The following is a 144,179-nucleotide window of genomic DNA, read 5'->3' as shown; positions in this document are numbered from 1 at the left end:
TATTGTGATTTTAAGCAACTATATGTCGATTTGCGGAAACTTGAAGGATATTTTCCAATCACGGGGAATCTAAACTGGCTATTGATGGCCTTAGTTTTCAGCGAAATGGAAACAGCAAAACTTTTTGAACGCTCACTTTCGAGCTTCCGGGCCGAAATAGAGCCCAAATTCACTTACAGACTGAAAGAGAAGCCGAGACCGGCTTACGTGCATCGTGATTTTGACCAACTTTGGCTCGATTTCCTGGAACTTGGGGGGTATTTTCCAGTCCCGGGGACTCTAAACTAACTCCTGATGGCCTTGGTTTGCAGTGAAATGGACACAATAAAACTTTTTGAACCCTCACTTTCGAGCTTCTGGGCCGAAATATAGCCCCACTTCACTGACTATCAGGTATCCCTCCTCCTTTTCACCACAATCTGGGAATACATTATTTTACAAGCACTAACTGCCGGCAGAATGTGCCAATTTGTCAGCAGAATTCTGATTCAGGTCCAATCATGTCCCAAAGACAGAAACCCGACAAAGCGATCAAAACCGCTCAACAAAAGCACCACCAGTAAACAATTTCGGAGCCTAACACATAAGAAGCCCTTATCTCGAAGCCCTCGCCGTTGTCCGTCTAAGGTTGGAGACCGTTGGAATATTTCTTCGGAAGACTTTGTCCTTTTATCAAACTTAGACTCAAGTTGCAACATCTTTTCTTCCAGAGTATGTTATAATCTTATACGTTATGGTGTATTGATTTCGAATTCAACTGGAGAATGAGGAAGGCGACGCCCAGGACAGAACCTTGAAAAAAGTGAATTTATATTTTACTTTGGGATCGGCTTGTATTCTTTCTGTTGGTTTAAGAATTATTTCCACTGGAAATGTAAAGGCAGCATTCAGGTCAAAGAATAAATAATCAATATCCGCCCTCGTGGCACGCGTTTGCCGAAATCTGCAGAATTTTCGTAATTTTGCTTCGTATTTCAAATTGAACGGCTAAGAAATACACCAGGATTGATGTTCCTCGTGTAAAACCATTGTACCGTGCTCTTACAATCAAGTGTTTAGGGAATTATCTTGCAGTTGCCCTCAAAGTTGAAGTTTAAACACTGAATTAACTGTTAATAACTAGAAAGTTTCTCCTGAACATTATGGATATTAAAAGTTTTTAGTTAATAGGAAATTTTATCCATTTTAATGTTTCTAGTTTGTATTTTTTCGTCAGGCTAGAGATGAAGTCAGTGGTTGTATTGAAGTTCATCATGACGCTCTTTCTTATTTCGCATCAATCAAAAGGTTTGGAATTTCTCATTGCTCTTTCGAACTTTGTGATAAAATAACATAAAATAACACAACACAACATAACATAACATAGCATAACATAGCATAGCATAGCATAGCATAGCATAGCATAGCATAGCATAGCATAGCATAGCATAGCATAGCATAGCATAGCATAGCATAACATAATATACTTTGTTTCCTCACAATTTACATTTAAAGATAAAATTACAGCTTTTTTATGTTTACAGTATACCTTTCCGGTTGATAAATATTAACATTGGAGTATGGGGGTCGAGTAAACCATTCGGTTTTCTAGTTGGCCACATATTTACAAAATTAGTTACCTTTCGGTACAGGTGGAGAACCAGAAAAGAGCTAAGGAAAAGAGCTAATTGTGAGGGACTAAGTGGCCTACAAATAAAGAAATAACGATTAGCGCTTTGAATTCAGTGATTCTTTTCAAGCTCGTTATGACGTTCTTTCTTATTTTATCTCTACTGATTAAATGGTTGAGAGTTTCTCATTTCACTTTATTGACTTGTGAGATGGGTAGCACATTGAACTCCGTATCGAGCTGTCCGGGCTTAAGCCTGGTCGATGTTGACCGACGTCAAGCTGTGAACATCGCTCGTCTATTATTTTAAGCGTAGCCGGAGAATTCCAGAGGGTCAAGGAGCAAGTTAGCTTTATGTCATGAACAGAGAGACCTCCTTCGTAGGGCCTTTGTGTGTGATTGTCTGGTTTAATTTCGCACTGTACGAGCGTCCGCGGTATTTGTCGGTTTGCACGTTAGTTTACGACATCAAGCCCTTTCCAAAACCGCTTACTTGTTCTTCGCGGTTTTGTACAATGGCAGGTTTCTTGCCTTCTAATTTTTTCCCATGTACGAATTGCGGCCCTACATTATCGGGCGTGCGTCCAGAACCCAGTCTGCGTGCACTAAATACCATTTTGAACTACCTTAAGTACTTCGATTGTTTGTTGTTTCTAATATGTCTATGTGGTTAAATATTTCAGTTGCAAAAGCGTAACAAGGAAAGGCTGTTACACTTTCCATGACGTCGACAGTAGATGGAACGGGGCCCGTGACGCGTGCCGTAGCATGATGGCTCACCTGTTAACCATGGAAATTACCGATGAATGGAACAAAGTGAAGAGCTTCCTCACAGAAAAAGCCAAGGAGACCGGAAGTTACACTCACTATTACATTGGACTACGTAAAGAAAGTGGAAAGTGGAAATGGATCGAGGCTGGAGGGCCTGGTGTGACTGGCCACATCTGACAGCCGCTGGCAGTATGCTGAGCCCTCTAACACCGCTTCTGAAGATTGTGCTGAAATCAATTCTTACTATCTAAGTAGATACGGGCGCTTTAATAATGTCAGATGTGATCGTAAATATAAGGCTCAATTGCTAAAACAACCACGTGGATACATATGTGAAGCTTTGTAAAGAATCAATATCACTGGTATCTTTGAACGTGAAATAAATCGAAGGGAGACCGGTAGTTACACTCACTACTACATTGGACTCCGTAAAGAAAGTGAAGCGTGGAAATGGGCTGAGGCCGGAGCGCCTGGTGCCACTGTGGCCAGACATGACAGCCGCTGGCAGAGCGGTCAGCCTTCCAGCACCGCTACTGAAATTTGCGCTGAAATCAATTCTTCTTATCGAAAACAATACGGCCAGTTAAATAATGTCCAGTGCGATTTAAAATATAAGGCTACGGGTAACACAGAACCACGTGGATACATATGTGAAGATTTGTAAGGAATAGATATCTTTGTCATCTTCGTTGAAGGTAAAATAAATCAACGGATTTACTGTTAAGTTACCATCGGAAATGAATTGTTTTTGCCTTGTTTTGCAGAGAAATGGACGCAGGTAAAACGATCGCACGCTCGGTTTCGAGCTTTTACGTCGAAATATAGCCCCACTTTATTTTAAGATTGATAGAGTAGCCGAGAGCGCCTTACGCGCATCGTGATTTTGACCAACTTTGGCTCGATTTCTCGGAACTTGGGGAATATTTTCTAGTCCCGGGGACTATAAAATAACTCCTGATCGCCTTGGTTTGCAGAGAAATGGACACAGGTAAAACGATCGCGCGCTCGGTTTCGAGCTTTTAGGTCGAAATATAGCCCCACTTCATATTGAGACTGAAAGAGTGGCCGAGACCACCTTATGCGCCTCGTGATTTTGACCAACTTTGGCTCGATTTGCCGGATCTTGGGGGATATTTTCCAGTTCCAGGAACTCTAAACTAACTCCTGATGGCCTTGTTTTGCAGAAAAATGGACACAGGTAAAAAGATCGGACGCTCGGTTTCGAGCTTATTCGTCGAAATATAGCCCCACTTTATTTTAAGACTTTAAGACTAGCCGAGACCGCCTTATGCGCATCGTAATTCTGATCGACTTTGGCTCGATTTTCCGGAACTTGGGGTATATTTTCCAGTCCCAGGAGCTCTAAACTAACTCCTGATGGCCTTGGTTTGCAGAGAAATGGACAGAGGTAAAACGATCGCACGCTCGGTTTTGAGCTTTTAGGCGGAAATATAGCCCCACTCTATTTTAAGACTGAAATAGTAGCCGAGACCGCCTTAAGTGCATCGTGATTTTGACCAACTTTGGCTCGATTTCCTGGAACTTAAGAGATATTTTCCAGTCCCAGGGACTCTACTCTAACTCCTGATGGCCTTGGTTTGCAGAGAAATGGACACAGGTGAAAAGAGCGCACGCTCGGTTTCGAGCTTTTAGGCCGAAATATAGCCCCACTTCATTTTAAGACTGAAAGAGTAGCCGAGACCGCCTTACGCCCATCGTGATTTTGACCAACTTTGGCTCGATCTCCCGGAACTTGGGGTATATTTTCCAGTCCCAGAGACTCTAAATTAACTCCTGATGGCCTTGGTTTGCAGAGAAATGGACACAGGTGAAAAGAATGCACGCTCGGTTTCGAGCTTTTAGGCCGAAATATAGCCCCACTTCATTTTAAGACAGAAGGAGTAGCCGAGACCGCCTTACGCGCATGGTGATTTTGACCAACTTTGGCTCGATTTCCTCTCCATTTGCTATATTTCGGCCTAGAAGCTCGAAACCGAGTGTTTAAATAGTTTTCCTCAGTCCATTTCACTGAAAACCAAGGCCATAACGCGTTAGTTTAGAGTCCCTGGGACTGGAAAATATCCCCCAAGTTCCGGCAAATCGAGCCAAAGTTGGTCAAAATCACGATGCGCGTTAGGCGGTCTCGGCTACTCTATCAGTCTTAAAATGAAGTGGGGCTATATTTCGGCCTAGAAGCTCGAAACCGAGCGTTCAAATATTTTTCCTCTGTCCATTTTACTGAAAACCAAGGCCATCACCAGTTAGTTTAGAGTCCCTGAGACTGGAAAATATCCCCCAAGTTCCGGCAAATCGAGCCAAAGTTGGTCAAAATCACGATGCGCGTGAGGCGGTGTCGGCTACTCTATCAGTCTTAAAATGAAATGGGGCTGTGTTTCGGCCTAGAAGCTCGAAACCGAGCGTTAAAATATTTTTCTTCTGTCCATTTCACTGGAAACGAAGGCCATCACGCGTTAGTTTAGAGTCCCTGGGACTGGAAAATATCCCCCAAGTTCTGGCAAATCGAACCAAAGTTGGTGAAAATCACGATGCGCGTGAGGCGGTCTCGGCTACTCTATTAGTCTTAAAATGAAGTGCACGTAGGGGCCAAACCACCCCCCAAATGTTTCGTCAGTTCTTGCGTATTTCACATTATTTCGCATTACTTAAAATGTATTGACTCTTTCTACACCAAACTTGGCAGATGATCAGGTGACCTATTGCCAATTATATTTACGTAGAAAATGTCAGTAAATGTCAAAGTTGTGACGTCACAGTGATGACGTCATGTTTTTTGCCACTTTTGAAGTTTTTGATATGCATATTTTTTACGTGTTCGAAAGAGCACATCAAGGGGAGTTGAAACCTGAAAAAATTTTGTCCATATCATAAAAACTGAATGAAATATGGCATTTTTAAATATGAAAAATAACTCTGCAAAATATAGGGTCCCCCCTTGAGAAAAAGCCCCAAATTGGAGCCGTAATTTTGTTCCAGCAAATGCAACTATGTTTCACATGTGATGTGCCAGATGACTAAAGCAAAAGTAAAGAAGAAAATCGAGATAAAAAATTATCCCTCTAGTGTTATTGCGTTAAAATTAGTTTTGTTACGTCATAACCTGTGACGTCACCCGTTTTTTAACTTTTAATACCAACCTAACAAAGCCGAAAATCAAATTTCTAAAACCATACGATTTTTGACAACATTAAGCTTTCTATTTTTCTAGATTATTAGCCTTCTTAGAATAAAACTGAAAAAAATAAACCAGAGAGACTGACTTAAGAAGGACAGTATGGTTAAGCAAATTCCGGGGGGGACAACAAAAAATATTTAATTTACCATATCTCAAAAAATAATCATCATAGCAAAAAACGGTTTTCAGCATTTTACTCCTCAAGTCAAGGCCTTTCCAATGACATCATCTTTACATCAGATTTTTCAAAAAATTATAGCACGTTTTGGTGACGTCATCAATTATGACGTCATAATCTGACATTTTCTCACAACTTCCAAATTAAAATAAACTGGAGAACAAAGAAAGCTCATCTGCCATACTTGGTTTAGAAATATATAAACCAAACATATATAGCCTTCATGAAACATTAGGGGCGTGGTTTGGCCCCTACGTGGTGGGGCTATATTTCGGCCTAGAAGCTCGAAACCGAGCGTTCAAATATTTTTCCTCTGTCCATTTTATTGAATTGTTTTTAGTTTAGTGCCTGATTCCAAATAATGGCGTACATTGTAAAAAAAAAGAAGCTTTCAACACCAGTGAACTGTTAAAGCCTACAAGCCCTGAAAATGAGTTTCCATTTTCCATTAAGTGTCCCCTTCAATTTTACGAAGAAAGAATCCCTGAGAATCAGATTTTCACTATTCATTATTTTATATAATCTGAGTTTCGTTGTTAACCGTTTAATCCTTTTTGATGCTACAACGAGGAGGAATATTCAACGCACGAGGCTCACGCCCGAACCGCTAGGCCACGCTGTGGAGGCAGCGTGGCCTAGTGTTTAGCGCGCTGGATTTGTAATCTGGAGGTCCCGGGTTCAAATCCTCCTCCTTGCCACACGATGGATTTGTGTTTGGTGACCCCATATTCAACTCCTCCACGCTTTTTAAATAGCCAACTGGTCAGTCTCCCGCCAGTTGGAATTTTTAAGAAGTTTCTGTGCAATTTACAATATTTGTTTGCTCATTTCAGTGTCCTCAATGAGCACAGTAGTGCTAAAGACTTTGACACTTAAATAAAGTTATTTATTTATCATTTATTTATTATTATTTACACGTGAGGATAAATACATCTACAACGACTCACTTTTAACCGTAAGTTATGCACTCGGGACTAAATATCTCTACATTTCTTTATAATACTCAGTTATAGAACACTCGAGGGTAAATATGTTTTTTGAGAACACGTTAACACTCGCGAGGGTAAATATATTTGCGAGATAGCACGCTTCAAACAGTTCCCAGTCTCCGACGGCCGAGCGACTTTGATCAACTTTCTGGCGTCCCCATTTCGATCGTCATATTTCAAATTTTCAACCATCCACCTAACACGGTGAAAACTGAACGTGTGCTGAATTGGATTACAGAAAGAGAAACTGCAGGCCTTACATTCTAAGTTCAGCCATTGTTGTTGTGAGTAAATGCTATTTGTGTGAAATTTGAGTCGTTTCCCAAGAGTGTTTTGTCGTCAAACTGACTGGCCAAAGTTTCCTACCATGTTTCTTATCTTATCAACACCGTAGGATAAATCATCAAAATTCGTTCAAATCTCTTTTAAACACACCACCTATATTTCGGCCGTACAAACTCTTTTAAGAGTTAAAACATTTATTACACTTGGGTGACTCTGGTAACGGTTTACCACAGGGCCGGGCAAGCTCTTCGCGTGGCAAGGAAGGAGAGAAGAGGGGTAGAAGACCCTGCCCGCATCGTAGTGAATTCTGAATCAGTCCGTCCAAATTTTGGACACAAAATACTGATTGGCTGAGATTTATACGTTGACATGGCGACACTTTCCACCTTTCCACGTCCACCCATTGGGGAACGCGGGCGCACCGAAACACCCACGGCTGCAGATTGCGCCCATGTTCAGAGCCGCTTGTGCCAAAATTTCAGAATATTTCATTTTGAACGTAAAATGTTTGGCTCAGATTGATACGTTGGCATGGTGACGTCATCAACTTTACAGGACCTTATGCTGAGTGGCTGAGCGACCCACCGCGCAAAATATTTTGCCCTCCCTCGCCCCAACTTTCGCGCGGTCAAACTAAGCGCACGTTTGCCTTCCTTCGCTTGATAGTTTTGTGAACACTTTCGAATGCTGGTATGACTATTGCAGCTTATGATCGAAGGTAAGCATGACGAGTTTGATTTCAACGAAGGCGGTATAAACTCGTAAAGTGATCGTAAGTTGTAGTTATTATTTTTCACCACGGTTTTTGCTAGTGTAAAGTATTTTCTATTGTAATGCTCGCCTTCTGATCGATTTCGGCTTGTCGTATGATTTCAATGGCTCAGGCATAATTTTGATTATTTCTTTCACGGTTCGCACCATTCCACTCCTGGAGAAAATAAATACCGGGTCGGATTAAAGTTATCCAGCCGAGGGGGGCGGGGGGTCTGCCATATGAAAAGGTCGTGCCCGTCGTTTCGCGGCAGGGGTATAAATCCGGGCGGGGGGGGGGGGGGGTGTTCCCCAAAGGGTATCGTTTTTCAGACGTATTGATCATAAACAGGGTATAGATTTTGGCCATTTGTCGTCATAAATAGGGTATGGTTTTTGCACGCTAGTCTTGAATTAAGTATGTCTTTTTAGAAGAAGCTACCTTTTCATCATTATTGATAAGACCATCCACAAAAGCCTTCAAAAATTATGTTTGAGGCAACTATGTCAGCCACAAGAGTCATAACTACGGTATCAAATTTTGGTCAGGCCCATAAATAGGGTAGGTAAAATCACAGATTTTGGTCATAAATAGGGTAAGGGTTTCAGGAAGTGGGTCATACAGACTATTGGACAGGCAGCAGTTAGTGTTAGTTAGCTCCCTACAGGTGATATGGACAAAATGGAGCTGTCTTTCCCCCTTGAAAAACCTTTGAGCAGAACTAAAGCAACAGTTACATGTATTGCCATATGATTATTATTTTTATTATTAATAATTTAAAGGTAATAAATTCATTCTTGTTGATTTTAAAAAAAGTAGTACCTGAGGATGACTACCGTTTTGTTAACATATTCTTGTGAGGCAAATTGAAAATTATGGAATATTTATTGGATTATACAGCAATACTATAGTGGTGAAATGCTGGATGTAACAAACCAGAAAAAACTCCTGAACTAGAGAAAACTGGAAACATATTCTCCCAACCACTGCATTTCACCTAAACTTCTGGAGTGTATGGGTCAAAAAAAGCTCCAAGTGTACCTTAGTCAAACAGTGTAATTTATTATAAGTTTTATACATATACACAAATATATATTAAGTGATGAGATTCCACATGCACAAACCAGCAAAAACTCAATCAGAGAAAAACTGGAAGTATATTCTCCAAACCACTGCACCTCATCTAAACCTCTGGGTTGAGGCTATAAAAAATTCTTGCATGTAGATGATTAATCATAGATGAATAAAACTAAACCTAAGTAATAACAAAACAATCCCAAGTACTGTACAGAACAGGTCAGCATCAAGTGAAAAATAATAATCTCTTGAGGATACATGTTACAAATAACAATGTAAAAGGAAATTAATATCATGACTAGCACATCAAAGATTCATGTAAGTTAACTGGCTGCAAACAATTGAGTGAGATTGTGAGAACTCAAGAACCCAGTTACCCTAACCCTTACCCAAATCCTTGGTTCTTTTCCCTGACCCAAACCCTACTCCCTCATCCATACCCTAGTCCAGACCCAAATCCCTAACTCTAACCCATTACACCCAATCCCCAACTCCAACCCTTTCTCTTAACCAAGTCCCAAGCCCAAATTCCTGACCCAAACCTTAACCCTAATCCCAATAACCAAAACTCCTTGCCCTTGGAACCCTAAACCCCCAATAGTCCCAATCCATCCCAGGTCCCTAAATTTTGAGTTCTCACATACTAACTTTCATGTTTGTCCAGCAGGCTAGTCACAAAAATTCATGGCCAATTTAATTTCTTTACCATAAATAATTGACTTCTCATGAATGACGAAAGTAACTTGAATCAATATCGCAAAAAGCCTAGGGCCTAACAGCTGACCAGAACTTGAACTTTACTTTGGATAGTTAAACAGAAATTTTCTCTTCAGCAAAACAATGTTTAATTGTATTCTTACTAGCAATTCAAAACTCATGACAACTGCCAAGTATCAGCTAGACTTGAATTTTAAAGCAGATTTAAATCATGCAAAAGGGTTTTTGATTCCTTTTTTTTTCAATGCATACTGGAACATGTAGAACTCTCCATGAGTTACTAAGAGCATTAGTTGTTGTTCAGGGTTATATGTTATGATCAGCTTAGCTTTTAAAGTTAATCAAGAAGAGTTCATAATGTCCAGATGTTTCCTTTTGAATTTCTAATGATAATAATTAATATTAATTAGTTAACCTTGTGATTTAAAATTCAAGTCTACCTTCAATTTAATGATCTTGATATTCACTACACAGACTCCGACAGAAATCAACTTATTGATGTAATCAGTTCACCTTGTCTAGTTTTGCCAACAAGCTTTTAAAATTGTCTTGTCCACATCAGTTTCTTTTCAGAAGACAAATCTAATCACATACAGAAGTGGGTCTTTAACATCAAATGAAATTTCTAATTTATAAGAACTCTCCTGAGCTATCCTTTATATATCAAAAAGAATAACTTTCAAGAGTCTATTCAAAAATTATAGCTTGCAGCCATGAAGCTATAATGTTTGAATAGAAAACATTCATCAAGCTATTATTCTGAAATAATTGCATTCAAACCTATCATTTCTTTAATGATAGCATCAGGCTATTATTTCTTAATTAAGCTTGACTGTTATAACTTTTAAATAATAGCATTTTAAGCTATTTATTTGTCTTTAAATAAATAGCTTTGTTGCTATTATTTGTAGAAAACAAGAATATTGATTTTTTAGAATTTTCATTTGATGCACGACATAAATCTTTATGTGACTGATTGTTGTGTACTGAAAAGAAATAGCATGACAAACATAATTAATACTGAAAATAAATTAAATATAAGTCCTCCAGAACGTTTTGCATTGTCTTCATTGTCTGCTGACATCTTCTGTGCTTCATCATCAAGTTGCTTGTCCTTTGTTTGATCCAGTGATTGCCTTTCTCCTGTCCAGCATCAATCATCCGTGATCTTGGCTGAGAATAACAAACCTAAAATCACCATACTTGCATGCCTAACTTTTGTTAGTGAATAAATTGTTCTCAGACTCATTGCTTGCAAATAGGCATAAAATCATGTAACTAGGACTGCCTGTAAAACATACGATGTTTCTGCACAGAAATAAATTTCTTCCCTTGCTTGAGAAATGTTAGGAACTGTTGATTATGGAGATTTTAGCATTCAATTATGTGTACATGTACATAAAATTTAGAAGGCCTAAGTAAACTACGAGTCAAAGAGTAAATAATTGTTAGTAACATAAGGGAAAGTATAAAAACAACAAAGAAGCACTTACTCTTCATGTCGTCCTGCACTGTGTCATCAACACCATGATTTGCATAATAGGTTCAGCTCCGGCAAATTTTGTTGTTTGACCATGGCCTAATTATAAGAAGAAAGAGAGTGTCATTACACTTGGATATCCTTGCTGTCCTCTCTAGTTTATTGTGGCATCTGTGGTTGAGTGTTGATCGATACCCTCAATCGATACTCGATTGACACCTCAGTTGACACTCAATCGACATCTTGATTGACTGCCGGTTGAGAGTGGACTAATTTTCAATCAATGCAGATATGTTGGTCAACACTCAGCCGACTATCGTCTGGCTGTTGATTCAGTGTCGATCCAGTGTCAATCAAGTATTGATCGAGATGTAAATCAAGGGTATTGATCCAGAGTATCGTTCGACACTCAACCACGGGTTCCTTTGGTGCACATGATCCATTCATGCTTGTGCTTGTGTTTCAATTAATGATTGCTGAAAATTAGTTTTGAAGGGATCCTGCATGTATAATAATCATAAGGACCTATTTTTGTGAAGAAAAATATTTTAACTAAAGGGCTTCAACTACATGTAAAAGAAAACAACCTTTAGAAATGGAAAGAACATTCAATGCAATTAGCAACATCGTTGACATTCATGTAGCTTGACTGACCAGTGACATTTAAGGAAAACTATAGTGGTTTGAATGTCTAACAAAATTTTGAGGATTTTATATAAAAGTTGATAGTACATGTAACTGGAGATCAAAGTCTTGCTCTCCAACAATTTTCTTTTAATAATAAATAATAGCCTGTCTTATCAACATTTCTTGTCTCTTTGTGAGCTCTGACATTGTTTTGTCATAGTGTAGGCCAGGAAAGGTTGGGTAATTAGTGATTAATGATAACCATTATTAATATACAGTATTTTTTTACCTTTCAAGACCAGGGTAGCTTGCTCGTGTTAATTTTTCTTCAATTCCTTTCAGGTTGATCCGACTAGGCTGCTGTTCTATTGCCTCTTGTGACTATGGCATCATGATGAGCTGTATAACAGGTACACATCTGGAAATTCTTGTATAAGCAGTCATCTCAGACAAATTTTCACATGGAGCTAAAATGTGCAAGAAAACGAATGTTACTAACAAGGTATCAGAAATGTAATTTTCATTAGGTCTGAATACCTCGTGTCTGATTATCAATAAAGACTGGTATTCATTTGTTAAATCTGAAAAATATAAAATGCTAGTTCTACAGATGACATTGTACAGTCTCTTCTTGACTTTTAGACTAAATCAAAATATTTCAATAAAAGCTTTCAAAGCAGTTGGAGCAGAGTGGTTTTTGGCACTAACTTTTATGATTACTTAACACTCCTCCTATTTTATGTTGAGGCCAACATTTTTATTAATTTGGCCCAGTAGTAGGTGAATAATAGGTCAGGAACATAATTTACTTCTAAGAGCAGTGATATCACACATGCATTAGAATGGGTTTAATATGCCTTGTGGTTAGTGGTACTGTCTTAAACTTGTGTAATATTAGGTGATTACTAGCTAGCTGTTATGACTGGGATGTAGAATTCTTGTATATACACTGTACCTGGCTTGGCTGGCTTTCAAACTTGACTGCACGGTAATGCAGCTAGGTCCACTGTCCCAGCTGGCCTGTTAGCGGATGGTCCAACTTGACTGCAGTGTATAGGCTAACATTGAGGTCCATGGTCCAAGTTGGTCCTGACTGCTTTGTTTAGTCAGATCCATTGTCCTAGCTGGCCTGTTACATGGTCCTAGTTGGTCCTGACTACTCTATGAAGACAGATGCACTGTCCTGGTTGGTCCTGATGGTCTGACAGATCCACTGTCCTGGTTGGTCCTGATGGTCTGACTTGACTGCTCTCTTTGGGCTGACAGATTCACTGTCCTGGTTGGTCCTGATGGTCTGGCTTGAACGCTCTGTATGGGCTGACTGATCCACTCTCCTGGTTGGTCCTGATGGTCCGACTTGACTGCTCTCTTTGGGCTGACAGATCCACTGTCCAATCCACTGTCCTGGCTGGTTGGTCCTGATGATGGTCTGACTTGACTGCTCTGCATGGGCCAACAGATCCACTGTCCTGGTTGGTCCTGATGGTCTGACTTGACTGCTCTGCATGAACTGACAGATCCACTGTCCTGGCTGGTCCTGATGGTCTGACTTGACTGCTCTCCATGGGCTGACAGATCCACTGTCCTGGTTGGTCCTGATGGTCTGACCTGACTCTGGAAGGACTGACAAATCCTGCTTGTGGTTGACAGTTGCTGAGGACTGGAACTCTATAGCACACAAATTACTTTTCATGATAGTACAGTTATATGAAATAAATCATACATGTGTACAGTAACTGAAATTCAAAGCAATGAATTTCACCCTCAGTTTACATGATTTATTTCATACTGATTTATCATGTAGTCTTCTTTTCATAGGCTAAGATATTTGTATCTTACATGCTTCCAGTAGCTTTGAAGCTCTGATTGAGCAGTTGAACTGCAGTCCCTTTTCATGGGTTTGAATCCATTGAACCCTTAACATTTTTCCTTTTTAACTACTTACCTTCTTTTGTTAACGGAATTTGCTTGAAATTTCCTTTCACATGATTCTTTTGCTGTCAGAAGTAAACAGGCATCACATTTTGATGAAAATAAGTTTAAAAATATTATTTGAACAACTCTGTTCCTTTTTTGTGATTTTAAAAATCAAGTTTATCCAATAGTTGACTTGATCCTGAAGTGACTAACACATTGTAATTTGCACAGTGAGGTGTACAAGACTGCAGTCTTTTATCGTGGGTTTGAATCCCATTCAAGCCTAAATTTTCACTTTTGTTAAACACTTTGCTGGCTGACCTGTCACTACATAATAACGTAATTCAGTTCAAACTCTGGAGAAAATTCTGAACAGCAAACAATTTTCACAGTATCCATATATAGGTAAGACAATTTTTTAAACACTGTAAGTGGCCTCAAACACTTCCAGTGGATTTGACAGCTCAGCACTTGAAACCAATAACCTATGGAAAGGTTATGGGTTTGAATCCCTTTGTTAGCTTGAATAGTCATTTTGTTACTTGCTTTCTCAAAAAAATATGACAGTTTGTTTTGAAGTTAAATGTTCCAAAACGGGAGAAGAATGATTATTTATGAGATGCAGAAAACTGTTGAGAATAAATAAAAATAGATCAGTGTGGCAGGTGGGGTTTGACTGATAAGAGGCAGAAAATCCTACCAAAAAAGAGTTGTGTAGAGTATAGACAAGCAACAACAGCCTAAATCACTTAGAATAGAGAAAGGACAAAGATGATGATGTGAGACAACAAACCACAACCTTACCCTCAGGTCAAGAAAACCATCGTGTCCCAGTTTGCTGGGTCTGCAATTTGAAAACTAATGAAACTTGAGGACAAATGTGCACTTCGAAAAGCATCAATTTGGAGGAAGATGTTTGAGTATCCAGAAAGGGAACAAAACTGTAGACCAATTCTATGTGAGGTTGAGAAGAGTGAATTCTCAAAAATAACAGAAAATTTATAATCATCAATTCTTGATATGTCAGGGGCATGTGAGTGTTCTGTCTAGCAAGAAATTGAATAGTGTTAAACCTGAGATACTGCTGAGAAGAGAATAGCTCAGTATTTTTAGCAAACATTGTTTAAACCAGTATTTGAAAAAGCCTCAAAAGGGGTGATCCAAGTTTTGATCAGTCCACAGGAGCCAAGGGGTTGAAATTCTCTTGCATGCAGATCAGTCATGACAGGTATTTACAGCATACAGTAAATAAGGGCAGAATCACACAATGCAATCTAGTTTGGGGCAGATTATCTTCCATATTTTTTTTCCCGTTGATTTTCCAATAGGGGGATGTGTCATCAAGTAGAGAAAGGTTTCACAAGATGATTGCACTGAAGATTACTTGATGTGTCATGTAAAGGTGAAGTCCAAATTGTATCCAGCTGTAGATTGTATGTGATTACACTCCAAATATATTGTTTGATTTACTTTAAATGGCAAACCAGGAATTGTTGTAAGTTATGATGAATACATCCTTCTAATGACTGCAAGCAAAGTCAGCTTGCAGGGGGTAACCAATAAAGAGAGAAAAGGCTTCCCAGGCAAAATACATCATTGTTGCTCGTTAAAATTTCATTGAGAGATGATTAAGATATGGAACTGAAAGCCAAATCCTGTATGTGGCTGCAGTACAACATTGTAATTGGTGGAGTCTTCATCGCAAGAAGAGATGATCAAGTAGTATTTAAATGCTGTAATCAGTGATGACAAGGATAATGCATGAGTGAACTAGGAGGAACCATGTCAACTTCCAGGTGCTCTAATTCTTTAGCCACTTGAAGAAATGCAGGTCAATAGAGCTGCTGTTGGAGGTTCTGGAGGCAACAAAAGGTCCCACCCCTCGACTCATCTTTAATTTGATGAATCACCAGGAAGAAAACTAGAAGATTTTGCAGGCCTGGGGTATATTTAGGCAAGGATCCCAGTGACCACAGGTTCAAGCTGTGGCATATGAGCACTTTGCTATGACAGCAGGGGGTAGTGCCCTTAAAGGACAGGTCTTTTGTGTCTCTGACACAAATAGCTTCTGGCTTAGCCATGAAGCTAGACAGCATTGAGAAACAAGCAGCCATGCAGACATTAAGTGACTGAAACCAGTTTATGATGGTGATGTTTCAGTGGTGGACAGTCTTCTCCCATTGAATTAAGCAGGTCCAATGTCTATCTTGCCTTTAATTTTCTTCCAAAGTTCCTTTCTCGGTGATCTTTCCTCCCAGGAAATGTGTAGGATGTTGTGAGTAAGCTGTAAGTTTTGCTATTTATTGGATGTGAGACACAAAATAAACATCTTCCAGGTCCCTCAGACACTCAAGCACCATTATTAATTTGCAGGTTTCCTTTTAAGATGTGCAGCTTGCTCTTTAATAACTAATGTAATGAAATTAGATTAGGTCTCCACAGTAGTCTAAAATAATCTTCCTGTCCACCATGAGGTCCATATTTACAGTAAGTTCCACCATCTTTCTGTAATTTTGCTGATGCACACTTGATTAATCTCTATCCAATGTCTGATATCTCTAGCAAGCTCTTTACCATCTTGAATGAGATTACTGTTGCCCTCCAGTGGCCCCACTTTTGTAGAAACATACCAGAGCTGTTTAAAGTGTAGTGTACATTCTAGTCAAGGGTGATGTGATGTGATGGTCAGGGCCAGAGCCAGTCAGAGCAATGTAATCTGGAAAATCATGGTCCAAGTTGGCTTTAAAGGACTGAACTGAATTATTGCAAGTAGGGAAAGTAACAAATAAGCCATACCTATGCACACTGTAGTTGAGTGAAATCTCTGTGGTTCAGTGGGGGCAGCTGCATTGTGATTGTTGTTGGTAGTCTTTGGGCAAAGGCATTTAATCAAAATTAGAGTGGAGCTCATGTGGACATGGAGAAATATTTGCACTTCAATTCACAGAACACAAGTTACTTGGTTGCAGTATTAAAGCCTGGTATCCACTAAATTTTTTGTAGATTTGATGATGAAGCACTCGTTGAAAGCATCAGCAAAGCAAATAGAAATTTACAAGTGAATGAAAACACAGTCAATAACATCAAGTTCTACAATCTGTCAGAAAGATCAAATAACCACTTAAGTTTCAGCATTAAATTCACAGTTGTTTTGTGATGATTAGAGCTAGCCGAAATGAACTTTCTCAGTCTGTTGTAGAAATGAGAATACCTGCAGAGTTTTTCCAGGCAGTTTTTATTCAAGCACAGATCTTTGCTCAGCTTATAACAACTCCTTTAATGTGGAAGAGTACAGAGCTAAATGCAGTGTTGACACAAAGGTTTGAGGCAAGCAGATTTAATGTTAGATTGAGTCTTAGTCTCAATTGTGTTTGCCCCTTTGTTAGGCACAGGTCTTGTACCATAGCTCTTCACTGTACTCTGTTGTTTGCAATCAGTTCAGTCTCACCCTTTTTCGTCCTGGTGCACTCCAGCTCTTTTGTCACTGTGTGTCTCCATGATTGTTTTGATCTTGCTGGCTGATTTTGCCATCTCTTTTGACAAGATCATAAAGTAATTTTGATTTTGCTGCCAGTGTGCCACATCACATCCTCAGGGTGCAGAATTCTGGCCTCATGTAACCATACAACATGCAGAAATAGTTACTGGTAATGATACCTGAGGACAACCAAGCTCTACATTGTCAAAGAGAAATACTTAGAGCTCAACAGCTGCTTACTGGACTCCCTTGTGTGTTGGTTGCATTCAGATACAAGCTGATAAAAAAAAAAAAGGCTGTAAAAGGACAGTGATAGATACACATGCAATAACTTGTTGCATTCTGTTGCTCAAAGGTGCACCTTTACATTGTTCCATATAGTCTTACTGGTAATATTCGCAAGCAGATCATCAGATACTGAGTATATTTACTACCTTGTTATTTGCATTTGCACAAGCATAATTAGCTTCTGCACTACAGTATTCTGGCCTGGTATATCAGATGTTACCACAATTTACTACATCATCAAAAGCATCGACAGAGCACAGACTGATAGCACAGGAAGTCACAGAAAGACTTTTGGCTCCAATTAATGCTGCACTGGAGGTCTCATTTGTCCAGAGCTGAACATTTTTCCATGTCAACTTGATCACTAAATTAGCAGTGTAGTCCATCCAACGATAAGTGAGGAGTCTGGTTAACTGTTGTGGTATATGTATTCCAGAAAGAAGAAAAATTGTAAGTTGTAAAGAATCACACTCCTCTAGGTGGTGTCTGGGTATGAGAGTCCTGAAAAGGACTGCTTTACTGAGCCTGTTAAAAGACTTAAGTTTAAAGTCTTTGTCAGAAGATTGGAAATTGCATTAAAAGTCTTTGGGTTTAAGGGCACAGTTTAAATAGGACCCTACAGTATGCAGTGGTCGTCAAAGAACACAATGCTTCCCTTACTGGAATATTATTTCCTCTGGATGTTGACAAACACGTCAAGATAACAGACAAACTCTGCCAACTGAAGAGGCAGTATATCATCATTCACAAATAAAGCGGCTGGACAATGAAGAGTCATTTGATAGGGGTTATGAATTTACTACAGGAGAGTAAATTCTATAGCTGTATGCAAATCACCTTGAGAGACTTCCCTATTCCAGCAGAGTAAAAGAGTGACTGCATAGCATTAAAAAAAAGCCCGTCATCATCAAACATGATAAGCAGTTCCATTTAGTTCATCTTTCATTTCACTATCAGTCCTCACTTATTGTTTTTGAGACGTGACCTGTTACTTCCTGTTGGGTTCCTTTGAAATGCACATAACTGTTTAGTGTCGGTGTGTCATTCTTCTTTGCTGCCAGGTTATTTCCAAGTTTGCAGCAGAACCAGTTAAGCATGGATAAGTTTCTCCACCGAGACCATTAGTACTATGACATCTGGAGGTCATCTGTGTTGTCAGCTGCTCAACCTCAAGGTAGTGTTGTTCCTCAGATTATCCTGCTCCTAGCAAAAGTTAAAACTACACACTGTTGAAGCCTAATGTGGAATAAAGTTTTTTAACACAATTTTGAAGTGACAGACAATTATCCTGGTGCAATGTCTTTTGCACACTGCAGAAAAATGTTGCCCGTTATTTTTTTAAAACAATTTTGAAGTGACAGACAATTATCCTGGTGATATGTTTTTTGCACACTGCTGAAAAATGTTGCCTATTATTTTTCCCATCAACAGACAATTGGGCATGTAGCATCCTTCCGAAAGGAATAATCAGTGTAATTAATCCATTATTTTTTTCAGTCATACTGCAAAAAATTCTCTATAATTTGAGCTCCTTAACAGACAATTGGCTTAAAAGCATCCAAAGGTATTATAATTGGCCTTTTGTATTTTCTTTATGACACTGGAAAAGACATACAGAGACGTATTATTCACATCACTTGGCATCATACAGGGTAGCCTCTACACATCACTGTCATCAATGAGGGCCCTGTTGTCTTAAAATAAGGATAAATGCACTGTTGTTTTACGCTGATAAGCGACATATGATCAATTTGAGCTCCTCAACAGACAATTGTCTTGTCAATAGCTAGTGGTGACATCAGTTGTACCTGATAAAAATAACAGTCAATAATATAGTAGTGATAACTGATAAATGAATAAACTAAAATTTTGACCTCCTCTGCCCACAGTCGATGGTGAAAGATGGTGTAAAATTTGATCTCATTTCAGACAATTTACCTTGAATATATCGTGTCAAAAATATTTTGTAAATGCCATAAATAAGGGTATAGAATTTGGTTCCTTCACAGACAATTGATCTTGAGTGTTTTGCATCATCTGTTGTGCTGTTGAAAAAAAAATGGCACCTTCAGGTAATTTTTTTTTCCAATAATTCATCCACAGACAATTCATAAAGCCTTATTTCCCAGATGGGAAAAGGATGTGATGATGATGAAGATGATGAAAGAACTTAATTGCTTAAAAATGATCCATGTAAAAAAAAAAGTCAGCAGCTAAATGGCAGAATTTATTTGTGTCCTTACCTGTTTTTTTAGGTTGCATTGGAAGAGGCTCTTTCCTTGTGACTGGTGTCACTGGCTGTGTGGAGGCTTCCTGGAAACTTAAATGAGAGCAAAAATGTTATCATGTTCATGTTCCTATTTACATGTATGCATGTATGACTTACCACCCAAACACACATGATCCAAAATCCTCCTGGAAACTCAGACAGATGTTAATTTCATGTAGACAACTGTTCTCTCAAACTTCCTCAAGTTCCTTCCTCATGGCTCCTGTGATGGTGTTGCCCTCAGGACCACGTTGCACAGCTACACCCATATACTAGACTGGAGATATTGCTCCCGAAAATGAGCCAGCCCTTAAAAGTGGGCCAGAAATGCCTTGACTACTCACCTTATTTTTAAATTTGTTTAACTGTGCGTTGGCTGCAAGTGCGCCCCCGAAAATGGGCAAACCCCCGAAAATGGGTTCAAGTAACTTACCATTTGCAAATGGTTAGTACTAAATTTATCTTGTTTTGCATCATTCAACAATGCTTCACACTATGCATTATTGCTGTAAATTAATGTTAGTCATTAGGCTAAAAAAAGACACAGAGACACAGTTTTGTTGGATTTATTGTTTGAAATGTATTACATGTCTGCTACAATATGCTACACTAACATGGGCGTGCCCCCGAAAATGGGCTCAGTACGGATAAAATACTTACCATAGTCGAAGGTCCTGAAATTGAAAATAGTCAGTACTTAATTTATCTTGTTTTGCACTGTTCAACAATGCTTCACAGTATCCATAACTGCCTTGAATTAATCTTAGCTAATAGGTTTAAAAGAATGACACAGACACACAGTTTTGTTGGATTTATTATTTAAAGTATGTTACATGTTTCCTACATTATCCAGAGGACCTAATTAAGGGGAAGCGCATTCCTATGTGAAAAATTTGACATCCTAAGAAACCTCAAGTGTTCTGTGTCAGTAAATGTCGACACCCCGAAATGAACACTTAGGGTGCCCCGGATGGTACATGGGGGTTATTAGCGGCTTGCTAACGAGTTATAGTCGATACCAAGCCTTTGTTTGTAAATTAGCGCCAATTGGTGTTCCGAGTTGAAAGCCAAACCGAAAACCGAATCCGAAAGCGAAATTTGTCATCCTTAAATTACACCACGTACCTGATGCCAGGGTGTAGAACTTGCCCTACCTTACATGGATTGCTGTTAAACACCAGTGCTCCTCCTCCTCTCCATGCTCATCACAAGATTGGCGATAATTTAAGTTATGAAAATTTGGCGGGCAGCTGAAACTGCTATGTCAAGACAATTGGCCTAAAGTGTGAAGTGAAAACAACTGTATGGGCCATTGTGGAAACTTGAAAACTGACAACCTTTTTATTTGTGCGATGTTGATGTAATAATTTAGCAGACAGTTGACAAACTGCCACAACAAGACAATTGGCTTAAACCCTAAAATGTACACAATAGCCCAAAATTTTGACTGACAGTTGTGAAGCTGTCAAAATATGACATCAGACAATTGGCCTAAATGTATGTAAGCGAACTAAACTGAGGTGTGTGTTTTGTCCCCTATATTCCCTCCTAAACTGCTTTGTATTCCTGGCCCTAACTATTAGCTACAACCAGAGTCAAGCCACTAAACTGCATAGGAGGAGGAAAACAGCCTTCCTCCTTTCAGCTGAATGACCTGAAATCTCCAGTTATCTACTTTTAAGTCATGTCTGGTTGAACCTTTAGGCCGAAATGGTTTTACTGATGAAAAGTTTTTTGAAAAATTTTGGTCGAAATAGTTTCACTTGATCACAGTCCCTGTCATCAAGTAAAGCATGGAAAGAAAGTTTTTATTGCGCAGCTAAGCGGGAGACGCAGTCATGAAAATGTCAAGCCGAAGTGGATGCCGAAAATATCCACATTGTAGAGCCAGTGTCCAGTTGAACAAAGTCGAATCTTGTCCGAATAAATCCTCGAAGCAGACCCAGCATCGAGTTGAAGAAAAGTCGAATCTTGACCGAAATAACCTGAAAAGGAATCCAATGGACAAACCTTAAGGGAGGAACCACCCAAAACCTTGGGACCCAACTAACTAATCTAACTACATTAAGTTAAGCCGAATCAGAGGTTTGTTGACCTCTGGCCGAAATTTAGTGTTAAGGTTCATCCAGAGCTTTACAGTATTTTAAAACCTCCCCTACCAACCCGCAATCAATGTTACCAACCAACTGCATATGTTTAGATATGCAAAAAAGTCTTCCTTCAGAATCTTCGAACTGACTCGTTCCCACTCTCCTCGTCTGAGTAAATCGTAAGTAGCAGTAGACAATGGGAAGGAGGAAAGAGAAGAGGTTACTTCATCTTCCCCACCCTTCCATTATCCTTGCATCTTATAATGTCCCCATCAGAGTCAATCGGGTCAGAGTCAGGCCTTGTCTTGCACAGGTGGACTGTATGGTGCTGAAGTGATGGACCAAGCCTGTTCCTCCTCCAGGGTCAAGAAACACTAAAACAAGGAAAGATAACAAGAACTAATTACACAAGGTATGCTAGTAACAAGTTTGCTCCAGAAATTGCAACACATCATACATACAATTAAAAACAGCTGACTGGATAAATCCTTTAAGTTCCAAGTGGAACAAAGTGTGTGACTCCTGGCAAAGTTTATAAGTGTGCATTTTTTTTTTGTTCTATGTGGGAAAGGATATCACCAAGACTAATGTCACAATTTTTATAAATTTCGCTCTTTGGAATATTACAGTCTATTGTTTGTTTTTTATTATGATTATTATTATTATTATTATTATTATTATTATTATTATTATTGTCATAGTCATTGTTATTGTTATTGTTATTATTATTATTACAGTAAAGTGATTTTGGGATCAGATTTGGTTACTGTGGATTAAAAAGACCAGTCAAACCCGTAAATTGAATTACTCGCAAATGTTTCAGCGGACTTTCAATGGGTTTACTATTCTAGTCACGAAATGTTAGGAAAACGTAGGTCTCGAATATAATGTAAGCTTCTTTACATCTATAATTAAAAACACATTTCTCGATACAAAAACTATTAAGTCAGTTTATTTTTCATTGAACGATGATCCAGTTATTTCCTTTAAGATTATTTACCAAATCATGTTTGTCTCATGCAGTTCGCAACAAAATATTCAGAACGCGAGTGTGCGGAGTTACATGAACTGTAAAGCGGGCGAAGTAATTAAAAGTAATTAACTCTACGTACAGAAATTAAAATTTTTGAAAGAAGCACTTTGCTTAACTCAAGTTTAAGGATTTTAAAGGAAATGGTAATTATCTGTACAGCAAACTGTTGTTGGAGTCGGTGTTAGAAACTCGAGTGTCACACAACTGATTTAAACATTTTCAGGCCGTCATTTACAACTTAAATTCCAGATCCCATAAAACCTAGGCAATATTCTAGAAAAACGGAACACTCATTTGCATCTCACTTAATTTGAATGATTCTTTTTGATATGTTAACAAGTTGTCCGGTATTGTAAAATCGCTCCAAAACCAAATACGCTCATAGTCCAAAACAGAATATTGTTTACGTAGGTGCTAACAAGAAATTTGACTATAAATCGTAAGTCGCATCTTCGGATAATTATGGCGACTTTCTAAGGAATTTCACTTTCCCCTAACTTTTAATTGCGGAATTTAGAAGCAGCAACAATAATTTAAAGAGAAGAAAAGTAATTTACCTTTATAGAGCGACTTGGAAAATAAAATTTCATTCCGCGAAAAACGCATAACCACTTGAGAAACATTTTGGTTCAGTTTGGCGGCAAAAGTCGCGCTTCGCGCGGGAACTCTCTAGCGTTCCTCATTTCTAGAATTATAAGGGAACTTGAAAGAAAATTTTGCGTATAAAAATAATTCCAGCTACTTTTTTAAATTTAGCTCAAGTGTAACAAGTGAATTTCGCCTACCTGTCGATTTGTGAACTGTCAACATGGTTTTTAATCCGGCATGGCGAGGGTGAGTGTACAGCAAATTTGTGTACGGAGGTGTACGACCAATGTTCTCATTTTCTCTGGCAAACTCTGCGTACAAATACAAAATTACAATTAATTACTAAAGAGGAACTAGTTCGTACGTATAATTTTTTGAGGAAAACGAGCTTTTCTTCGCCGCGAATGAAGCAACATTAACTCGCAAACATGTGTTGATTTTTTGAAACATTTTGTGGCCTGAAACAATAATAGACTCACATGTTTGTCGCAGTTAGCTTCTCGTAACTGGGAGAATGTTGCTGAAGCCGGTTACACCGTCAATTAAGTCGGCAAAGAATAGAAATTCCGAGCTTCTTCAGTGAAAAAAAATCACGTCCTTCGAGGTGCATGTTTGGCGGGGAATGAAATTTTGAAAGCAGCGCTTTTTTTGGCCGCACATCACGTGATAAACTACTCTACGCTGATTGGCTTGTTTCGTTGCACGGGCTTTCGTCGACTACGTCATTGACTGTCAGTGACTTTCAATTTGATGAAAAGAGCCATTACGCAGTTTGAAAACTGTAAGTTTAAGATGTTTTAGAAGATATAACTGCGAATTCTGTGAATATTTCCCGTTTCTTCTCGCCATTCAAGGTTTTAAAGTAGACTTTCGAGGACGAAGAGGACCCGCGAAATTGACTAATCCTGAACACCTAGGTTAAACCTTATTTCTTATTGGCTTCCTGGCCCACGTGGATTAGGTCTGGTTTCTGATTGGCTTCAATTGCACTGGCCTTTAAATGGTTTTGCTATGGGTTTCTTGGGGTTTCTTATGGGAAAACACTCGAAAATACCGCACAGATAAAGGTTAAATGAACCAGCAAGTCAGTGATAAACCTTGGCGCATTTACATACATACATACATACATACATACATGATTTATTTGATAAAGCAGGTTACAGATCAATTGGCAAGACGTTAAGTCCTGATGTGGACCTGCACTATCTAAGATAATAAATTACAGTAAGATCCTACATAATACATGATCCAAAATTTATTTACAATAGCTGAATAAATAATGATAGGTAAAATAGATGAATTAATAACAATGTACAGTAAAAATAAATAAATTAATTAATCAAAAATATTTGAAGTCCAATGATTTGTTAGTAACGCAGCAGGACGCTTTAGTGAAACTGATAGAATTTAAGAGACTCTTATTTCTATACAGTTTAGCAATTTGTCCTCTGCAAAAGCCACAACGTGAAATGTTCAAAATTCTGCATTTATGTGAGCTATATCGCTAGATTTTCTGTCATGTCTCGCAGGGGAAAAGTACCTGATAGGTGAAAAAAAAAAAAAAAGAAACTCTTCCTCCCACACCTCCCAAACACGCAGAAATAACGTCCCCTTATTTACGGGCTTATTTTATATGTCGTTAGAACATGCTTTAGAGACTTCTGTAGAACTTCCTTCTGTTTAATCACAGTATAATGTAACGTGTTTACGGAGTTAGATAAATCTTCCGTTTAGCGTACGCTTTTAGGACTTGAAAAAGATCCACCTGGCAGAGGGTTCGGCTCATGGGAAATAAAACCTGAGGTGTTTCTGGACAAGGTGTCCGCTCACGGGGGGTGTACGTAAGGGGTGGCCTGCGTGTAACCTTAACCACGCTACTCGTAGACTGCGTAAAGGGATACCAAAAATTTTTGAACGCAAAATTCCTTACGATCATAAGCCCCCCTCTTCACTCTGTAACACAATAAACCTCCATCGAGTCCACGGTGCATTTTTTTCAGAGAATTTTTTTTTCTCTCGATTTTGTAGTCGTTATCTCATCGCCTAGGCTCGATTACCAGTCGGCGTTGTTCGGGAAATGGAACTCGCGCTAACTTAGAAAGAAAAGAAGAAATGGCTGTGGACAAACAAGTCTTGCTGCTCTCATAAGGTTCTCCTGCCTGCTCCAGGTGGTTTAGCGGGGCAGAGCTCCGATACTCAAAGCACGATACACGAACACGGAGCGCGCGCTAGTGCTTTGCCCCTGAAACCATCTGCTGTATGATGCGGCCGGCTAAACGTCCGTCACATTATGCGGGCGCGTCTCGGCCGCTCGTGTTCTCGCGCACGCCTTATGTCATCACATGCGTTTCATTTCTGTCCCTTCTCGCTTGACGACCTAATAAAAAGGCAGAACGGGTTGTAAGGTCCACAATGTCCAATTCGCTGGCATACACTATTAAAGTACTTGGACGGAAAAGTCATACTCTTCCCAAGTGTTTTGTTTATATTCCACGCGAGACTAAAAAGGACCGGGGATTTAAGGGGGTGGAGCCCTGGGGACCAGGGTAAGAGCAAATATTTATTTTTGTGGTAATATTACCTTAACGGCGCGGTGGCTTTGTGACCCCTCAGTCTCTATATTTAACAGGACTGAGGGTTTTCTAAGCTTACAAACTCCATTTGAGCGGTAGATTACACAATCTTGAAGTGGTCCGAGACTGAATACTATGTTAAAAGCCATGTTCTAATTTAATACTCCAAGTTTCCCAGCGCTTTTTCTCCAACCTCTCGGCAATTTCTAACCAATTCTTGTCTTAAAACTATGTCCACTTTTTCGAGTCTAATAACGTTTTGTGTTGTACCTTGGTCCTTTTTGCGGACTGAATATCAAGATGGACTACTGTTGGCAAGGTCCTACAGTAAAAGATATTAGATCCCAAAGGTTGAATTTAGTTTCAAGATGGTGGAATATAAGTAATACCTATCCAAAGTTTGACATCATACGCCTTTTGACCCGTCAAAGAGACGTCATTCTATTAGCTAGAGATGAAGTTTTTTGGCGACTGTGGTCTCCTTTGATATCAGCCAAAAACTACCAAGGCACTGCATAGCAAGTTATTCGACCCAAAAATTAGACGTCGTGGTAAGTTGGCAGTACGTTTACGAGCCATGATTCACATGTTAGGGATTATATTTCCATCAAATGTTTAAGAGACGGGGTTCTAATACCTAGAGATGAAATATGCGTTCGAAAAGCATTTAAGGTTACATTGTTTGGAAAATAGCGAAAGCATTCCTAAAAAGTTATTGGCGTGTGAAAATCCATAGTTATGCGTGCTTCTAAGTAAGTCTTGATACGTAAACCATATCACATTTGTGTTGTTTAGTTCTGCATGTGCGCAAATGATATTTTCCGGTTGCGTGCGGGGTTAGAAAGCTAGTGATTGCAGCAGTCGTATAAAATCAAAAAGGGAAACAAATTGGCAGTGTACTTCTAGCGAGGGAATTGGCAGCAGGAGATTCTGTAGTGAATTGGAAGACAGCTTCAGCCCGCCGGGAAATACGCAGTCGTTTCGGTGGGAAACTGGGAAATGGAAACAGTCCTTTCCACCATTCCCGCCCCAGACCTTCGTTTTCTGAACTAGGTAAGACACGAAGCCATCAGGCATGCGCAAAAAAGAGTAGCTCTGGGGGACGCTCTGCGGTCGAGAATGTCCTTTCCAATGGAAGATTTTCAAATGCTGTCAAATGGTGCACACCCATCCCTTCTCATTTTGTTTGCTGGTTTTCTACACAAATGGTAAGCGCTCAAGATATCTAAAGTCGCTTCTTATAGTTTCAAACTCACTGAGCAAGTTTCAAACTCGCTGAGAAATAACGATTTCTCTGTAACCGTCTAGGCGTCCGAGAAACTTAAAACCTGGACTTGAATAAGTCGAAAAAGAAACTTCAATCATAAATCTTTTATTTTTTTCACTCATTTCCTTTTATTGCATATTACGCGCATGCTTTTTGTGCTCCTTTCCCATTCCGCTGACGGTTAAGACCCAGACGGCGGGCTGGACGCCTGTGGTCTAGCTGCAAAACAAAATGCAAAATCATTTTATGTAACTGATAATCAATAACTTTATTATATCTCAGCTGGTATGCACACTGTGATTGATCAGTTTAGCGGGCCGTATTCTACTGTACGGCCCGCTATATTTTAAAGCTGTTTTTGTTGCCAAAACGTTTCGTTATTTATCGCCAAGTCTTCTTAAATTTTATAGCAAGTAAAAGTTTAAAGCTTTCCTTTACTTTAAATTGTGTACTAGAACGTGCTTACGACTTAACAACGATTTCATATTGACTCGTTTTGCTTCCGACGTGCGTCAGAAATTTGAAGCCGTTGCGCGTGAAAATAATTTGTTCCCGAAACCATCAGACACACAGTAGAGATATAATAGCTATGTTACTAACCTCGTCTTCTCGGTCCGTACTATAAGTTACTGATCCTCGTTTTTTCCCCTTCGATTTATGGCCCAAGCGCGAAGCGCTTGGGCCATAACTAACAATACGGTCGGTAACTTACAGTACGGCCCTCGAACTCGGTAAGTAAGAGGTATGTTTGTCTTGAGTCGAAATTTAATCAGCTTAAAGCATTATACAGCTACCTTTCCTTGAAACTATTATTAGTCCGCGACTGCTTTATTTACTCAGTTTATGTTATACAATTTATCTTTAGCCGCCAAATTTCCTCTAGGTAGATGAAAAACGCGAGACCAATACACAGTGGAAATGAAAAGAAAAAAAATAGGACTTGAATTAAGTAGGAATATCAATTCTGTCTTCGAAGTACTGTCATAATTTTTTTATCAATATTTTCATGGTAATTTATACCGCTAGCTAGGAAAATTAAAACCCAAACTGGCTGTATTCGAGAAGTGAAGCGTGTTCCCATAACAACTTGAGTCTCGCAAGGTCTCATACCAATGGCTTGATACCCTTTGAGAGGACAATAGAAAACACAACAGAAACAATGCCCCTACCCCCAAAACAATAACAGCTGCTAGCAAGGTAAAAATTTTACAAGCTTACGAGAGCTACTACACTTCTGACAACAAGAACAAAAAGTAAATACTATTTTGAATAGTTTCAAGTCAGCTGATCTTAACCTACCTCGATAATTATTTAGAGTCCATGCACTAATCTTTTCATCGAACACTGCAGTTGCCGTTTCCTCTCCCTTTGTAATCTTTACCTGATACACAAGCAAAATAAATATTACTCGACGACGCTTGGAATTTATAAAACGGGGTAACGGCAATAATGCAGTGTTAGTCTAGTGCTAGTAGATCATAGAGCAGATCACTTACTTTGGTTTTAAATTACCACGCTAAATAATTAGCTTAAAATAGCGAAGCGACAATTTCTGGTCCGGAGGATCATTTGCGGTACAATTTGGGGATGATTTGCAGTTCCGGGATCATTTGCGGGCCTGCACAACTCGTTCGCACAGATTTTCCCGCGCTTCGGGCCGGTTACACGCGTCTGCTTCGAGTATTGATTGGTTAATTGGACTGTCTACCTCCTTCATGATTGGTCAGAGGGATGTCATCGGTTTTGGTTTTACAACACGCAATTGAAAACCGCTCTAAGTTGTAACCTTTGTAGGGAAACATTACTTCAAGTGCCAGTGACTGAACTCTTTACACTACGTCACTAAAAATACTTTTACCGGAAATATCACTGTACCTCTTTAAGAGTCCAATCAACTGTTGTCGATGGTTTTACCAGAATCCACTTCATGGTACCCACGTTAATATCCCTGAAACTGGCGCTGATGACGAGTTGGTTGCTAAAGAGAGTAAACAAGTGAAAACAAGCGATAGGAACCGGTTTTTACAGATTTTCCCTCCGTGTAATAAGTAAGTAAGTAGGTAAGTAAGACTTTATTTTACGAGGGTAACATTTGACAGTAATAAAACTGATAACCTAATGGCCCTCAAAAATAAAATTTGAAAAAGAAAGAAATAGTAACAATCGTAACAATGTTAAAAATAATTAAAATAAAATAATTAAGCCTATATACATCGTAAAATATTTATAAAATGTGATTATTTACTTTTACGTGAGTAAAAGTATTTTGTAATCGTGAGAGAGATAAATTGACGAGAGTAATCGTTGGGAATTTTGGAAAGGAAGCCCAGTTCTCGACCCCGGTACTACTCGTTTTAAAATCGCCGACCATGTGACCAAAAGAAACGGAGGCTCTGGAGATGAGAATGACGAAGCCCTAAGAGGAACCGGAATCGCGCTTTGTGGGCGCGGATGCAATTTTTTTACATAGATAAATAAATAAATATCTTAATTGATCACTCTCCCAATGGGGCTTTTCAGGGCCATAGAAACCAAATGATGAAATAAATAATGCATATAAACATAGCATGGTTAAAAATCCCAACTGAAAAAAAGGCAGCCACTTGAAGTTTTCAAAGCGTGGCCCAAGAGTTGAACAAGGGTCTACCGAGAAACAACTCTAGCTTAGTGGTGAGAGCGGAACTTGAACCTGCGACCTCCGATTTCGATTCTTTTTTCAACTCCGGCGCCATAACCAATCGGCCACGCTGCCTCCCCCCTTCTTCACCTATAAAAGGTATCAGTTCTCTCTGAGATATCATTCCAGACGTATTGTGTTTCCAGCTGCCAGGATAAACATTGGTCATTTTATGAAACATGTTAAGCTATACCAAACCACGAGTTTTATCCACAAACGTGTGCGATGATAACCCCCTAGGTCTCCCCCCCCCCCGACCGGGGCCCCGCCAGCTCGGCTGAAGACATGATGAACATTTCATACCCTTCTGTTGCTTTGTTGGTCAAGTGTTTAAATTTAGTTTCTTTGCCATCTTCTCCTTCAATGCTAACAACCATTGAGAGAATATTTTTAGCCTCTGTGTCCGATCCGTAAACTTTGGCCGAGTAGGAAACTGTTGAAATAAACAGCATTAGGGTTAGGGTTAGCCCTAACAGGCTTCACATTTATCTCTTCTAGAATAATACGTATATGCATGGACGCGTGTAGATATGGAACTTCGAGCTGCGCTCACTCGTGGGATATATAGAGGATATTACACGGTGGCGAGAAGATATGAATTTTATATTATACACTAACGAATTTAAAACAATTTTTAAAAGAGAAACTTGATATCTTTGAAATCATCGATATCTTCACTAGTGAGGATATGGAAAATACGCCACTCGAGTCCCGGATGTGGTTTCGTACGAATTTTACGAGTGGTGTATTTTCCAGTTAAACACTCGTGTCGATATAATAAAAAGTTAAATACGAGAATACAAATTCCATATCCATAATTCCAAATTCCATAAAAATAACGACGTTTTTGACGATTTTTGGAAGATTTCCGACCAGTTTCCGAAATTTTACAAGTATTCTCCAAATGATTCCTAAGCCGCACGCACGTTTCGGAAGACATTTTCCGAAAATTTCCGAAGATTACCGAAGTTCCAGAAGACTTTCGAGGAAGATCTAAAGATGTTTCGATCAATACCAACAAATTTCAGTACAGTGAAAGGGTCAAGCATGCCTTGATATCAAACATTACGTCATTGATATCTTTACAGTTAAATTATCGTAAGTTACCACGTGTTCAATTGCGGCTTTTCTAAGGGCTGGAAATCCTTGTAAATCACCGCAGTTTATATAATAAATAAATTTTCAAGCCGTTGACGATTGAAAGCTTTCCAGCGGCTTCTAAGTAGCTCTAAATACCCTCATTAGAACGGTTTCTTAACTTTATCTCACTAACTTCTTTCATCATAATACAAATTAATTTATTTATATTTTTTGCATTTATTTATATTTTATATTTTTTTCCGTCATTCCCATTCTACTTACCGTATGGATTAAGCCAGGCTCTAGCTGCAAAGTAAAATACGTGATAAGTTTATTAAATTGACTTCATAAAGCTGTTTGTGTTACACTTTAACATCATAATGCCCAGCTGCCGCTATTATTACTCAGTGCGGTCAAGAGAGCATGAATAGGAGAATTATTCTCCCACACTCACGTGAGCCTTCTCTGATGAAGGCTCGATTTTCGCCGCTCTCTCGAGTCTGGTCTACGTTGCTCCGCGAGAAGAGACGGCTGGACGCGTGAGCGGCAACTTTCGGGGGCGGACCGTATAATGAACAAGCAATAAATTAGCAAGCGTACAATTTTGAGAGAATTTTTTATTCCTTAATTGCACTCGCTTTCATATGATTACCGTATACTAATAACAGATTTCAGAAAATTATCGTAGGGCATTGGGAATCGTAAGGCATATATCAAAGATGTGCAAAAAGTATTATTGCAAAATTAAAAGCGTACTGTCAGAAAAGTTCAAATATGACGTGAAGAACGGTCTCTTCTATTTTGAGGTAGTATCTTAATATTACATTTGGGCAAGGACAGAAAAGAGTCTTTCTAAAGAGGAAAAAAAATACGGCAGCTTAGTCTTTTTCGTTCTTATTTTTTTTTTTTTCACGGTGTTCTTTCATTTTTTTCTTTAGTTATTTTTTTTTTCTGGTTTTGTTGGCCGTTTACTGGTCTATGGGTGCGTTGGAAAGTTTTAGCTTGAATAAGGTCCAGTTCTAAGAGTGCGCATGGGCATTAGATTTCTAAATTAAATATTATTTCCCAGTTGTTGTAAAGTTTTGCCATTAGGACTTACTGGAATACCAGCGGATGCTTGACGGCCATGCTGGAATGGTTTCCTTGAACACTGCAGTTCGCGTTTCGTCTCCCTTTGTAATCTTCACCTGATACAAAAGGAAACCAAATATTCTATAAGTGACACGTTCTTGGCATTTGAGTAGGGTAAAGGTTAAGTCTGCATACGAGCCAGATGGCCCAGATGGGCAGAGCTTATCCCGGTTTCTGTAGCATGAAGCGACTAGGAATATTTCTACTTCCCTCCGGATGGGATGCTAGTCCATCGCAGGGTTACCCCCAGCATTAAACTCGCCAGTACACATTTGTACACCTGGGTGGAGAGAGGCACCTTGAGAGTAAAGTGTCTTACCGAAGAACACAACACAATGTCCCCGAACTAAGTCTCGAAGCCGATCCGGAGTCGAGCGCATTACTCATAAGACCACCGCGCCTCCACAAGTAGCACAACATTAATGGCTAGTTTAGAGCTAGATGTTTGTATTACTTTTACTGCAGATACCAGGCCTAAAAATGCGCATATTTTCCGTTTGTTTGTCGATACAAACCAGTCTTTCACCCACGGTGGCAAACTTAAGTAAGCAAACGAGTAATTAAGTAACTAGGCAGGTAGATAGATAGAGGTAGATAGCTAAGTGAGGAAGTATTGTATTGTAGGTAATTTATGTTTTGTTTGTTCAAACCTGAATTTTTTTCAGGCTTTAATTCACAATTAGCTTAAGTTGTGTGCATAACTGCGATGATCAGCCATGTCTTCATAATTTTCTCCGCAGTTCAAATATACTGATGATATTTCATATATTCACTTGTATTCTTCATCATCTAAGGGTATATTACGAACTCACAATAATTATGATCAGCTCCCAGTTGGCTTGATAGCTCAGTTGCTAGAGCACTGCACCGGTGTCGCAGAGATCATGGGTTCAAATCCCGTTCAAGCCTGAATTTTTTTTAGGCTTTAAATAATTTCACAGTTGCTTAAGTTTTGTATATAACTGCGATGATCAATCATGTCTTCATATATATTTCTTCGCAGTTCTAATATATGATCCTTCATGTATTCACTTGTAAATTACATCGCTGTACCTCGTTAAGGGTCCAGGTACCACTTCCGAAAAAGGTGTCTTGGACTCTTCTTGGTTTTATCTCAATCCTCTTCACAGTGCCCACATCAAGATCATAGAACTCTGATACAATCACGTTTAGGCTACTAAAATAATAAAACGATTGACGAAGTCATCGATATTCTAAAATTTTTTCTGTCTGCTGGAAGTTCAGAGAACTTCCATATCTAAGCAGTCTCCATTGAAGGCATTCCGGGTTGAACGGGTCCAATATAGAGTAGGGTATTCATTTTAAGGTCAGGTCTGAAATTCATGTTTTGGTCTGAATTAGGGTAAACGTTTCAACAAACGCACCGCACATCCCCGCCTGAGGCTCTCGGAATGCCCTCACGGTTTTGCCTTCTACTGCTTGGAACCATTAGTTCTCTCCTGAGAGGGAAGTTGTTGCCAGAAACCCACCCTACCAAAACGGCTGCATCAGATATCAGTCACCAGTATCTCAACGGAACCTGACATTCGAGGAGAACAGATCTAGACGCACTTATAAAAAATCTTAGAAACGATGTAAAAACTGTTCAATCGCTGTACTTTGACATAAAAACTGTTATACCGAACTACTGGGATTTAACAATTTTGACATCGTTTCTAAGACTTCTTTTTGACTGGGTCTTAGAAGGAAACGGAATCGCGTTTTGTGGACACGGGTCGATTTCATTTTCGTCCTTACTACGATTATCAGTTGAGAAACACGCGACGAAAGTTTGGTGACCAGGTTTTAACGTTCAACTTGCGTTAGTGTCCTGGGCAACTGGTTCTGTTTCCATTGGCAACTTGTCGACCTTTGACGTCACTGGCAGCAAAGCACATTGTCAACATTGAAAACGTGGAAAATTGTCAATGGCAACACCGTAATTCTAAGTCCAAAACTTCGTCACCAAAGCTCCATCGCGCCTTACTCAACTGATAATCGTAGTAAGAAATACCAATTCTTACTGCGAAGTCGTTGCAAACACATTTTGTTCCAAACATTACACCCTAAAAGGTGCTAGAATAACTATATCTCTAATCTCTATCGATAAAAGGGTAAACGACACAAAGCTACCAAAGATGACTACGAAAAGGTGTGCAAAGCACTCCCGTCACTGGTACATGTCCCCCCCGGACCCTGAAAACAGAGCAACACAAAGGATAATATATTATACTTTTCCCTGACTAGTGTTGTCTCGTGCAAGACATGATCCGCTGTTTTTTGTTTCCCTTGTCCTTTAATCCTTACAGTCAGTTCGTAGTCACTCCTTGCATTGGAGTCCGCAGTGTAAACCTTCACTGTGTACTTAACTATTGAAAAAAAAAGCAAAGCTGTTATGAAATTTTTTAGTTGGCGTATTGAAACTAGCTTAAGTCCACATACATCTCTTTTATGTTGGCATTATTAAACTGGAAGCTACTCGCCAGGCCCTGTTTTTAATTATGCTGAATTTTTGTATTAAATATTTATCAATTATTCACGAGTACGCATTGCATTGGATAGCCAACGAGGAACTTCAAATCATCTCATATCCAAAAAGCGCGAGTGAAATAGTTTGTTTTACTAAAAACGCCTCCAAAATATAAAAACCTAAGATACTATATAAAAAAAGAACGCTGTTAAATGTAGAGCATGGTATAATGGCTCACATACCATGATGGCTAAGCCATTGAAAACTTTAAATTGCATTATCCAATGATCATTTTCTAATTTGTTTATTAAAAACTAGATCATTGGATAATGCATTTCAAGAGTTTTCAATGGCTCAGCCATCATGGTATAGATACCTCTTACTAAGCGAGTTCGAGGTCCATACTGTAAGTTACGGACCGAATTTTTTCCCCATTGATATATGGCCCAAGCGCGAAGCGCGCGGGCCACAAATGGAAGGGGAAAAAACGAGGATCCGTTACTTACAGTACGGACCAACAAGACGAAATTAGTAAGATATTTATTATATCTCTGTGTGTCTGACGTGTTCGGGAAAGGGATCTATTCACGCAGAACGGCTTCAAATTTCTGACGCACCTCGAAAGCAAAGCAAGCCAATTTGAAATCGTTGTTAAGTGACTCTTAAGTCGTCAGCAGGTTTTAATACCAAATTTCAGAAGTTAAAGAACGTTTTAAACTATTACTTGCTATAAACTGCAACTTTAAATTTTAGCGAGCCGTACAGTAGAATACGGCCCGCTAAATTGACCAATCACAGCGCTTACTTACTGAAAGATATAATAAGAGCCATTATACCATGCTTTACAAATATGGTAAGCGTACGCACAACTTTTAGAGGCGTTCCTATTTTTATAGGTTTCTATATTTTGGTGGCGTTTTTAGTAAAACAAATTTTTTCACTCACACTTTTGGGATATACAACAACAACAACAACAATTTATATCTACTACTGTAAACAACTAAAAGAATTTACAAGATTATATAAATAAATAAATAAATAAATAAATAAATAAACAGTACAGTACATACAGTAGTGGGACACCCAAAATATGAGATGATTATGTATGCACTGTAGGCATAAAGGTGTGTTTATTGCATGGCTTAATTTTTTTCCAAATTGGGTATAGTTTTATTGCGAACGAAAACGGTAGGTGACCTGCTAAGGTAAAGAGGAAGACCACAAGGGTGTATTTACCTTAACATGTGTTAACTCATTTCGGGTTTCAAGAAAATGAATGAAGCTGCAACGTCTTAAGTGACGCGAATTACCTTTTAAGACACTGTCAGGGACTGAATAACATTTTGTCCTGAATTTTGGTCAAGATTTGGAAAACTGGGCGGCACATCCCCATCTACCAATAATTCCAAGGAGTATTCCTATTTTGCCACCACAGACTCCCCCCAACCCTCCCGACCCACCAAGAAGAGAGATAACTCATGAAGGCCATTGCAGTGTACTTGCCAATAAGGATGCATTCCTTTGGGATAATTCTGGTCAGGATCAATGATCCAAGATCACTTGTATCAGGATGCATTTAAAGACTATAAATCCTTTATCAGAGTGGAATCATCGGGTCCTTTGATCCACCAAGATCGGAGTGATCTTGGACAATTGTTCCCTGATGGAGAAGATCCCAAAAGAACGCACCCTTGTATAAATGGTATAGAGAGATAAAGTTCTTATTCTCTTTTTTCCAACTGCTCATAATTCACTCTGTTTGCTCCCTAATTTTCCATAAATTATTATTTTTAAATACTCTTGGGAGGTCTGCGTATTCTCAGGAACATTTTGCAACAGTAGTTGATCCAAAATTTGGGGGGCAAACAGGGCAAACAGAGTGAATTACGGGGGATTGTAAAAATAGAGAATGAATTAAATAACATTCTTACCAAGGCAGCCAACCAATCGTTTCACGCGAAATGCCAGGAGATCCGCGATGTTGTTGTAACTGGTGACCCTCGCCGCATTTGTATCTATGACGTTATCTGGCTCAGAGACGATGCCTTTCAGCTGTTGTATTCGTGATGCTTTCTCAGCGTTGTGAATAAGGACACCAATCATATTGATGCTGTTGTCTTCTTTCAACGACCTTGCTGTTTGCTCGAGTGTGGAGGTGTCCATAATGTCACCATTCTCATTCTGTGCGTTCCCGTCTGAGAATATGACTAGAATCTTGAACATTGCGGACGATTTATTAACACTGACATTTTGAACAAAAGTCTTTGGAATTTAAGACCTGCTGTCTTGCAGTGAGTTTCTGGTTTTGTATTTATATAACTGAGGCCAGGGACCCGTTTCTCCAAAGGCCCGGAAACTTTTCGGGTCCGCAAAGCCATTTTTAGTTTATCGGTATTTAAAGACAGAGAGTTGTATACGCCTGAAACTTCTTGTGTGACGAGAACCTCTGTTCATAGTAAGAATTTGTGCATAAAACAGCTCTGTAGTCATAAGGTTCGAGATTTTACTACGGCTTTTCGGGTGGAAAAACTTTTTGGGACCTTCGAGAAACGGGCCCTTGGTTTTTATTTTCCCCAAATTTTCTATCTTCTTGATATCAATTCTGATAAAAGTCAGAGATAACGCAGATAACCTGAATTTGTTGATCACACAGTCAGACCAAAACAGAAAATAGCCAAAAGTAAAAACTCACCTTTGCCGTATCGTCTTTTCTGTCGTCAGGACGCTTTTCAAACTGTTTCAAAACCATTTTACTCAAGGCAAGGTTTAACAGGTTAAGGCCGCTTCCTCCGTGTTGGTATTCGTTGTCCATGTAATTTACTGTTGCATCTGCGTTTCCAAAACAACTCATTCGCCGCGACGTAGCGTACTTTGCCACAGCAAACTTGAAGTCAGATGACACACTGCGTAGTTTAGGCATTATTTTTTTCAATACGGTTTTAATGTTTCCAACCGTCTTTGAGGAAGTACCTTGACTGTCTTGAATCAGAAAAATCACATCCGTCTTGTCCATGCAAAAGTAAACTCCTGTAATTAGACAACGTTGTTTTATTTTTCGCTACAGATCTTGTGGACAATCACAAGGTATTCTTTAATCTACTGTTGATCAACTATGTGTAATTAGTATAAATCTACCAGCATTCTATCACGAATGCCGTTCTCTGATTGGCTACGCTACCCACTATCAATTCTGTGATCGATAGCCAGTAGCGTAGCAGTGTGCCCTTGTTAAAAAAGTCACGACCGCTTCTTGGCGTTTTCGATTGAAGTGTCTGTGAAGAGGATTTAGATAAAGTTTTGAACGACTAGTAGACTTATATTAAAACAATTAGATTATTCGCTCTCGATTTCTATGCGTGATAGAAATCTCGAGCTCACAATCTAATTGCTTAATAAATTGAGGCCTGTCACTTAGGTTTAGGGTTTTATTTCAATGGAAACTGGATACGATATGACGCATAGCCATCTTATCGCAAGGCGCCTCTTTCAGCTATAAGAATTTAAGCCTTGTATTTGTTCTTGTTCTTGTTCTTGTTTTGTTTATGCCATTTATAAATATATTTACAACATATCGCTACAAAATATCGGTAGGCTTCAGTGTATATGGAAACTAACCGATGAGTGGGCTAACTTTTTGTTAGCCTACGAAACAGACCTGTATTAAACTCCATATGCACTCAAGATCTGAGTAGTCTCTCAACATAATTTGTTATTTACAACATATCAATGTACAAAGCAAGGAAGCCCAGAGAAGCGAATAAGGGTTATGTAAAGGACTACCTTAAGGTTACTTCAAACCGCGGGGCTATTTTAGTCGATTTTTTTTTTGGTCAAGAAAATTAATGTCCGCGAAGCACAAGTTTGCATACTGTGAACGCTAGGGGTTCTGTTTTTTCATTGGCTCGCGGCTTTCAAGTTGACATATTCCTCTGTGAAGGCGTGATATGTTTATAAGTCTTTAGAAGGCGAAAACTCGCACTCGTTTTTTGAGAGAATCCCTTCTCTTTAAATGAATTAATAGGGTATGCAGATTTGACGGTTTTCCATGAAATTTGGTCAGAACATTCACTGATAGATATGGAACAAAAGCGTGTCGGCAAATTCCTTTATTTTAAATACTTTCCCCGTAGCGGCCTTTAACGTAACAGGTTACGCGAATTTTTCGATCGCCGAATTTGACAGATCTATAAAAAGATAACCAATAGAAATAAAAGAAAATGCTGACGCGTTTTTGGAGATTGAAGCTTTGTGATTAACACTGCACAGTTATTTTGCATGAACGATCGCATTTGATACCCGATTAATTCGCCGGAACGTCAGTCGGTCATTTTGGAGTTGACGGCCTCTGCCGCCTTTGGAAAGCAAAATCCAAAACAAACCATAATTTTATCGAATTTTACATTTTATAACCCTTCTGTTGATATATAGTTTGTGGGGGTTTCCTTGAAAACAGCGCGCGTACAAATTTTTTTCTGGAGGACTCCCGCGAAGGTTTGAAGTAACCTTAAAAATACCTAAGACTAAAAAAAAAAGAATAAGCACACTAAGAGAAGTAAAATATACTTATACCAAGCAAGATAACTTAAGTTTATAGTCGAACACAGCAACACTAGAGGCATTTTTAATTTCAGTGTTGAGAGAAGTAGCTAATTTAGGGCCTTGAAGAGTCTGAAGACGGAGTGAGAATTTCTTTTCATTTGCTCCACGGTAGGGCAAACGGAAAATTCTTACTTATCATATTATATTTATGTACGTTTATTGAAACTTTCAGGAAGGCGATTTTTGCGAAGGTACATAACTTTACCCATTTAAAATTTGATGATGTTTTCAAATTATAGGATTGGTGTGTGCATTAAAAGTATAAGGGTGTATTCTACCCGTTTCATTGCTTTTTCAGAAAAAAGCTACAACTGCAAAGTATTATTTGCCGCGACTTTTTTTAACAATGGAAACTGCAAGGATCTGAATAACGACAAATTTCGCCCTCAAATCGAAAATCCCTTTGTAAAATTCCGAGGAGTGTTCCTGAATTGCTACTTCTCTCTCCCCCCCCCCCCCAACCCCCCTGTACTGGGAGAAACGTACCCAAGAAGGCCATTTTAATTTATTTGCCAGTCCTATACAAAGAGATAAAAAGAGAAAGTTCCAACTGAAAAGAGTAGCTTCTTACCATAAGAACAAGCGAATTCCTTTATTTGGGTTGCTAGGAGATCTGCGACCTTGTCAAGGTAAGCAGAAAAATCGGCTTCTATAGCGTCATCTGGTTCAGTGACGATGCCTTTTAACTCTTGTATTCGTGGTGTTTTCTCAGTGTTGGGAATAAGGACACCAGCTATTTTGATGCTGTTATCGACTCTCAAAACTTTGGCTGTTTTGTCAAGCATGAAGGTGTCCATGATGTCTCCATTCTCATCCACCGTGTTCCCGTCTGAGAATATGACTAGAATCTTCAAAATTAAAAAACAAGTTTGTAAATAAGAAGAATGAAAAACAGGATTGACAATTTGAATAATAGACTTTGGAATTTGTTGCTTGCTATCTTGCAGTATGTTTCCTTCTCTCATCCTTTGTCTTCCCTATACCAATTTTGATGAAAGTGAGAGATAATGCAGATAACTTGAATTTGTTGGTCACACAGTTTAGACCAAGTGGGAAAAATGCCAAAAAGAAATCTCACCTTTGCCGTGTCCGTTTTTCTGTCGCCACGACGCTTGTCAAACTGTTTCAATACCATTTTGCTTAGCGCAAGTTTTAACCGGTTACGACCGCTTCCTCCATGCTGGTATTCGTTGTTCATGTAACTGATTGTTTCCTCTGCGCTTCCGAAACAACTCATTCGCCGTGAAGTAGCGTACTTTGCCAGAGCAAATTTGAAGTCAGTTGACTCACTGCTGAGTTGATTCAGCATTCTTTTCACCACGGTTTTGATGTGTTTAACTGTCGCCGAGGAAATACCTTGACTGTCTTGGATCAGAATAATCACGTCCGCCTTGGTGTTGCAAACAGGACTCTCTGTAATTAGACATTATTAGCAGATCAAGTGAACAGGTTTAAACATGGCATAAATGTTGACTGAACTTTCCCGCACTCATTCGGTCTCTATAGCATACCAAAAGTCTACTAAGAAACAGAGAAAAAATATATTCATAATTTCGAATGAATTACGATGCAAATCACTTAGTCCTGGAACTAAAATGTTACCTGTGATATTGCATTGCTGATGTGAGATGTTGTCAGTATCAATCTCACTTTTATAGTGTCCCATACATCGAACCATCTCCATGTCGCAAAGACATACAGCATGCCTGCACTTCTTCTCTTTCATAAGTCTTGCAGAATATTCACTCACTGGAGCTGTGTTGACAATTGCAAGGTACATCTCACTAAACAGGTAAACCAGTTAAGCAGGGTTGTTCCAGATTAAGCTAACCCGGGTTTAGCGAGAATTTTGATTTAAGTTTTCTAACTTTTCGATAAGGTATTCTGTTTATGTTGTTTGTCTGGCAGTTTTAAGCTTGGGTAATCTCAAAATACACAAACCATGAAAAGTGAAAAACAATTTTATTTCAGAAAAGTTACTACTTCGGTTAAATTTTAATCCTAGGTTAGCGTAAACCGGCTTTCGAACAACCCTCCCTGTCGAGTTTAGTTATTACTGATGGATCATGCATTGTTTCACAAAACTCGCTTGACTATTATCTATTAACGGGCAAATGGTTAAAGAAGGGATAAGGGGCCCCTTTCTCTAAAGTCCCGATAGTCACCGGTCCCGAAAAGCTGTTTTTTGTTTCCCGTGTTTTCATTGGAGATCTAGATATTAATAGAATTAAAATTCAAACAATAGAAAAATCACTGAAAAAACGAAATGAAAATAAAATAAAATAGACTGGTTTTTTAGCTAAAACTTGCCCTACAATTCCGGAACTAAAAACAATATGAAGCATAGACCACTCCTCTTTAGGGTACTTCTGGAATATTGCTTTGAAAAATTTATTTTATTCGCCCTCGTTTATAAGCCATATATACACACGATAGCTCCGAGATAAATTTCTCTCAACTCAAGCGGTGAAGTGCGAGCCGTACGTAATCATGCCCCGTTTAACAACAACTTCATTTAGGTGTTCTTCTTTATTACTTTTAACGAATACTTTTTCTCAGAATGAAAAAACCATTTTACCCTGAACAAACCTTTCGAACACAGCAATAATTCATCAAGTTTAGAGACAGGAAATCATGGTCGGGACGGTTGGTTTGGATGTCTGATCTTAATTAGCATAGATTTTACGATTTTATTTCTCCGTTTTCTCCTTAGTTCTAGTTTCCATTAAGAAGGTATATCAAACACTCAAGACAGTGTTTGACAACATTTCCAAACACCTCGAAGCTCTAAAAAAGTACTCCGCTACGCGTCGTATTTTCAACTAACTTCTCGGTGTTTGGAAATGTGGTCAAACACTGTCTTTCGCGTTTGATATGTTACTCACAACACTTGTTGGTATCTTTGTTGTAGAGGAATTGTTTCACCTTAAACCTAAGTCCTCCGACAACATTACACTTGTCCGGATCTTTATCAAGGTCTTTCTCACAAAAATCATGAACTTTGCAGCAGCTGATGACAATAACCAAAGAAATTATGAGCGAGAAAAAGGAACAAGAGGGGAACAGAAGCTATGGGGGAGGCAAGATAAAATGAAGGGAATGGAACAGAAGAAAAAAGCATCTTAATCATAAATGGATATATATGATACAGAAATGATTAATTTAAAAACAAACAGTGAAGTTACACAGACGCCGGTAAGTATTTTGCGCGCGCTTAAAGAAAAACGTCAGGGTTTTCATATAGTTTGTAACATGCTTGCATATGCTTTTAGTAGTCAGCACCATTAAAAGCAAAAAAAGCAGGGAATCTTATTGCACTTCCTTCTGCGAAAATGCCTTAAATCTGGCAGAGTAGTTCTAATAATCTAGTTTCCTTGACGCAAGTTTTTAAAGAAAGACACAATTTGCCAATTTGCAAAAAACAAAGAAATTAATTGTACAACCCCTACTTTATTTCGTGTTTCAAATTTTAATCAAACCAGATTGTTATGTTCATGTATATTTTAAAAATTTTTGGAAGATCTGATCGAAAGAGTTTCAGACCGATCTAACCTGCTATACCCTACAAAATATCAAGCTCTGAAGGAGATACAACTTACTCCCAAAGCGTCGTTGCTTTTTGAGTCTCATTTGTTCTCTAAGGCCTTTTGTTAAGACTTCATTATAAGTCCAATTTTCGAATATATTATAGGATTTTAGCACTTTTAAAAATTTTAAGATGCTTTGGTAGTTTTAATTCTCAATTTAAGTTGTAAGAATTGATCTAATTGTAATACGCTTTTGACTATTTTTATAGAAAAAGCTCAATTTAAGTCATAAATGTCATTGTTATTGTTATTGTTATTGTTATTGTTATGGTTTGGAGGAAGTCCATACTTACTAATCAAAGTTGTCCACGTATTTTCCGTGTCCACGTCGACCACACCAACAACCGTATGTGAATAGATTGCAAACGTCAGTTCTCCCTGTCGCTCTTTTTACCAATTTTTCCACTAAAAGATACCTTGGTTTTTCGGGTAAACCAGGACATGCTCTTCTCTCTCCTCTCCCTTCTGAAAAATAAAATTTAATAAATCTGTTCCAATATTTTGGGAATACCATCACAAAGTCGATTACTTTGTTTTTTGAAGAAAGCTGATTTAAGAGTTTTCGCCAAAAGATTTCGGATTTGAAATCTGAAATGTATGAATTTCATGAGAATCGGATAGTAAGTGAGTAACTTTATTTGCCTGTCAAATGCATCAAGCGCGATAGGCGTTACTTGGGGACAAGCTGTAGAAATAATTAAAAGTTACTAAAAACTTACACTGGCTACTAGATAGTTAACAAAAATGCTAATAGAATACTTCAACATTCTAAAAATTACTAAAAATTGCTAAAAACTTACACCAGCTAAGATATGGTTACTAAAAATACTAATAAAATACTTCAATATACACTAATGTAAAGATTTTTAAAAATACTAAACAAATGAATGCTAACAATATTATAAAATTGGTGATAATATAAAACTGTGTATATAAAAGTGTGTGTAACTAACTGTTACATACAACACATGTTTGACAGCCGTTGGACTCTAATAATGTTAGGTCGTTTCTTGTTTCTCTAAACAGAAAAGGTCTAAAAGTTCTTCTGTCAGACACTAACTAAATCACGTTTCTCTTTCATCTAACATAGCATTTTATGAAAGAAAAGTGATCAGAAAAACATAGTTTTCGGTTTCTGAAATGAAAAGAAATCAAGATTTTACTCTGTTTTTCCTGACATTAGCTGATATGTTTCAAACGGAAAAGACACCATAAATGAAAATCTCTTACACATAATGGTAAATTACTACCTAAAAGAAGAACGTATCTTGAGTGAGAATATCAGTCTACAAAACATTTCAGTTCAGTCACAGTGGAAAACTAAAATCCGAGTCGTACTCCAAGCACAAAAATGGCACATTAAAACAAAATATCAGCTGGCCAGCCTGGCGTGCAGAAACCATGAAAACTTACCCTCTGTCAGACTTGTTTCTTTTAGTCGATTATGTTTGATAGATGATGCTCGACCTTGAAAAAGAAACCTTTTCGTATTAAAAATTTTGTAACGTATTTATCCCTAAATGCGAGGTGAAACAGGAATATTCAATATTTTTAAAAGCGTTAAAGGACTAAAAAATAAATAAAAAGATCGTAAAAACAGCACTGTAACAGCAATCTTTAAGAAGGAAACCAACTTTTTTCATTTTACAAAACATGTTTCGACATTCCTATGTCATCTTCAGTTGTGAATGTTCGACGGTTGTACATTTGAATTTTCATCTTTTGTAAAATGAAAAACGTTGTTTACTTTTTAAATTAGTTGATCTAGTAACAAAAGCAATCGACTAAGTACTACCCATGTGGAGGAATGTCACGAGTAATAGTTTGAAGGAGCAAATGGCAGCACAAAGGTGGCTCAGCGGTAATGCATTCTTAACAATTTCCCACACCATTTTAGGCTCTGTACCGCTTATTACAAGCGCACAAAGCTCTTATAAGTCACATTTTTTACCATCTGAAACATATTACTCCAGAAAAAAAATTTTAATTGGAAGATGTCTCAATGGAAAACACAAATTCCAAATTAATTAAATAAAAAATAGTTTGGATTTTGTGTGGTAATCTTAGTTTTTCTCCTTTCATAGAACTTGAGATTTTACGAACATATTTCGCAAGTTAGATCGGCCCGAATTTCTTCCAATCAAATCTTCGAAATATTTTTTAATATACATGTGCATCAAATTAAAAAAAAAAGAAGTAAGATCCTTTATTTTAAGACGATGAGATTAAAGCATTGCATGCTTTAGGGGTCATGTGTAACTAACTAATACTAAATTAACCTGCAAGTTAAAGTGGATAAAATATGCTTAATCAGACTTGAAAGTAAAACCAATAAAATGATTTTATAAGTTAAAATAATTCAAAATAATTTAAAATAATTTACCATACCATAACGTAAACTCATTAGAAGGATCGCCCATCCCACCAAAAGTGCGGAGACAATCTTCATCTCTGTGCTGTGTAAAGAAACATGATCCATGCCTAGTGACCTCACGGTACAGTGTCAAATGATATATTCTCTGTTTGATACAAATTTCTGTAAGTAATACAGCTTATGCTGTAGTGTAATATCGCTTTACTGACGCGAGTTCTAACATAACAATGCTAAGATATGTTTTTCACAGCGTAATGATATCTCGATAACAAAGAGTTAAACGTTAAACTGATGATTTAGGAAGATGGCTGGCAACAGTTTTTATCACTTTTCCAACAACGTTTTTGAGTCCGTGCACAAAGTTTTTCACTATACGATACGGACCGGCCTCAAGCCGGTAAATAACTTATTTATTTCCCCCTCCCTCTTATCGCTCCATCACAAAATTATGGGACCTTCGAAGCAATCGCCACAGGGTATTTTTTTATAACTTCATGACTGAGGCGCAGTTAGAGCCCATTGGTGAAATGATATCTAAGTGTGCTACTCACACTAAATTCATGTACTTTAGATTAGCGGTGACTTGTTAGCTTCTAGAAAAACTTATACGAAGTTTCGTGGCCGCGCTGTGATTTTAAGCTTCCGATGTTGAAGCTGATGTACTCTGTTCTGTCCACCACAGGACATCGCGTGTCTGTCTTGACCTTTAAGGTACTTTTCATAAATTGCCACCGCAACACAAAGAAATAATCTGCAAGTGTTTCTTATATAACTAGAGCGAGTTAAGCTGTCAAACTGGGAAGCCTTTTATTCTTACAACTTCTAAACTGTTATAGTCAGAAATTGAATCATCTACTCGAGTTTGTGGGTCAGTGGATGAGATATTGATATTTCTAAAGGATAATTATCACTTTGATTTGATTTGAAGAAAGGTGTAAAAATATACTGAAAAAGAAATATAACTTTATGAAAGAATCCAAATTGGGACATACCTTTGGGTAAAAACAGGAAATATCAATTTGTATCGTAAGGTCTTCCGATGGCGATGTGTTCCTGCGAATCTTCTAAGCTCGTAAAAAATAAAGCCAGTTCACAGAAAATAACCATATTATCAGGTCATTGACAAAAAACACCTCACACCCTTAATTTTTAATGATGTGAAATGTAAATAAACAGTAAGCGTCAAACTTGAACCTGCAAAACGAAGCAGGAAAAATATTTTGAAGGATCCGAATTCTTGTTTTTTGTTGAATGTTTTTTTTGATGAAATAAGCTCTGAACGACGAGAATTTCAGCTCGTTTTATTTCCCGAAAGCTCTTTTAGACAAAATTACTTTCTAAATGTCAATTTCTCTGAAATGTGTAGATCGACGATTGTGAATATAATCACCTTTCCGAAATACTATTGAACTTCCCGTAACCAACTACCCAATATGTCAAGCCTAGGTAGTCGCTCAAGGGAGGTGGTTGCTTACGAGAGATTAGACAATATTGGGTCACAACTTTGCCTCCTGAGCATACGGTAACTGATGTTTTAAATGTTTTATTCGTGTGAAAAGTCAATTTCGAGAAAAACCCGGTACTTGCTATTGAGAATTTCCGTCTCTTGTACAACCCGGGATGCAATAATGTCCCAACACCTTATTATTCAATTTCTGCTCTATTATCTGTCAAGTGGTCGCTTCCGGGAGGTTGAAAACTAAAGAAAATTTCAAACTTTTAGCTCTGAAAGTGGTCGCGGTCGCTTACGAGAGGTGGTCGGTTACAAGAGGTTCCAAATATAATGATTTGACGAAGAAACTCTTAGTATTTTGGAATTCTGGTTGCTGAGGAGAGGTGGTTGCTTACGAGAGGTGGTTGTAACCGGAGGTTCGACCGTAGTCAAATTAGTACGAAAAACAATGTTTCATGACATTCCTAAACTTAGACAGTTGAAAGTCAAATGCGCAGCGGAGTATTTTTAACGAAATAGAAGTAAAAAGAAAGTGAACGGAGAAAAAAAAATCATAGAAAATAAATGCTAATGAAGGCAAGATATCTAAAAAACCGTAACAATTAGTAATTCTTTTGTTTAATTTGAGAAAATGTTACGATTGATACACAGTACCGCTCGATCAAACATTTTGTATATAAGGACTTATGGAATTCAGTTTAGTTCAAAAGAAACAGCTAATTCATGATTTGTTGAGTCTGGCGTCCATGCTTTTATTGACCAAAAACGAAATATATTGACCTGTTAAGAGTACAAGAACCTGCTTAATTCACGCCTACCTAGTACATATGAGCCACGAAACGCTCAATCGAATACTAATTATATATTTTTAAAATAAATAAACCTTTTAACTGAACAGACTGCGACAAGAAGGAAATAAACTTCTAGTGTAATTACGTTATTATTTAAGGGAGAAGAATTTAAATTAAAGGGTCTCAACTCGTTTAAAAAATTAACGACTTTTCCATGAACAGACTACTCTCTTTACTGAGTAGTTTGTCCTACTGCACGCAGCGTGAAAAGACGCGAACCTAGCCAAGCATATTGTGTCAAACGTGTAAACAATTATGTCACCTGTAAACAATTTCTTGTGGGGCCAGAAAGAGTCCTGTATTCTTCTGCACCTTTGTGTAAGTCTAGAATATAAATTTGTTTAGTACACCGTAGTGATTTTCAGTCTTGAAGTCGAGAAACCTACGGTAGATTCTCCAACGTAAGTTGCAGGTCTAGCGAATCCCTCAGCATTTGCGTTTTTGATGATCAACTATTATCTACTTTTAATTTGTTAACTTTGTTTTATTTAACTTGGATTGATCTATCGGTGTCTAGTAGAATACCGTGATACTTTTAACTAGCATAACTTGAAAATTAGGAAAGAAAGATGTAGACATGTTTTTCGTCTAATTTTAACTTGTTCTTTTTCAGATTGAAGATGAAGTCAGTGGTGCCATTCAAGTTCATTTTGATGTTCTTTCTTATTTCACATTTACCAAGAGGTTGGTTTTCTCGAATTGTTCTTTATTGATTTAAATGTTACTGACAATTTCGAATGATGCGTATGAAACTCAGTTATTCACATAAATCCAACTGTTACAGTCAATGTAACTGGGGCGTGAACAAAGCGATTGCCGTCCATTACATGAATTCCAGTTCAAGTAAAGAATTTGAGTTAAAATATCGAATTACTAGATCTGACTTACTAGTTTTAGACTGACCGCCATTAGAAAGATTTGCCGATATTTTCTGGTTGCCAATAAAAATTCTTTTACTCATCCTTGTTGGTTATCAGATGACTGTAACCATCTCAAGTGTTACCTTTATTGTCTCGAATCCGAAGCACGCTCGACAAATAATTGATAATTATAAGTCGGTTTCCTTTTGAGACTTTCCAAAACTTGTGTTACATCGTGAATGTAATCTGCAACCTGAAACAGAGCAAATAATGTTAAGTATTTTACCTGTTCGAAAACGAGAAAAGGATCTAAACGAATGCTTCTATCCATACATTATGTTAGGAGGATATTCCAAAATTTATATTCCAAACTATACCAATGTACCAACTGCACCAGTTACGGGAGGGTGAAGAAGTCAGTCGGATGACCGACAAAATTGACCGAAGTTCCTGTCTTATTGGTTTTCCACATATTTTCATTCTATCTGGCACACAAAATGTTACTGACTTCAATTCTTCTTGTGGATTTCCAAAAAAATTTGTACGTGATTTGTATGTGTGTACATGTTTAATTTTAGATTTTGATATTTGAAGGCGACTCTAAATTTCTTTTCCTTTTAAGTCTGTTCTTGATTGTTGGAAGAAATGCATGGACGAGTTGATTATAAAACAAGTTAAATTAAGAAAACTATCATATAGAATGAATAAAATAATGTGTTTATTCGTTAATTACCTTTCTGTAATTTTTTTTGCTCGGAGCACAATGTCGCCTCGCTCCGTATGAAAAACTTTCGTTCTTGAGGTCAAATTCAACCAAGCTAACCAGTAAGCTCTCAACTAAAGATTCAAAGATGCAACCAACCACCCTCCAAAGTGAGTGTTAAATGTAGAAATCACATCGACTCGGAAAAAATTCCGAGTTAATTTTTGCGAGCCGATGTGATTTCTACATTTAATACTCACTTTGGAGGGTGATTGGTTGCATCTTTGATATGCTTTAAATGTGACTGCGTGATATACTTAGCGAGTTCATATGCGCCAATTCAACATTTGGCTGTGTGACCGCGCGATGCGGTTTCAGACAGAGGCCCACATTTCACCCTTGCTCAACATAGAGTCTCCAGTAGCTCAGTGGTAAGAGCGTCCGGTCTAGATCACGGAGGGTCGTGGGTTCAAATCCCATCTGGAACTCGGAATTTTTTCCGAATCGATGTGATTACTACGATTAAAGATTCGTCCGATAAAATAGTAATCTGTGAAGTACTATTTCTTGTTAGATAAAGATATTTTAATTTCATGGCAAGTAAAGACAGCAAAGAAGTTTAATTCAATTACAGCTTACCTTTCGTGTATTCAAATCGCGCGCCATTTTGAACTTGACCCGCGCACGTCAACGGTGACTAACAAATGAGCCTTGGGAAGACTTCCTTATATAGCGCGCCTTCGTGTTTAAGGTTACACCAGGCGATAAATGTAGCTTAATTTTGTTCCTTAAGTTTGTTTTGTTAAGATAATCTCTCTCAACTTATTTTGAGGTCACTTCCAGCTTCAGAAATCCCAGGAGGATCTAGAAATAGCGAATCACACGACGCGAATATTACCCACGTGCTCAACCCAGAAGGCTTTGCACGTATTTTTATCCTCCACGAAAACATCTACGCAAGCGCGTGGACGGCGTGGTATCATACGCGGAGGAACTGGGTACAAATATCTAAAATTAACTTGAATGAGACTATCCAGGGGAGATGACTCCTTATCCTCTCTCGTGGGAGGTCATTTATAATGACCGTCTCCATTCCCCGGGTTTCGATTCTAATGATAGGTGTGCGTAGTAAAAAATTGAGAAACCTTTTCACGGCTTTTGATGCCATCATGTTTGGGGGGGGGGGGTGGGGACAAATAAGGAAAAAAAATATGTTAAATGTGTGGGAAAAATAGAGAATCTAATCTCTAACAGGTAACGAAAAATTTGAGTTTTGAAATATTTATGAATTAAAAACAAGAGATATTAGATGAACGAACTTACTTCTCAAATTTGAGGGAAATTTGTCTGTAACGCCGAATCAGGATTCCTTGGAAAATTTACATAAACTTGCATGAAAACTTTGAAAAAAGAAACCCGTCGCCCTATGTTCTTCAAATTTGATCAAAAGGACCTTCCGCTGGGTATCTTTTCTTTGTAACTCATAAAATCTTCAGAACGTCAATCACGCTCAAATTATTGGGCATCGAGCTTTTTCCCATACATTTAATTTAATTTTTGCTGTGTTTTTACAGTTAATTCTTGTTTCTAATTAAAGTTCTAATGACCATGTGGTGAAATTTTCCAGCTGTGGACTGTAGTGCCAGCAATGTAAACAACTGCTACACTTTCCATGACGTTGACAGTACCTGGAACGAAGCCCGTGACGCGTGCCGTGACATGGGAGCTCACCTAGTTACCATGGAAACGACAGACGAGTGGAACAAAGTTAAGGGCTTCCTCGCAGATAAAGTGACGGAAACTGGTAGTTACACTCACTATTACATTGGACTCCGTAAAGAAAGCGGAACGTGGAAATGGACTGAGGCAGGATCGCCTGGTGTCACTGTGGCCACAGATGACAGCCGCTGGCAGAGCGGTCAGCCTAGTGATGATTCAAGGGAAGTTTGTGGCGAAATCTGGTATCCCAGTTCAGGGACCCAAGGGCATTTTAATAATGTCATGTGCAATAGAAAAGATGCGGGTCAAGGAATAACGGCAACACGTGGATACATCTGTGAAAACTATTAAATCAAACCGAGATTAACTGAGTTAACCTGATCAGTTAAATGTTGAAATCAGTATAAAAGGGAGTAAATTTTAAGCTTAATAAAGCAAGCTGAATAACAATAAACAAAAGAGTTTTGATTTCTGTGTTTATTTTTTTTTCCCTTGGCCAAAGAGAAAGCGGTGTATGTGTCAAATTTTTGCCATGGAAGGAAAGATCAAGCATTCTATCGCCATGGTCCTGTTTTTCCTTGCAAATTTCCATCTATATGTTGAATGAAAAGATACTCGCTTTATTGATATCTCAGACGGAGAACGACTGAGGGAGTTGTTTATTTTGTTCTCGCTAGTGTTCAGAGTTCTCCAGTTCTCGCATAGCTCTGCCGCATCGGGAATCATGCGCTTATCAGTACAATAGAACATGGCTTTGGCAACTCTATTGACCAATCAGGGCGTGCTTAGTATCTTAGTTATTTTATAAAGGTAAATTACTATAAACAACTTTTACTATTATGTCTTAAAAGGCAAAAATTTAATAGTCGAACAATCCATTCTTTCAAGTACTACCATTTATCCTTTATTTTTGATTCTTTACTCTCATGACAATTTATGTGCATCTTTTTTTTTATGCTATTCTGTTCTGCTGTTCCTATTCCGCTTCCCTGTTTTTCACGCTTTGGATTTGGTGCCCTGCTTTTTGCAGATCTCCTGCAAAATGAAATGCGAAATCATTTTATCTAACTGAAAATTAAGAGCTGTTTATCTTATTGCGAAATTTAATCAATTTAAGCATTACATAGCCATCGTTCTCGATACTATTACTAGCCCGAAACCGATTAATTTATTGATTGATGTTACATTATCGTTAACATTATCTTATAAGGTAGTTGGGATTTTTAACAAGTTTCTTTCTAATTTAAAATATTTGTTTGCTTATTTCAGTGTCCTCAATTAGTCGGCATGCGCAGTACCAAACTCTTACACTCGTAATAAAGCAAGGCACTTAGATCTGAATAATTTAGCTTTAATTGTGATTTTAGGTTTTTATATGAGTATCTGAAGTATTAGCCTGCGTCGCAGACAGTCTAAAACTCCGGTATAAATATAAGGCTACAGGTAACACAGAACCGCGTGGATACATATGTGAAGATTTGTAAAGAATCAATATCTTTGTCATCTTTGTTGAATGTGAAATAAATCAAGGGATTTACTGTTGAGTCACTATCGGTAATGAATTGTTCTTGTAAATTAAGATTCCAAATGATGGCGTACATTGTAAAAAAAAAAGCCCTCAACACCAACCGTTAAAACCTACAAGCCCTGAAAATGAGTTTCCATTTGCCATTAAGTGTCCCCTTCAATTTTACGAAAAAAGAAGTATTCACCCCAATTATTCACCTCAAAAAACTGGAGAATAATCTGACTTTCGTTGTAAACCGTTTAATCATATTTGATGCTACAACGAGGAGGAATATTGAACGCACGAGGCTCACGTCCTAACCACTAGGCCACGCTGCCTCCACAGCGTGGCCTAGTGGTTAGGGCGCTGGATTTGTAATCTGGAGGTCCCGGGTTCAAATCCTTCTCCTTATCACTGGATGGATTTGTGTTTGGTGGTCCCAGATTCAACTCCTCCACGCTTTTTAAAAAGTCAGCTGGTCAGCCTCCCGCCAGCTGGGATTTTTAAGAAGTTTCTGTGCAATTCACAATATTTGTTTGCTCATTTCAGTGTCCTCAATTAGCAAAGTAGTGCTAAAGACTTTGACACGTTATATTTATTATTTATTTATATTTATTTATACGAGAGGATAAATACATCTACAACGACTGACTTTTAACTCTAAGTTATGCACTCGGGACTAAATATCTCTACATTTCTTTATAATACTCAGTTATAGAACACTCGAGGGTAAATATGTTGGCGAGATAGCACGCGTGAAACAGCGCCCTGGCGTCCTCATTTCGATCGTCATATTTCAAATTTTCAACCATCCAACTAACACGGTGAAAACTGAACGTGTGCTTAAGGTGGCCGAACACAGTTTTCAAGAGCCTATGCCTAATGCACCATTACTTTTAAGCTATTTATGCTTTGGCGCTCGTTTTTTGCAAGAGTCAAGGTTAACCACAGAAAAGTTTATTCTCGCATTGTGGCTAAGTTCAGCCATTAATGTTGTGAGTAAATACTATTTTTGTGTGAAATTTGAGTCGTTTCCGAAAAGTGTTTTGTCGTCAAACTGACTGGCCAAAGTTTCCTACCATGTCTCTTATCATAACACCGTATAATAACTCATCAAAATTCGCTCAAATCTCGTTTAAACACACCAGGATGAGAAGAAATGGTACCATTAGATGTTCAAGAGTCTTTATTCGGTGAATTACACATACATCGGACCGATTTCAATGTCATCTCCTAATCTTCATACTTAACTCTTATATTTTGGTTATACAAACTCTTTTAAGAGTTAAAACATTTATTACACGTAAGTGACTCTGGTAACGGTTTACCACAGGGCCGGGCAAGCTCTTGGCATGGCAAGGAAGGAGAGAAGAGGGGAAGAAGACCCTGCCCGCATCGTAGTGAATTCTGAATCAGTCCGTCCAAATTTTGGACGCAAAATACTGATTGGCTGAGATTTATACGTTGACATGGCGACACTTTACCCCTTTCCACTTGTGATCGGCCTCACCAGTGGGGGAACGCGGGCGCACCGAAACACCCACGGCTGCAGATCAGGATTGAGCCTATGTTCAGAGCCGCTTGTGCCAAAATTTCAGAATATATTATTTTGGACGTTAATTAATGTATCGCTGAGATTGATGCGTTGGCATGGTGACGTTATCCAACTTACAGGACATTATGCTGTGTGGCTGAGCAACCCTCCGCGCAAAATATTTTGTCCTCCCTCGCCCCAACTCTCGCGCGGTCAAACTAAGCGCACTTTTGCCTACCTTTGCTTGATAGTTTTGTCAACACTTTCGAACACTGGTGTGACTATTGCAGCTTATGATCGGAGGTAAGCATAACGAGTTTGATTTCAACGAAGGCGGTATGAACTCGTAAAGCGATCGTAAGTTGTAGTTATTATTTTTCACCATGGTTTTTGCTAGTGTAAAGTATTTTCTGCGATTGTAATGCTCGCCTTCTGATCGATTTCGGCTCGTCTCGTGTGATTTCAATGGCTCAGGTATAATTTTGATTATTTCTTTCACGGTCCGCACCATTCCACTCCTGGAGAAAATAAATACCGAGTCGGATTAAAGTCATCCAGCCGAGGGGGCGGGGGGACTGCCACATGAAAAGGTCGTGCCCTTCCTTTAGTGGAAGGGGTATAAACCCGGGGTGGGGGGGGGGGGGGTGTGGGCCGTATTGATCATAAACAGGGTATCGATTTTGGCCATTTGTCGTCATAAATAGGGTATGGTTTTTGCACTCTAGTCTTGAATTAAGTATGTTCTTTTAGAAGAAGTTACCTTTTCATCATTATCGATAAGACCATCCACAAAAGCCTTCATAAATTATGTTTGAGGCAACTGTGTCAGCCACAACAGTCATAACTATGGTATCAAATTTTGGTCAGGCCCATAAATAAGAGAGGTAAAATCGCAGATTTTGGTCATAGATAGGGTAAGGGTTTTGGGAAGCAGGCTGCACACCCCCACCCAATTCTTCCAGAAGTACTCCCCCCCCCCCAGAAGGCTCCTTTTCTGAGCAGGGGTAGGAAATAAAGCTTATTCCATTTAAAGTGGTACTACGGTTATCAGTCGAGTAAGGCACATCAAAAGTTTGGCGACCAGGTTTCAACGTTCAACTTGTGTTGTTGTTACGGGCAACTGGCTTCATTTCTAATAGCAACCTGTCAACCCTTGACATCATTGCCAGAAAAGCACACGAAATTGCAAGCGACAATATTTTTACCATTGGAAATGAGGAAAGTTGTCTGTGGCAACACTGTAATTTCAAGTCTAAAACTTCATCACCAAAGCTCCGTCGTGCCTTACTTAACTGATAAGCGTACCACCTTTTAGGGGTCAAAATAATACTCAAGCCATTCCCAGGTTGGTCTCCTTTAAGGGTTCAGTCCAAATTTTCTGACGAGCATCCTTGACCTGTCCCCTCTGGGTCATACAGATCATTGGACAGGCGGCAGTTAGTGTTAGCTAGCTCCCTACGGGTGATATGGGCAAAGTGGAGCTGTCTTTCCCCCTTGAAAAAATTTTGAGCAGAACTAAAACAACAGTTACATGTATTGCCATAAAATAATTATTTTTATTATTAATAATTTAAAGGTAATAAATTCATTCTTGTTGATTTTAAAAAAGTAGTAACTGAGGATGATTTGTTAAACATATTCTTGTGAGGCAAATTGAAAATTATGGAATAATTTATTGGAATACACAGCAACACTATAGTGGTGAAATGTTGGATGCAAAAAAACAGAAAAAACTCCTGAACTGGAGAAAACTGGAAACATATTCTCCCAACCACTGCATTTTACCTAAACTTCTGGAGTTTACAGGTCAAAATAGCTCTAAGTGTACCTTAGTCAAACACGGTCCAATTTATCATAAATTTTATACATATACACAAATACATATTAATAGTGGTGAAATTCCGGATGCACAAACCAGTAAAAACTCAATCAGAGAAAAACTGGAACCATATTCTCCAAACCACTGCACCTCACCTAAACCTCTGGTTTGAGGCTATGAAAACTCTTGCATGTATACGATTAATCGTTGATGAATAAAACTAAACCTAAGCAATAACAAAACAATCCCAAGTACTGTGCAGAACGGGTCAGCATCAAGTAAAGAATAATTATCTTTCGAAGATACATGTTATAAATAACAATGTAAAAGGACATTAATATCATGACTAGCACATCAAAGGTTCATGTAACTTAGCTGGCTGCAAACACTTGAGTGAGATTGTGAAAACTCAGAAACCCAGTTACCCTAACCTTTTAACTCAAATCCCTGGTTCTTTTCCCTGACCCAAACCCTACTCCCTCATCCATACCCTAGTCCAGACCCAAATCCCTAACTCTAGCCTGTTAGACCCAATCCCCAACTCCAACCCTTTCCCTTAACCAAGACCCAAGCCCAAATTCCTGGCCCAAACCTTAACCCTAATCCCAATAACCAAAACTCCTTGCCCTTGGAACCCTAAACCCCCAACACTCCCAATCCATCCCAGGTCCCCAAATTTTGAGTTCTCACAGACTAACTTTCATGTTTGTACAGCAGGCTAGTCATAAAAATTCATGGCCAATTTAATTTCTTTACTGCAAATATTTGACTTCTCATAAATGATAAAAGTAACTTGAATCAATACTGCAAAAAGCCTAGGGCCTAACAGCTGACCAGAACTTGTGCTTTATTTTGGATAGTTAAAAAGAAATTTTCTCTTCAGCAAAACAATGTTTAATTTTATTCTTCCTAGCATTTTAAAACTCATGAAAACTGCCATGTATCAGGTAGACTTGAATTTTAAAGCAGATTTAAATCGTGCAAAAAGGTTTTTGATTCTTTTTTTTTTTTTTTGCAATGCATACTGGAACATGTAGAACTCTCCATGAGTTACTATGAGCATTAGTTGTTGTTCAGCATTATATGTTATTATCAGCTTAGCTTTTAAAGTTAATCAAGAAGAGTTCATAATGTCCAGATGTTTCCTTTCGAACTTCTAAAGATAATTAATATCAATTGATTAATCTTGTGATTTAAAATTCAAGTCTACCTTCAGTTTAATGATCTTGATATTCACTACGCAGACTCTGACAGAAATCAAGTTATTGACGTAATGAGTTCATCTTGTCCAGTTTTGCCAACAAGCTTAATTGTCATGCCTGTATCAGTTTCTTTTCAGAAGACAAATCTAATCACATACAGAAGTGGGTCTTTGACATCAAATGAAATTTCTAATTTATAAGAATTCTCCTGAGCTATTCTTTATATATCAAAAAGAATAACTTTCAAGAGTCTATTCAAAAACTATAGCTTGCAGCCACAAAGCTATAATGTTTGAATAGAAAACATTCATCAAGCTATTATTTTGAAATAATTGCATTCAAAGCTATCATTTCTTTAATGATAGCATCAGGCTATTATTTCTTAATAATTAAGCTTGATTGTTATAACTTTTAAATAATAGCATTTCAAGCTATTTATTTGTCTTTAAATAAATAGCTTTATTGCTATTATTTGTAGAAAACAAGAGTATTGATTTTTTTATAATTTTCATTTGATGCACGACATAAATCTTTATGTGACTAATTGTTGTGTACTGAAAAGAAATAGCATGACAAACGTAATTAATACTGAAAATAAATTAACTATAAGTCCTCCAGAATGTTTTGCATTGTCTTCATCATCTGCTGACATCTTCTGTGCTTCATCATCAAGTTGCTTGTCCTTAGTGTGATCCAGTGATTGCCTTTCTCCTGTCCAGCATCAATCATCTGTGATCTTGGCTGAAAATAACAAACCTAAAATCACCATACTTGCACGCCTAACTTTTGTTAGTGAATAAATTGTTCTCAGACTCATTACTTGCAAACAGGCACAAAGTCATGTAACTAGGACTGCCTGTAAAACATACGATGTTTCTGCACAGAAATTTCTTCCCTTGCTTGAGAAATGTTAGAAACTGTTGATTATGGAGATTTTAGCATTCAATTATGTGTACATGTACATGTACATAAAATTTAGAAGGTCTAAGTAAACTACGAGTCAAAGAGTAAATAATTGTTAGCAATGTAAGGGAAAGTATAAAAACAACAAAGAAGCACTTACTCTTCATGTTGTCCTGCACTGTGTCATCAACACCATGATTTGCATAATAGGTTCAGCTCCTGCAAATTTTGTTGTTTGACCATGGCCTAAGAAGAGAGAGAATGTCGTTACATTTGGACGCCCTTGCTGTCCTCTCTAGTATATTGTGGCGTCTGTGATTGAGTGTCGATTGATACCCTCAATTGATACTCTCGATGGACACTCAATTGACACCTTGGTTGACTCTCGATTGACATCTTGGTTGACAGTCGGTCGGGAATAGACTAATTTTCAATTGATGCATATATGTTGGTCAACACTCGGCCGACTATCATCTGGCTCTCGATTCAGTGTTGATTCAGTGTCAATTAAGTATTGATCGAGATGTAAATCAAGGGTATATATCCAGAGTTTCGTTCGACACTTAACCATTGGTTCCTTTGGTGCACATGATCCGCTCATGCTTGTGCTTGTGTTTCAATTAATGATTGCTGAAAATTACTTTTGAAGGGATCCTGCATGTATAATAATCATTAAAGGACCTATTTTTGTGAAGAAAAAATATTTTAACTAAAGGGTTTCAACTACATGTAAAAGAATACAACCTTTAGAAATGGAAAGAGCATTCAATGCAATTAGCAACATCGTTGACACTCATGTAGCTTGACTGACAAGTGACATTTAAGGAAAACTGTAGTGGTTTGAATGTTTAACAAAATTTTGAGGATTTTATATAAAAGTTGACAGTACATGTAACTGAAGATCAAAGTCTTGCTCTCCAACAATTTTCTTTTAATAATAAATAATAGCCTGTCTTATAGACATTTCTTTCTCTTTATGAACTCTGACATTGTCATAGTGTAGGCCAGGAAAGGTTGGATAATTAGTGATTAATGATAACCATTATTAATATACTGTATTTTTTTACCTTTCAAGACCAAGGTAGCTTGCTCATGTTAATTTTTCTTCAATTCCTTTCAGGTTGATCTGACTGGGCTGCTGTTCTATTGCCTCTTGTGACTATGGCATCATGATGAGCTGCATAACAGGTACACATCTGGAAATTCTTGTATAAGCAGTCATCTCAGACAAATTTTTACATGGAGCTAAAATGTGCAAGAAAATGAATGTTACTGACAAGGTATCAGAAATGTAATTTTCATTATCTCTGAATACCTCATGTCTGATTATCAATAAAGACTGCTATTCATTTGTTAAGTCTGAAAAATATAAAATGCTAGTTCTACAGATGACATTGTACACTCTCTTCTTGACTTTTAGACTAAATCAAAATATTTCAATAAAAGCTTTCAAAGCAGTTGGAGCAGAGTGGTTTTTGGCACTAACTTTTATGATTACTTAACGCTCCTCCTATTTTATGTTGAGGCCAACATTTTTATTAATTTAGCCCAGTAGTAGGTGAATAATTGGTCAGGAACATAATTTACTTCTAAGAGCAGTGATATCACACATGCATTAGAATGGCTTTAATATGCCTTGTGGTTAGTGGTACTGTCTTAAACTGGTGTAATATTAGGTGATTACTAGCTAGCTGTTATGACTGGGATGTAGAATTCTTGTATATACACTGTACCTGGCTTGGCTGGCTTTCAAACTTGACTGTACGGTAATATGCAGCTAGATCCACTGTCCTGGCTGGCCTGTTAGCAGATGGTCCAACTTGACTGCAGTGTATAGGCTAACATTGAGGTCCATGGTCCTAGTTGGTCTTGACTGCTTTGTTTAGTCAGATGCATTGTCCTGGCTGGCCTGTAACATGGTCCTAGTTGGTCCTGACTACTCTACATGTATGAAGACAGATACACTGTCCTGGTTGGTCCTGATGGTCTGACTTGACTGCTCTTTATGGGCTGACAGATCTACTGTCCTGGTTGGTCCTGATGGTCCGACTTGACTGCTCTGCATGGGCTGACAGATTCACTGTCCTGGTTGGTCCTGATGGTCTGGCTTGAACGCTCTGTATGGGCTCACAGATCCATTGTCCTGGTTAGTCCTGATGGTCCGACTTGAACGCTCTGTATGGGCTGACAGATCCACTGTCCTGGATGGTCCTGATGGTCTGACTTGACTGCTCTGTATGGGCTGACAGATCAACTGTCCAATCCACTGTCCTGGTTGGTCCTGATGATGGTCTAACTTGACTGCTCTGCATGGGCTGGCAGATCCACTGTCCTGGATGGTCCTGATGATCTGACTTGACTGCTCTGCATGGACTGACAGATCCACTGTCCTGGTTGGTCCTGATGGTCTGGCTTGAACGCTCTGTATGGGCTGACAGATCCACTGTCCTGGTTGGTCCTGGTTGGTCCTGATGGTCCGACTTGACTGCTCTCTTTGGGCTGACAGATCCACTGTCCAATCCACTGTCCTGGCTGGTTGGTCCTGATGATGGTCTGACTTAAATGCTCTGCATGGGCCAACAGATCCACTGTCCTGGTTGGTCCTGATGGTCTGACTTGACTGCTCTGCATGGACTGACAGATCCACTGTCCTGGCTTGTTCTGATGGTCTGACTTGACTGCTCTCCATGGACTGACAGATCCACTGTCCTGGTTGGTCCTGATGGTCTGACCTGACTCTGTAAGGACTGACAAATCCTGCTTGTGGTTGACAGTTGCTGAGGACTGGAACTCTATAGCACACAAATTACTTTTCATGATAGTACAGTTATATGAAATAAATTATACGTGTGAACAGTGACTGAAATTCAAAGCAATAAATTTCACCCTCAGTTCACATGATTTATTTCATAGTGATTTATAATGTAGTCATCTTTTCATAGGCTAAGATATTTGTATCTTACAGTGTACATGCTCCCAGTAGCTTTGAAGCTCTGATTGAGCAGTTGAACTGCAGTCCCTTTTCATGGGTTTGAATCCCATTGAATCCTTAACATTTTTCCTTTTTAACTACTTACCTTCTTTTGTTAACGGAATTTGCTTGACATTTCCTTTCACATGATTCTTTTGGTGTCAGAAGTAAACAGGCAGCACATTTTGACGAAAATAAGTTTAAAAAGATTATTTGAACAACTGAGTCTGTTCCTTTTTTGTGATTTTAAAAATCAAGTTTATCCAATAATTGACTTGATCCTGAAGTGACTCACACATTGTAATTTGCATGGTGAGGTGTACAAGACTGCAGTCTTTTATCATGGGTTTGAATCCCATTCAAGCCTAAATTTTCACTTTTGTTAAACACTTTGCTGGCTGACCTGTCACCACATAATAACGTAATTCAGTTCAAACTCTGGAGAAAATTCTAAACAGCAAACAATTTTCACAGTATCCATATATAAGTAAGACAATTTTTTAAACGCATAACTGGCCTCGAACACTCCCAGTGGATTTGTCAGCTCAGCACTTGAAACCAATAACCTATGGAAAGGTTATGGGTTTGAATCCCTTTGTTAGCTTAAATACATTTTAATGTTACTTGCTTTCTCAAAAAATATGACAATTTGTTTTGAACTTAAAATGTTCCAAAACGAGAGAAGAATGATTATTTATGAGATGCAGAAAACTGTTGAGAATAAATAAAAGTAGATCAGTGTGGCAGATGGGGTTTGATTGATAGGAGGCAGAAAATCCTACCAAAAAAAGAGTTGTGTAGAGTATAGACAAGAAACAACAGTCTAAATCACTGAGAATAGAGAAAGGACAAAGATGATGATGTGAGACAACAAACCACAACCTGACCTCGGGTCAAGAAAACCATTGTGTCCCAGTTTGCTGGCTAAAGTATGCCATGTTTATTGAAGTTTTCAGCAGCATGATTAGCTCAAGGAGGCAAGGAAATAAAGCTGGTCAGAGAAAATTGGTCTGCAATTTGAACACTAATGAAACTTGAGGATAAATGTGCACCTCGAAAAGCATCAATTTGGAGGAAGATGTTTAAGTATCCAGAAAGGGAACAAAACTGTAGACCAATTCTTTGTGAGGTTGAGAAGAGTGAAATCTCAAAAATAACAGAAAATTTATAATCATCAATTCTTGATATGTCAGGGGTATGTGGGTGTTCTGTCTAGCAAGAAACTGAATAGTGTTAAACCTGAGATACTGCTGAGACGAGAATAGCTCAGTATTTTTAGCAAACATTGTTTAAGCCTGTATTCAAATATTGTAAGAGCAGGTAAGGCCTCAAAAGGGGAGATCGAAGTTTTGATCAGTCCACAGGAGCCAAGGGGTTGAAATTCTCTTGCATGCAGATTAGTCATGACAGGTATTTACAGCAGATGGTAAATAAGGGCAGAATCACATGATGCAATATAGTTTGGGGGCAGAGTATCTTCCATATTTTTTTTCCGTTGATTTTCCAATAGGGGAATGTGTCATCAAGTAGAGAAAGGTTTCACAAGGTGATTTCACTGAAGATAACTTGATGTGTCATTCAAAGGTGAAGTCCAAATTGTATCCAAATGTAGATTGTATGTGATTACACTCCAAATATATTGTTTGATTTACTTGAAATGGCAAACCAAGAATTGTTGGAAGTTATGATGAATATCTCCTTCACATGGCTGCAAGTAAAGTCAGCTTGGAGGGGGTAACCAATGAAGAGAGAAAAGGCTTCCCAGGCAAAATACATCATCGATGCTCCTTAAAATTTCATTGAGAGATGATTTAGATATGGAACTGAAAGCTAAATCCTGTATGTGGTTGTAGTGCTACATTGTAATTGGAGGAGTCTTCATCGCAAGAAGAGATGATCAAGTAGTATTAATGCTGCAATCAATGATGACAAGGATAATGCAGGAGTGAACTAGGAGGAACAATGTTAACTTCCAGGTGCTCTAATTCTTTAGCCACTTGAAGAAATGCAGGTCAATAGAACTGCTGTTGGAGGTTCTGGAGGCAACAAAAGGTCCCACCCTTCGACTCATCTTAATTTGATGAATCACCAGGAAGAAAACTACAAGATTTCACAGGCCTGGGGTATATTTAGGTAACAATCCCAGTGACCACAGGTTCAAGCTGTGGCATATGAGCACTTTCCTATGACAGCAGGGGGTATTGTCCTTAACTTAAAGGACAGGTCTTTTGTGTCTCTGACACAAATAGCTTCTGGCTTAGCCATGAAGCTAAGCTAGACAGCACTGAGAAACAAGCAAGCATGCAGACATTATGTGATTGAAACCAGTTTATGATGGTGATGTTTTAGTGGTGGAAAGTCTTCTCCCATTTAATTATAAGCAGGTCTTATGTCTATCTTGCTTTATCTTCCAAAGTTCCTTTCTCGGTGATCTTTCCACCCAAGAAATGTGCAGGTTGTTGTGAGTTTGCTATTTATTCGATGTGAGACAAAATAAAGGTCTTCCAGGTCACTCAAGACACTCAAGCACCATTATTAATTTGCAGGTTTCTTTTTAAGATGTGCAGCTTGCTCTTTAATAACTAATGTAGTTAAATTAGATTAGGTCTCCACAGCAGTCTAAAATAATCTTCGAGTGCAACATGAGGTCCATAGTTACAGTAGTTCCACCATCTTTCTGTAATTTTGCTGATGCACACTTGATTAATCTCTACCCAATGTCTGACATCTCCAGCAAGCTCCTTGCCGTCTTGAACGAGATTACTGTTGTTGTCCAGTGGCCCCACTTTTGTAGAAACATATCATGGCTGTTTACATTGTAGTGAACATTGCAGTCAAGGGTGATGTGATGTGATGTGATATGTGATGGTCAGGGCCAGAGCCAGTCAGAGCAGTGTGGTCTGGAAAATCATGGTCCAAGCTGGCTTTAAAGGACTGAACTGAATTATTGCAAGTAGTGAAAGTAACAAACAAGCCATACCTATGCACCCTGTTAGTTGAGTGTAAGCACAGAAGTCTCTGTGGTTCAGTGGAGGCAGCTGCATTGTGATTGTTGTTGGTAGTCTTTGAGCAAAGACTTTTTAATCAAAATTAGAGTGGAGCTCATGTGGGCATGGAGAACACAAGCTACTTGGTTGCAGTATTAAAGCCTGGTATCCACCAAATTTTTTGTAGATTTGATGATGAAGCACTCATTTGAAAGCATCAGCAAAGCAAATAGAAATTTACAAGGGAATGAAAACAGTCAAGAAAACCACACAGATCTTTGCTCAGCTTGTAACAACTCCTTTAATGTGAAAGAGTACAGAGCTAAATGCAGTGTTCACACAAAGGTTTGAGGCAAGCAGATTTAATGTTAGATTGAGTCTAGTCTCAATTGTGTTTGCCCCTTGTTAGGCACAGGTCTTGTACCATAGCTCTTCACTGTACTCTGTTGTTTGCAATCAGTTCAGTCTCACCCTTTTTCATCCTGGCGCACTCCAGCTCTTTTCTCACTGTGTGTCTCCAATTGACTGTTTTGGTCTTGCTGGCTGATTTTGCCATCTCTTTTGACAAGATCATAAAGTAATTTTGATTTTGCTGCCAATGTGCCACAAATGCTGCCAAATCCTCAGGGTGCAGAATTCTGGCCTCAGATAGCTATACAACATGCAGAAATAGTTAATGGTAATGATACCTGAGGACAACCAAGCTCTACATTGTCAAAGAGAAAGACTTAGAGCTCAGCAGCTGCTTATTGGACTCCCTTGTGTGTTGGTTGCATTCAGATGCAAGCTGATCAAAAAAAAAAAAGGCTGTAAAAGGACAGAGATAGATACACATGCTATAAGTTGTTGCATTCTGTTGCTCAAAGGTGCACCTTTACATTGTTCCATATAGTCTTACTGGTAATATTTGCAAGCAGATCATCAGATACTGAGTACATTTATTACCTTATTATTTGCATTTGCACAAGCATAATTAGCTACTGCAGTACAGTATTCTGGCCTGGTATCCATATATCAGATGTTACCACAATTTACTACATCATCAAAAGTATTGACAGAGCACAGACTGATATCACAGGAAGTCGCAGAAAGACTTTTGGCTCCAATTAATGTTGCAGTGGAGGTGTTATTTGTCCAGAGCTGAACATTTTTCTGTGTCAACTTGATCACTAAATTAGCAATGTAGTCCATCCAATGATAAGTGAGGAGTCTGGTTAATTGTTGTGGTATATGTATTCCAGAAAGAAGAAAAATTGTAGGTTGTATTAAAGAATCACACTCCTCTAGTGTGACTGTCTGGGTGGAAGAGTCCTGAAAAGGACTGCTTTACTGAGCCTGTTAAAAGACTTAAGTTTAAAGTTTTTGTCAGAGGATTGGACATTGATGTCAGTTCATTTGAATGTACAACCAATTCAAATCATGGCTAGAGGCCATCACTATCTGTAGTCTAATGGACTGTGAACAGGGACATACAGGCAGAAAAATCAAACCTTGAAAGAAAGTGTGATTCCTGAGAAATAAAAGGCATGATTACATATTGGACTAATGTAGCAGTCCCTGCTCAGTGACTGATGATCCCTTGCACAGCTTCCAAAACATAAACTAATTGTTCATCAGCAAGTAGAACTGTGCCAACATCGATCACCCCATGACTCAACATGACAGAACATTGCATCAAGAGCAATGTCATCTCTGCATTAAAATTCTTTGGGTTTAAGGGCACAGTTTAAATAGGACCCTGCAGTATGCAGTGGTTGTCAAAGAACACAATGCTTCCCTCACTAGAATATTATTTCCTCTGCATGTTGACAAACACATCAAGATGACAGACAAACTCTGTCAACTGAAGAGGCAGTGTATCATTATTGACAAATAAAGCAGCTGGACAATGAAGAATCATTTGATAGGGGTTATGAATTTACTATAGGAGAGTAAATTCTATAACTGCATCCAAATCACCTTGAGAGACTTCTCTATTCCAGCAGTGTAAAAGAGTGACTGCATAGCATTCAAAAAAGCCCCTCATCATCAAACATGATAAGCAGTTCTGTTTAGTCCATCTTTCATTTCACTATCAGTCCTCACTTGTTGCTTTTGAGATGTGACCTGTTGCTTCCTGTCGGGTTCCTTTGAAATTCACATAACTGTTTAGTGTTGGTGTGTCATCCTTCTTTGCTACCAGGTTCTTTCCAAGTTTGCGGCAGAACCAGTTAAGCATGGATAAGTTTCTCCACCGAGACCATTAGTACTATTGCATCTGGAGGTCATCTGTGTTGTTGGCTGGTCAACCTCAAGGTGTTTGTTCCTCAGATTATCCTGCTCCTAGCAAAAGTTAAAACTACACACTGTTGAGGCATAATGTGGAATAAAGTTTTTTAAAACAATTTTGAAGTGACAGACAATTATCCTGGTACAATGTCTTTTGCACACTGCAGAAAAATGTTGCCCGTTATTTTTTTTAAAACAATTTTGAAGTGACAGACAATTACCCCGGTGCAATGTTTTTAGCACACTGCTGAAAAATGTTGCCCATTATTTTTCACATCAACAGACAATTGGGCATATAGCATCCTTCTGAAAGGAATGATCAGTGTAATCCATTATTTTTTTCAGTCATACTGCAAAAAATTGTCTATAATTTGAGCTCCTTAACAGACAATTGGCTTAAAAGCATCCAAACGTATTATAATTGGCCTTTTGTATTTTCTTTATGACACTGGAAAAGACATACAGAGACGTATTATTCACATCACTCTGCATCATACAGGGTAGCCTCTACACATCACTGTCATCAATGAGGGCCCTGTTGTTTTAAAATAAGGATAAATGCACAGTTTGTTTTACACTGATAAGCGACATATGATCAATTTGAGCTCCTCAACAGATAACTGTCTTGTCAATAGCTAGTGGTGACATCAGTTGTACCTGATAAAAATAACAGTCAATAATTTAGTAGTGATAACTGATTAATGAATAAACCAAAATTTTGACCTCCTCTGCCCACAGTCGATGGTGAAAGATGGTGTAAAATTTGATCTCATTTCAGACAATTTACCTTGAATATATCACGTCAAAAATATTTTGTAAATGCCATAAATAAGGGTATATAATTTGGATCCTTCACAGACAATTGATCTTGAGTGTTTTGCATCATCTTATGTGCTGTTGAAAAAAATGGCACCTTCAGGTAATTTTTTTTTCCAATAATTCATCCACAAGCAATTCATAAAGCCTTATTTCCCAGATGGGAAAAGGATGTGATGATGATGAAGATGATGAAAGAACTTAATTGCTTAAAAATGATCCATGTAAAAAAAAAAGTCAGCAGCTAAATGGCAGAATTTATTTGTGTCATTACCTGTTTTTTTTTTAGGTTGCATTGGAAGAGGCTCTATTCTTGTGACTGGTGTCACTGGCTGTGTGGAGGCTTCCTGGAAACTTAAATGAGAGCAAAAATGTTATCATGTTCATGTTCCTATTTACAAGTACACATGTATGACTTACCACCCAAACACACGATCCAAAATTCTCCTGGACACTGACAGATGTTAGCGTCATGTAGACAACTGTTCTCTCAAACTTCCACAAGTTTCTTCCTCATGGTTCCTGTGATGACATTGCCCTCAGGACCATGTTGCACAGCTACACCCGTATACTAAACTGGAGATAATGCTCCCGAAAATGAGCCAGCCCTCCAAAGTGGGCCAGAAACACCTTGATTACTCACCTTATTTTTAAATTTATTTAACTGTGCGTTGGCTGCAAGTGCGCCCCCGAAAATGGGTGAACCCCCGAAAATGGGCTCAGTAAACTTTCCAAGTAACTTACCATTTGCCAAGGAGCTGAAATTGCAAATGGTTAGTACTTAATTTATCTTCTTTTGCATTGTTCAACAATGCTTCACACCATGCATTATTGCTGTAAATTAATGTTAGCTATTAGGCTAAAAAAAGACACAGAGACACAGTTTTGTTGGATTTATTGTTTGAAATATGTTACATGTTTGCTACATTATCCCACATTAAAATGGCCGTGCCCCCGAAAATGGGCTCAGTGCGGAGAAAATACTTACCATAGTCGAAGGTCCTGAAATTGAAAATGGTTAGTACTTAATTTATCTTGTTTTGCACTGTTCAACAACAATGCTTCACACTATCCATAATTGCCTTGAATTAATCTTAGCTAATAGGTTTAAAACAATGACACAGACACACAGTTTTGTTGGATTTATTATTTAAAGTATGTTACATGTTTCCCACATTATCCACAGGACCTAATTAAGGGGATGCGCATTCCTATGTGAAAAATTTGACATCCTAAGAAACCTCAAGTGTTCCGTGTCAGTAAATGTCGACACCCCGAAATGAACACTTAGGGTGCCCCGGATGGTACATGGGGGTTATTAGCGGCTTGCTAACGAGTTATAGTCGATACCAAGCCTTTGTTTGTAAATTAGCACCAATTGGTGTTCTGAGTCGAAAGCCGAACCGAAAACCGAATCCGAAAGCGAAATTTGTCGTCCTTAAATTACACCACGTACCTGATGCCAGGGTGTAGAACTTGCCCTACCTTACATGGATTGCTGTTAAACACCAGTGCTCCTGCTCCTCTCCATGCTCATCACACCATTGGCGATTAAATTTAAGTTATGAAAATTTGGCGGGCAGCGGAAACTGCCATGTCAAGACAATTGGCCTAAAGTGTGAAGTGAAAACAACTGTATGGGCCATTGTGGAAACTTGAAAACTGACCTTTTTATTTGTGTGATGTTGATGTAATAATTTAGCAGACAGTTGACAAACTGCCACAACAAGACAATTGGCTTAAACCCTAAAATGTACACAATGGCCCAAAATTTTGACTGACAGTTGTGAAGCTGTCAAAATATGACATCAGACAATTGGCCTAAATGTATGCAAACGAACTAAACTGAAGTGTGTGTTTTGTCCCCTATATTCCCTCCTAAACTGCTTTGTATTCCTGGCCTTAACTATTAGCTACAACCAGAGTCAAGCCACTAAACTGCATAGGAGTAGGAAAACAGCCTTCCTCCTTTCAGCTGAATGACCTGAAATCTCCAGTTATCTATTTTTGAGTCATGTCTGGTTGAACCTTTAGGCCGAAATGGTTTTACTGATGAAAAGTTTTTTGAAAAATTTTGGTCGAAATAGTTTCACTTGATCACAGTCCCTGTCATCAAGTAAAGCATGGAAAGAAAGTTTTTATTGCGCAGCTAAGCGGGAGACGCAGTCATGAAAATGTCGAGCCAAAGTGGATGCCGAAAATATCCACATTGTAGAGCCAGTGTCCAGTTGAACAAAGTCGAATCTTGTCTGAATAAATCCTCGAAGCAGACCCAGCATCGAGTTGAAGAAAAGGCGAATCTTGACCGAAATAACCTGAAAAGGAACCCAATGGACAAACCTTAAGGAAGGAACCACCCAAAACCTTGGGACCCAACTAACTAATCTAACTACATTAAGTTAAGCCGAATCAGAGGTTTGTTGACCTCTGGCCGAAATTTAGTGTTAAGGTTCATCCAGAGCTTTACAGTATTTTAAAACCTCCCCTACCAACCCACAATCAATGTTACCAGCCAACTGCATATGTTTAGATATGCAAAAAAGTCTTCCTTCAGAATCTTCGAACTGACTCGTTCCCACTCTCCTCGTCTGAGTAAATCGGAAGTAGCAGTAGACAATGGGAAGGAGGAAAGAGAAGAGGTTACTTCATCTTCCCCACCCTTCCATTATCCTTGCATCTTATAATCTCCCCATCAGAGTCGATCGGGTCAGAGTCAGGCCTTGTCTTGCACAGGTGGACTGTATGGTGCTGAAGTGATGGACCAAGCCTGTTCCTCCTCCAAGGTCAAGAAACACTAAAACAAGGAAAGATAACAAGAACTAATTACACAAGGTATGCTGGTAACAAGTTTGCTCCAGAAATTGCAACACATCATACATACAATTAAAAACAGCTGACTGGATAAATCCTTTAAGTTCCAAGTGGAACAAAGGATGTGACTCCTGGCAAAGTTTATAAGTGTGCATTTTTTTTTTTTGTTCTATGTGGGAAAGGATATCACCAAGACTAATGTCACAATTTTTATAAATTTCGCTCTTTGGAATATTACAGTCTATTGTTTGTTTTTTATTATTATGATTATTGTTATTATTATTATTATTATTATTATTATTATTATTATTATTATTGTCATAGTCATTGTTGTTATTGTTATTATTATTATTACAGTAAAGTGATTTTGGGATCAGATTTGGTTACTGTGGATTAAAAAGACCAGTCAAACCCGTAAATTGAATTACTCGCAAATGTTTCAGCGGACTTTGAATGGGTTTACTATTCTAGTCACGAAATGTTAGGAAAACGTAGGTCTCGAATATAATGTAAGCTTCTTTGCATCTATAATTAAAAACACATTTCTCGATACAAAAACTATTAAGTCAGTTTATTTTTCATTGAACGATGATCCAGTTATTTCCTTTAAGATTATTTACCAAATCATGTTTGTGTCATGCAGTTCGCAACAAAATATTCAGAACGCGAGTGTGCGGAGTTACATGAACTGTAAAGCGGGCGAAGTAATTAAAAGTAATTAACTCTACGTACAGAAATTAAAATTTTTGAAAGAAGCACTTTGCGTAACTCAAGTTTAAGGATTTTAAAGGAAATGGTAATTATCTGTACAGCAAACTGTTGTTGGAGTCGGTGTTAGAAACTCGAGTGTCACACAACTGATTTAAACATTTTCAGGCCGTCATTTACAACTTAAATTCCAGATCCCATAAAACCTAGGCAATATTCTAGAAAAACGGAACACTCATTTGCATCTCACTTAATTTGAATGATTCTTTTTGATATGTTAACAAGGTGTCCGGTATTGTAAAATCGCTCCAAAACCAAATACGCTCATAGTCCAAAACAGAATATTGTTTACGTAGGTGCTAACAAGAAATTTGACTATAAATCGTAAGTCGCATCTTCGGATAATTATGGCGACTTTCTAAGGAATTTCACTTTCCCCTAACTTTTAATTGCGGAATTTAGAAGCAGCAACAATAATTTAAAGAGAAGAAAAGTAATTTACCTTTATAGAGCGACTTGGAAAATAAAATTTCATTCCGCGAAAAACGCATAACCACTTGAGAAACATTTTGGTTCAGTTTGGCGGCAAAAGTCGCGCTTCGCGCGGGAACTCTCTAGCGTTCCTCATTTCTAGAATTATAAGGGAACTTGAAAGAAAATTTTGCGTATAAAAATAATTCCAGCTACTTTTTTAAATTTAGCTCAAGTGTAACAAGTGAATTTCGCCTACCTGTCGATTTGTGAACTGTCAACATGGTTTTTAATCCGGCATGGCGAGGGTGAGTGTACAGCAAATTTGTGTACGGAGGTGTACGACCAATGTTCTCATTTTCTCTGGCAAACTCTGCGTACAAATACAAAATTACAATTAATTACTAAAGAGGAACTAGTTCGTACGTATAATTTTTTGAGGAAAACGTGCGTGAACGGAAAACGAGCTTTTCTTCGCCGCGAATGAAGCAACATTAACTCGCAAACATGTGTTAATTTTTTGAAACATTTTGTGGCCTGAAACAATAATACACTCACATGTTTGTCGCAGTTAGCTTCTCGTAACTGCAAGAATGTTGCTGAAGCCGGTTACACCGTCAATTAAGTCGGCAAAGAATAGAAATTCCGAGCTTCTTCAGTGAAAAAAATTCACGTCCTTCGAGGTGCATGTTTGGCGGGGAATGAAATTTTGAAAGCAGCGCTTTTTTCGGCCGCACATCACGTGATAAACTACTCTACGCTGATTGGCTTGTTTCGTTGCACGGGCTTTCGTCGACGACGTCATTGACTGTCAGTGACTTTCAATTTGATGAAAAAAGCCATTACGCAGTTTGAAAACTGTAAGTTTAAGATGTTTTAGAAGATATAACTGCGAATTCTGTGAATATTTCCCGTTTCTTCTCGCCATTCAAGGTTTTAAAGTAGACTTTCGAGGACGAAGAGGACCCGCGAAATTGACTAATCCTGAACACCTAGGTTAAATCTTATTTCTTATTGGCTTCCTGGCCCACGTGGATTAGGTCTGGTTTCTGATTGGCTTCAATTGCACTGGCCTTTAAATGGTTTTGCTATGGGTTTCTTGGGGTTTTTTATGGGAAAACACTCGAAAATACCGCACAGATAAAGGTTAAATGAACCAGCAAGTCAGTGATAAACCTTGGCGCATTTACATACATACATACATACATACATACATACATACATACATACATACATACATACATACATACATGATTTATTTGATAAAGCAGGTTACAGATCAATTGGCAAGACGTTAAGTCCTGATGTGGACCTGCACTATCTAAGATAATAAATTACAATAAGATCCTACATAATACATGATCCAAAATTTATTTACAATAGCTGAATAAATAATGATAGGTAAAATAGATGAATTAATAACAATGTACAGTAAAAATAAATAAATAAATTAATCAAAAATATTTGAAGTCCAATGATTTGTTAGTAACGCAGCAGGACGCTTTAGTGAAACTGATAGAATTTAAGAGACTCTTATTTCTATACAGTTTAGCAATTTGTCCTCTGCAAAAGCCACAACGTGAAATGTTCAAAATTCTGCATTTATGTGAGCTATATCGCTAGATTTTCTGTCATGTCTCGCAGGGGAAAAGTACCTGATAGGTGAAAAAAAAAGAAAAAGAAACTCTTCCTCCCACACCTCCCAAACACGCAGAAATAACGTCCCCTTATTTACGGGCTTATTTTATATGTCGTTAGAACATGCTTTAGAGACTTCTGTAGAACTTCCTTCTGTTTAATCACAGTATAACGTAACGTGTTTACGGAGTTAGATAAATCTTCCGTTTAGCGTACGCTTTTAGGACTTGAAAAAGATCCACCTGGCAGAGGGTTCGGCTCATGGGAAATAAAACCTGAGGTGTTTCTGGACAAGGTGTCCGCTCACGGGGGGTGTACGTAAGGGGTGGCCTGCGTGTAACCTTAACCACGCTACTCGTAGACTGCGTAAAGGGATACCAAAAATTTTTGAACGCAAAATTCCTTACGATCATAAGCCCCCCTCTTCACTCTGTAACACAATAAACCTCCATCGAGTCCACGGTGCATTTTTTTCAGACAATTTTTTTTTCTCTCGATTTTGTAGTCGTTATCTCATCGCCTAGGCTCGATTACCAGTCGGCGTTGTTCGGGAAATGGAACTCGCGCTAACTTAGAAAGAAAAGAAGAAATGGCTGTGGACAAACAAGTCTTGCTGCTCTCATAAGGTTCTCCTGCCTGCTCCAGGTGGTTTAGCGGGGCAGAGCTCCGATACTCAAAGCACGATACACGAACACGGAGCGCGCGCTAGTGCTTTGTCCCTGAAACCATCTGCTGTATGATGCGGCCGGCTAAACGTCCGTCACATTATGCGGGCGCGTCTCGGCCGCTCGTGTTCTCGCGCACGCCTTATGTCATCACATGCGTTTCATTTCTGTCCCTTCTCGCTTGACGACCTAATAAAAAGGCAGAACGGGTTGTAAGGTCCACAATGTCCAATTCGCTGGCATACACTATTAAAGTACTTGGACGGAAAAGTCATACTCTTCCCAAGTGTTTTGTTTATATTCCACGCGAGACTAAAAAGGACCGGGGATTTAAGGGGGTGGAGCCCTGGGGACCAGGGTAAGAGCAAATATTTATTTTTGTGGTAATATTACCTTAACGGCGCGGTGGCTTTGTGACCCCTCAGTCTCTATATTTAACAGGACTGAGGGTTTTCTAAGCTTACAAACACCATTTGAGCGGTAGATTACACAATCTTGAAGTGGTCCGAGACTGAATACTATGTTAAAAGCCATGTTCTAATTTAATACTCCAAGTTTCCCAGCGCTTTTTCTCCAACCTCTCGGCAATTTCTAACCAATTCTTGTCTTAAAACTATGTCCACTTTTTCGAGTCTAATAACGTTTTGTGTTGTACCTTGGTCCTTTTTGCGGACTGAATATCAAGATGGACTACTGTTGGCAAGGTCCTACAGTAAAAGATATTAGATCCCAAAGGTTGAATTTAGTTTCAAGATGGTGGAATATAAGTAATACCTATCCAAAGTTTGACATCATACGCCTTTTGACCCGTCAAAGAGACGTCATTCTATTAGCTAGAGATGAAGTTTTTTGGCGACTGTGGTCTCCTTTGATATCAGCCAAAAACTACCAAGGCACTACATAGCAAGTTATTCGACCCAAAAATTAGACGTCGTGGTAAGTTGGCAGTACGTTTACGAGCCATGACTCACATGTTAGGGATTATATTTCCATCAAATGTTTAAGAGACGGGGTTCTAATACCTAGAGATGAAATATGCGTTCGAAAAGCATTTAAGGTTACATTGTTTGGAAAATAGCGAAAGCATTCCTAAAAAGTTATTGGCGTGTGGAAATCCATAGTTATGCGTGCTTCTAAGTAAGTCTTGATTCGTAAACCATATTACATTTGTGTTGTTTAGTTCTGCATGTGCGCAAATGATATTTTCCGGTTGCGTGCGGGGTTAGAAAGCTAGTGATTGCAGCAGTTGTATAAAATCAAAAAGGGAAACAAATTGGCAGTGTACTTCTAGCGAGGGAATTGGCAGCAGGAGATTCTGTAGTGAATTGGAAGACAGCTTCAGCCCGCCGGGAAATACGCAGTCGTTTCGGTGGGAAACTGGGAAATGGAAACAGTCCTTTCCACCATTCCCGCCCCAGACCTTCGTTTTCTGAACTAGGTAACACACGAAGCCATCAGGCATGCGCAAAAAAGAGTAGCTCTGGGGGACGCTCTGGGGTCGAGAATGTCCTTTCCAATGGAAGGTTTTCAAATGCTGTCAAATGGTGCACACCCATCCCTTCTCATTTTGTTTGCTGGTTTTCTACACAAATGGTAAGCGCTCAAGATATCTAAAGTCGCTTCTTATAGTTTCAAACTCACTGAGCAAGTTTCAAACTCGCTGAGAAATAACGATTTCTCTGTAACCGTCTAGGCGTCCGAGAAACTTAAAACCTGGACTTGAATAAGTCGAAAAAGAAACTTCAATCATAAATCTTTTATTTTTTTCACTCATTTCCTTTCATTGCATATTACGCGCATGCTTTTTGTGCTCCTTTCCCATTCCGCTGACAGTTAAGACCCAGACGGCGGGCTGGACGCCTGTGGTCTAGCTGCAAAACAAAATGCAAAATCATTTTATTTAACTGATAATCAATAACTTTATTATATCTCAGCTGGTCTGCACACTGTGATTGATCAGTTTAGCGGGCCGTATTCTACTGTACGGCCCGCTATATTTTAAAGCTGTTTTTGTTGCCAAAACGTTTCGTTATTTATCGCCAAGTCTTCTTAAATTTTATAGCAAGTAGAAGTTTAAAGCTTTCCTTTACTTTAAATTGTGTACTAAAACGTGCTTACGACTTAACAACGATTTCATATTGACTCGTTTTGCTTCCGACGTGCGTCAGAAATTTGAAGCCGTTGCGCGTGAAAATAATTTGTTCCCGAAACCATCAGACACACAGTAGAGATATAATAGCTATGTTACTAACCTCGTCTTCTCGGTCCGTACTATAAGTTACTGATCCTCGTTTTTTCCCCTTCGATTTATGGCCCAAGCGCTTCGCGCTTGGGCCATAACTAACAGTACGGTCCGTAACTTACAGTACGGCCCTCGAACTCGGTAAGTAAGAGGTATGTTTGTCTTGAGTCGAAATTTAATCAGCTTAAAGCATTATACAGCTACCTTTCCTTGAAACTATTATTAGTCCGAGACTGCTTTATTTACTCAGTTTATGTTATACAATTTATCTTTAGCCGCCAAATTTCCTCTAGGTAGATGAAAAACGCGAGACCAATACACAGTGGAAATGAAAAGAAAAAAAATAGGACTTGAATTAAGTAGTAATATCAATTCTGTCTTCGAAGTACTGTCATAATTTTTTTATCAATATTTTCATGGTAATTTATACCGCTAGCTAGGAAAATTAAAACCCAAACTGGCTGTATTCGAGAAGTGAAGCGTGTTCCCATAACAACTTGAGTCTCGCAAGGTCTCATACCAATGGCTTGATACCCTTTGAGAGGACAATAGAAAACACAACAGAAACAATGCCCCTACCCCCAAAACAATAACAGCTGCTAGCAAGGAAAAAATATTACAAGCTTACGAGAGCTACCACACTTCTGACAACAAGAACAAAAAGTAAATACTATTTTGAATAGTTTCAAGTCAGCTGATCTTAACCTACCTCGATAATTATTTAGAGTCCATGCACTAATCTTTTCATTGAACACTGCAGTTGCCGTTTCCTCTCCCTTTGTAATCTTTACCTGATACACAAGCAAAATAAATATTACTCGACGACGCTTGGAATTTATAAAACGGGGTAACGGCAATAATGCAGTGTTAGTTTAGTGCTAGTAGATCATAGAGCAGATCACTTACTTTGGTTTTAAATTACCACGATAAATAAGTAGCTTAAAATAGCGAAGCGACAATTTCTGGTCCGGAGGATCATTTGCGGTACAATTTGGGGATGATTTGCAGTTCCGGGATCATTTGCGGGCCTGCACAACTCGTTCGCACAGATTTTCCCGCGCTTCGGGCCGGTTACACGCGTCTGCTTCGAGTATTGATTGGTTAATTGGACTGTCTACCTCCTTCATGATTGGTCAGAGGGATGTCATCGGTTTTGGTTTTACAACACGCAATTGAAAACCGCTCTAAGTGTTAACCTTTGTAGGGAAACATTACTTCAAGTGCCAGTGACTGAACTCTTTACACTACGTCACTAAAAATACTTTTACCGGAAATATCACTGTACCTCTTTAAGAGTCCAATCAACTGTTGTCGATGGTTTTACCAGAATCCACTCCATGGTACCCACGTTAATATCCCTGAAACTGGCGCTGATGACGAGTTGGTTGCTAAAGAGAGTAAACAAGTGAAAACAAGCGATAGGAACCGGTTTTTACAGATTTTCCCTCCGTGTAATAAGTAAGTAAGTAGGTAAGTAAGACTTTATTTTACGAGGGTAACATTTGACAGTAATAAAACTGATAACCTAATGGCCCTCAAAAATAAAATTTGAAAAAGAAAGAAATAGTAACAATCGTAACAATGTTAAAAATAATTAAAATAAAATAATTAAGCCTATATACATCGTAAAATATTTATAAAATGTGATTATTTACTTTTACGTGAGTAAAAGTATTTTGTAATCGTGAGAGAGATAAATTGACGAGAGTAATCGTTGGGAATTTTGGAAAGGAAGCCCAGTTCTCGACCCCGGTACTACTCGTTTTAAAATCGCCGACCATGTGACCAAAAGAAACGGAGGCTCTGGAGATGAGAATGACGAAGCCCTAAGAGGAACCGGAATCGCGCTTTGTGGGCGCGGATGCAATTTTTTTACATAGATAAATAAATAAATATCTTAATTGATCACTCTCCCAATGGGGCTTTTCAGGGCCATAGAAACCAAATGATGAAATAAATAATGCATATAAACATAGCATGGTTAAAAATCCCAACTGAAAAAAAGGCAGCCACTTGAAGTTTTCAAAGCGTGGCCCAAGAGTTGAACAAGGGCATACCGAGAAACAACTCTAGCTTAGTGGTCAGAGCGGAACTTGAACCTGCGACCTCCGATTTCGATTCTTTTTTCAACTCCGGCGCCATAACCAATCGGCCACGCTGCCTCCCCCCTTCTTCACCTATAAAAGGTATCAGTTCTCTCTGAGATATCATTCCAGACGTATTGTGTTTCCAGCTGCCAGGATAAACATTGGTCATTTTATGAAACATGTTAAGCTATACCAAACCACGAGTTTTATCCACAAACGGGTGCGATGATAACCCCCTAGGTCTCCCCCCCCCCCGACCGGGGCCCCGCCAGCTCGGCTGAAGACATGATGAACATTTCATACCCTTCTGTTGCTTTGTTGGTCAAGTGTTTAAATTTAGTTTCTTTGCCATCTTCTCCTTCAATGCTAACAACCATTGAGAGAATATTTTTAGCCTCTGTGTCCGATCCATAAACTTTGACCGAGTAGGAAACTGTTGAAATAAACAGCATTAGGGTTAGGGTTAGCCCTAACAGGCTTCACATTTATCTCTTCTAGAATAATACGTATATGCATGGACGCGTGTAGATATGGAACTTCGAGCTGCGCTCACTCGTGAGATATATAGAGGATATTACACGGTGGCGAGAAGATATGAATTTTATATTATACACTAACGAATTTAAAACAATTTCTAAAAGAGAAACTTGATATCTTTGAAATCATCGATATCTTCACTAGTGAGGATATGGAAAATACGCCACTCGAGTCCCGGATGTGGTTTCGTACGAATTTTACGAGTGGTGTATTTTCCAGTTAAACACTCGTGTCGATATAATAAAAAGTTAAATACGAGAATACAAATTCCATATCCATAATTCCAAATTCCATAAAAATAACGACGTTTTTGACGATTTTTGGAAGATTTCCGACCAGTTTCCGAAATTTTACAAGTATTCTCCAAATGATTTATATTTTTCGCATTTATTTATATTTTATATTTTTTTGCGTCATTCCCATTCTACTTACCGTATGGATTAAGCCAGGCTCTAGCTGCAAAGTAAAATACGTGATAAGTTTATTAAATTGACTTCATAAAGCTGTTTGTGTTACACTTTAATATCATAATGCCCAACTGCCGCTATTATTACTCAGTGCGGTCAAGAGAGCATGAATAGGAGAATTATTCTCCCACACTCACGTGAGCCTTCTCTGATGAAGGCTCGATTTTCGCCGCTCTCTCGAGTCTGGTCTACGTTGCTCCGCGAGAAGAGACGGCTGGACGCGTGAGCGGCAACTTTCGGGGGCGGACCGTATAATGAACAAGCAATAAATTAGCAAGCGTACAATTTTGAGAGAATTTTTTATTCCTTAATTGCACTCGCTTTCATATGATTACCGTATGCTAATAACAGATTTCGGAAAATTATCGTAGGGCATTGGGAATCGTAAGGCATATATCAAAGATGTGCAAAAAGTATTATTGCGAAATTAAAAGCGTACTGTCAGAAAAGTTCAAATATGACGTGAAGAACGGTCTCTTCTATTTTGAGGTAGTATCTTAGTATTACATTTGGGCAAGGACAGAAAAGAGACTTTCTAAAGGGGAAAAAAAATACGGCAGCTTAGTCTTTTTCGTTCTTATTTTTTTTTTTTTCACGGTGTTCTTTCATTTTTTTCTTTAGTTATTTTTTTTTTCTGGTTTTGTAGGCCGTTTACTGGTCTATGGGTGCGTTGGAAAGTTTTAGCTTGAATAAGGTCCAGTTCTAAGAGTACGCATGGGCATTAGATTTCTAAATTAAATATTATATGATTTCCCAGTTGTTGTAAAATTTTGCCATTAGGACTTACTGGAATACCAGCGGATGCTTGACGGCCATGCTGGAATGGTTTCCTTGAACACTGCAGTTCGCGTTTCGTCTCCCTTTGTAACCTTCACCTGATACAAAAGGAAACCAAATATTCTATAAGTGACACGTTCTTGGCATTTGAGTAGGGTAAAGGTTAAGTCTGCATACGAGCCAGATGGCCCAGATGGCCAGAGCTTATCCCGGTTTCTGTAGCATGAAGCGACTAGGAATATTTCTACTTCCCTCCGGATGGGATGCTAGTCCATCGCAGGGTTACCCCCAGCATTAAACTCGCCAGTACACATTTGTACACCTAGGTGGAGAGAGGCACCTTGAGAGTAAAGTGTCTTACCGAAGAACACAACACAATGTCTCCGAACTAAGTCTCGAAGCCGATCCGGAGTCGAGCGCATTACTCATAAGACCACCGCGCCTCCACAAGTAGCACAACATTAATGGCTAGTTTAGAGCTAGATGTTTGTATTACTTTTACTGCAGATACCAGGCCTAAAAATGCGCATATTTTCCGTTTGTTTGTCGATACAAACCAGTCTTTCACCCACGGTGGCAAACTTAAGTAAGCAAACGAGTAATTAAGTAACTAGGCAGGTAGATAGATAGAGGTAGATAGCTAAGTGAGGAAGTATTGTATTGTAGGTAATTTATGTTTTGTTTGTTCAAACCTGAATTTTTTTCAGGCTTTAATTCACAATTAGCTTAAGTTGTGTGCATAACTGCGATGATCAGCCATGTCTTCATAATTTTCTCCGCAGTTCAAATATACTGATGATATTTCATATATTCACTTGTATTCTTCATCATCTAAGGGTATATTACGAACTCACAATAATTATGATCAGCTCCCAGTTGGCTTGATAGCGCAGTTGCTAGAGCACTGCACCGGTGTCGCAGAGATCATGGGTTCAAATCCCGTTCAAGCCTGACTTTTTTTTAGGCTTTAAATAATTTCACAGTTGCTTAAGTTTTGTATATAACTGCGATGATCAATCATGTCTTCATATATATTTCTTCGCAGTTCTAATATATGATCCTTCATGTATTCACTTGTAAATTACATCGCTGTACCTCGTTAAGGGTCCAGGTACCACTTCCGAAAAAGGTGTCTTGGACTCTTCTTGGTTTTATCTCAATCCTCTTCACAGTGCCCACATCAAGATCATAGAACTCTGATACAATCACGTTTAGGCTACTAAAATAATAAAACGATTGACGAAGTCATCGATATTCTAAAATTTTTTCTGTCTGCTGGAAGTTCAGAGAACTTCCATATCTAAGCAGTCTCCATTGAAGGCATTCCGGGTTGAACGGGTCCAATATAGAGTAGGGTATTCATTTTAAGGTCAGGTCTGAAATTCATGTTTTGGTCTGAATTAGGGTAAACGTTTCAACAAACGCACCGCACATCCCCGCCTGAGGCTCTCGGAATGCCCTCACGGTTTTGCCTTCTACTGCTTGGAACCATTAGTTCTCTCCTGAGAGGGAAGTTGTTGCCAGAAACCCACCCTACCAAAACGGCTGCATCAGATATCAGAGTCACCAGTATCTCAACGGAACCTGACATTCGAGGAGAACAGATCTAGACGCACTTATAAAAAATCTTAGAAACGATGTAAAAACTGTTCAATCGCTGTACTTTGACATAAAAACTGTTATACCGAACTACTGGGATTTAACAATTTTGACATCGTTTCTAAGACTTCTTTTTGACTGGGTCTTAGAAGGAAACGGAATCGCGTTTTGTGGACACGGGTCGATTTCATTTTCGTCCTTACGACGATTATCAGTTGAGAAACACGCGACGAAAGTTTGGTGACCAGGTTTTAACGTTCAACTTGCGTTAGTGTCCTGGGCAACTGGTTCCGTTTCCATTGGCAACTTGTCGACCTTTGACGTCACTGGCAGCAAAGCACATTGTCAACATTGAAAACGTGGAAAATTGTCAATGGCAACACCGTAATTCTAAGTCCAAAACTTCGTCACCAAAGCTCCATCGCGCCTTACTCAACTGATAATCGTAGTAAGAAATACCAATTCTTTCTGCGAAGTCGTTGCAAACACATTTTGTTCGAAACATTACACCCTAAAAGGTGCTAGAATAACTATATCTCTAATCTCTATCGATAAAAGGGTAAACGACACAAAGCTACCAAAGATGACTACGAAAAGGTGTGCAAAGCACTCTCGTCACTGGTACATGTCCCCCCGGACCCTGAAAACAGAGCAACACAAAGGATAATATATCATACTTTTCCCTGACTAGTGTTGTCTCGTGCAAGACATGATCCGCTGTTTTTTGTTTCCCTTGTCCTTTAATCCTTACAGTCAGTTCGTAGTCACTCCTTGCATTGGAGTCCGGAGTGTAAACCTTCACTGTGTACTTAACTATCGAAAAAAAAGGCAAAGCTGTTATGAAATTTTTTAGTTGGCGTATTGAAACTAGCTTAAGTCCACATACATCTCTTTTATGTTGGCATTATTAAACTGGAAGCTACTCGCCAGGCCCTGTTTTTAATTATGCTGAATTTTTGTATTAAATATTTATCAATTATTCACGAGTACGCATTGCATTGGATAGCCAACGAGGAACTTCAAATCATCTCATATCCAAAAAGCGCGCGTGAAATAGTTTGTTTTACTAAAAACGCCTCCAAAATATAAAAACCTAAGATACTATATAAAAAAAGAATGCTGTTAAATGTAGAGCATGGTATAATGGCTCACATACCATGATGGCTAAGCCATTGAAAACTTTAAATTGCATTATCCAATGATCATTTTCTAATTTGTTTATTAAAAACTGGATCATTGGATAATGCATTTCAAGAGTTTTCAATGGCTCAGCCATCATGGTATAGATACCTCTTACTAAGCGAGTTCGAGGTCCATACTGTAAGTTACGGACCGAATTTTTTCCCCATTGATATATGGCCCAAGCGCGAAGCGCGCGGGCCACAAATGGAAGGGGAAAAAACGAGGATCCGTTACTTACAATACGGACCAACAAGACGAAGTTAGTAAGATATTTATTATATCTCTGTGTGTCTGACGTGTTCGGGAAAGGTATCTATTCACGCAGAACGGCTTCAAATTTCTGACGCACCTCGAAAGCAAAGCAAGCCAATTTGAAATCGTTGTTAAGTGACTCTTAAGTCGTCAGCAGGTTTTAATACCAAATTTCAGAAGTTAAAGAACGTTTTAAACTATTACTTGCTATAAACTGCAACTTTAAATTTTAGCGAGCCGTACAGTAGAATACGGCCCGCTAAATTGACCAATCACAGCGCTTACTTACTGAAAGATATAATAAGAGCCATTATACCATGCTTTACAAATATGGTAAGCGTACGCACAACTTTTAGAGGCGTTCCTATTTTTATAGGTTTCTATATTTTGGTGGCGTTTTTAGTAAAACAAATTTTTTCACTCACACTTTTGGGATATACAACAACAACAACAACAATTTATATCTACTACTGTAAACAACTAAAAGAATTTACAAGATTATATAAATAAATAAATAAATAAATAAATAAATAAATAAACAGTACAGTACATACAGTAGTGGGACACCCAAAATATGAGATGATTATGTATGCACTGTAGGCATAAAGGTGTGTTTATTACATGGCTTAATTTTTTCCAAATTGGGTATAGTTTTATTGCGAACGAAAACGGTAGGTGACCTGCTAAGGTAAAGAGGAAGACCACAAGGGTGTATTTACCTTAACATCTGTTAACTCATTTCGGGTTTCAAGAAAATGAATGAAGCTGCAACGTCTTAAGTGACGCGAATTACCTTTTAAGGCACTGTCAGGGACTGAATAACATTTTGCCCTGAATTTTGGTCAAGATTTGGAAAACTGGGCGGCACATCCCCATCTACCAATAATTCCAAGGAGTATTCCTATTTTGCCACCACAGACTCCCCCCAACCCTCCCGACCCACCAAGAAGAGAGATAACTCATGAAGGCCATTGCAGTGTACTTGCCAATAAGGATGCATTCCTTTGGGATAATTCTGGTCAGGATCAATGATCCAAGATCACTTGTATCAGGATGCATTTAAAGACTATAAATCCTTTATCAGAGTGGAATCATCGGGTCCTTTGATCCACCAAGATCCGAGTGATCTTGGACAATTGTTCCGTGATCGAGAAGATCCCAAAAGAACGCACCCTTGTATAAATGGTATAGAGAGATAAAGTTCTTATTCTCTTTTTTCCAACTGCTCATAATTCACTCTGTTTGCTCCCTAATTTTCCATAAATTATTATTTTAAAATACTCTTGGGAGGTCTGCGTATTCTCAGGAACATTTTGCAACAGTAGTTGATCCAAAATTTTGGGGGCAAACAGGGCAAACAGAGTGAATTACGGGGGATTGTAAAAATAGAGAATGAATTAAATAACATTCTTACCAAGGCAGCCAACCAATCGTTTCACGCGAAATGCCAGGAGATCCGCGATGTTGTTGTAACTGGTGACCCTCGCCGCATTTGTATCTATGACGTTATCTGGCTCAGAGACGATGCCTTTCAGCTGTTGTATTCGTGATGCTTTCTCAGCGTTGTGAATAAGGACACCAATCATATTGATGCTGTTGTCTTCTTTCAACGACCTTGCTGTTTGCTCGAGTGTGGAGGTGTCCATAATGTCACCATTCTCATTCTGTGCGTTCCCGTCTGAGAATATGACTAGAATCTTGAACATTGCGGACGATTTATTAACACTGACATTTTGAACAAAAGTCTTTGGAATTTAAGACCTGCTGTCTTGCAGTGAGTTTCTGGTTTTGTATTTATATAACTGAGGCCAGGGACCCGTTTCTCCAAAGGCCCGGAAACTTTTCGGGCCCGCAAAGCCATTTTTAGTTTATCGGTATTTAAAGACAGAGAGTTGTATACGCCTGAAACTTCTTGTGTGACGAGAACCTCTGTTCATAGTAAGAATTTGTGCATAAAACAACTCTGTAGTCATAAGGTTCGAGATTTTGCTACGGCTTTTCGCGTGGAAAAACTTTTTGGGACCTTCGAGAAACGGGCCCTTGGTTTTTATTTTCCCCAAATTTTCTATCTTCTTGATATCAATTCTGATAAAAGTCAGAGATAACGCAGATAACCTGAATTTGTTGATCACACAGTCAGACCAAAACAGAAAATAGCCAAAAGTAAAAACTCACCTTTGCCGTATCGTCTTTTCTGTCGTCAGGACGCTTTTCAAACTGTTTCAAAACCATTTTACTCAAGGCAAGGTTTAACAGGTTAAGGCCGCTTCCTCCGTGTTGGTATTCGTTGTCCATGTAATTTACTGTTGCATCTGCGTTTCCAAAACAACTCATTCGCCGCGACGTAGCGTACTTTGCCACAGCAAACTTGAAGTCAGATGACACACTGCGTAGTTTAGGCATTATTTTTTTCAATACGGTTTTAATGTTTCCAACTGTCTTTGAGGAAGTACCTTGACTGTCTTGAATCAGAAAAATCACATCCGTCTTGTCCATGCAAAAGTAAACTCCTGTAATTAGACAACGTTGTTTTATTTTTATTTTTTCGCGGCTTTCAAGTTGACATATTCCTCTGTGAAGGCGTGATATGTTTATAAATCTTTAGTAGGCGAAAACTCGCACTCGTTTTTTGCGAGAATCCCTTCTCTTTAAATGAATTAATAGGGTATGCAGATTTGACGGTTTTCCATGAAATTTGGTCAGAACATTCACTGATAGATATGGAACAAAAGCGTGTCGGCAAATTCCTTTATTTTAAATACTTTCCCCGTAGCGGCCTTTAACGTAACAGGTTACGCGAATTTTTCGATCGCCGAATTTGACAGATCTATAAAAAGATAACCAATAGAAATAAAAGAAAATGCTGACGCGTTTTTGGAGATTGAAGCTTTGTGATTAACACTGCACAGTTATTTTGCATGAACGATCGCATTTGATACCCGATTAATTCGCCGGAACGTCAGTCGGTCATTTTGGAGTTGACGGCCTCTGCCGTCTTTGGAAAGCAAAATCCAAAACAAACCATAATTTTATCGAATTTTACATTTTATAACCCTTCTGTTGATATATAGTTTGTGGGGGTTTCCTTGAAAACAGCGCGCGTACAAATTTTTTTCTGGAGGACTCCCGCGAAGGTTTGAAGTAACCTTAAAAATACCTAAGACTAAAAAAAAAAGAATAAGCACACTATGAGAAGTAAAATATACTTATACCAAGCAAGATAACTTAAGTTTATAGTCGAACACAGCAACACTAGAGGCATTTTTAATTTCAGTGTTGAGAGAAGTAGCTAATTTAGGGCCTTGAAGAGTCTGAAGACGGAGTGAGAATTTCTTTTCATTTGCTCCACGGTAAGGCAAACGGAAAATTCTTACTTATCATATTATATTTATGTACGTTTATTGAAACTTTCAGGAAGGCGATTTTTGCGAAGGTACATAACTTTACCCATTTAAAATTTGATGATGTTTTCAAATTATAGGATTGGTGTGTGCATTAAAAGTATAAGGGTGTATTCTACCCGTTTCATTGCTTTTTCAGACAAAAGCTACAACTGCAAAGTATTATTTGCCGCGACTTTTTTTAACAATGGAAACTGCAAGGATCTGAATAACGACAAATTTCGCCCTCAAATCGAAAATCCCTTTGTAAAATTCCGAGGAGTGTTCCTGAATTGCTACTTCTCTCCCCCCCCCCCCCCCTCCCCAACCCCCCTGTACTGGGAGAAACGTACCCAAGAAGGCCATTTTAATTTATTTGCCAGTCCTATACAAAGAGATAAAAAGAGAAAGTTCCAACTGAAAAGAGTAGCTTCTTACCATAAGAACAAGCGAATTCCTTTATTTGGGTTGCTAGGAGATCTGCGACCTTGTCAAGGTAAGCAGAAAAATCGGCTTCTATAGCGTCATCTGGTTCAGTGACGATGCCTTTTAACTCTTGTATTCGTGGTGTTTTCTCAGTGTTGGGAATAAGGACACCAGCTATTTTGATGTTGTTATCGACTCTCAAAACTTTGGCTGTTTTGTCAAGCATGAAGGTGTCCATGATGTCTCCATTCTCATCCACCGTGTTCCCGTCTGAGAATATGACTAGAATCTTCAAAATTAAAAAACAAGTTTGTAAATAAGAAGAACGAAAAACAGGATTGACAATTTGAATAATAGACTTTGGAATTTGTTGCTTGCTATCTTGCAGTATGTTTCCTTCTCTCATCCTTTGTCGTCCCTATACCAATTTTGATGAAAGTGAGAGATAATGCAGATAACTTGAATTTGTTGGTCACACAGTTTAGACCAAGTGGGAAAAATGCCAAAAAGAAATCTCACCTTTGCCGTGTCCGTTTTTCTGTCGCCACGACGCTTGTCAAACTGTTTCAATACCATTTTGCTTAGCGCAAGTTTTAAACGGTTACGACCGCTTCCTCCATGCTGGTATTCGTTGTTCATGTAACTGATTGTTTCCTCTGCGCTTCCGAAACAACTCATTCGCCGTGAAGTAGCGTACTTTGCCAGAGCAAATTTGAAGTCAGTTGACTCACTGCTGAGTTGATTCAGCATTCTTTTCACCACGGTTTTGATGTGTTTAACTGTCGCCGAGGAAATACCTTGACTGTCTTGGATCAGAATAATCACGTCCGCCTTGGTGTTGCAAACAGGACTCTCTGTAATTAGACATTATTAGCAGATCAAGTGAACAGGTTTAAACATGGCATAAATGTTGACTGAACTTTCCCGCACTCATTCGGTCTCTATAGCATACCAAAAGTCTACTAAGAAACAGAGAAAAAATATATTCATAATTTCGAATGAATTACGATGCAAATCACTTAGTCCTGGAACTAAAATGTTACCTGTGATATTGCATTGCTGATGTGAGATGTTGGCAGTATCAATCTCACTTTTATAGTGTCCCATACATCGAACCATCTCCATGTCGCAAAGACATACAGCATGCCTGCACTTCTTCTCTTTCATAAGTCTTGCAGAATATTCACTCACTGGAGCTGTGTTGACAATTGCAAGGTACATCTCACTAAACAGGTAAACCAGTTAAGCAGGGTTGTTCCAGATTAAGCTAAACCGGGTTTAGCGAGAATTTTGATTTAAGTTTTCTAACTTTTCGATAAGGTATTCTGTTTATGTTGTTTGTCATGCAGTTTTAAGCTTGGGTAATCTCAAAATACACAAACCATGAAAAGTGAAAAACAATTTTATTTCAGAAAAGTTACTACTTCGGTTAAATTTTAATCCTAGGTTAGCGTAAACCGGCTTTCGAACAACCCTCCCTGTCGAGTTTAGTTATTACTGATGGATCATGCATTGTTTCACAAAACTCGCTTGACTATTTAACAATTATTCCATGAAACCGCGTTGGATATGAAGTGATAAATAACCAACGAGCGCGTAGCGCGAGTTGGTTATGATCACTTCATATCCAACAAGGTCGAATGGAATAATTGTTTTAGTATATTCTTAATCGGGTTTTTGCCGCCGATTTTTATTTCAACAATTTTACAGAGCGGAAAATTTTTAAACTTGGCGCACTGTTTTCCATATAAGGTAAAACTCCGACTAATGGCTCATAGTCGGAGTTTTTGAGCCAATCAGAGAGCTAGAAATGCAATAGTCGGAGCTGAGAATATACTAATATCTATTAACGGGCAAATGGTTAAAGAAGGGATAAGGGGCCCCTTTCTCTAAAGTCCCGATAGTCACCGGTCCCGAAAAGCTGTTTTTTGTTTCCCGTGTTTTCATTGGAGATCTAGATATTAATAGAATTAAAATTCAAACAATAGAAAAATCACTGAAAAAACGAAATAAAAATAAAATGAAATAGACTGGTTTTTGAGCTAAAACTTGCCCTACAATTCCGGAACTAAAAACAATATGAAGCATAGACCACTCCTCTTTAGGGTACTTCTGGAATATTGTTTTGAAAAGTTTATTTCATTCGCCCTCGTTTATAAGCCATATATACACACGATAGCTCCGAGATAAATTTCTCTCAACTCAAGCAGTGAAGTGCGAGCCGTACGTAATCATACCCCGTTTAACAACAATTTCATTTAGGTGTTCTTCTTTATTACTTTTAACGAATACTTTTTCTCAGAATGAAAAATCCATTTTATCCTGAACAAACCTTTCGAACACAACAATAATTCATCAAGTTTAGAGACAGAAAATCATGGTCGGGACGGTTGGTTTGAATGTCTGATCTTAATTAGCATAGATTTTACGATTTTATTTCTCCGTTTTCTCCTTAGTTCTAGTTTCCATTAAGAAGGTATATCAAACACTCAAGACAGTGTTTGACAACATTTTCAAACACCTCGAAGCTCTAAAAACGTACTCCGCTACGCGTCGTATTTTCAACTAACTTCTCGGTGTTTGGAAATGTGGTCAAACAATGTCTTGAGTGTTTGATATGTTACTCACAACACTTGTTGGTATCTTTGTCGTAGAGGAATTTTTTCGCCTTATACCTAAGTCCTCCGACAACATCACACTTGTCCGGATCTTTATCAAGGTCTTTCTCACAAAAATCGTGAACTTTGCAGCAGCTGATGAAAATAACCAACTAAATTATGAGCGAGAAAAAGGAACAAGAGGGTAACAGAAACTATGGGGGAAGCAAGCTAAAAGGAAGGGAAGGAAACAGAAGAAAAAAAGCATATTAATCATAAATGGAAATATATGATACAGAAATGATTAATTTACAAACCGTGAAGTTAGACAGACGCCGGTAAATATTTTTCGGCGCTTAAAGGAAAACGTCAGGGTTTTCATATAATTTGTAACATGCTTGCATATGCTTTTAGTAGTCAGCACCAGTAAAAGCAAAAAAAGCAGGGAATTTTATTGCAATTCCTTCTGCGAAAATGCCTTAGATCTGGCAGAGTAGTTCTAATAATTTAGTTTCCTTCGCGCAAGTTTTTAAATTAAGACAAAATATACCAATTTGCAAAAAACAAAGAAATTAATTGTACAACCCCTACTTTATTTCGTGTTTCAAATTTTAATCAGACCAGATCTTTATGTTCATGTATATTTAGAAACTTTTTGGAAGATCTGATCGAAAGAGTTTCAGACTAATCTAACCTGCTACACCCTGCAAAATATCAAGCTCTATGAAGGAGATATAATTTACTCTAAAAGCGTCGTTGCTTTTTGAGTCTCGTTTGTTCTCTAAGGTCTTTTGTTAAGACTTCATTGTAAGTCCAATTCTCGAATACATTATAGGATTTTAGGACTTAAATTTCAAGATGCGTTGGTAGTTTTAATTCTCAATTTTAAGTTGTAAGAATTGATCTAATTGTAATACGCTTTTGACTATTTTTATAGAAAAAGCTCGATATAAGTAATAAATGTTATTGTTATTGTTATTGTTATTGTTATGGTGTGGAGGAAGTCCATACTTACTAATCAAAGTTGTCCACGTATTTTCCATGTCCACGTGGACCACACCAACAACCGTAAGTGAACAGATTGCAAACATTAGTTCTCCCTGTCGCTCTTTTTACCAATTTTTCCACTAGAAGATACCTTGGTTTCTCGGGTAAACCAGGACATGCTCTTCTCTCTCCTCTCCCTTCTGAAAAATATTATTTAACAATTCTGTTCCAGAGTCGATTCCTTTGTTTTTTTGAAGAAAGCTGATTTAAGAGTTTTCGCCAGAAGATTTTTGATTTGAAATCTGAAATATATGAATTTCAAGAGAATCGGATAGTAAGTGAGTAACTTTATTTGCTTGTCAAATGCATCAAGCGCGATAGGCGTTACTTAGGGACAAGCTGTAGAAATAACGAAAAAGTACTAAAAACGTACACTGGCTACTAGACAGTTAATAAACATGCTAATAGGATACTTCAACATACTAAAAATTACTAAAAATTGCTAAAAACTTACACCAGCTACGATATAGTTACTAAAAATACCAATAAAATACTTCAATATACACTAATGTGAAGATTTTTAAAAATACTAACAAATGAATGCTAACAATATTATAAAATTGGTGATAATATAAAAATGCGTATATAAAAGTGTATGTAACTAACTGTTACATACAACACATGTTTGACAGCCGCTGGACTCTAATAATGTTAGGTCGTTTCTTGTTTCTCTAAACAGAAAAGGTCTAAAAGTTCTTCTTTCGGACACTAACTAAATCACATTTCTCTTTCATCTAATATAGCATTTTATGAAAGAAAAGTGATCAGAAAAAGATAGTTTTCGGTTTTTGAAATGAAAAGAAATCAAGATTTTACTCTGTTTTTCCTGACATTAGCTGATATGTTTCAAACGGAAAAGACATCATAGATGAAAATCACTTACACATAATGGTAAATTACTACGTAAAAGAAGAACGTATCTTTAGTGAGAATATCTGCAAAACATTTCGGTTCAGTCACAGTGGAAAATTAAAATCTGAGTCGTACTCCAAGCACAAAAATGGCACATTAAAACAAAATATCAGCTGGCCAGCCTGGCTTGCAGAAACCATGAAGACTTACCCTCTGTCAGACTTGTTTCTTTTAGTCGATTATGTTTGATAGACGATGCTCGACCTTGAAAAAGAAACCTTTTCGTATTAAAAATTTTGTAACGTATTTATCCCTAAATGCGAGGTGAAGCAGGAATGTTCAATATTTGTAAAACCGTTAAAGGACTAAAAAATAAATAAAAAGATTGTAAAAACAGCAGAGTAACAGCAATCTTTAAGAAGGAAACCAATTTTTTTCATTTTACAAAACATGTTTCGACATTCCTATGTCATCTTCAGTTGTAAATGTTCGACGGTTGTACATTTGAATTTTCATCTTTTGTAAAATGAAAAACGTTGTTCTCTTCTTAAAAATAAAAAGATAAATTTGTTGATCTACTAACTAAAGCAACCGACTAAGTGCTACCCATGTGGAGGAAAGTCACGATAAATAGTTTGAAGGGGCAAATGGCAGCACAAAGGTGGCTCAGTGGTAATGCATTATTAACAATTTCCTACACCATTTTAGGCTCTGTACCGCTTATTACAAGCGCACAAAACTCTTATAAGTCATGTTTTTTACCATCTGAAACATATTACTCCAGAAAAAATTTTAATTGAAAGATATCTTAATGGAAAACACAAATTCCAAATTAATTAAATAAAAAATAGTTGGGATTTTGTGTGGTAATCTTAGTTTTTCTCCTTTCATAGAACTTGAGATTTTACGAACATAATTCGCAAGTTAGATCGGCCCGAATTTCTTCAATAAAATCTTCGAAATATTTTTTAATAGACATATGCATCAAATTATAAAAAAAGGAAGTAAGATCTTTTATTTTAAGACGATGAGATTAAAAACATCGCATGCTTTAGGGGTCATGTGTAACTAACTAATACTTAATTAACCTACAAGTTAAAGCGGATGAAATATGCTTAATCAGACTTAAAAACCAATAAAATAATTTTATAATTTAAAATAATTTAAAATAGTTTACCATACCATAACGTAAACTCATTAGAAGGATTGCCCATCCCACCAAAACGGCGGAGACAATCTTCATCTCTGTGCTGTGTAAAGAAACATGATACACGCCTTGTGACCTCCCGGTACAGTGTCAAATAGATATATTTATGTTTGATACAAATTTCTGCGGCGGTAAGTTACACAGCTTATGCTGTAGTATAATATCGCTATACTGACGCGAGTTCTAACATAACAATGCTAAGATATATGTTTTTCACAGCGTAATGATATCTCGATAACAAAGAGTTAAACGTTAAACTGATGATTTAGGAAGATGGCTGGCAAGAGTTTTTAGCACTTTTCAAACAGCGTTTTCGAGTCCGTGCACAAAGTTTTTCACTATACGATACGGACCGGCCCTGAGCCGGTAAATAACTTATTTATTCCCCCCTCTCTCTTATCGCTTTATCACAAAATTATGGGACCTTCGAAGCAATCGCCACAAGGTATTTTTTCATAACTACATGACTGAGGCGCAGTTAGAGCCCATTGGTGAAATGATATCTAAGTGTGCTACTCGCACTAAATTCATTTACTTTAGATTAGCGGTGACTTGTTAGCTTCAAGAAAAACTTATACGAAGTTTCGTGGCCGCACTGTGATTTGAAGCTTCCGATGTTGATGCTGATGTACTCTGTTCTGACCACAGGACATCGCGTGTCTGTCTTGACCTTTAAGGTACTTTTCATAAATTGCCACCGTAACACAAAGAAATAATCTGCAAGTGTTTCTTCCATATCTAGAGCGAGTTAAGCTGAAGTCTTTTATGTCAAACTGGGAAACCTTTTATTCTTACTATTTCTAAACTGTTATAGTCAGAAAGTGAATCATCTACTCGAGTTAGTGCGTCAGTGGATGAGATATTGATATTTCTAAAGGATAATTATCACTTTGATTTGATTTGTAGAAAGGTGTAAAACTATACTGAAAAAGAAATATAACTTTATGAAAGAATCCAAATTGGGACATACCTTTGGCTAAAAACGGAAAATATCAATTTGTATCATAAGGTCCTCCGTTGGCGATGTGTTCCTGCGAGTCTTCTAAGCTCGTAAAATATAAAGCCAGTTCACAGAAAATAACCATATTATCAGGTGACTGCCAAAAAACACCCCACACCCTTAATTTTTAATGATGTGAAATGTAAATAAACAGTAAGCATCAAACTTGAACCTGCAAAACGAAGCAGGAAAAATATTTTGAAGGATCCGAATTCCTGCTTTTTGTTGAATGTTTTTTTGATGAAATAAGCTCTAAACGACGAGAATTTCAGCACGTTTTATTTCTCGAACGCTCTTCTAGACAAAAATTACTTTCTAAATGTCAATTTCTCTGAAATGTGGGGATCGACAATTATGAATATAATCACCTTTCCGAAATACTATTGAACTTTCCGTAACCAACTACTCAAAATGTCAAGCCTAGGTAGTCGCTCAAGGGAGGTGGTCGCTTACGAGAGATTAGACAATATTGGGTCACAACTTTGCCTCCTTAGCATATGGTAACTGAAGAGACTTACCCGAAGCTTTAAATGTTTTATTCGTGTGAAAAGTCAATTTCGAGAAAAATCCGGTACTTGCCATTGAGAATTTCCGTCTCTTGTACAACCCGGAATGCGATAATGTCCCAACACCTTATTATCCATTTTCGGCTCTATTATCTGTCAAGTGGTCGCTTCCGGGAGGTTGAAAACTAAAGAAAATTTCAAACTTTTAGCTCTGAAAGTGGTCGCGGTCGCTTACGAGAGGTGTTCGGTTACAAGAGGTTCCAAATATAATGATTTGACGAAGAAACTCTTAGTATTTTGGAATTCTGGTCGCTGAGGAGAGGTGGTTGCTTACGAGAGGTGGCTGTAACCGGAGGTTCGACCGTAGTCAAATTAGTACGAAAAACAATGTTTCATGACATTCCTAAACTTAGACAGTTGAAAGTCAAATGCGCAGCGGAGTATTTTTTAACGAAATAGAAGTAAAAAGAAAGTAAACGGAGAAAAAAAAATCATAAAAAATAAATGCTAATGAAGGCAAGATATCTAAAAAACCGTAACAATTAGTAATTCTTTTGTTTAATTTGAGAAAATGTTACGATTGATACACAGTACCGCTCGATCAAACATTTTGTATATAAGAACTTATGGAATTCAGTTTAGTTCAAAAGAAACAGCTAATTCATGATTTGTTGAGTCTGGCGTCCATGCTTTTATTGACCAAAAACGAAATATATTGACCTGTTAAGAGTACAAGAACCTGCTTAATTCACGCCTACCTAGTACATATGAGCCACGAAACGCTCAATCGAATACTAATCATATATTTTTAAAATAAATAAACCTTTTAACTGAACAGACTGCGACAAGAAGGGAATAAACGTCTAGTGTAATTACGTTATTATTTAAGGGAGAAGAATTTAAATTAAAGGGTCTCAACTCGTTTAAAAAATTAACGACTTTTCCCTGAACAGACTACTCTCTTTACTGAGTAGTTGGTCCTACTGCACGCAGCGTGAAAAGACGCGAACCTAGCCAAGCATATTGTGTCAAACGTGTAAACAATTATGTCACCTGTAAACAATTTCTTGTGGGGCCAGAAAGAGTCCTGTATTCTTCTGCACCTTTGTGTAAGTCTAGAATATAAATTTGTTTAGTACACCGTAGTAATTTTCAGTCTTGAAGTCGAGAAACCTACGGTAGATTTTCCAAGGTAAGTTGCAGGTCTAACGAATCCCTCAGCATTTGCGTTTTTGATGTTCAACTATTATCTACTTTTAATTTGTTAACTTTGTTTTATTTAACTTGGATTGATCTATCGGTGTCTAGTGGAATACCGTGATACTTTTAACTAGCATAACTTGAAAATTAGGAAAGAAAGATGTAGACATGTTTTTCGTCTAATTTTAACTTGTTCTTTTTCAGGTTGAAGATGAAGTCAGTGGTGCCATTCAAGTTCATTTTGATGTTCTTTCTTATTTCACATGTACCAAGAGGTTGGTTTTCTCGAATTGTTCTTTATTGATTTAAATGTTACTGAGAATTTCGAATGATGCATATGAAACTCAGTTATTCACATAAATCCAACTGTTACAGTCAATGTAACTGGGGCGTGAACAAAGCGATTGCCGTCCATTACATGAATTCCAGTTCAAGTAAAGAATTTGAGTTAAAATATCGAATTACTAGATCTGACTTACTAGTTTAAGACTGACCGCCATTAGAAAGATTTACCGATATTTTCTGGTTGCCAATAAAAATTCTTTTACTCATCCTTGTTGGTTATCAGATGACTGTAACCATCTCAAGTGTTACCTTTATTGTCTCGAATCCGAAGCACGCTCGACAAATAATTGATAATTATAAGTCGGTTTCCTTTTGAGACTTTCCAAAACTTGTGTTACATCGTGAATGTAATCTCCAACCTGAAACAGAGCAAATAATGTTAAGTATTTTACCTGTTCGAAAACGAGAAAAGGATCTAAACGAATGCTTCTATCCATACATTATGTTAGGAGGATATTCCAAAATTTATATTCCAAACTATACCAATGTACCAACTGCACCAGTTACGGGAGGGTGAAGAAGTCAGTCGGATGACCGACAAAATTGACCGAAGTTCCTGCCTTATTGGTTTTCCACATATTTTCATTCTATCTGGCACACAAAATGTTACTGACTTCAATTCTTCTTGTGGATTTCCAAAAACATTTGTACGTGATTTGTATGTGTGTACATGTTTAATTTTAGATTTTGATATTTGAAGGCGACTCTAAATTTCTTTTCCTTTTAAGTCTGTTCTTGATTGTTGGAAGAAATGCATGGACGAGTTGATTATAAAACAAGTTAAATTAAGAAAACTATCATATAGAATGAATAAAATAATGTGTTTATTCGTTAATTACCTTTCTGTAATTTTTTTTGCTCGGAGCACAATGTCGCCTCGCTCCGTATGAAAAACTTTCGTTCTTGAGGTCAAATTCAACCAAGCTAACCAGTAAGCTCTCGACTAAAGATTCAAAGATGCAACCAACCACCCTCCAAAGTGAGTGTTAAATGTAGAAATCACATCGACTGGGAAAAAATTCCGAGTTAATTTTTGCGAGCCGATGTGATTTCTACATTTAATACTCACTTTGGAGGGTGGTTGGTTGCATCTTTGATATGCTTTAAATGTGACTGCGTGATATACTTAGAGAGTTCATATGCGCCAATTCAACATTTGGCTGTGTGACCGCGCGATGCGGTTTCAGACAGAGGCCCTCATTTCACCCTTGCTCAACATAGAGTCTCCAGTAGCTCAGTGGTAAGAGCGTCCGGTCTAGATCACGGAGGGTCGTGGGTTCAAATCCCATCTGGAACTCGGAATTTTTTTCCGAATCGATGTGATTACTACGATTAAAGATTCGTCCGATAAAATAGTAATCTGTGAAGTACTATTTCTTGTTAGATAAAGATATTTGAATTTCATGGCAAGTAAAGACAGCAAAGAAGTTTAATTCAATTACAGCTTACCTTTCGTGTATTCAAATCGCGCGCCATTTTGAACTTGACCCGCGCACGTCAACGGTGACTAACAAATGAGCCTTGGGAAGACTTCCTTATATAGCGCGCCTTCGTGTTTAAGGTTACACCAGGCGATAAATGTAGCTTAATTTTGTTCCTTAAGTTTGTTTTGTTAAGATAATCTCTCTCAACTTATTTTGAGGTCACTTCCAGCTTCAGAAATCCCAGGAGGATCTAGAAATAGCGAATCACACGACGCGAATATTACCCACGTGCTCAACCCAGAAGGCTTTGCACGTATTTTTATCCTCCACGAAAACATCTACGCAAGCGCGTGGACGGCGTGGTATCATACGCGGAGGAACTGGGTACAAATATCTAAAATTAACTTGAATGAGACTATCCAGGGGAGATGACTCCTTATCCTCTCTCGTGGGAGGTCATTTATAATGACCGTCTCCATTGCCCGGGTTTCGATTCTAATGATAGGTGTGCGTAGTAAAAAATTGAGAAACCTTTTCACGGGTTTTGATGCCATCATGTTTGGGGGGGGGGGGTGGGGACAAATAAGGAAAAAAAATATCGTAAATGTGTGGGAAAAATAGAGAATCTAATCTCTAACAGGTAACGAAAAATTTGAGTTTTGAAATATTTATGAATTAAAAACAAGAGATATTAGGTAAACGAACTTACTTCTCAAATTTGAGGGAAATTTGTCTGTAACGCCGAATCAGGATTCCTTGGAAAATTTACATAAACTTGCATGAAAACTTTGAAAAAAGAAACCCGTCGCCCTATGTTCTTCAAATTTGATCAAAAGGACCTTCCGCTGGGTATCTTTTCTTTGTAACTCATAAAATCTTCAGAACGTCAATCACGCTCAAATTATTGGGCATCGAGCTTTTTCCCATACATTTAATTTAATTTTTGCTGTGTTTTTACAGTTAATTCTTGTTTCTAATTAAAGTTCTAATGACCATGTGGTGAAATTTTCCAGCTGTGGACTGTAGTGCCAGCAATGTAAACAACTGCTACACTTTTCATGACGTTGACAGTACCTGGAACGAAGCCCGTGACGCGTGCCGTGACATGGGAGCTCACCTAGTTACCATGGAAACGACAGACGAGTGGAACAAAGTTAAGGGCTTCCTCGCAGATAAAGTGACGGAAACTGGTAGTTACACTCACTATTACATTGGACTCCGTAAAGAAAGTGGAACGTGGAAATGGACTGAGGCAGGATCGCCTGGTGTCACTGTGGCCACAGATGACAGCCGCTGGCAGAGCGGTCAGCCTAATGATGATTCAAGGGAAGTTTGTGGCGAAATCTGGTATCCCAGTTCAGGGACCCAAGGGCATTTTAATAATGTCATGTGCAATAGAAAAGATGCGGGTCAAGGAATAACGGCAACACGTGGATACATCTGTGAAAACTATTAAATCAAACCGAGATTAACTGAGTTAACCTGATCAGTTAAATGTTGAAATCAGTATAAAAGGGAGTAAATTTTAAGCTTAATAAAGCAAGCTGAATAACAATAAACAAAAGAGTTTTGATTTCTGTGTTTATTTTTTTTTCCCTTGGCCAAAGAGAAAGCGGTGTATGTGTCAAATTTTTGCCATGGAAGGAAAGATCAAGCATTCTATCGCCATGGTCCTGTTTTTCCTTGCAAATTTCCATGTATATGTTGAATGAAAAGATACTCGCTTTATTGATATCTCAGACGGAGAACGACTGAGGGAGTTGTTTATTTTGTTCTCGCTAGTGTTCAGAGTTCTCCAGTTCTCGCATAGCTCTGCCGCATCGGGAATCATGCGCTTATCAGTACAATAGAACATGGCTTTGGCAACTCTATCGACCAATCAGGGCGTGCTTAGTATCTTAGTTATTTTATAAAGGTAAATTACTATAAACAACTTTTACTATTATGTCTTAAAAGGCAAAAATTTAATAGTCAAACAATCCATTCTTTCAAGTACTACCATTTATCCTTTATTTTTGATTCTTTACTCTCATGACAATTTATGTGCATCTTTTTTTTTATGCTATTCTGTTCTGCTGTTCCTATTCCGCTTCCCTGTTTTTCACGCTTTGGATTTGGTGCCCTGCTTTTTGCAGATCTCCTGCAAAACGAAATGCGAAACCATTTTATCTAACTGAAAATTAAGAGCTGTTTATCTTATTGCGAAATTTAATCAATTTAAGCATTACATAGCCATCGTTCTCGATACTATTACTAGCCCGAAACCGATTAATTTATTGATTGATGTTACATTATCGTTAACATTATCTTATAAGGTAGTTGGGATTTTTAACAAGTTTCTTTCTAATTTAAAATATTTGTTTGCTTATTTCAGTGTACTCAATTAGTCGGCATGCGCAGTACCAAACTCTTACACTCGTAATAAAGCAAGGCACTTAGATCTGAATAATTTAGCTTTAATTGTGATTTTAGGTTTTTATATGAGTATCTGAAGTATTAGCCTGCGTCGCAGACAGTCTAAAACTCCGGTATAAATATAAGGCTACAGGTAACACAGAACCGCGTGGATACATATGTGAAGATTTGTAAAGAATCAATATCTTTGTCATCTTTGTTGAATGTGAAATAAATCAAGGAATTTACTGTTGAGTTACTATCGCTAATGAATTGTTCTTGTAAATTAAGATTCCAAATGATGGCGTACATTGTAAAAAAAAAAGCCCTCAACACCAACCGTTAAAACCTACAAGCCCTGAAAATGAGTTTCCATTTGCCATTAAGTGTCCCCTTCAATTTTACGAAAAAAGAAGTATTCACCCCAATTATTCACCTCAAAAAACTGGAGAATAATCTGACTTTCGTTGTAAACCGTTTAATCATATTTGATGCTACAACGAGGAGGAATATTGAACGCACGAGGCTCACGTCCTAACCACTAGGCCACGCTGCCTCCACAGCGTGGCCTAGTGGTTAGGGAGCTGGATTTGTAATCTGGAGGTCCCGGGTTCAAATCCTTCTCCTTATCACTGGATGGATTTGTGTTTGGTGGTCCCAGATTCAACTCCTCCACGCTTTTTAAAAAGCCAGCTGGTCAGCCTCCCGCCAGCTGGGATTTTTAAGAAGTTTCTGTGCAATTCACAATATTTGTTTGCTCATTTCAGTGTCCTCAATTAGCAAAGTAGTACTAAAGACTTTGACACGTTATATTTATTATTTATTTATATTTATTTACACGAGAGGATAAATAAATCTACAACGACTGACTTTTAACTGTAAGTTATGCACTCGGGACTAAATATCTCTACATTTCTTTATAATACTCAGTTATAGAACACGCGAGGGTAAATACGTTGGCGAGATAGCACGCGTGAAACAGCGCCCTGGCGTCCTCATTTCGATCGTCATATTTCAAATTTTCAACCATCCAACTAACACGGTGAAAACTGAACGTGTGCTTAAGGTGGTCGAACACAGTTTTCAAGAGCCTATGCCTAATGCACCATTACTTTTAAGCTATTTATGCTTTGGCGCTCGTTTTTTGCAAGAGTCAAGGTTAACCACAGAAAAGTTTATTCTCGCATTGTGGCTAAGTTCAGCCATTAATGTTGTGAGTAAATACTATTTTTGTGTGAAATTTGAGTCGTTTCCGAAAAGTGTTTTGTCGTCAAACTGACTGGCCAAAGTTTCCTACCATGTCTCTTATCATAACACCGTATAATAAATCATCAAAATTCGCTCAAATCTCGTTTAAACACACCAGGATGAGAAGAAATGGTACCATTAGATGTTCAAGAGTCTTTATTCGGTGAATTACACATACATCGGACCGATTTCAATGTCATCTCCTAATCTTCATACTTAACTCTTATATTTTGGTTATACAAACTCTTTTAAGAGTTAAAACATTTATTACACGTAAGTGACTCTGGTAACGGTTTACCACAGGGCCGGGCAAGCTCTCGGCATGGCAAGGAAGGAGAGAAGAGGGGAAGAAGACCCTGCCCGCATCGTAGTGAATTCTGAATCAGTCCGTCCAAATTTTGGACGCAAAATACTGATTGGCTGAGATTTATACGTTGACATGGCGACACTTTCCCCCTTTCCACTTGTGATCGGCCTCACCAGTGGGGGAACGCGGGCGCACCGAAACACCCACGGCTGCAGATCAGGATTGAGCCTATGTTCAGAGCCGCTTGTGCCAAAATTTCAGAATATATTATTTTGGACGTTAATTAATGTATCGCTGAGATTGATGCGTTGGCATGGTGACGTTATCCAACTTACAGGACATTATGCTGTGTGGCTGAGCAACCCTCCGCGCAAAATATTTTGTCCTCCCTCGCCCCAACTCTCGCGCGGTCAAACTAAGCGCACTTTTGCCTACCTTTGCTTGATAGTTTTGTCAACACTTTCGAACACTGGTGTGACTATTGCAGCTTATGATCGGAGGTAAGCATAACGAGTTTGATTTCAACGAAGGCGGTATGAACTCGTAAAGCGATCGTAAGTTGTAGTTATTATTTTTCACCATGGTTTTTGCTAGTGTAAAGTATTTTCTGCGATTGTAATTCTCGCCTTCTGATCGATTTCGGCTCGTCTCGTGTGATTTCAATGGCTCAGGTATAATTTTGATTATTTCTTTCACGGTCCGCACCATTCCACTCCTGGAGAAAATAAATACCGAGTCGGATTAAAGTCATCCAGCCGAGGGGGGCGGGGGGACTGCCATATGAAAAGGTCGTGCCCTTCCTTTAGTGGAAGGGGTATAAACCCGGGGTGGGGGGGGGGGGGGGTGTGCCCCAAAAGGTATCGTTTTTCAGCCGTATTGATCATAAACAGGGTATCGATTTTGGCCATTTGTCGTCATAAATAGGGTATGGTTTTTGCACTCTAGTCTTGAATTAAGTATGTTCTTTTAGAAGAAGTTACCTTTTCATCATTATCGATAAGACCATCCACAAAAGCCTTCATAAATTATGTTTGAGGCAACTGTGTCAGCCACAACAGTGATAACTATGGTATCAAATTTTGGTCAGGCCCATAAATAGGAGAGGTAAAATCGCAGATTTTGGTCATAGATAGGGTAAGGGTTTTGGGAAGCAGGCTGCACACCCCCACCCAATTCTTCCAGAAGTACTCCCCCTCCCCCGGAAGGCTCCTTTCCTGAGCAGGGGTAGGAAATAAAGCTTATTCCATTTAAAGTGGTACTACAGTTATCAGTTGAGTAAGGTACAACAAAAGTTTGACGACCAGGTTTCAACGTTCAACTTGTGTTGTTGTCACGGGCAACTGGCTCCATTTCTAATAGCAGCCTGTCAACCTTTGACATCATTGGCAGCAAAGCGCATGAAATTTGAAGCGACAATATTATTTTACCATTGGAAACGAGGAAAGTTGCCTGTGGCAAAACTGTAATATTAAGTCTAAAACTTCATCACCAAAGCTCCGTCGTGCCTTACTTAACTGATAAGCGTACTATCTTTTAGGGGTCAAAATAAAACTCAAGCCAATCCCAGGTTGGTCTCCTTTAAGGGTTCAGTCCAAATTTTCTTACGAGCATCCTCAACCTGTCCCCTCCGGGTCATACAGATCATTGGACAGGCAGCAGTTAGTGTTAGCTAGCTCCCTACAGGTGATATGGGCAAAGTGGAGCTGTCTTTCCCCCTTGAAAAAATTTTGAGCAGAAGTAAAACAACAGTTACATGTATTGCCATAAAATAATTATTATTTTTATTATTAATAATTTAAAGGTAATAAATTCATTCTTGTTGATTTTAAAAAAGTAGTAACTGAGGATGATTTGTTAAACATATTCTTGTGAGGCAAATTGAAAATTATGGAATAATTTATTGGAATACACAGCAACACTATAGTGGTGAAATGTTAGATGCAAAAAAACAGAAAAAACTCCTGAACTGGAGAAAACTGGAAACATATTCTCCCAACCACTGCATTTTACCTAAACTTCTGGAGTTTACAGCTCAAAATAGCTCTAAGTGTACCTTAGTCAAACACGGTCCAATTTATTATAAATTTTATACATATACACAAATACATATTAATAGTGGTGAAATTCCGGATGCACAAACCAGTAAAAACTCAATCAGAGAAAAACTGGAAGCATATTCTCCAAACCACTGCACCTCACCTAAACCTCTGGGTTGAGGCTATGAAAACTCTTGCATGTATACAATTAATCGTTGATGAATAAAACTAAACCTAAGCAATCACAAAACAATCCCAAGTACTGTACAGAATGGGTCAGCATCAAGGGAAGAACAATTATCTTTCAAGGATACATGTTATAAATAACAATGTAAAACGACATTAATATCATGACTAGCACATCAAAGGTTCATGTAACTTAGCTGGCTGCCAACACCTGAGTGAGATTGTGAAAACTCAAAAACCCAGTTACCCTAACCTTTACCCAAATCCCTCCTTCTTTTCCCTGACCCAAACCCTACTCCCTCATCCAGACCCAAATCCCTAACTCCAGCCCGTTACACCCAAACCCCAACCCTTTCCCTTCACCAAGTCCCAAGCCCAAATTCCTGGCCCAAACCTTAACCCTAATCCCAATAACCAAAACTCCTTGCCCTTGGAACCCTAAACCCCCAACACTCCCAATCCATCCCAGGTCCCCAAATTTTGAGTTCTCACAGACTAACTTTCATATTTGTCCAGCAGGCTAGTCATAAAAATTCATGGCCAATTTAATTTCTTTACTGTAAATATTTGACGTCTTATAGATGACAAAAGTAACTTGAATCAATACTGCAAAAAGCCTAGGGCCTAACAGCTGACCAGAACTTGTACTTTACTTTGGATAGTTAAAAAGAAATTTTCTCTTCAGCAAAACAAAGTTTAATTTTATTCTTACTAGCATTTTAAAACTCATGAAAACTGCCAAGTATCAGGTAGACTTGAATTTTAAAGCAGATTTAAATCATGCAAAAAGGTTTTTGATTGATTTTTTTTTTCAATGCATACTGGAACATGTAGAACTCTCCATGCATGAGTTACTAAGAGCATTAGTTGTTGTTCAGGGTTATGTTATTATCAGCTTAGCTTATGTTAATCAAGAAGAGTTCATACTGTGCAGATGTTTCCTTTCGAACTTCTAATGATAATAATTAATATCAATTGATTAATCTTGTGGTTTAAAATTCAAGTCTACCTTCGATTTAATGATCTTGATATTCACTTCGCAGACTCCGACAGAAATCAAGTTATTGACATAATGAGTTCATCTTGTCCAGTTTTGCCAACAAGCTTAATTGTCATGTCTGTATCAGTTTCTTTTCAGAAGACAAATCTAATCACATACAGAAGTGGGTCTTTAACATCAAATGAAATTTCTAATTTATAAGAACTCTCCTGAGCTATCCTTATATATCAAAAAGAATAACTTTCAAGAGTCTATTCAAAAATTATAGCTTGCAGGAAGCTAAAATTTTTGAATAGAAAAAATTCATCAAGCTATTATTTTGAAATAATTGCATTCAAGCTATCATTTCGTTAATGATAGCATTAGGCTATTATTTCTTAATAATGCTTGACTGTTACTGTTAAATATTAGCATTTTAAGCTATCTATTTGACTTTAAATAAATAGCTTTGTTGCTATTATTTGTAGAAAACAAGAATATTAATTTTTTAGAATTTTCATTTGATGCACAACATAAATCTTTATGTGACTAATTGCTGTCTACTGAAAAGAAATAGCATGACAAACATAATTAATAATGAAAATAAATTAAAAATTATAAGTCCTCCAGAACGCTTTGCATTGTCTTGATCGTCTGCCGCCATCTTCAGTGAGTCATCATCAAGTTGCTTGTCCTTTGTGTGATCCAGTGATTTGCCTTTCTCCTGTCCAGCAATCATCTGTGATCGTTGACTGAAAATAACAAAACGAAAATCACCATATTTGCACACGTGACTTTTGTTAGTGAGTAAATTGTTCTCAGACTCATTTCTTGCAAATGGGCATAAAATCATGTAACTAGGACTGCCTGTAAAACATACAATGTTTCTGCACAGGAATAAATTTCTTCCCTTGCTTGAGAAATGTTAGAAACTGTTGATTATGGAGATTTTAGCATTCAATTATGTGTACATATGCATCTACATGTACATAAAATTTAGAAGGTCTAAGTAAACAATGTTTACGAGTCAAAAAGTATATAACTGTTAGCAACATAAGGGAAAGTATCAAAACAACAAACAGGTACTTACTCTTCATATGTCATCCTGCACTGTGTCACCAACACCATGATTTGCATAATAGATTCAGCTCCTGCAAATTTTGTTGTTTGACCATGGCCTAAGAAGAGAGAGAATGTCGTTACATTTGGACGCCCTTGCTGTCCTCTCTAGTTTATTGTGGCATCTGTGATTGAGTGTCGATCAATACCCTCAATTGATACTCTCGATGGACACTCAATCGACACCTCGGTTGACACTCAATTGACATCTTGGTTGACAGTTGGTCGGGAGTAGACTAATTTCAATTGATGCATATATGTTGGTCAACACTCAGCCGACTATCATCTGGCTGTTGATTCAGTGTCGAGTAAGTATCGATCGAGATGTAAATCAAGGGTATATATATATCCAGAGTTTCGTTCGACACTTAACCACAGGTTCCTTTGGTGCACATGATCCATTCATGCTTGTGCTTGTGTTTCAATTAATGATAGCTGAAAATTAGTTTTGAAGGGATCCTGCATGTATAATAATCATAAGGACCTATTTTTGTGAAGAAAAAATATTTTAACTAAAGGGCTTCAACTACATGTAAAAGAATACAACCTTTAGAAATGGAAAGAGCATTCAATGCAATTAGCAACATCGTTGACATTCATGTAGCTTGACTGACCAGGGACATTTAAGGAAAACTATAGTGGTTTGAATGTTTAACAAAATTTTGAGGATTTTATATAAAAGTTGACAGTACATGTAACTGGAGATCAAAGTCTTGCTCTCCAACAATTTTCTTTTAATAATAAATAATAGCCTGTCTTATAAACATTTCTTGTCTCTTTGTGAGCTCTGACATTGTCATAGTGTAGGCCAGGAAAGGTTGGGTAATTAGTGATTAATGATAACCATTTTTAATATACTGTATTTTTTACCTTTCAAGATAGCTTGCTCATGTTAATCTTTCTTCAATTCCTTTCAGGTTGATCCGACTGGGCTGCTGTTCTATTGCCTCTTGTGACTATGGCATCATGATGAGCTGCATAACAGGTACACATCTGGAAATGCTTGTATAAGCAGTCATCTCAGACAAATTTTTACATGGAGCTAAAATGTGCAAGAAAACAAATGTTACTGACAAGGTATCAGAAATGTAATTTTCATTAGGTCTGAATACCTCATGTCTGATTATCAATAAAGACTGCTATTTGTTTGTTAAATCTGAAATATATAAAATGCTAGTTCTACAGATGACATTGTACAGTCTCTTCTTGACTTTTAGACTAAATCAAAATATTTCAATGAAAGCTTTCAAAGCAGTTGGAGCAGAGTGGTTTTTGGCACTAACTTTTATAATTACTTAATGCTCCTCCTATTTTATGTTGAGGCCAACATTTTTATTAATTTGGCCCAGTAGTAGGTGAATAATTGGTCAGGAACATAATTTACTTCTATATAGCTAAGAGCAGTGATATATATCACACATGCATTAGAATGGGTTTAGTATGCCTTGTGGTTAGTGGTACTGTCTTAAACTTGTGTAATATTAGGTGATTACTAGCTAGCTGTTATGACTGGGATGTAGAATTCTTGTATACACACTGTACCTGGCTAATGGCTGGCTTTCAAACTTGACTGCACGGTATAGGCTTGCATCTAGATCCACTGTTCTGGCTGGCCTGTTAGTGGATGGTCCAACTTGACTGCAGTGTATAGGTTAACATTCAGGTCCGTGGTCCTAGTTGGTCCTGACTGCTTTGTTTAGTCAGATCCATTGTCCTGGCTGGCCTGTTACACGGTCCTAGTTGGTCCTGACTACTCTATGAAGACAAATCCACTGTCCTGGTTGGTCCTGATGGTCTGACTTGACTGCTCTTTATGGGCTGACAGATCCACTGTCCTGGTTGGTCCTGATGGTCTGACTTGACTGCTCTTTATGGGCTGACAGATCCACTGTCCTGGTTGGTCCTGATGGTCCGACTTGACTGCTCTCTTTGGGCTGACAGATTCACTGTCCTGGTTGGTCCTGATGGTCTGGCTTGAATGCTCTGTATGGGCTGACAGTTCCACTGTCCTGGTTAGTCCTGATGGTCCGACTTGAACGCTCTGTATGGGCTGACAGATCCACTGTCCTGGTTGGTCCTGATGGTCTGACTTGACTGCTCTGCATGGGCTGACAGATCCCCTGTCCTGGTTGGTCCTGTTGGTCTGAGTTGGCTGCTCTCCATGGGCTGACAGATCCACTGTCCTGGTTGGTCCTGATGGTCTGACCTGACTGCTCTGGAAGGACGGACAAATCCTGCTTGTGGTTGACAGTTGCTGAGGACTGGAACTCTATAGCAGACAAATTACTTTTCATGATAGTACAGTTATATGAAGTAAATCATACATGTGAACAGTGACTGAAATTCAAAGCAATGAATTTCACCCTCAGTTCACATGATTTATTTCATAGTGATTTATCATGTAGTCATCTTTTCATAGGCTAAGATGTTTGTATCTTACATGCTCCCAGTAGCTTTGAAGCTCTGATTGAGCAGTTCAACTGCAGTCCCTTTTCATGGGTTTGAATCCCATTGAACCTTTAACATTTTTCCTTTTTAACTACTTACCTTCTTTTGTTAACGGAATTTGCTTGACATTTCCTTTCACATGATTCTTTTGGTGTCAGAAGTAAACAGACATCACATTTTGATGAAAATAAGTTTAAAAAGATTATTTGAACAACTCTGTTCCTTTTTTGTGATTTTAAAAATCAAGTTTTTCCAATAATTGACTTGATCCTGAAGTGACTAACACATTGTAATTTGCATGGTGAGGTGTATAAGACTGCAGTCTTTCATCATGGGTTTGAATCCCATTCAAGCCTAAATTTTCACTTTTGTTAAACACTTTGCTGGCTGACCTGTCACTACATAATAACGTAATTCAGTTCAAACTCTGGAGAAAATTCTAAACAGCAAACAATTTTCACAGTATCCATATATAAGTAAGACAATTTTTTAAATACATAACTGGCCTCAAACACTCCCAGTGGATTTGTCAACTCAGCACTTGAAACCAACAACCTCTGAAAAGGTTATGGGTTTGAATCCCTTTGTTAGCTTGAATACATTTTAATGTTACTTGCTTTCTCAAAAAATATGACAATTTGTTTTGAACTTAAAATGTTCCAAAACGAGAGAAGAATGATTATTTATGAGATGCAGAGAACTGTTGAGAATAAATAAAAGTAGATCAGTGTGGCAGATGGGGTTTGACTGATAGGAGGCAGAAAAATCCTACCAGAAAAAGAATTGTGTAGCGTATAGACAAGCAACAACAGCCCAAATCACTGAGAATAGAGAAAGGACAAAGATGACGATCGATATGAGACAACAAACCACAACCTGACCTCAGGTCAAGAAAACCATCGTGTCCCAGTTTGCTGGCTAAAGTATGCCATGTTTATTGAAGTTTTCAGCAGCATGATTAGCTCAAGGAGGCAAGGAAATAAAGTTGGTCAGAGAAAATTGGTCTGCAATTTGAAAACTAATGAAACTTGAGGATAAATGTGCACCTCGAAAGGAACGATTTGGAGGAAGATGTTTGAGTATCCAGAAAGGGAACAAAACTGTAGACCAATTCTTTGTGAGGTTGAGAAGAGTGAAATCTCAAAAATAACAGAAAATTTATAATCATCAATTCTTGATATGTCAGGGGCATGTGGGTGTTCTGTCTAGCAAGAAACTGAATAGTGTTAAACCTGAGATACTTCTGAGAAGAGAATAGCTCAGTATTTTCAGCAAACATTGTTTAAACCTGTATTCAAATATTGTAAGAGCAGGTAAGGCCTCAAAAGGGGAGATCCAAGTTTTGATCAGTCCACACTGGAGCCAAGGGGTTGAAATTCTCTTGCATGCAGATCTGTCATGACAGGTATTTACAGCAGATGGTAAATAAGAGCAGAATCACACAATGCAATCTAGTTTGGGGGTAGAGTATCTTCCATATTTTTTTCCCGTTGATTTTCCAATAGGGGAATGTGTCATCAAGTAGAAAAAGGTTTCACAAGATGATTTCACTGAAGATTACTTGATGTGTCATTCAAAGGTGACGTCCAAATTGTATCCAAATGTAGATTGTATGTGATTACACTCCAAATATATTGTTTGATTTACTTGAAATGGCAAACCAAGAATTGTCGTAAGTTATGATGAATATCTCCTTCACATGGATGCAAGCAAAGTCAGCTTGGAGGGGGTAACCAATGAAGAGAGAAAAGGCTTCCCAGGCAAAATACATCATCGATGCTTCTTAAAATTTCATTGAGAGATGATTTAGATATGGAACTGAAAGCTAAATCCTGTATGTGGTTGCGGTGGTACATTGTAATTGGTGGAGTCTTCATCGCAAGAAGAGATGATCAAGTAGTGTTAATGCTGCAATCAATGATGACAAGGATAATGCAGGAGTGAACTAGGAGGAACAATGTTAACTTCCAGGTGCTCTAATTCTTTAGCCACTTGAAGAAATGCAGGTCAATAGAACTGCTGTTGGAGGTTCTGGGGGCAACAAAAGGTCCCACCCTTCGACTCATCTTTAATTTGATGAATCACCAGGAAGAAAACTACAAGATTTCACAGGCCTGGGGTATATTTAGGCAAGGATCCCAGTGACCACAGGTTCAAGCTGTGACATATGAGCACTTTCCTATGACAGCAGGGGGTATTGTCCTAACTTAAAGGACAGGTCTTTTGTGTCGCTGACACAAATAGCTTCTGGCTTAGCCATGAAGCTAAGCTAGACAGCACTGAGAAACAAGCAAGCATGCAGACATTATGTGATGGAAACCAGTTTATGATGGTGATGTTTCAGTGGTGGACAGTCTTCTCCCATTTAATTAAGCAGGTCCTATGTCTATCTTGCTTTATCTTCTTCCAAAGTTCCTTTCTCGGTGATCTTTCCACCCAAGAAATGTGCAGGTTGTTGTGAGTTTGCTATTTATTCGATGTGAGACAAAATAAAGGTCTTCCAGGTCACTCAAGACACTCAAGCACCATTATTAATTTGCAGGTTTCTTTTTAAGATGTGCAGCTTGCTCTTTAATAACTAATGTAATTAAATTAGATTAGGACTCCACAGCAGTCTAAAATAATCTTCGAGTGCAACATGAGGTCCATATTTACAGTAGTTCCACCATCTTTCTGTAATTTTGCTGATGCACACTTGATTAATCTCTACCCAATGTCTGACATCTCTAGCAAGCTCCTTGCCATCTGGAACAAGATTACTGTTGTTCTCCAGTGGCCCCACTTTTGTAGAAACATATCATAGCTGTTTACATTGTAGTGAACATTGCAGTCAAGGGTGATGTGATGTGATATGTGATGGTCAGGGCCAGAGCCAGTCAGAGCAGTGTGGTCTGGAAAATCATGGTCCAAGTTGGCTTTAAAATACTGAACTGAATTATTGCAAGTAGTGGAAGTAACAAATAAGCCATACCTATGCACCCTGTAGTTGAGTGTAAGCACAGAAATCTCTGTGGTTCAGTGGAGGCAGCTGCATTGTGATTGCTGTTGGTAGTCTTTGAGCAAAGACTTGTAATCAAAATTAGAGTGGAGCCCATGTGGGCATGGAGAAATATTTGCACTTCAATTCGCAGAACACAAGCTGCTTGGTTGCAGTATAAAAGCCTGGTATCCACCAAATTTTTTGTAGATTTGATGATGAAGCACTCGTTGAAAGCATCAGCAAAGCAAATAGAAATTTACAGGGGAATGAAAACACAGTCAAGAACACCAAGTTCTACAATCTGTCAGAAAGATCAAAGAACCACTTAATTAAGCTTCAGCATTAAATGCACATAGTTGTTTTGTGATGACTAGAGCTAGGCCAAATGAGCTTCCTCAGTCTGTTGTAGAAATGAGAGTAACTGCAGAGTTTTTCCGGGCAGTTTTTATTCGAGCACAGATCTTTGCCCAGCTTATAATTATAACAACTCCTTTAATGTGGAAGAGTACAGAGCTAAGTGCAGTGTTGACACAAAGGTTTGAGGCAAGCAGATTTAATGTTAGATTGAGTCTTAGTCTCAATTGTGTTCGCTCCTTGTTAGGCACAGGTCTTGTACCAATATAGCTCTTCTCTGTACTCTGTTGTTTGCAATCAGTGTGTCTCCATGATTGTTTTGGTCTTGCTGGCTGATTTTGCCATCTCTTTTGACAAGATCATAAAGTAATTTTGATTTTGCTGCCAATGTGCCACATCACATCCTCAAGGTGCAGAATTCTGGCCTCAGATAGCCATACAACATGCAGAAATAGTTACTGGTAATGATACCTGGGACAACCAAGCTCTACATTGTAAAAGAGAAAGACTTAGAGCTCAACAGCTGCTTATATATTAATTACTGGACTCCCTTGTGTGTTGGTTGCATTCAGATGCCAGCTGATAAAAAAAAAGGCTGTAAAAGGACAGAGATAGATACTCATGCTACAAGTTGTTGCATTCTGTTGCTCAAAGGTGCACCTTTACATTGTTCCATATAGTCTCACTGGTAATATTCGCAAGCAGATCATCAGATACTGAGTACATTTATTACATTATTTGCATTTGCACGAGTATACTTAGCTACTGCAGTACAGTATTCTGGCCTGGTATCCATATATCAGATGTCACCACAATTTACTACATCATCAAAAGCATCGACAGAGCACAGACTGATAGCACAACGAAGTCACAGAAAGACTTTTGGCTCCAATTAATGTTGCAGTGGAGGTCTTATTTGTCCAGAGCTGAACATTTTTCTGTGTCAACTTGATCACTAAATTAGCAATGTAGTCCATCCAACGATATGTGAGGAGTCTGGTTAATTGTTGTGGTATATGTATTCCAGAAAGAAGAAAAATTGTAGGTTGTAAAGAATCACACTCTTCTAGTGTACTGTCTGGGTGGAAGAGTCCTGAAAAGGACTGTTTTACTGAGCCTGTTAAAAGACTTAAGTTTAAAGTCTTTGTCAGAGGATTGGAAATTGATGTCAGCTCATTTGAATGTATAACCAATTCAGATCATGGCTAGAGGCCATCACTATCTGTAGTCTAATGGACTGTGAACAGGGACATACAGGCAGAAAAATCAAACCTTGAAAAAAAGTGTGATTCCTGAGAAATAAAAGGCATGATTACATATTGGACTAATGTAGCAGTCTCTGCTCAGTGACACTGATGATCCCTTGCACAGCTTCCAAAACATAAACTAATTGTTCATCAGCGAGTAGAATTGTGTTAACATCGATCACCCCATGACTCAACATGACAGAACATTGCATCAAGAGCAATGTCATCTCTGCATTAAAAGTCTTTGGGTTTAAGGGCACAGTTTAAATAGGACCCTGCAGTATGCAGTGGTCGTCAAAGAACACAATGCTTCCCTCACTAGAATATTATTTCCTCTGCATGTTGACAAACACGTCAAGATGACAGACAAACTCTGTCAACTGAAGAGGCAGTGTACCATTATTGACAAATAAAGCAGCTGGAAAATGAAGAATCATTTGATAGGGGTTATGAATTTACTATAGGAGAGTAAATTCTATAACTGCATCCAAATCACCTTGAGAGACTTCTCTATTCCAGCAGTGTAAAAGAGTGACTGCATAGCATTCAAAAAAGCCCCTCATCATCAAACAAGATAAGCAGTTCTGTTTAGTCCATCTTTCATTTCACTATCAGTCCTCACTTGTTGCTTTTGAGATGTCACCTGTTGCTTCCTGTCGGGTTCCTTTGAAATGCACATAACTGTTTAGTGTTGGTGTGTCATCCTTCTTTGCTACCAGGTTCTTACCAAGTTTGCGGCAGAACCAGTTAAGCATGGATAAGTTTCTCCACCGAGGCCATTAGTACTATTGCATCTGGAAGTCATCTGTGTTGTTGGCTGGTCAACCTCAAGGTGTTTGTTCCTCAGATTATCCTGCTCCTAGCAAAAGTTAAAACTACACACTGTTGAGGCATAATGTGGAATAAAGTTTTTTAAAACAATTTTGAAGTGACAGACAATTATCCTGGTGCAATGTCTTTTGCACACTGCAGAAAAATGTTGCCCGTTATTTTTTTTAAAACAATTTTGAAGTGACAGACAATTACCCCGGTGCAATATTTTTTGCACACTGCTGAAAAATGTTGCCCATTATTTTTCGCATCAACAGACAATTGGGCATATAGCATCCTTCCGAAAGGAATAATCAGTGTAAACCATTATTTTTTTCAGTCATACTGCAAAAAATTGTCTATAATTTGAGCTCCATAACAGACAATTGGCTTAAAAGCATCCAAAGGTATCATAATTGGCCTTTTGTATTTTCTTTGAGTCGTATTATGCACATATTATGCACATCACTCGGCATCATACAGGGTAGCCTCTACACATCACTGTGTCATCAATGAGGGCCCTGTTGTTTTAAAATAAGGATAAATGCACTGTTGTTTTACGCTGATAAGCAACATATGATCGATTTGAGCTCCTCAACAGGCAACTGTCTTGTCAATAGCTAGTGGTGGCGTCAGTTGTACCTGATAAAAATAACAGTCAATAATTTATTAGTAGTGATAACTGATAAATGAATAAACTCAAATTTTGACCTCCTATGCCCACAATCGATGGTGAAAGATGGTGTAAAATTTGATCTCATTTCAGACAATTTACCTTGAATATATCACGTCAACAATATTTTGTAAATGTCATAAATAAGGGCATATAATTTGGATCCTTCACAGACAATTGATCTTGAGTGTTTTGCATCATCTTTTGTGCTGTTGAAAAAAAAATGGCACCTTCAGGTAATTTTTTTCCAATAATTCATCCACAGACAATTCATAAAGCCTCATTTCCCAGATGGGAAAAGGATGTGATGATGATGAAGATGATGAAAGAACTTAATTGCTTAAAATGATCCATGTTAAAAAAAGAAAGTCAGCAGCTAAATGGCAGAATTTATTTGTGTCCTTACCTGTTTTTTTAGGTTGCATTGGAAGAGGCTCTTTCCTTGTGACTGGTGTCACTGGCTGTGTTGAGGCTTCCTGGAAACTTAAATGAGAGCAAAAATGTTATCATGTTCATGTTCCTATTTACATGTATGCATGTATGACTTACCACCAAAACACACATGATCCAAAATCCTCCTGGACACTGACAGATGTTAGCGTCATGTAGACAATTGTTCTCTCAAACTTCCACAAGTTTCTTCCTCATGGCTCCTGTGATGGCATTGCCCTCAGGACCACGTTGCACAGCTACACCCGTATACTAAACTGGAGATAATGCTCCCGAAAATGAGCCAGCCCTCCAAAGTGGGCCAGAAACACCTTGATTACTCACCTTATTTTTAAATTTATTTAACTGTGCGTTGGCTGCAAGTGCGCCCCCGAAAATGGGCGAACCCCCGAAAATGGGCTCAGTAGACTTTCCAAGTAACTTACCATTTGCCAAAGGAGCTGAAATTGCAAATGGTTAGTACTTAATTTATCTTGTTTTGCATTGTTCAGCAATGCTTCACACCATGCATTATTGCTGTAAATTAATGTTAGCTATTAGGCTAAAAAAAGACACAGAGACACAGTTTTGTTGGATTTATTGTTTGAAATATGCGACTTGTTTGCTACATTATCCCACATTAAAATGGCCGTGCCCCCAAAAATGGGCTCAGTGCGGAGAAAATACTTACAATAGTCGAAGGTCCTGAAATTGAAAATGGTTAGCACTTAATTTATCTTGTTTTGCACTGTTCAACAACAATGCTTCACACTATCCATAATTGCCTTGCATTAATCTTAGCTAATAGGTTTAAAACAATGACACAGACACACAGTTTTGTTGGATTTATTATTTAAAGTATGTTACATGTTTCCTACATTATCCACAGGACCTAATTAAGGGGACGCGCATTCCTATGTGAAAAAATTTGACATCCTGAGAAACCTCAAGTGTTCTGTGTCAGTAAATGTCGACACCCCGAAATGAACACTTAGGGTGCCCCGGATGGTACACGGGGGTTATTAGCGGCTTGCTAACGAGTTATAGTCGATACCAAGCCTTTGTTTGTAAATTAGCGCCAATTGGTGTTCCGAGTTGAAAGCTGAACCGAAAACCGAATCCGAAAGCGAAATTTGTCGTCCTTAAATTACACCACGTACCTGATGCCAGGGTGTAGAACTTGCCCTACCTTACATGGATTGCTGTTAAACACCAGTGCTCCTCCTCCTTTCCATGTTCATCACAAGATTGGCGATAATTTAAGTTATGAAAATTTGGCGGGCAGCGGAAACTGCCGTGTCAAGACAATTGGCCTAAAGTGTGAAGTGAAAACAACTGTATGGGCCATTGTGGAAACTTGAAAACTGACAACCTTTTTATTTGTGCGATGTTGATGTAATAATTTAGCAGACAGTTGACAAACTGCCACAACAAGACAATTGGCTTAAACCCTAAAATGTACACAATGGCCCAAAATTTTGACTGACAGTTGTGAAACTGTCAAAATATGACATCAGACAATTGGCCTAAATGTATGCAAGCGAACTAAACTGAAGTGTGTGTTTTGTCCCCTATATTCCCTCCTAAACTGCTTTGTATTCCTGGCCTTAACTATTAGCTACAACCAGAGTCAAGCCACTAAACTGCATAGGAGTAGGAAAACAGCCTTCCTCCTTTCAGCTGAATGACCTGAAATCTCCAGTTATCTACTTTTCAGTCATGTCTGGTTGAACCTTTAGACCCAAATGGTTTTAATGATGAAAAGTTTTTTGAAAAATTTTGGTCGAAATAGTTTCACTTGATCACAGTCCCTGTCATCAAGTAAAGCATGGAAAGAAAGTTTTTATTGCGCAGCTAAGCGGGAGACGCAGTCATGAAAATGTCGAGCCGAAGTGGATGCCGAAAATATCCACATTGTAGAGCCAGTGTCCAGTTGAACAAAGTCGAATCTTGTCCGAATAAATCCTCGAAGCAGACCCAGCATCGAATTGAAGAAAAGTCTAATCTTGACCGAAATAACCTGAAAAGGAACCCAATGGACAAACCTTAAGGGAGGAACCACCCAAAACCTTGGGACCCAACTAACTAATCTAACTACATTAAGTTAAGCCGAATCAGAGGTTTGTTGACCTCTGGCCGAAATTTAGTGTTAAGGTTCATCCAGAGCTTTACAGTATCTTAAAACCTCCCCTACCAACCCACAATCAATGTTACCAACCAACTGCATATGTTTAGATATGCAAAAAAGTCTTCCTTCAGAATCTTCGAACTGACTCGTTCCCACTCTCCTCGTCTGAGTAAATCGTAAGTAGCAGTAGACAATGGGAAGGAGGAAAGAGAAGAGGTTACTTCTTCTTCCCCACCCTTCCATTATCCTTGCATCTTATAATGTTCCCATCAGAGTCGATCAGGTCAGAGTCAGGCCTTGTCTTGGACAGGTGGACTGTATGGTGCTGAAGTGATGGACCAAGCCTGTTCCTCCTCCAAGGTCAAGAAACACTAAAACAAGGAAAGATAACAAGAACTAATTACACAAGGTATGCTGGTAACAAGTTTGCTCCAGAAATTGCAACACATCATACATACAATTAAAAACAGCTGACTGGATTAATCCTTTAAGTTCCAAGTGGAACAAAGGATGTGACTCCTGGCAAAGTTTATAAGTGTGCATTTTTTTTGTTCTACGTGGGAAAGGATATCACCAAGACTAATGTCACAATTTTTATAAATTTCGCTCTTTCGAATATTACAATCTATTGTTTGTTTTTTATTATTATGATTATTGTTATGATTATTGTTATGATTATTATTATTATTATTATTATTATTATTATTATTGTTATTGTTATTATTACAGTAAAGTGATTTTGGAATCAGATTTGGTTACTGTGGATTAAAAAGACCACTCAAACCCGTAAATTGAATTACTCGCAAATGTTTCAGCGGACTTTCAATGGGTTTACTATTCTAGTCACGAAATGTTAGGAAAACGTAGGTCTCGAATATAATGTAAGCTTCTTTGCACCTATAATTAAAAACACATTTCTCGATACAGCAACTATTAAGTCAGTTTATTTTTCATTGAACGATGATCCCGTTATTTCCTTCAAGATTATTTACCAAATCATGTTTGTCTCATGCAGTTCGCAACAAAATATTCAGAACGCGAGCGTGCGGAGTTACATGAACTGTAAAGCGGCCGAAGTAATTAAAAGTAATTAACTCTACGTACAGAAATTAAAATTTTTGAAAGAAGCACTTTGCTTCACTCAAGTTTAAGGATTTTAAAGGAAATGGTAATTATCTGTACAGCAAACTGTTGTTGAAGTCGGTGTTAGAAACTCGAGTGTCACACAACTGATTTAAACATTTTCAGGCCGTTATTTACAACTTAAATTCAAGATCCCATAAAACCTAGGCACGGTTTTAGAAAAACGGACCACTCATTTGCATCTCACTCAATTTGAATGATTCTTTTTGATATGTTAACAAGTGGCCCGGTTTTATAAAATCGCTCCAAAACCAAATACGCTCATAGTCCAAAACAGAATATTGTTTACGTAGGTGCTAACAAGAAATTTGACTATAAATCGTAAGTCGCATCTTCGGATAATTATGGCGACTTTCCAAGGAATTTCACTTTTCCCTAACTTTTAATTGCGGAATTTACAAGCAGCAACAATAATTTAAAGAAAAGAAAAGTAATTTACCTTTATAGAGCGACTTGGAAAAAAAAGATTTCAGTCGGCGAAAAACGCATAACCACTTGAGAAACATTTTGGTTCAGTTTGGCGGCAAAAGTCGCGCTTCGCGCGGGAACTCTCTAGCGTTCCTCATTTCTAGAATTATAAGGGAACTTGAAGGAAAATTTTGCGTATAAAAATAATTCCAGCTACTTTTTTTAAAGTTAGCTCAAGTGTAACAAGTGAATTTCGCCTACCTGTCGATTTGTGAACTGTCAACATGGTTTTTAATCCGGCATGGCGAGGGCGAGTGTACAGCAAAATTTGTGTACGGAGGTGTACGACCAATCTTCTCATATTCTCTTGCAAACTCTGCGTACAAATACAAAATTACAATTAATTACTAAAGAGGAACTAGTTCGTACGTATAATTTTTTGAGGAAAACGTACGTGAACGGAAAAGGAGCTTTTCTTCGCCGCGAATGAAGCAACATTAACTCGCAAACATGTGTTGATTTTTGAAACATTTTGTGGCCTGAAACAATAATACACTCACATGTTTGTCGCAGTTAGCTTCTCGTAACTGCAAGAATGTTGCTGAAGCTGGTTACACCGTCAATTAAGTCGGCAAAGAATAGAAATTCCGAGCTTCTTCAGTGAAAAAAATTCACATCCTTCGAGGTGCATGTTTGGCGGGGAATGAAATTTTGAAAGCAGCGCTTTTTTCGGCCGCACATCACGTGATAAACTACTCTACGCTGATTGGCTTGTTTCTTTGCACGGGCTTTCGTCGACTACGTCATTGACTGTCAGTGACTTTCAATTTGATGAAAAAAGCCATTACGCAGTTTGAAAACTGTAAGTTTAAGATGTTTTAGAAGATATAACTGCGAATTCTGTGAATATTTCCCGTTTCTTCTCGCCATTCAAGATTTTAAAGTAGACTTTCAAGGACGAAGAGGACCCGCGAAATTGAGTAATCCTTAACACCTAGGTTAAACCTTATTTCTTATTGGCTTCCTGACCCACGTGGGTAAGGTCTGGTTTCTGATTGGCTTTTTTAATTGCACTGGCCTTTAAATGGTTTTGCTAAGGGTTTCTTGGGGTTTCTTATGGGAAAACACTCGAAAATACCGCACAGATAAAGGTTAAATGAACCAGCAAGTCAGTGATAAATCTTGGTGCATTTCTATACAGGTTAGCCATTTGTCCTCTGCAAAAGCCACATCGTGAAATGTCCAAAATTCTGCATTTATGTGAGCTATATCGCTAGATTTTCTGTCATGTCTCGCAGGGGAAAGGTGCCCGATAGGTGAAAAAAAAAAAAGAAACTCTTCCACACCTCCCAAACACGCAGGAATAACGTCCCCTTATTTAAGGGCTTATTTTATATGTCGTTAGAGCATGCTTAAGAGACTTCTGTAGAACTTCCTTGTGTTTAATCACAGTATAATGTAACGTGTTTACGGAGTTAAACCAATCTTCCGTTTAGCGTACGCTTTTAGCAAGTGAAAAAGACCCAACTGGGAGAGGGTCCCGCTCATGGGAAATAAAAACTGAGATGTTTTTTGACCGATGTCCGCTCACGGGGGATGTGCGTAAGGGGTAACCTGGGTGTAACCGTAACCACGCTACTCGTAGGCCGCGTAAAGGGATGCCAAAAAATTTTGAAGCGCAAAATTCCTTACGATCATAAGCCCCCCTCTTCTCTCTCTCTAACACAATAAACCTCCATCGAGTCCACGGTGCATTTTTTTCAGACAATTTTTTTTTCTCTCGATTTTGTAGTCGTTATCTCATCGCCTAGGCTCGATTACCAGTCGGCGTTGTTCGGGAAATGGAACTCGCGCTAACTTAGAAAGAAAAGAAGAAATGCCTGTAGACAAACAACTCTTGCTGCTCTCATCAGGTTCTCCTGTGATTTCTGTAGCCCGCAGCAGGTGGTTTAGCGGGGCAGAGCTCCGATACTCAAAGCGCGATACACGAACACGGAGCGCGCGCTTGTGCTGTGCCCCTGAAACCATCTGCTGTATGATGCGGCCGGCTAAACGTCCGTCACATTATGCGGGCGCGTCTCGGCCGCTTGTGTTCTCGCGCACCCCTTATGTCATCACATGCGTTTTATTTCTGTCCCTTCTCGCTTGACGGACCAATAAAAAGGCAGAACGGGTTGTAAGGTCCACAATGTACAATTCGCTGGCATACACTTTTAAAGTACTTGGACGGAAAAGTCACACTCTTCCCAAGTATTTTGTTTACATTCCATGCGAGACTGAAAAAGACCGTGGATTTAAGGAAGTGGAGCCCTGGGGACCAGGGAAAGAGCAAATATTTGGTTTTTTTGTAATAGTACCTTTAGGGCGCGGTGGCTTTGTGACCTCTCAGTCTCTATATTTAACAACACAGGGGTTGTCTAAGCTTACAAACACCATATGAGCAGTACATTACATAATCTTGAAGTGGTCCGAGACTGAATACTGTGTTAAAAGCCATGTTGTAATTTATCACTCCAAGTTTCCCAGCACTTTTTCACCAACCTCCCGGCAGCTTCCAACCAATTCTTGTCTTAAAACTATGTCCACTTTTTCGAGTCTAATAACGTTTTGTGTTGTACCTTGGTCCTTTTTTCGGGCTGAATATCAAGATGGACTACTGTTGGCAAGGTCCTACAGTAAAAGACATTAGATCCCAAAGGTTGAATCTAGTTTCAAGATGGTGGAATATAAGTAATACCTATCCGAAGTTTGACATCATACTCTTTTTCGACCCGTGAAAGAGACGTGATTCTATTAGCGAGAGATGAAGGTTTTGGCGACTGTGGTATCTTTTGATATCAGCCAAAAACTACCAAGGCACTACATAACAAGTTATTGGACCCAAATATTAGACGTCGTGGCAAGTTGGCACTACGTTTACGAGCCATGACTCACATGTTAGGGATTATATTTCCATCCAATGTTTAAGAGACAGGGTTCTAATACCAAGAGATGAAATATGCGTTCGAAAAGCATTCAATGTTATATTGTTTGGAAAATAGCGAAAGCATTCCTAAAAAGTTATTACCGTGTGAAAATCCATAGTTATGCGTGCTTCTAAGTAAGTCTTGATACGTAAACCATATTACATTTGTGTTGTTTAGTTCTGCATGTGCGCAAATGATATTTTCCGGTTGCGTGTGGGGTTAGAAAGCTAGTGATTGCAGCAGTTGTATAAAATCAAAAAGGGAAACAAATTGGTAGTGTACTTCTAGCGGGGGAATTGGCAGCAGGAGATTCTGTAGTGAATTGGAAGACAACTTCAGCCCGCCGGGAAATACGCAGTCGTTTCGGTGGGAAACTGGGAAATGGAAACAGTCCTTTCCACCATTCCCGCCCCAGACCTTCGCGTTCTGGACTAGGTATATAAGACACGAAGCCATCAGGCATGCGCAAAAGAGAGTAGCTCTGGAGTCGAGAATGTCCTTTCCAATGGAAGGTTTTCAAATGTTGTCAAATGGTACACACTCATCCCTTCTCATTTTGTTTGCTGGTTTTCTACACAGATGGTAAGCGCTCAAGATATCTAAAGTCCCTTCTTATACCGAGCAAGTTTCAAACCCACTGAGAAATAACGATTTCACTGTAACCGTCTGGGAATCCGTGAAACTTAAGAACTGGACTTGAATAAGTCGTAAAAGAAACTTCAATCATAAATCTTTTATTTTTTTTTTTCACTCGTTTCCTCTCATTGCAGATTATGCGCATGCTTTTTGTGCTCCGTTCCCATTCCGCTGACCGTTATGACCCAGACGGTGGGCTAGACGCCTGTGCCCTAGCTGCAAAACAAAATGCAAAATCATTTTATTTAACTGATAATCAATAACTGTCTCTATTAGTTCGAACTTTAATCAGCTTACAGCATTATACAGCCAACTTTCCTTGAAACTCTTATTACTCCGATACTGCTTTATTTACTCAGTTAATGTTATAAAATTAATCTTTGGCCACCAACTTTCCTACAGATAGATGAAAAACGCGAAACCAATACACAGTGGAAATCAAAAGAAAAAAATAGGACTTGAATTAAGTAGGAATATCAATTCTATCTTCGAAGTGGTGTCATAATTTTTTTTGATCAATACTTTCATGGTATAATTCAGACCGCTAGCTAGGAAAATTTAAACCCAAATTGGCTGTATTCGAAAAGTGAAGCGTGTTCCCATAACAACTTGAGTCTAGGGAGCCAACAACAAGGGGGTCGGGTGGTAGCTCTCGCAAGGTCTCGTACGAATGGCTTGATACCCTTTGAGAGGACAATAGACAAAACAACAGAAACAATGCCCCTAGCCTCAAAACAATAACAGCTGCTAACAAGGAAAAGAGTATTACAAGCTTACGAGAGCTAAAACACTTGTGACAACAAAAACAAAAAGGAAATACTATTTTGACTAGTTTCAAGTCAGCTGATCTGACCTACCTCGATAATTATTTAGATTAAATGCGGTACTCTTTTCATTGAACACTGCAGTTGCTGTCTCCTTTCCCTTTGTAACCTTTGCCTGATACACAAGCAAAACAAATATTACTCGGCGACCCTTGGAATCAGTAAAACTGGGTAGAGGCAAGAGAAAAGTTTCAGTTTAGTGCTAGTAGATCATGCAGCGGGCCATTTTCTTTGGTTTTAAATTACCACGCTAAATGAGTAGTTGGCTTAAAATAGCGAAGCGACAATTTCTGGTCCGGGGGATCTTTTGCGGTACAATTTGGGGATGATTTGCAGTTCCGGGATCATTTGCAGGCCTGTATAACTCGTTCGCGCAGATTTTCCCACGCTTCGGGCCGACTTCATGCATTTGCTTCGAGTGTTGATTGGTTAATTGGACTGGCTACCTCCTTCATGGTTGGTCAGAGGGATGTCATCGGTTTTGGTTTTACAACACACAATTGAAAACCGCTCTAAGCAACCTTTGTAGGGGCAAATTACTTCAAGTGCCAGTGCCTGAACTTTTTGAACTACGTCTCTAAAGATACTTTTACCGGAAATATCACTGTACCTCTTTAAGAGTCCAATCAACTCTTGTCGCTGTTCTTACCCGAATCCATTCCATAATACCCACGTTAATATCCCTGAAACTGCCTTTGATGACGAGTTGGTTACTAAAGGGAGTAAACAAGAGAAAATTGGCGATAAGAACCGATTTTTATAGATTTTTCCTCCCTGTAACCGTACGGGAGATAAATTTGACGAGAGCTATCATCGGTAGTCCCAGTTCTCGATCCCAGTGCTACTCGTTTTAAAATTGCCGACCACATGAACAAAAGAAACGGAGGCACGGGGGACGAGAAAGAGGACCAGAATCGCATTTTGTGGGCGCTGCTGGAATTCTTTTTACATCAATAAATAGATAATAAATAAATAAATAAATAAATAAATAAATAAATAAAGAGAGAAATTAATTAATTGACTACTTCCCCGATGGTGCTTTTCAGGGCCAAAGAAACCAAATGATGAAACAAATAATGCAAATGAACATAACATAGTTGAAAATCCCAACTGGAAGGAGGCAGAACACTTGGCTATTTACAAGCGTTGCCGAAGAGTTGAACTAGGGTCTACTGAAAAACAAATCCAGCTTAGTGGTCAGAGCGCCCTAACCACTCCGCCATGCCGTCTCCCCCTTCTTCACCTATAAAAGGTATCAGTTCTCTCTGATTCCAAACGTATTGTGCTCCCAGCTGCCAGGATAAACATTGATCAATTTATTCAACATGCTAAGCTATACCAGCCCCCCCCCCCCCTCCAGCCCCCCGACCGGGGCCCGCCATTTCGGCTGAAGACATGATGAACATTTCATACCTCTCTGTTGCTTTGTTGGTCAAGTATTTGAATTTAGTTTCTTTGCCATCTTCTCCTTCAATCACAACAGCCATTGACAAAATACTTTTAGTCTCTGTGTCCGATCCGTAAACTTTGACCGGGTAGGAAACTGTTGAAATAAACAGAATCAACATGAAAGGAGCATGCAATGAAATAAGACAGGCTCCACATGCATTTTTTCTAGAATGAAACGTACATATATGCATGGGTAATCGTAGACATGGAACTTCGAGTGTTCACCTCGATATCTCACGAGAGAGCTGCACTCACTCGTGAGACATAAAGTTGAACACGAGAATAGAAATTCCATATCTACAAGCAACCATGTATTACTTTGTTTATTATATAAACGTAAAAATAACGACGTTTTTGACGATTTTTAGAAGATTTCCGACCAGTTTCCGAAAATTTTCTCCAAATGATTCCTAAGCCCACGCACGTTTCCGAAGACATTTTCCGAAAATTTCCGAAGATTACTGAAACTGCAGAAGACTTTCGAGGAACATCTGAAGATGTTTCGATCAACACCAACAAATTTAAGTACAGTGAAAGGGTCGAGCATGCCTTGATATCAAACATCACGTCATTGATATCATTACAGTTAAATTATCGTAGGTTTACACACGTGTTCAATTTCGGCTTTTCTCAGGGCCGGAAATCCTTGTAAATCACCGAAGTTAATACAATATATACAGTTTTAAGCCGTTGACGATTGAAAGCTTTCGATTGAGAATTTCAGGTCCAAGGCCAAAACACAGTGGTTCTGAACGCAGCGGCTTCTAAGTAGCTCTAAATACCTTCATTAGAATGGTTTCTTAACTTTATCTCACTAATTTCTTTCATCATATTTAAATTTATTTATACTTTTTTGCGTCATTCTCATTCTACTTACCGTATGGATTAAGCCAGGCTCTAGCTGAAAAGCAAAATACGAAATAAGTTTATTAAATTGACTTCATAAAGCTGTTTGTGTTACACTTTAATATCATAATGGCCATATGCCACTACTATTACTCAGTGCGGTCAAGAGAGCATGAATAGGAGAATTATTCTGCCTTCTCTGATGAAGGCTCGATTTCCGCCGCTCTCTCGAGTCTGGTCTACGTTCCTCCGCGAGAAGAGACGGCTGAACGCGTGAGCGTCAACTTTCGGGGGAGGAGGTTAGTAAGTTAGTAAAATCCTTTATTTAAATACGATAAGATTAAAAGCATTACATGCTCGAGGGGTCATGTGTAACTAACTAGTATCTAAGTAACCTACCAGTTAAAGTGGATAAAATATATCAAATGCATAATCACACTTAAAAGTAAATCCAATACAATGCATAGCGGGTAGGCGTATAATAAATAAGCGAGGAATGAGCAGTCTTACAATTTTTTAACTATTACTCGTGGTGTAGTCCTTAATTGCACTCGCTTTCATACGATTTCCTATACTAATAATAGAGTTCAGAAAATTATCATACGGTACTAGGAAACATAGGGCATAGAGTGGTTTTCAATTGAGTGTCCTAAAACCAGAACCAAACCAATTACTTACCAATTAGACTACTATGGGTGCATTGGAAGGTTTTAGCTTGAATAAGGTCTAGTTTTAAGAGTACACATGGGCATTAGATTTCTAGAACAAATAATATTTTCCAGCTGTTGTTTTGGCGTCAGGACGTACCAGAATACCAGCGGATGTCGGAGGGCCATACTGGAATAGTTTCCTTGAACACTGCAGTTCGCGTTTCGTCTCCCTTTGTAACCTTTACCTGATACAAAAACACACCAAATATTCTTTAAGTGACATGTTCTGAGCATTTGAGTGACACAAAATTAATGGCTAGTTTAGAGCTACTTATTGTATTACTCCTACTGCAGATACCAGGTCTAAACATGCGCATCTTTTCCGCTTGTTTGTCAATATAAACCAGTCTTTCGCCCACCGGTGGCAAACGTAAGCGAGCAAGCATAAATGAAGTAAGTAGGCAGGTAGATAGGTAGGTAGGTAAGTGAGAAAGTAATGTATTGTAGGTAATTTATGTGTCATTCATAAATTAGTAAACGCATGGAAACAAAGTAATGATATATAACTGAGCAATGCATTGTACTAAATGTATTTTATAATAAGTATTATATGTCGTGTGTGGAATGGAATTTAATAATAATAAAAGCAGTCGTACACTGCTGTTCCTCTGTCCCTGGCCGGGGACATTGTGTTGTGTTCTTGGGCAAGACACTTTACTCTCACGGAACCTTGCGATGGACTAGCATCCCATCCAGGGGGGATTAGGAATACTCCTGGTCACTTCATGCTGCTGAAACCAGGATAAGCTCCGGCCTGATGGGCCACTTGGCTCGTATGCAGACTTTACCTTTTTCCTACCTACCTCGTTAAGGTTCCAGGTATCACTTCCGAAAAAGCTGTTTTTGACTCTTCTTGGTCTTATCTCAATCCTCTCCACAGTGCCCACATCAAGATCATAGAACTCTGATACAATTTCGTGCAGGTTGCTTAAAAGAGTAAATCAATTGACGATAGATCTAAACTCAAATAAGTTACCTATATTCTAAATTTTACTGTTCAAAATTATTCTGTTTGCCGCAAGTTCAGGGAACTACCATATATAAGCAGTCTCAGTTGAAGGCATTCCTGGTTGAACAAGTCCAGATATAGAGAGCTGAAATAGGGTATCAGTTTTAGGGGTATCAGTTTTAGGGCCCGTAAAGCCATTTTTAGTTCATGTGTATCTAAAAACGGAGAAGTTTATACGCCTGAAACTTCTTATATGAAGGGGACCTCTCTTCATATTAAGAATATGTGAATAAAACAGCTCTGTAATCGTTAGGTTCGAGATTTTGCTATGGCTTTACGGGTCGGAACAGAGTTTCCTGGGCTTTCGAGAAAAGGGCCCCAGGTCTGAAAAAGGGAATCGAAAGTCACTATACTCTGGTCTGAATTAGGGTAAGGGTTTCAAGGAACGCACTGCACATCCCCACCTAATCTCGGGGAGTCCCCGGGTTTGTCTGCTACAACTTGGAACAATTAGTCCTTTCCTCAGAGGGAAGTATTGGCTGAAAAAATCACGTGACGGAAAGGGTTCTAACAGCGTGTACCTATCCTTAGATATAGAGAGTTTAAATAAGGTATCCATTTTAGAGTCACGTCCGAAATCACATGTTTTGGTCTGAATTAGGCCGGTAGCAGCTTCAACAAACGCACCGCACTGCCCCACATAGGTTCTCTGAATGCCCTCCCGGTTTTACCTTCTTGGAACCATTAGTTCTCTCCTGAGAGGGAAGTTGTTGCTAGAAACCCAGCCTAGGGAAAGGCCAGGGCTGTATCAGATACTAGGAGAGTCACCAGTATCTCAACTGAACCTGACATTCGAGGAGAACAGACCTAGACGAACTTACAAAAAAGCACTTAGACACGTTTTAAAAACTGTTCAATCGCTGTAGTTTGACATAAAAACTGTTATATCGAACTACTGGGATTTAGCAGTTTTGATATCGTTTCTGAGACTTGTTTTTAACTGGGTCTAGTGCGTATAAAGACGTGATGTCTTGTTCTGCTCGTTAATTCCAACACGTTCCTAAGCTCAACATTTAAAATTTCTAATGAGACCTGACATTCGGTTTCAGCCAATGCATTTGTCAATATTTGAATTGGCAAGAGTGATCGTTCAAAAGGGAAATCTTAGAAGGAAACGGAATTAGGAGTTAGTTTAGAGTCCCCGGGACTGGAAAATATTCCCCAAGTTCCGGGAAATAGAGCTGAATTTGGTGAAAATCACGATGCGCCCAAGGCGGCACGGCTACTCTATGAGTCTTAAAGTGAGGTGGGGCTGTATTTGGACCTAGAAGCTCGACACCCAGTGTGCGCTTCTTTTACGTGTGTCCATTTCAGTGAAAACTAAGGCCATCTGGAAATAGTTTAGAGTACCCGGGACTGGAAAAAGTCCCTCAAGTTCCGGCAATTCGGGCCAAAGTTGCTCAAAATGACGATGCGCGTAAGGCGGTCTCGGCTACTCTTTTAGTCTTGAAATGAAGTGGGGCAATATTTCGGTCTAGAAGCTCGACACCCAGCGTGCGCTCCTTTTACCTGTGTCCATTTCAGTGAAAACTTAGGCCATCAAGAATTAGTTCAGAGTCTCCGGGACTGGAAAATATCTCCCAAGTCACGGCAAATCAAGCCAAAGTTGCTCAAAATCACGATGCGCGTAAGGCGGTCTCGGCTACTCTTTCAGTCTTAAAATGAGGTGGGGCTATAGTTTGGCCTAGAATCTCGACACCCAGTGTGCGCTCCTTGTAACTTGTCTATTTTACTGAAAACTAAGACCATCCGGAGTTGGTTTAAAGTTCCCAGGACGGGAAAATATCCCCCGACTTCCGGCAAATGGAGCCAAAGTTGCTCAAAATCTTGATGCGCGCAAGGCGGTCTCGGCGACTCTTTCAGTCTTAAAATGAAGTGGGGCTATAATTCGGCCTAGAAGCTCGACACCCAGCGTGCGCTCCTTTTATCTGTGTCACTTTCACTGAAAACTAACGCCATTACGACTTAGTTTAGAGTCCGCGGGACTGGAAAATATCCCCCAAGTTCCGGCAAATCGAGCCAAAGTTGCTGAAAATCACGATGCGCGTCAGGCGGTCTAGGCTACTAATTCTGTGTTAAAATAAAGTAGGGCTATATTTTGGCCTAGAAGCTCGACACCGTGTACATTTCACTGAAATCTAAGGCAATCAAGAGTTATTTTAGAGTCCATGGGACTGGAAAATATCACCCGAGTTCGCGCATATCAAGCGAAAGTTGGTGAAAATCACGATGCGCAGAAGGCGGTCTCGGCTACTCTAGGAGTCTTAAAGTGAAGTGGGGCTAAATTTCGGCCCAGAAGCTCGAAAAGGAGCGTTCAAAAAGTTTTGCTGTGTGCATTTCACTGAGAACTAAGGACATCAGGAGTTAGTTTAGAGTCCCCGGGACTAAAAAATATCCCCCAAGTTCCGGGAAATCGAGCCGAAGTTGGGCAAAATCACCATGCGCGCAAGGCGGTTTTGGCTAGTCTTTCAGTCTTAAAGTGAAGTTTTAGTATATGTCGGCCAAGACGCTCGACAGTGAGCGTTCAAAAAGTTTTGCTGTGTCCATTTCAGTGCAAACCAAGGCAATGAGGAGTTAGTTTAGAGTTCCCGGGACTGAAAAATATCCCTTAAGTTTCGGGAAATCGAGCCGAAGTGGGCCAAAATCACGATGCGCGCAAAGCGGTCTCGGCTACTCTATCAGTCTTAACGTGAAGTGAGGCTATATTTTGGCCATAAACCTCAAAAAGGAGCGTTCAAAATGTTTTCCAGTGTCTCTTTCACTGTAAGCCAAGGCAATCAGGAGTTAGTTTAGAGTCCCCGGGACTGGAAAATATCCCCCAAGTTCTGGGAGATCGAGCCGAAATTGGTCAAAATCACGATGCACAGAAGGCAGAAGTCTTAAAGTGAAGTGGGGCTATATTTCAGCCCAGAAGGTCGAAAGGGAGCGTTCAAAAACTTTTCCTGTGTCCATTTCACTACAAACCAAGGCAATCAAGAGATAGTTTAGAGTCCCCGGGACTGGAAAATATCCCTTAAGTTCCGGCAAATCGAGCCAAAGTTGCTGAAAATCACGATGCGCGTAAGGTGGTCTCGGCTACTTTTTCAGTCTTAAAATGAAGTGGGGCTATATTTCTTCCAAGAAGCTTGACACCGAGCGTGCGCTCCTTTTACCTGTGTCCATTTCACTAAATATTAAGGCCATCAGGAGTTACTTTAGAGTCCCCGGGACTGGAAAATAACCCCCAAGTTCTAGGAAATCGAGCCGAAGTTGGTCAAAATCACGATGCGCGGAAGGAGGTTCCGGCTGCTCTATGAGTCTTAAAAAGAAGTGGGGCTATATTTCGGCCTTGAAGCTCACAAGGGAGCGTTCAAAAAGGTTTGCTGTGTCAATTTCACTGCAAACCAAGCCCATCAGGAGTTTGTTTAGAGTCCCAGGGACTGGATAATATGCCCTAATTCCGGGAAATCCAGACCAAGTTGGTGAAAACCACGATGCGCGCAAGGCGGTCTCGGCTACTCTAGGAGTCTTAAAGTGAAGTGGGGCTATATTTCGATCCAGAAGCTCGAAAGTGAGCGTTAAAAAAGTTTTGCTGTGTCAATTTCACTGCAAACCAAGGCAATCAAGAGTTAGTTTAAAGTCCCCGAGACTGGAAAATATCCCCCAAGTTCCCGCAAATCGAGGCAAAGTTGCTGAAAATCACGATATGCGTAAGGCGGTCTCGGCTACTTTTTCAGTCTTAAAATGAAGTGGGGCTATATTTCGGCCAAGAAGCTCGACACCGAGAGTGGGCTCCTTTTACGTGTGTCCATTTCACTAAAAATTAAGGCCATCTAGAGTTAGTTTAGAGTCCTCGGGACTGGAAAATAACCCCCAAGTTCGGAGAAATCGAGCCGAAGTTGGTCAAAATCACGATGCGCGGAAGGAGGTCCCGGCTGCTCTGTGAGTCTTAAAAAGAAGCGGGGCTATATTTCGGCCTAGAAGCTCGAAAGAGACCGTTCAAAAAGTTTTGCTGTGTCCATTTCACTGCAAATCAAGGCAATCAGGAGTAAGTTTAGAGTTCCCGGGACTGTAAAATACCCAACAAATTCCGGGAAATCGAGCCGAAGTTGGTCAAAATCACGATGCGCGGAAGGCGGTCTCGGATACTCTATGAATCTTAAAGTGAAGTGGGGCTATATTTCGGCCCAGAAGCTCCAAAGTGAGCGTTAAAAAAGTTTTGCTGTGTCAATTTCACTACAAACCAAGGCACTCATTTGCTAGTTTAGAGTCCCCGGGACTGGAAAATATCCTCCAAGCTCCGGTAAATCGAGCCAAAGTTGCTGAAAATCATGATGCGCGTAATACGGTCTCGGCTACTTTTTCAGTCTTAAAATGAAGTGGGGCTATATTTCGGCCAAGAAACTCGACACCGAGCGTGCGCTCCTTTTACCTGTGAGCATTTCACTAAAACTTGAGGCCATCAGGAGGTAGTTTAGAGTCCCCGGGAGTGGAAAAAAAAAACCCAAAATCCGGGAAATCGAGGCCTAGTTGGTAAAAAACCACGATGCGAGGAAGGAGGTCCTGGCTGCTCTATGAGTGTTAAAGAGAAGTGGGGCTATATTTCGGCCCAGAAGCTCCAAAGGGAGGGTTCAAAAAGCTTTACTGTGTCCATTTCACTGCAAACCAAGGTCACCAGGAGTTAGTTTAGAGTTCCCGGGACTGGACAATATCCCCCAAATTCCGGGAAATCGAGCCGAAGTTGGTCAAAATCACGATGCTCGCAAGGCGGTCTCGGCTACTCTATAAGTCTTAAAAAGAAGTGGGGCTATATTTCGGCCCAGAAGCTCGAAAGTAAGCGTAAAAAAGTTTTGCTGTGTGTATTTCATCGCAAACCAAGGCAATGAGCAGTTAATTTAAAGTCCCCGGGACTCCAAAATATCGCTCAAGGTCCTGGAAATCGAGCCGAAGTTTGTCAAAATAACGATGCGCAGAAGGCGGTCTCGGCTACTCTAGGAGTCTTAAAGTGAAGTGGGGCTATATTTCGGCGCAGAAGCTCGAAAGCGAGCGTTCAAAAAGTTTTGCTGTGTCCATTTCACTGCAAACCAAGGCCATCAGGAGTTAGATTAGAGTCCCCGGGACTGGAAAATATCCCCCAAGTTAGGGAAAATTGAGCTGTAGTTGGCGAAAATCACGGAGCGCGGAAGGCGGTCTCGGCTACTCTATGAGTCGTAGAAAAAAGTCGGGCTATATTTCGGTCCAGAAGCTCGAAACTGAGCGTTGAAAACGTTTTCCTGTGTCCATTTCACTTCAAACCAAGGCCATCAAGAGTAAGTTTAGAGACCCGCGAACTGGAAGATATACCCCAAGTTGCGGGAAATCGAGGCGAAGTTGGTCAAATCACGATGCGCGCGAGGGGCTCTGGGCTAGTCTATGAATCTTATAGTTAAGTGGGGCTTTATTTCGGCAAGGAAGCTCGAAAGGGAGCGTTCAAAAAGTTTTGCTGTGTCCATGTGACTGCAAACCAAGGCCATAAGGAGTTAGTTTAGAGTCCCCAGGACTGGAAAATATCCCCCAAGCTCCGGGAAATCGAGCCGAAGTTGGTGAAAATTACGAAGCGCAGAAGGCGGTCTCGGCTACTCTATGAGTCTTAAAATGAAGTGGGGCTATATTTCGGCCTAGAACCTCGCAATCCAGCGTGCGCTACTTTTACCTGTGTCCATTTCACTGAAAACTAAGCCCATCAGGAGTTAGTTTAGAGTCCCCAGGACTGGAAAATATTACTCAAGTTCCGGCAATTCGAGCCAAAGTTGCTGAAAGTCACGGTGCGCGTAAGGCGGTCTCGGCTACTCTTTCAGTCTTAAAATAAAGTGGGGCTATATTTCGGCCTAGAACCTCGACACGCAGCGTGCGCTTCTTTTACCTGTGTCCATTTCACTGAAAACTAAGCCCATCAGGAGTTAGGTTAGAGACCCAGGGACTGGAAAATATCTCCCAAGTTTCGGCAAATCGAGCCAAAATTGCGTAAAATCAGGATGCGCGTCAGGCGGTCTCGGCTACTCTTTGAGTCTTAAAATGAAGTGGGCCTATATTTCGGACTAGAAGAACGACACCGAACATGCGCTCCTTTTGCCTGTGTCCATTTCAGTGAAAACTAAGGCCATTAGGAGTTAGCTTAGAGTCCCCGGGACTGGAAAATTTCCCCCAAGCTCTGGGAAATCGAGCCAAAGTTGGTCAAAATCACGATCCGCGTAAGGCGGTGTCAACTACTCTTTCAGTTTTAAAGTAAAGTTGGGCTATAGTTCGGTCCAGAAGGTCGAAAGTAATCGTTCAAAAGGTTTTTCTGTGCCCATTTCACTGCAAACCAAGGCCATCAGGAGTGAAAATATGCCCCAAGCTCCGGGAAATCCAGCCGAAGTTGGTCAAAATGACGATGCGCGTAAGGCGGTCTCGGCTACTCTTTCAGTCTTAAGGTGAAGTGGGGCTATATTTCGGCCTAGGAGCTCCAAAGTGACCGTGCGATCGTTTTACAGTTGTCCATTTCACTGCAAACCAAGGCCATCAGGAGTTAGTTTAGAGTTCCCGGGTTTGGAAAATATCTCCAAAGTTCCGGGAAATCGAGCCGAAGTTGGTGAAAATCACAATGCGCGTAAGGCAATGTCGCCTACTCTTTCAGTCTTAAAGTGAAGTGGGGCTATATTTCGGCCCAGAAGCTCGAAACGGAGCGTTCAAAAAATTTTTGTGTGTCCATTTCACTGCAAACCAAGGCAGTCAGGAGTTAGTTGAGAGTCCCCGGGCCTGGAAAATATCTTCCAAGTTCAGGGAAATCGAGCCGAGGTTGGTGAAGATCACGATGCGCGTAAGGCGGTCTCGAATACTCTTTCAGTCTTAAAGTCAAGTTGGGCTATATTTTGGCCTTGAAGCTCGAAAGTGAGCGTGCAGTCGTTTCACCTGTGTCCATTTCACTGCAAACCAAGGCCATCAGGAGTTAGTTTAGATTTCTCGGGTTTGGAAAATATCTCCAAAATTCCGGGAAATCGAGCCGAAGTTGGTCAAAATCACAATGCGCGTAGGGCGATCTCCGCTACTCTTTCAGTCTTAAAGTGAAGTGGGGCTATATTTCGGCCTAGAAGCTCGAAACTGAGCGTTCAAAAAGTTTTTCTGTGTCCATTTCACTGAAAACCAAGGCAGTCAGGAGTTAGTTTAGAGTCCCCGGGCCTGGAAAATATCCCTCAAGTTTCGGGAAAGCGAGCCGTAGTTGGTCAAAATCACGATGTGCGTAAGGCGGTCTCGGCTACTCTTTCAGTCTTAAAGTGAAGTGGGGCTATATTTCGGCCCAGAAGCTCCACAGGGAGCGTTCAGAAAGTTTTCCTGTGTCCATTTCACTGCAAACCAAGGCAATCAGGAGTTAGTTTGGAGTCCCCAGGACCGAAAAATATCTCTCAAGTTCCGGGAAATCGAGCTGAACTTGGTCAATATCACGATGCGCATAAGGCGGTCTCGGCTAATTAAAGTGAATTGGGGCTATATTTCGGCCTGGCAGCTCGAAAGGGAGCGTTCAAAAAATTTTGCTGTGTCCATTTCACTGCAAACCAAGCAAATCAGGAGTTAGTTTAGAGTCCCCGGGACTAGAAAATATCCCCGAAGTTCCGGAAATTGACCCGAAGTTGGTCAAAATCACGATACGCGCAAGGCGGTCTCGGCTACTCTATGAGTCTTAAGGTGAGGTGGGCCTATATTTCGGCCCAGAAGCACGAAAGTGAGCGTTCAAAAAGGTTTCCTGTGTCCATTTTACTGCAAACCAAGGCAATCAGGAGTTAGTTCAGAGGTTCCGAAAGTGGAAAATATCCCCCAAGTTCAGGGAAATTGAGCCGAAGTTGGTGAAAATCACGATGTGCGAAAAGCGGTCTCGGCTACTCTAGGAGTCTTTAAGTGAAGTGGGGCTATATTTCGGCCCAGAAGCTCGAAAGTGAGCGTTCAAAAAGTTTTGTTGTGTCCATTTCACTGCAAACCAAGCCCATCAGGAGTGAGTCTAGAGTACCCGGGACCGGAAAATATCCCCCAGGTTCCGGGAAATCGAGCCGAAGTTGGTCAAAATTACGATGCGCCCAAGGCGGTCTTGGCTACTCTATGAGTCTTAATGTGAAATGGGGCTATAATTCGGCCCAGATTCTCGAAAGTGAGCGATGAAAACGTTTTCCTATGTCCATTTCACTGCAAACCAAGGCCATCAGGAGTTAGTTTAGGGTCCCCGGGACTGGAAAATATCCCCCAAGTTTCGGCAAATCGAGCCAAAGTTGCTCAAAATCACGATGTGCGTAAGGCGGTCTCGGCTACTCTTTCATTCTTAAAATAAAGCGGGGCTGTATTTCGGGCTAGAAGCTCGACAACCAGCGTGCGCTCCTTCTACCTGTGCCATTTTCACTGAGAGCTAAGGCCATCAGGAGTTAGTTTAGAGTCCCCGCGACTGGAAAATATTCCCCAACTTCCGGCAAATCGAGCCATAGCTGCTAAAATCACAATGCGCGGAAGGCGGTCTCGGCTACATTTTCAGTCTTAAAATGAAGTGGGGTATATTTCGGCCTACAAGCTCGACACCGACCGTCCGCTCCGTTTGCCTGTGTCCATTTAACTGAAAACTAAGGTCATCAGGAGTTAGTTTAGAGTCCCTAGGACTGGAAAATATCACCAAAGTCACGGGAAATCAAGCCAAAGTTGGTCAAAATCACGATGCGCGTAAGGCGGTCTCGGCTACTCTTTTAGTCTTAAAATGAAGTGGGGCTACAGTTTGGCCTAGAAGCTCGACACCCAGCGTGCGCTCCTTTTACCTGTGTCTATTTCACTGAAAACTAAGGCCATCAGGAGTTGCCTTAAAGTTCCCGGGACTGGAAAATATCCCCCAAGTTCCGGCAAATCGATCCAAAGTTGTTCAAAATCACGATGCGCGTAAGGCGGTCTCGGCTACTCTATGAGTCTTAAAGTGAAGTGGGGCTATATTTCGGCCCAGAAGCTCAAAAGTGAGCCTTCAAAAAGTTTTCCTGCGTCCATTTCACTACAAACCAATGGCATCAGGAGTTAGTTTAGAGTCCCCGGGAGTGGAAAATATCCCTCAAGTTCAGAGAAATCGAGCCAAAGTTGCTTAAAATCACGATACGTGAAAGGCGGTCTCAGCTGTTGTAGGAGTCTTAAAGTGAAGTGGGGCTATATTTGGGTGCAGGAGCTCGAAAGGGAGGCTATCAGGAGTTAGTTTAGTGTCCCCGGAAATGGAAAATATTCTCCCCAGTTCCGGCAAATCGAGGCGAAGTTGGTGAAAATCACGATGCGCGGAAGGCAGTCTCGGCTAATGTATGTGTCTTAAAGTGAAGTGGGGCTATATTTCAGCCCAGAAGGTCGAAATGGAGCGCTCAAAAAGGTTTGCTGTGTCCATTTCACTGCAAACTTAGGCCATCAGCAGTTAGTTTAGTGTCCCGAGGACTGGAAAATATCCCCGAAGTTCCGGCAAATCGAGCCGAAGTTGGTCAAAATTACGATGCGCGCAAGGCGGTGTCGGCTACTCTAAGAGTCTTAAAGTGAAGTGAGGCTATATTTCGGCCCAGAAGCTCGAAAGTGAGCGTTGAAAAAGTTTCGCTGTGTCCGTTTCACTGCAAACCAAGGTAACCAGGAGTTAGTTAAGAGTCCCCGAAACTGGAAAATATCTAGCAAGTTCCGGGAAATCGAGCCGAAGTTGGTCAAAATCACGATGCGCGGAAGGCAGTCTCGGCTACTCTATGACTCTTAAAGTAAAGTGGGGCTATATTTCGGCCGAGAAGTTCTAGTTGAGCGTTAAAATAGTTTTGCTATGTCTATTTCACTGCAAACAAAAGCCATAAAAAGTTAGTTTAGAGTCCCCGGGACTGGAAAATATCCCCAAAGGTCCTAGAAATCGAGCCGAAGTTGGTAAAAATCACTATGCGCGCAAGGCGGTCTCGGCTACTCTATGAGTCTTAAAGTAAAGTGGGGCTATATTTCAGTCAGGAAGCTCGAAAGAGAGCGTTCAAAAAAGTTTTGCTGCGTTCATTTCACTGCAAACCAAGGCCATCAAGAGTTAGTTTAGAGTTGCCCGGACTGTAAATATCCCCCAAGTTCCGGGAAATCGAGCCGAAGTTGGTCAAAATCACGATGCGCGTAAGGCGGTCTCGTCTACTCTATGAGTCGTAAAGTGAAGTGGGCCTATATTTCAGCCCAGAAGCTCGAAAGGGAGCGTTCAAAAGGTTTTGCTGTGTCCATTTCACTGAAAACCAAATCCATAAGGAGTTCGTTTAGAGACCCCGGAACTGGAAAATATCCCTCAAGTTTCGAGAAATCGAGCCAAAGTTAGTAAAAATTACAATGAGCGGAGGGCAGTCTCGGCTAGTCTATGAGTCTTAAAGTGAAGTGGGGCTATATTTCGGCCCAAAAGCTCCAAAGTAAGCATTCAAAAGTTTTGCTGTGTCCATTTCACTGCAAACCAAGGCCGTCACGAGTTAGTTTATAGTTCCCGAAACTGGAAAATATCCCCCGACTTCATGGAAATCGAGCCGAAATTGGTGAAAATCACGATGTGCGCAAGGCGGTCTCGGCTACTCTAGGAGTCTTAAAGTGAAGTGAGGCTATATTTCGGCCCAGAAGCTCGAAAGTGAGCGTTCAAAAAGTTTCACTGTGTGCATTTCATTGAGAATTAAGGACATCAGGAGTTCAGTAAGAGTCCCCGGGAGTGGAAAATATCCCCCAAGCTCCGGGAAATGCAGCGGAAGCTCGTCAAAATCACGATGCGCGGAAGACGGTCTCGGCTACTCTATGTGTCTTAGAAAGAAGTGGGGCTATATTTCGGCCGACAAGCTCGAAATTGAGGGTTCAAAAAGTTTTGCTGTGTCCATTTCACTGCAAACCAAGGCAATCAGGAGTTAGTATGGAGTCCCCGAGACTGGAAAATATCCCCCAAGTTCCGGGAAATCGAGCCGAAGTTGGGCAAAATTACCATGCGCGCAAGGCGGTTTTGGCTAGTCTTTCAGTCTTAAAGTGAAGTTGGAGTATATTTCTGCAGAGACGCTCGAAAGTGAGCGTTCAAAAAGATTTGCTGTGTCAATTTCACTGCAAACAAAGACAATCAGGAGTTAGTTTAGAGTTTCCGGGACTGAAAAATATTCCCTTAAGTTTCGGCAAATCGAGCCGATGTGGGCCAAAATCACGATGCGCGCAAAGTGGTCTCGGCTACTCTATCAGTCTTAAAGTGAAATGGGGCTATGTTTTGGCTATAAACCTCCAAAAGGAGCGTTCAAACTGTTTTGAAGTGTCTCTTTCACTGTAAGCCAAGGCAATCAGGAGTTAGTTTAGAGTCCCCGAGACTGGAAAATATCCCCCAAGTTCCGGGAAATCGAGCGGAAGTTGGTAAAAATCACGATGCGCGCAAGGCAGTCTCCGCTACGCTTTCAGTCTTAAAGTGAACTGGGGCTATATTTCGGCCAAGAAGCTCGAAAGTGAGCGTTAAAAAAGTTTTGTGTGTCCATTTCACTGCAAACCTAGGCCGTTAGGAATTAGTTTAGGGTCCCCGGGGCATCAAAATATCCCCGAATTTCCGGGAAATCGAGCCGAAGTTGGTCAAAATCACGATGCGCGGAAGGAAGTCTCGGCTACCCTGTAAGTCAAAGTGAAGGGCGGTCTATATTTCAGCCCAGAAGGTCAAAAGTGAGCGTTCAAAAAGTTTTTCTATGTCCATTTCACTGCAAACCAAGGCCATTAGGAGTTGGTTTAGGGTCCCCGGGACTGGAAAATATCCCCGAAGTTCCGGAAAAACGAGCCAAAGTTGGTCAAAATCACAATGCGCGGAAGGCAGTCTCGGCCACTCTATAAGTCTTAAAGTGAAGTGGGGCTATATTTCAGCCCAGAAGGTCGAAAGGGAGCGTTCAAAAACTTTTCCTGTGTCCATTTCACTGCAAACCAAGGCAATTAAGAGTTAGTTTAGAGTCCCCGGGACTTGAAAATATCCCTTAAGTTCCGGCAAATCGAGCCAAAGTTGCTGAAAATCACGATCCGCGTAAGGCGGGCTTGGCTACTTTTTCAGTCTTAAAATGAAGTGGGGCTATATTTCGGCCCAGAAGCTCGAAAGTGAACGTTCAAAAAGTTTGGCTGTGTCCATTTCACTGAAAACCAAGGCCATCAGGAATTAGTTTAGAGTGCCCGGGACTTGGAATTATTTCCCAAGTTCCGGGAAATCGAGCCGAAGTAACCCAAAATCACGATGCGCGTAAGCCAATCTCAGCTACTCTTTCAGTCTAAAGTGAAGTAGGGCTATGCTTCGGCCCAGAAGCTCGAAAGTGAGCGTTCAAAAAGTTATCCTGTGTCCATTTCACTGCAAACCAAAGCCATCAGGAGTTAGTTTAGAGTCACCGGAACTGGAAAATATCCCCCAAGTTCCGCGAAATCGAGACGAAGTTTGTCAAAATCACGATGCGCGTAAGGCGGTCTCGGCTACTCTTTCAGTGTTAAAGTGAAGTAGGGCTATATTTCGGTCCAGAAGCTCGAAAGTGAGCGTTCAAAAAGTTTTGCTCTCTCAATTTAACTGAAAACCAAGGCCATCGTGAGTTAGTTTAGAGTCCCCGGGACTGAGAAATATCCCTTAAGTTCCGGAAACTCGAGCCGAAGTTGGTCAAAATCACGATGCGCCTAAGGCGGTCTCGGCTACTCTTGCAGTTTTAAAGTGAAGTGGGGCTATATTTCTCCCCAGAATTTCGAAAGTATGCGTTCAAAAAAATTGGCTGTGTCCATTTCACTGCAAACCAAGGCCATCAGGAATTACTTTAGAGTCCTTGGGACTGGAATATATCCCCGAAGTTTCGGGAAATCTAGCCGAAGTTGGTCAAAACCACGATGCGCGTAAGACTGTCTCGGCTACTGTTTCAGTCTTAAAGTGAAGTGGGGCTATATTTCGGCTCAGAAGCTCGAAGGGGAACGTTCAAAAAGTTTTGCTCTCTCCATTTCAATGCAAACCAAGGCAATCAGGAGTTACTTTAGAGTCCCCGGTAGCGGAAAATATCCCCCATTTCCCGGGAAATCGAGCCAAAGTTGGTGACAATCACGATAAGCGTAAGGCGGTCTCGGCTACTCTTTCATTCTTAAAGTGAACTGGGGCAATATTTCCGCCCAGAAGCTTGAAAGTGAGCGTTCAGAAAGTTTTGCTGTGTCCATTTCACTCCAAAGCAAGGCCATCAGGAGTTACTTTAGAGTCCGCGGGACTGTAAAATATCCCCCAAGTTCCGGGAAATCGAGCCGAAGTTTGTCAAAATTACGATGCGCGTAAGCCGGTCTCGGCTACCCTTTCAATCTTAAAGTAAAGTGGAGCTATATTTCGGTCCAGAAGCTCGAAAGTGAGCGTTCAAAAAGTTTTGCTGTGTCCATTTTACTGCAGACCAAGGACGTCGGGGGCCAGTTCAGAGTCCCCGGGAATGAAAAATATACCCCAAGTTCCGGGAAATTTAGCCGAAGTTTGTCAAAATCACGACGCGCGTAAGGCGGTCTTGGCTAATCTTTCAGTCTTAAAGTGAAGTGGGGCTATATTTCGCCCCAGAAGCTCGAAAGTGAACGTTCAAAAAGTTGTCCTGTGTCAATTTCACTTCGAACCAAAGTTAGTTTAGAGTTTAGAGTTAGTTTAGAGTCCCGGGGACTGGAAAATATCCCGTAAGTGCCGAAAAATCGAGACAAAGTTTGGCAAAATAAATAAGCGCGTAAGGCCGTCTCGGCTACTCTTTTAGTGTTAAAAGAAAGTGGGGCTCTATTTCGGCCCAGAAGCTCCAAAGTAAGGGTTCAAAAAAATTTGCTGTGTCCATTTCACTGGAAACCAAGGGCATCAGGAGTTAGTTTAGTGTTCCCGGGACTGGAATATATCCCCCAGGTTCCGGGAAATCGAGCCGAAGTTAGTCAAAATCACGATTTGCGTAAGACAGACTCGGCTACTCTTACTCTTAAAAAGAAGTGGGGCTATATTTCGGCCCAGAAGCTCGAAGGTGAGTCTTCACAACGTTTTGCTCTGTCAGTTTCAATGCAAAGCAAGGCGATCAGGAGTTAGTTTAGAGTCCCCGGGACTGGAAAATATCCCCCAAGTTCCGGGATATCGATCCGAAGTTGGTCAAAATCACGATGCGCGAAACGCGATCTCGGCTATTGTTTCAGTCTTAAAGTGAAGTGGGGCTATATTTCGGCCCAGAAGCTCGAAAGTGACTGTTTAAAAAGTTACGCTTTGTGCAGTTAACTGCAAACAAAGGCCATCAGGAGTTAGTTTAAAGTCCCCCGGACTGGAAAATATCCGCCAAGTTCCGAGAAATCGAGCTGAAGTTGGTCAAAATCACGATGCCTGTAAGGCGGTCTCCGCTACTCTTCCAGTCTTAAAGTGAAGTGGGGCTATATTTCGGCCCAGAAGCTGCAAAGTGATCGTTAAAAAAGTTATGCTCTGTGCATTTCACTGCAAACCAAGGCAATCAGGAGTTAGTTTGGAGTCCCCCGGACTGGAAAATATCCCCCAAGTTCCGGGAAATCGTGCTGAACTTGGTCAAAATCACGATGCGCGTAAGGCGGTCTCGGCTACTATTTCAGGGTTATAGTGAAGTGGGCTTCTATTTAAGCCCACAAGCTAGAAGGTGAGTGTTAAAAAAGTTCTGCTCTGTCCATTTCTCCGAAAACCAAGGGCATAAGGAGTTAATTTAGAGCTCGCGGGACTCGAATATATCCGCCAAGCTCCGGGAAATCGACCCGAAGTTGGTCAAAATCACGATTCGCGCAAGACGGTTTCGGCTACTCTTTCAGTCTTAAAGTAAAGTGGGCTATATTTCGGGCCAGAAGCTCGAAAGTGAGCGTTCAAAAAGTTTGGCTGTGTCCATTTCAATGCAAACCAAGACGATCAGGAGTTAGTTTAGAGTCCCCGGGACTGGAAAATATCCCCCAAATTCCGCGAAATCGAGCCGAAGTTGGTCAAAATCACGATGCGCGCAAGGCGCTCTCGCTTACTCTTTCAGTCTTTAAGTGAAGTGGGGCTTTATTTGGGCCAAGAAGCTCGAAAGTGAACGTTCAAAAAGTTTTGCTGTGTCCATTTCAATGCGAACCAAGGCCATCAGGAGTTACTTTAGAGTCCGCGGGACTAAAAAATATTCCCCAAGTTGCGGGAAACCGAGCCGAAGTTGGTGAAAATCACGATGCGCGTAAGGCGGGCTCGGCTACTCTTTTAGTCTTAAAGTAAGGTGGGGCTATATCTCGTCCCAGAAGCTCGAAAATGAGCGTTCAAAAAGCCTTGCTGTGTCCAGTTTACTGCATACCAAGGACGTCGGGGGTCAGTTTAGAGTCCCCGGGAATGGAAAATATCCCCCAAATTCCGGGAAATCGAGCCGAAGTTGGTCAAAATCACGATGCGCGGAAGACGGTCTCAGCTATTCTTTCAGTGTTAAAGTGAAGTTGGGCTATATTTTAGGCCAGAACCTCGAAGATAAGCGTTCAAAAAGTTTTGCTGTGTCCATTTCAATGCAAACCAAGGCCATCAGGAGTTAGTTTAGAGCCCCCGGGACTAAAAAAATATACCCCAAGTTGCGGGAAATCGAGCCGAAGTTGGTCAAAATCACGATGCGCGTAAGGCGCTCTCGCTTACTCTTTCAGTCTTTAAGTGAAGTGGGGCTATGTTTGGGACAAGAAGCTCGAAAGTGAACGTTCAAAAAGTTTTGCTGTGTCCATTTCAATGCGAACCAACGCCATCAGGAGTTACTTTAGAGTCCGCGGGACTAAAAAATATTCCCCAAGTTGCGGGAAACCGAGCCGAAGTTGGTCAAAATCACGATGCGCGTAAGGCGGGCTCGGCTACTCTTTTAGTCTTAAAGTAAAGTGGGGCTATATCTCGTCCCAGAAGCCCGAAAATGAGCGTTCAAAAAGCCTTGCTGTGTCCAGTTTACTGCAGACCAAGGACGTCGGGGGTCAGTTTAGAGTCCCCGGGAATGGAAAATATCCCCCAAGTTCCGGGAAATTTAGGCGAAGTTGGTCAAAATCACGACGCGCGTACGCGGTCTCGGCTACTCTTTCAGTCTTAATGTGAAGTGGGGCAATATTTCGCCCCAGAAGCTCGAAACTGAGTGTTTAAAAAGTTTTGCTGTGTCAATTTCACTGCAAACCAAGGCAATCAGGAGTTAGTATAGAGACCCAGGGAGTGGAAAATATCCCCCAAATTCCGGGAAATATAGCCTAAGTTTGTCAAAATCACCATGGGCGTAAGACGGTCTTGGCTAATCTTTCAGTCTTAAAGTGAAGTGGGGCTATATTTCGCCCCAGAAGCTCGAAAGTGAGCGTTCAAAAAGTTTTCCCTTGTCAAGTTCACTTCAAACCAAGGTGATCAGCAGTTAGTTTAGGGTCCCCAGGACTGGAAAATATCCCCCAAGTTCCGGGATATCGATCCGAAGTTGGTCAAAATCACGATTCGCGAATGGCGGGTCGGCTCTTCTTGCAGTATTAAAGTGAAGTGGGGCTATATTTCAGCCCAGAAGCTCGAAAGTGACCGTTTAAAAAGTTACGCTTCGTGCATTTAACTGCAAAAAAAGGCCATCAGGAGTTATTTTAAAGTTCCCCGGACTGGAAAATATCCCCCAAGTTCCGGGAAATCGAGCTGAACGTGGTCAAAATCACGATGTCTGTAAGGCGGTCTCGGCTATTCTTTCAGTCTTCAAGTGAAGTGGGGCTATATTTTGGCGCAGAAGCTCGAAGATGAGCGTTCAAAAAGTTTTCCTGTGTCCATTTCATTACAAACCAAGGCCATCAGGAATTAGTTTAGAGTCCACAGAACTGGAAAATATTCCCTAAGTTCCGGCCAATCGAGCCGAAGTTGATCAAAGTCACGATGCGCGTAAGGCCGACTCGGCTCATCTTTCACTCCTCAAGTGAAGTGGGGCTATATTTCGGCCCAGAAGTTCGAAACTCTGCTTTCAAAAACTTTTGCTGTTTCGATTTCACTGCAAAACAAGGTCATCAGGACTTAGTTTAGAGTCCCCGGGACTAGAAAATATCCCCCAAGTCCCGGGAAATCAAGCCGAAGATGGTCAAAATCACGATGCGCGTAAAGCGGTCTCGGCAACTCTTTAAGTCTTAAAGTGAAGTGGGGTTATATTTCGGCCCAGAAGGTCCAAAGTGAGCGTTCAAAAAGTTTTGCTGTGTCCATTTCACTGCAAAGCAAGGCCATCAGGAGTTAGTTTAGAGTCCCCGGGACTGGAAAATATCCCCCAAGTTCCGGAAAATCAAGCCAAAGTTGGTCAAAATCACGATGCGCGTAAGACGGTCTCGGCTACTCTTTCAGGCTTAAAGTGAAGTGGGGCTATATTCGGCTCAGAAGCTTGAACGTGAGCGTTTAAAATGTTTTGCTCTGTCCATTTCAATGCAAACCAAGGCGATCGGGAGTTAGTTTACAGTCCCTGGGACTGAAAAATATCCCACAAGTTCCGGCAAATTGAGCCAAAGTTGCTCAAAATCACGATGCGCGTAAGGCCGTTTCGTCTATTTTTTCAGTCTTAAAATGAAGTGGGGCGATATTTCGACCTAGAAGCTCGGCACCGAGCGTGCGCTAATTTAATCTGTGTCGATTTCACTGAAAACTAAGGCAATCAGGAGTTAGTTTAGAGCTCCCAAAGCTGGAAACTATCCCCCAAGTTCCGGCAAATCGAGCCATAGAGGCTCAAAATCACGATGCGCGTAAGGCGGTCTCGTCTACTCTTTCAGCCTTAAAATGAAATGGGCTATATTTCGGCCCAAAGGCTCGAAAGTGAGCGTTCAAAAAGTTTTCCTGTGTCCATTTCACTGCAAACCAAGGCCAAGAAGAAATACGTTAGAGTCCCCGGGACTGTAAAATATCCCCCAAGTTCCGGGAAATCAAGCGGAAGTTTGTCAAAATCACGTTGCGCGCAAGGCGGTCTCGGCCACTCTTTCAGTTTTAAAGTGAAGTGGGGCTATATTTCGACCCAGCAGCTCGAAAGTGAGCGTTCAAAAAGTTTCCCTGTGTCCATTGCTCGGCCAACCAAGGCAATCAGGAGTTAGTTTAGAGTCCCCGGGACTGGAAAATATCCCCCCAGTTCCGGGAAATGGAGCCGAACTTGGTCAAAATCACGATGCGCTTAAGACGGTCTCGGCTACTCTTTAGTCTTAAAGTGAAGTGGGGCTATGTGTTGGCCCAGAAGCTTTAACGTGAGCGTTGAAAAAGTTTTGCCGTTTCCATTTTACTGCAAACCAAGGCAATCAGGAGTTAGTTTAGAGTCCCTGGGACTGGAAAATATTTCCCAAGTTCCGGGAAATCAACCCGAAGTTTCTCAAAATCACCATGCGCGTAAGGCGGTCTCGGCTACTCTTTCAGTCTTAAAGTGAAGTGTGGCTATATTGTGGCCCAGAAGCTCGCACAAGAACGTTAAAAAAGTTTTCCTGTGTCCACTTCACTGCAAAGCAAGGCCATCAGCAGCTAGTGTAGAGTCCCCGGGACTGGAAAATTATCCCCCAAGTTTCCGAAAATCGAGCTTAAGTTAGTCAAAATTACGATGCGCGTAAGGCGGCGTCGGCTACTCTTTCAATCTTAAAATGAAGTGGGGCTAAACTTTTGGGCCCAGAAGCTGGAAAGTCAGCGTTCAAAAAGTTTTGCTGTTTCCATTTCACTCCAAACCAAGACAACCAGGAGTTAGTTTAGAGTCCCCGGGACTGGAAAATATCCCCCAAGTTCCGGGAAATCAACCCGAAGTTTGTCAAAATCACCATGCGCGTAGGG

The 144,179-nt window shown here is 39.4% G+C and overlaps 5 protein-coding genes, 1 long non-coding RNA gene, 2 other non-coding genes and 1 pseudogene across 8 annotated transcripts; 5 read left to right on the top strand and 4 right to left on the bottom strand.

Moving 5' to 3' along the window:
* Positions 1-1,223: 1,223 nt before the first annotated feature.
* On the top strand, positions 1,224-2,726 carry LOC145468701 (CD209 antigen-like protein C; annotated as a pseudogene).
* A 33,707-nt stretch (positions 2,727-36,433) lies between these two features.
* Positions 36,434-42,090, bottom strand: LOC145467991 (collagen alpha-4(VI) chain-like). Its single transcript, XM_081451650.1, has 6 exons — positions 42,023-42,090; positions 40,740-40,892; positions 40,216-40,550; positions 39,709-39,985; positions 37,231-37,565; positions 36,434-36,752 (listed from the first exon to the last, which is right to left on the bottom strand). The coding sequence occupies exons 2-6, from the start codon at positions 40,861-40,863 to the stop codon at positions 36,453-36,455; spliced, it is 1,371 nt and encodes a 456-aa protein (XP_081307776.1). The 5' UTR covers positions 40,864-40,892; positions 42,023-42,090; the 3' UTR covers positions 36,434-36,452.
* LOC145468035 (uncharacterized) lies at positions 41,617-45,203 on the bottom strand. Its single transcript, XM_081451697.1, has 4 exons — positions 45,113-45,203; positions 44,138-44,191; positions 43,018-43,189; positions 41,617-42,147 (listed from the first exon to the last, which is right to left on the bottom strand). Exons 1-4 carry the CDS (start codon positions 45,201-45,203, stop codon positions 42,015-42,017), a joined length of 450 nt encoding a protein of 149 aa, XP_081307823.1. The 3' UTR covers positions 41,617-42,014.
* Positions 45,204-48,022: 2,819 nt separating this feature from the next.
* LOC145468957 (C-type lectin domain family 10 member A-like) lies at positions 48,023-51,161 on the top strand. The gene is made up of 2 exons (XM_081452674.1): positions 48,023-48,086; positions 50,593-51,161. The coding sequence occupies exons 1-2, from the start codon at positions 48,023-48,025 to the stop codon at positions 51,033-51,035; spliced, it is 507 nt and encodes a 168-aa protein (XP_081308800.1). The 3' UTR covers positions 51,036-51,161.
* Positions 49,379-49,453, top strand: Trnal-uag (transfer RNA leucine (anticodon UAG)). The gene has a single exon. It is a non-coding gene; the product is annotated as a tRNA-Leu (tRNA).
* Positions 51,162-75,714: 24,553 nt separating the features above from the next.
* On the bottom strand, positions 75,715-92,680 carry LOC145467822 (uncharacterized). Its single transcript, XM_081451433.1, has 17 exons — positions 92,607-92,680; positions 91,612-91,679; positions 90,640-90,693; positions 89,546-89,717; positions 88,562-88,686; positions 86,977-87,129; positions 86,453-86,787; positions 85,946-86,222; positions 84,303-84,637; positions 83,542-83,824; positions 81,371-81,506; positions 80,190-80,313; positions 79,105-79,192; positions 78,283-78,306; positions 77,617-77,746; positions 76,512-76,614; positions 75,715-76,017 (listed from the first exon to the last, which is right to left on the bottom strand). Exons 2-17 carry the CDS (start codon positions 91,670-91,672, stop codon positions 75,826-75,828), a joined length of 2,592 nt encoding a protein of 863 aa, XP_081307559.1. The 5' UTR covers positions 91,673-91,679; positions 92,607-92,680; the 3' UTR covers positions 75,715-75,825.
* Positions 92,681-94,552: 1,872 nt separating this feature from the next.
* On the top strand, positions 94,553-97,903 carry LOC145468524 (perlucin-like protein). The gene is made up of 2 exons (XM_081452261.1): positions 94,553-94,617; positions 97,125-97,903. Exons 1-2 carry the CDS (start codon positions 94,554-94,556, stop codon positions 97,565-97,567), a joined length of 507 nt encoding a protein of 168 aa, XP_081308387.1. The 5' UTR covers position 94,553; the 3' UTR covers positions 97,568-97,903.
* Trnal-uag (transfer RNA leucine (anticodon UAG)) lies at positions 95,910-95,984 on the top strand. Its single transcript has one exon. It is a non-coding gene; the product is annotated as a tRNA-Leu (tRNA).
* A 22,819-nt stretch (positions 97,904-120,722) lies between the features above and the next one.
* On the bottom strand, positions 120,723-122,942 carry LOC145467823 (uncharacterized). Its single transcript, XR_014042119.1, has 4 exons — positions 122,840-122,942; positions 122,037-122,139; positions 121,460-121,541; positions 120,723-120,818 (listed from the first exon to the last, which is right to left on the bottom strand). It is a non-coding gene; the product is annotated as an uncharacterized LOC145467823 (long non-coding RNA).
* Positions 122,943-144,179: the final 21,237 nt, after the last annotated feature.

The sequence above is a fragment of the Orbicella franksi genome, chromosome 14, assembly GCF_964199315.1.
Source record: "Orbicella franksi chromosome 14, jaOrbFran1.1, whole genome shotgun sequence".
Taxonomy (NCBI): Eukaryota; Metazoa; Cnidaria; class Anthozoa; order Scleractinia; family Merulinidae; genus Orbicella; species Orbicella franksi.
Note: the sequence above shows the minus strand (reverse complement) of the source record. Positions and strands in the feature narration are given on the sequence as shown.

Excerpts from the sequence above, each read along its gene's own strand:
- LOC145468524 (XM_081452261.1), top strand. The coding sequence starts at position 94,554 with ATGAAGTCAGTGGTGCCATTCAAGTTCATTTTGATGTTCTTTCTTATT. Across the intron at positions 94,618-97,124 it reads TATTTCACATGTACCAAGAG|CTGTGGACTGTAGTGCCAGC; the intron begins GTTGGTTTTCTC and ends GAAATTTTCCAG.
- LOC145467822 (XM_081451433.1), bottom strand. The coding sequence starts at position 91,672 with ATGAAGATTGTCTCCGCCGTTTTGGTGGGATGGGCAATCCTTCTAATG. Across the intron at positions 84,638-85,945 it reads GGAATTCGCTTGTTCTTATG|GAGTTTACTTTTGCATGGAC; the intron begins GTAAGAAGCTAC and ends GTCTAATTACAG. Across the intron at positions 79,193-80,189 it reads GTACCTGGACCCTTAACGAG|GTGAAGGTTACAAAGGGAGA; the intron begins GTACAGCGATGT and ends CTTTTGTATCAG.
- LOC145467991 (XM_081451650.1), bottom strand. The coding sequence starts at position 40,863 with ATGAAAGAGAAGAAGTGCAGGCATGCTGTATGTCTTTGCGACATGGAG. Across the intron at positions 40,551-40,739 it reads TCAGCAATGCAATATCACAG|AGAGTCCTGTTTGCAACACC; the intron begins GTAACATTTTAG and ends GTCTAATTACAG. Across the intron at positions 37,566-39,708 it reads GGAATTCGCTTGTTCTTATG|GAGTTTACTTTTGCATGGAC; the intron begins GTAAGAAGCTAC and ends GTCTAATTACAG.
- LOC145468035 (XM_081451697.1), bottom strand. The coding sequence starts at position 45,203 with ATGGATCATGTTTCTTTACACAGCACAGAGATGAAGATTGTCTCCGCA. Across the intron at positions 44,192-45,112 it reads TCTAATGAGTTTACGTTATG|GTCGAGCATCATCTATCAAA; the intron begins GTATGGTAAATT and ends TTCTTTTTCAAG. Across the intron at positions 42,148-43,017 it reads TACGTGGACAACTTTGATTA|CTGCTGCAAAGTTCATGATT; the intron begins GTAAGTATGGAC and ends TATTGTCATCAG.
- LOC145468957 (XM_081452674.1), top strand. The coding sequence starts at position 48,023 with ATGAAGTCAGTGGTGCCATTCAAGTTCATTTTGATGTTCTTTCTTATT. Across the intron at positions 48,087-50,592 it reads TATTTCACATTTACCAAGAG|CTGTGGACTGTAGTGCCAGC; the intron begins GTTGGTTTTCTC and ends GAAATTTTCCAG.